The sequence below is a fragment of the Apteryx rowi genome, unplaced genomic scaffold (genome assembly GCF_003343035.1).
Source record: "Apteryx rowi isolate R43461 unplaced genomic scaffold, aptRow1 scaffold_118, whole genome shotgun sequence".
Taxonomy (NCBI): domain Eukaryota; kingdom Metazoa; phylum Chordata; class Aves; order Apterygiformes; family Apterygidae; genus Apteryx; species Apteryx rowi.
In genome coordinates this window covers 660,823-767,501 of record NW_020447397.1, presented here as the reverse complement: position 1 = coordinate 767,501, position 106,679 = coordinate 660,823, and the positions used below count along the sequence as shown (strand labels likewise).

The window sequence follows — 106,679 nt, the reverse complement described above, 5'->3', positions numbered from 1 at the left end:
ATCAACGTGTACAAGTATCTGAAGGGAGGGTGTCAAGAGGATGGAGCCAGACTCTTTTCAGTGGTGCCCAGTGACAGGACAGGAGGCAACGGGCACAAACTGAAACACAGACAATTCCATCTGAACATGAGGAAAAACTTCTTCAGTGTGAGGGTGACAGAGCCCTGGAACAGGTTGCCCAGAGAGGTTGTGGAGTCTCCTTCTCTGGAGATATTCAAAACGCGCCTGGACATGATCCTGTGCAACGTGCTCTAGGTGACCCTGCTTGAGCAGGGGGGTTGGACTAGATGATCTCCAGAGGTCCCTTCCAACCTCAACCATTCCGTGATTCTGTGACTTCCTGTTTTTCTTCATTCAAAGATAATTAGCATGTTTATGAAACTGCCTGAGCATAAACTCAGGTCATGGTTTGCGTGGGTTAGGGAGCTGACAGATCACATAAACTTTCTTGATCAAAATCCCATTTTGGAGCAGTGACTTGTTATCTTGCTCTTCATTTGAGGCATGTGCCAAGAGTAGCTCTGCATAGTCCCAGGCACTGATGCAAGCATGTGCTTTCACACCTGGTTCTGGGCTACCAAGAATCTTTACTCTCTGTAGATAAATCCATACCTGTTTTTTTTCCACTTGTCCAAAAAAAGAGCCATTAGTAATTTGGACAAGCATTCTTAATCACACCATTAAGAAGTGATATTCAGAATTTTCAAGAAGTTGAGAAGTCTGTTGTTCTTCTCCTCACTTTTGTTCATCTTCTCCTCATCTAGGCTGATGACTCATTATTCAGGATCTAAAATGGGTATATTATTGAAAACAGGATCACAATTTTTGCTTGTAAACTTCTTAGAGCATGGAAATATCTCTTCTATTCTGTTAATCACATATTACATACACAGGGATAGTACAACTGATTTGAAAAATGTTAATTGCAGTGAGGTTTATGTAAATACTTACTATTGGTTAACATTTTTGTGTAAAACTTTTCGTCTGGTTACTGGTAGAACATGCTATTTCTCAGTGACCAAGATGGTATGCTTTTGGTTAAATGTGGTAGCTGTGTTAAAAGGCAACAGTAAACCTTTTAAGACTTAGGTCTTCCAAGCATATGATATATCACTGAAGCCAAAAGTCAGTTCCAAGAGCTTTCTGAAATCTTAGGCTGAACAGTAGTAAACTTTTGAACTTGAAACTTGTTTGGGACTTTCTGTCTGTGAAAGGTACTTTCTATATAAACTTGATGGAAAACATTTGAGTAATAGCAGTATCTTTTTGTATAAAATGCAGAGGAAAAATAGGTATTAGGCAAAAACAAGATGGGTTTCTGCTATGTCAGATCTTAAGATGGGATTGTAATTTTCCAAGAAGTAAAAGAACTTGCCACTGCCTGTACTGTTCAAACAGATGACTCTTAACAACTGCTGTTACATCTTCCAGACCAATGCTCCCTGATTCACTGCAAGACTTAAGAATTTCAGAAGCAGTAATGCAGTAGAGGAAAATACATGTTTTAGCTGCATTCAGTTTTACATTTGCAGTTTTATGAGGTGAAGACTAACCTATATTCTGACAATACAGAGAAGACATCACTAGTTTATGATTTTTCTGTTCTTTTGCTTTTCCCTGTTCTGTCACCAGATGTAGTGCTCACTACTATTATGTATTTTGGGGGAAGGAGGAAAGGCAGTCTTTTCATTAAGCGTGTGAAAATACCTCTTTGAAAGATACTGAATAAAGTATAGTCTGTCAGCAACTGATCCAGCAGTCTAAGAACACTGTTAAGTTGGTGTAAATTTTAGGGGTGAATACCTGCCCCCAACAAGTGAAAATTTCCACTCTCTCCAGCAGGGAAAGAATTTCACCTTCAGAAAATGTCTTGGCTTTGCCTAATGTGTAAAAATCACATTTAAAATTGGGAGGGTAGCTTCTACTGGATAGCAATGTTTTCTTGTTCTAGTGAGGGCTAACCAAGAGATTAAATTTTGGGAGTCTGGCATGAAGGTCTGCCCCAAGCCCTGCTGCAAGCAGTAAGGGGATATACCTGCCCAGGTTCTATAGTGGGAAGTGTCAGTTCATGGAACTCTTTAAAATACTTCTGGCAAAGGAACGGCATTTGATTAAGCGCTTGCTTTATCCTGGCTGTCTTCTGCTAGTTAGGGACCAAAGAATTTTCACTGCAATACTACAGCTACTTTATTTGTTTGATTTTCCCAGCAGGTGAACTTTTTGAGATGAGGAAGACAGTAATAATGCTTTTCTCTGTTGGTGATGCAATAAATGAATGTTTCCTTTAGCAAAGCAAATAACCCACTGGGGTGTGTGGATCAAAACACCTGTGGTGTTCCACGCTACCAGTTTGAAGCAAATGTTTTTCCATACTGAAGTCTAGCACAGTCAGGCAAGCGGTATTGCACAGAGAACCTACATAAATAGCATGCTTGGTTGTCTCCCATGCAGCATGCAGGAGCAGCCACAAACAAGGCTATTTTGCTTTGAGGTTGGTAATAATTCTTTCTGATGAAAATCTAGTTGTTTCACAACACAGTAAATTCTCAAATTGAAGCTTAGCATAGGAACATCCATTAGTGTGGGTGTATTCCCCTTCCCAGCTTTATCTGTTTCCCTATTGAACAGAACAATATAATCGAGAAGCAATAAATCTTCGCACTGGAAGAACTCAGTGTGCTTGTCACTGCAAGGAAACACAGCAAAGAAAGGAAGTGTCTATGAAACCACATCCCTGGTCTCTCAATGTTTATCTATGCTGGTGAGCAAAAGGGTTAGAGATTTTTGCTTTTTAAAAATTAAATACGATCCTTTATTTTGCATGGTCTACTGTGTCTTACTAGTGAATGCCTAAATAAAAGGCACCTAACAGATTTTTCAGGAAGAGGGTAAAGGTCTTCCAGGTTGGCTACTGTTTGAGTAATGTTGAAATCTTGTACTCATGGCTTTTTACAATAGCTTAGTTTAGTCATTTATTACAAATGAAAAATGAGTGCGAAATTCTCTTACTTGATTTTCTTATAATTTCTTTTAATAAGCTCTGGTTTGTTCTTATTTCTGTAATAGAGGAGAACGTTTCTCGGAGAAGTCGGACTTAAAATGATACTATGCAATTTCATATGCTTTGCTCTGCCTTCCCAGGTTATAAATAACTCAGCAGCTTTCTCTTTCTTTTACAGTAGTACTTCTTAGTGGTGGTCTTGCGATGAGGTATTTGGCATTCTGTGAATTTAGAACTGAGCAAAGAAAATCCTTCTTCTTTGTGTAGGGCAACGGAGTCAAAGGCAGTGGATATTCTGCTGTTATAGCTGTTCTGGGTAGTAGAAAACTAGCAAGTTTGTTTAGCTTTGGCCTTAGGAACATTTTCCCATTTTTGTACCTGCCCAATCCTGGATCAGAACAAGTTTTGTGCTGCTTGTAGAAGCAGCAGTATGCAGGATAGATCAGGTTGTCTGTGCTGCCCTTTTATTCTGTGACTGATTGGACATATGGTAACAAGTAGGGAAGCGAGGGTGAGGTTGCTTATGAGGAACCACCTCCTTCTATGGATGAAACAGCATGACGTGACAAAGGTTTTTTCAGATTTTCTTTTTTTGTTGTTTCCTGATTCTTCTCCCAAAATAAGCAAGCAGGGAGGAGGTTTTGGCTGGAAAAGAGCAGGCCTGCTCTGATAAAAGTCCTTGGGATAGCGACAGAGGTGCTTTCCTTCTGCAGTGCTGTACCCCCACCCTCTGAAGCAGTGTGCAAAGGGCAGTGCTCCAAGCCGAGCTGTCTGCAGCATCTTAAGTGTCCCAGAGGTTAACTCCACCTCGATTCTTGAACCCTCCCTTCTACCTCCAGTGGATTTGGGGCATTTGTTTGTTTGCAGCAAGGTAATAAACAAGCAGAAGAAAACCTCAGGTTTCTATTGGGAAACACTTGTCAGTCTTTGCCGTGGACAGGCCGCGTCTCTCTGAAGTCTGCTCTTTTAATTGAGGCACCAATAAGTTAGGTTATTTTTTGTTAGATATTTTACTGTGATCTTGCAGACCAGGTCCTCCCAGATGTGGATGTGTTTGAATGAGGTTGTGCAATACTGGGTGCTCACCAAAATGTTGATTTATTTATTTAATTTATTCTTCTGAGGGCCGAGAATTTACAAGACACGGGGGGGGAGTTGAAATAATTTGGTAAAACATCCTTGCTGGAAACCTTTCACCTGTCCCAGAATACAGATGGCATTTTCTGACTGCCCAGCACTGTGGATTTCTGCCGGAAGGGATTTGACTAGCCTTTGCCTGTGACTCAGAATAGAGTTGGGAACCTCTTTTTTTTTTTTTTTTTTTTTTGAAAAATGAAGTGAAAGTTTATCAACCTGTACAGTTAAATGAAAGCTCAGCCAGCCAAATGAGGAAGTAAAACCTTCCTGCAGAATGAGTTCTAACCTGCTCACTGTACTTGTTTGCTTTCAGTTGACATCAGCCTTGTCATAAAGTCTCTAAATACAGGCTGACTTCCTTGTGAGCTCAGTACTACTCTGAATCCAGCTTTTGGCACACTGGTGGTGGGACGATATTGCTGGGACTCTGAAATAGCAGCTGTCAGGTAACATGCAGAGCAAGTGGGACCGCCTGTGAGTACAGCCCTCTGTGGCGTTTGCTTCTATTATTTCAGCAAATGCAGCAGGGAAGGTGGGAAAGGAAAAGGCAGTTCAGTTTTCAGCCATCAGGATGATAAATCACTAGTCTGTTATAAAGACATTATGTGCATCTCTGTAATTTGTAAATGTAAAAATTCCTATTTATCTGAAAGTGCAGTAACCCAACTTCTTTCAGAGAAAAAGCTCATGGAAAAGCTCAAATGAGCTTGTAGACTCAGCTGATTTGGGACCTGGTTCTGGGGGACAGAGGAGGAAGAGGCAGCACAGATCTAAGGTGTGAAGGGGAATACTGCCATGGCATGGAGCTGTCCCTGTGCTCCTGGCCTTACTCCACGTGCACATCTGATTCGGAAAAGACTCAAACCTGCTCTACCTTGACCAGCACCAGGTCCTGCCCCACAGTTTCAGAAGTGGGGCAGGAGCCACCTCCCTGGCTGGTCCCCTCTCGGCCAGAGAGGGCCTCTGTGTGAGCTTCGAGAAATTCCTGTTCCCCCTCAATCGAGCTGATCCTTATGTATGGTTCTGTGGCCTGAGGCAGTTGGAGGTGTTGCTCAAACAGGTGCCCTGAAGGGATCTGCTCCTGCTCCTACTGCTGCAAATGGAGTATGTAGCTGGTGGAAAGACTCGGCAAAACCCATTTTCTAAAGTAGTTTAAGCAGAAGATTTAGAATATAACCAATAGTTGTTTGGAAAGCTTTTACAAAATTTTCAAATCACTGTTTTCTGATCTTCCAAATTTGTCCACAGATGGAAAAGACAGAAGATCTTGACAAGTCTCATAACTTCTTGGTCAATGTTTTTTATACCTAAAATGTTAGGATTGAGATTGTATTTTTGTAAACATGTCACTATGTATTTTTGTAAACATGTCGCAGCTAGATGTTCCTTCTAGCTGTGTTTGTGTATGTGAGAAGTGAGAAGAAGAACACTGTAGAAAGAGTACTGTTTTTTAAGCTAGAACATAGGAACACATGATTACCTGTGGATAAATGTAGTCTGGAAATGAGAAGACTTTGATTATTAGAGGAGGAAAAACAAGAGCAGCTTCCCAGTAGAGTTATCTGGTGGAGGGGGAGCAGAAGCAGAAGCAGGAGAAGAAATACAGGTAGTTTGAAAATGAAGAATAAGGTTTTTAAATGGGATTTTACAATTTCTACTGAACTCTGTGACACAGTTTCTCCTCTTGTCATATGTTTTTGTGCTTGTTATAAGCAACCAATGACCTGTTGGACTTGCTCACTTTATTGATTGTTTACTAAAGTGTAAGTTAATAACTTTATTATCATTTAATTCTGCCTTTATAAGGGGGACCTTAGTGTTAGCTGTAACCAAGGCTTTTATCTCAGGCTTTCAAACTTGCTCTTTCTGTGGTGAAAACCCTGCAGTCACAGTATTGCTCATTTTTAATACTTGGCCAAGCTGTAGCAGAAATCCAGCAGTTAACTTCACAGAGCTAGCACACTGCTGATGAAGGCTGATACTGCATGGTGCAAACCCCAGGTCGCAGGGCAGAGCTCAGTGTTTTCCATGAGCTGCCCCAGCTTGCCAAGCTGAAGGGGTCCATTGCTTGCACAGAGGGTGCCAAGCCTTGCAAAACGGTGCCTCTGCCCCTCGGGGGAAAGGATGCACGCACAGACTGCACATTCGAGGCTTCCTGGAGCAGGGCTAGCCCTGGGTTAGAAAACCCATTCTGGTGAGCCACCTCCATTCAGCAAACATTCACATGTGGTTAAGAGTTCTTCAGAAAGGGGCTGTTCGGTGCACAGTGAGAGGCAAATGGGGCTTTTATACCCCCTACGTTTAGAAATCTGGTAAAATTCTCAAGAATTAAATTGCACCTACTTTCCTTTTAAATCCAGGACAAACTTATACACAACACAACATCATACTAACATGGGAAATTGCTCTGATATGTAAGGTCAGGCACAGAATGAGTAGAAATAAAGGCTTAAAAAATAATAGTGATGACTTTTTAAATTATTCATTCAGTATTTTCTTTTAGACCTGAGGACAGATAATCATTTCAGTTTTTCATTTACAATAATTTATTAAATAATCTAGACAAAAAAAATTCTAGTAGTACATGTTGACTGAAGTGTTTGGAGCTACTGACTTAACCCCTGAAAGTAGGGTTTGCTACATCACTAGCCCAGCTGTTATAGTTTGAGCTTTTTTTCAGGTACAAAAATATTAATATATTTCAGTTCAGTGACTAGTTATTTCAGAGCTAAGAAATCAGTTTACTACTGGAAAAGCAGGAAAGCTCATTTTCATGTTCAGTCCATGAATTAAAAATAAGGATTAGATGTAAAAAAACCAACTTATGGATCACACAGTGTGTGGGGAAAACAGTCAGGTCAACTGGCTATTGTTTAGATGGAAAAATACACATAGTAACTGCTTTTTTCTTTTGTATATAGCATAATCAAGGTATCTTTATTTTATTGATGCTATTCATCATTTTTAATTGAGTTCCAAATTTCTTCCACAGAAAATACCTTGAAGTTACAAGCTTATATAGAAAAGTAAAAGTCGAAGTCGTAGGTAGGGTTATTAACTAATAATCGGGTTTTCCTGTTATTGGTTAAACAAATACTAATTAACCGAACCCAACCTAGATTTCCTCTGCCCCACCCTGTTCCCTCGAGGGGGGCTCTTAATGCTGTGGGGAGGAGCTGCATTCATGTTCTCCCATCTTCTTATTTCTAGTCCACCCATGTCTTCCTCAAGGCCATTGCAACTTCTGAGCTCCTGGGGTGGCCCAGTGCTGGGAAGAGCAGGGGTCAGAGTGGGTGGGAGAGAAGGAAGAAGTGGCAGATGAGAGCTGAAGAGGGAGGGGATAAGAAAGTTGTGTGCAGGGCTGGCTGGTAGGGGGAGTATGTGAATGGAGTATGGTTGTGGCTTTGGGCTTGTAATGAACATAATTGTTTTGTCAGTTAATTCTGTTTCATATACTGGTTATTATTAGGCCTATTAACGTTGGCTTGTACCATCACACACTATCTAAACCATAACAGAGGGAACTGCAGATGGACTGCAGTGGCCCCAGAGACCCTTTGTTGGCAGGGGTGGCCCTGGGAGGGGGATTTTTCAAGGTTCTCCAATGCTGTAGACAAGGGAGCCTCAGGAGTCAGGGCTGGCTGGCTCACAGAGCTCTTCAGAGCTTGCTGCACCTTCTTCCCTGACCAGCTTGGACTTTGCTGGTGAGCTGTCTAAACTAGTCCCACAGTTCTCCACTGTGGATGGAGCTGCAGTGAAGGGAAGTGGGCCACACTAGTTTTTTACACATGGGTAGATGTACCAGCCCTAGCTTTAATCCAGGTAGCTCTAATAATTGCAGAGAAGATTTGAGAGAAGCTTCAGTGCAAGCATGCCAACCATGTCTGAAAATATTTTGCTTGATGGATGAGCAGTCACTGCATATGTCCTTCTGTTGTCACACTTGTTAGATTGAAGCAATTCTGGGTATGCCTGCCTGGGCTGCCCATCATGTTCATTTACTGGGCAGACCAGAAACACATATAGTGAAGTTCTGGAGAAGCTTGAGTAATACTTGCTGCTACTTTGGCACACTCATTTCAGAATTACCAATTTCTCTTGACAATGAATCTAAGTGAAATTGAAACCACAATTGTGTGCTTCCAACCACTACCCAAAAGCTTTCAGAAAACAAGCTGCTTCTCTGTATATAAAAACCCTCACTGAAATAGAAAATAACAGGAAAATAGTAAGTCAGGCATCATCGGAACAGATGACTGACTGAATTTCGTAAGTATGACTGTGTATAAACTTATAGGCATATACTAGGAAATGTAGTATTAAAAAAAAAAAAAAAAAAAAAACTTTCAGAGTTCCAAGCTACTTTGCAAATAACACAGTTACTTAAATCACTTGATGAAATTTGCTGGTTTTTTTAAGTTGCTATGGCATCTGAGCTCATCCAACAACATTTGACAGACTTTTATCTATATCATTCATTAACCGCACTGAGCAAATTGAAAAATCCCCGGTTACACAGTCTTTTATATCATTATTTCCTGTGAGATAAGTTTGAAGAACAAACTTACGCATACAACGTGTATATGTACAGAGAAACTTGCATAGCTCATAAAGTAGGATGACACCTGTCTGACATAATGCCTGGTGTATGACAAGCTTTGCATGTACCACTTCAGTGCTCTTATTTATAAGAGTGGACCAGAAAAATGCTTCAATGTTGAGGGAAGACAGCTACTCTGGTTGTTCCTTTGTTTTACACTGGACAAATAACTGAGATGATGATTGTACATTCTTCTTAACACTTGCATTTTGTTATTTCTGATCTTTCCTCCACCTAAAGCTGATGCATGTTGAATGAGGCTGTGAAGACAGGAACACTGCGTTGAAAGGCACGTAAATGCCTCCTAAGATGGCACTGGCTAGCTCACTTTCTAGCAAGGCAGTACCACCACGCTCCAGAAGAGTTCCTACAACAGGAGTGGAAGTGCACCAGAGCAAGCTGGATTTTTTTTGCAAGCTGGGCTATGGTAAGCAGGACATCTGCAAAGTGCTAGAGAGCCTGGGCCAAGAGGCTCTGGAGGATGATGTGCTGAAAGAGCTGATTCGGATGGGGAGAAAACCTCAAGCTCTGGAGATCCAGGTTCAGCCTGCCCCACTAAAACTGGTCGCCCGTGGATCAGGTAGCGTTCCAGACATGCCACTGTGGCTTGGTGAAGATGGAAGTGATTCCTCTGGTCACTTGAGATCCATCGTGATCGATGGCAGCAATGTTGCAATGAGGTAAGCTCTGATTCCTAAAGGGGATCTCTTTTCCTTAGTAGCTTTTGAATTTTAAAGCTGATTGATGGTGTGAAATATGGTGGTTGTTTTTTTTTTTCCCTCTAGGTGGGAAGTGCACTGATGTATTTATTTGGTGAACAATATATGAACCACCATTTATTCCTTTTTTTTTTTTTTTTTTTTTGCTGAGGCAGAGCTTATATTAACCCTTCTGTCTCTATGCCCCTAAATACATGCACCAAAAGCAATCACTGGCTTGCTCTGCGTTTTGACCTTTCGTAAGTTAACAGCTAGCTAACTACTATTGTTTATAGCAACATGATTCAGCAGCTCTGTTTCCCTTTTAGTTCATCATTGATGTTTCACTGCCTTTTCAAATCGGTACCCAGGATCTCTAAATCTATATGCTGAGGTGTTTTCGGAAAAAACTGATGACCAGATAGTCAGAACAGCTTAACTGACTTAAGACGGAGAGGGAAGATAAAAAGACAGCTGRTGGTGTTTCCTAACAAAAATATGTTTGTCTTGTTTTGACTTGCAAGCCCATCCCAACAAGGTCCCTGGCTTGTGTATTTTTGTTGGGTTTTGGGTTGGCTTCATTTTATAGGAATATCAGGAAATTGATGGTTGACTTCCATACTAAACAGTCTAATTTCCTCCTTAAATAGTTCTGCTTCTGGGAAGTGTCATAACAATTCATCCTGGCCAGTTATATTTCCTAAGTATATGTATGTCCTGACACTGTAAAAGCACTCTCACTGATGTAGAGCCTGGCATTTCTATGTGGATGGGAAGTCCAAAGGCGGTAGTGGTTTGGCCTCTATTTACCTGAGCAATATGAACCATCAGAAGCCCCTCTCAGGCCTGGCAGTCCAGAGTGCTGAATGCACTGAGTAACCACCATTTTTCCCTGTCGATTTCCCTTTCCTCCAAGCAGGGCCAAGCCAGTCCTTGCATTTTGGAATAGAGTGGGAGGAGGGCTTCCTCATTTGGTATCTTCAGTGTGTGATAAGATCCCATGCCCTCTGATCAGAGGGCAAAAGGGACAAGCATATTCAGAGCAGCTGACCCTGGACACTAAGCAAATTATGCCATCTTCTGGATGGAAAGAGAAATCCCATCCAAAAATGAGGGGATTCTCAGGCAGGGCAGTCCACAGGTAGGAAAGATGGAGAAGACCGAGGAGTGACAGATACATAGGAGAACACCAGTCAATTAGCCTTGGTTGAGCCATGAGCTCAGGAGCCAGGTGTTGGGATCTCCTGTCCATTTGCGTTTTCACCCTAGGCCCCTCCTTACAGAGTCCTTGTTGCCTCTCTGGATTCTGCGATCACGCCTTTGGACAGAGCAGCTGAGCTGGGCGCCTACCCTCTCATTTTAAGGGCAATAATACCTGTGACGGACCATGTGCTCAATTCTCCTGGCGCAACCTCATCCTGGCTGATTTATCAGGCTTTTTAGAGCAGGCAGAGGTGGACAAGGAAGAGACCAACATGGTTCCCAAGATGGCAGGAGATACGCCAGTTGAGCTGAATGAAGGGAAGATATGCCTCTTGCCACTGAATGGGAGGCCCGGAATAGTCTGGTGGCTCACGGGCCACTTTAATTACTCTGCGAAATCCCATCCTAGCTCCATTTTTCACAGTGCTCTAGTCTGCTTGCTGTACCACCCTGCCCACTGTGCCAGCTCTTGCTTATGCACTTGCCAGGCAGAAATTATTTAAAACCAATTTTGTTATGGGTACGTGCAGCAGATGGCTTGACCTAACGTGTCATATTGCTTTCCTAGACCACATACTCGAAACAGGTGTTCAAGGAGCCACCCCTGCTTTTGGCATGTAAAATTAAAATCCGTTTCGTAGAACAGAAAATTTCCAAATAAGACAGAGTGATATTTGCCTGCTACATTATTGGAGGCTGGTGTTTGCCTGGGGATTCCTTGTCTTTCACCTAAAAAGAATTAGTGAAATACTAAGTAGTTTTCAGTTTCAGAAAGGCAAATATTTTAGAGCTCTTCTCAAACATCCCCAACCTCTGTCTTGGGAAAGGCCCGATAAAGACCTCTTGCAACATTTGAGAAGACTATTGAGCTTGTTGCTTTGTGCCGAACTGACACAGCCTGGAGAGAGCTGTTTTCCTGTCCTAGATGCCTTTCCAAAGTGGTGTTGAATGACATTTGCCTTTGGCTAATGGGATGGGATTGGTGAATTGAGTAAAATGAGTATCCTCATTTTAATATTCCTGGTTTGCTGCTATCGCATGGAGAAGGGCTGTTTGCAACACAGCCAGGAAAAAAGGTGGTTATGCTTCCCTGCTGTAAAAACATCATCATCAATCATCATCATCATCAACCACAAAAAATGTGCAGGAGAAGCAGCAAGTTACGGATGAAGCTGTAAAATGTTGAAAAGGTGGTTGCCTGTGTGGAGAAAAAACATCTTGAGCTTTTGTATTTCTGCCTTGGGATTGGTGTCTATGGAACATTTCAGAGTTGGCATTGAAAGCCCATTGCAGGGTGCAAGGTTTTGAAAAGGATCTATATGCCCCAAGGTAATAAACTAATTGAATGATTTAGCAGTCAGCAATTATCAATCAATCAGGCTCTCCATAAAAACTTAAGAGGGAACTGTCATAACCCTGTTCACCGCACATGAAGAAGTTATCATCTAGTCTAGTGTTTGCAGTCATGTCTAATTTTTAAGCTCTAATATGGACAGAGGCTTTTTCTTAGGTGAGCTGAGTCCTGAAGTAGACTCTTAAGTTCCTCTACTTTGGCTATATTCTTATTAGAGTGAATTAGTGTTGATTCTTGATGCTTCCCACTCACCAAGCCTAAAACATTGTAGGAAGGTGGAAAAATACAACTGCAGCTAGGGGAAGGAAGGGTGTGATTGCCTATTGTATCAAAATTAGAATACAGTCCTAGTGTCCGCTTAGGCTGGTGCCTGGTAAACCATTATTGCTGTTCATTAGTAAAAAAAAAAAAAAACTTGAGACCAGCATGCTGTTTGTTAGCCAGCTTGAATAAAGCATATCTCCAGGTACAGGTTACTGGGAAATTGTAGTGCAGTACCAGTGGCTGAATTGCTTCCCTTCTGCCAAAGATGTATCTTATACTGTGCCATGATTAGACGTATCTTATACTGTGTCAGTTGTATTTTTAAAAAGCTGGTGTTTTGACTAATTTTCTTTTTAAAAGGGTTGGAATTGCATAAGTAAAGAAAAGAAACAACTTCACATTAGCCTAAGTATAGACTGATTAGCATAATTGCAGCCAGGCCAAATTGCTGCTTTGGTTTCTGTGAGATAGGTCTTGGTGATTACAACACAACTAAGATATACGGTGTTGCTGGCAGGAGGGAGAGAGAGAGGACAGAATTATGACAGGTCAGTCATGGTCCACAGACTGTGAGACAGTGTTGGAAAGGTGACCAACAAGGCAAATCTGTTGTCAGGCAACATAAATTCACCATGCAGGACTTGAAAAGATTTAAAGCCCCTGTTCTATTGCAAGGCAGATATTGGTGTTCATTTATATTTAATACTGCAGTGCACAATATGTGTATAAGATATTTTAGATGTAGAAACGGTAGCTTTTCTCCCCCCATGTTTGGCCATAGCAATGTATCAGCAATTGGATTAAGTGATAACACTAAGAAACAATTCCAGATGACTCTTCTCACTTGTTTTACTTGTCCTTCTGACTAAATACCTTATGTTTGATTGTTTTGTCCTTTGCATTAGGGGTACATCTAAATTTACTTTCCTAAAATTGAGAAGGTTATATAAACAGCTAGTTATTGTTAAAGCAGGCTGCTGATTTACTGAACTTTATTTCCTGGCATTAAAGATGTTCCTAGATTTCCTTTCAAAGGCAGTTATTTGAAGAAATCACCTGAACTTCAAATTCACCTGTCTAGGTGAATTTGAAGTATTTACCTATCCTTTGAAAACAAACAAAGCAGTTGTTCTGGAATGGAAATTAGATGTGTCAAGCACTTCAGACAATTTATTATAGGTATGATTTGTTTTTATAAACTTCCTATTGCCTGAGTATCAGTTAATAAATAACCAGCTTTCTTCCTCCAAACTGCACTATTTTTCATTTGTGGTCACCATTACAGCACTATAACTTTTATTAGATGTAAAACGGAGCTTTGATTTTGAGGCTGATGAACAGAATCTAGATATGAATTACTTGGGGGGGGGGAAAGCATTTAAGAGTGAAGACATCTTTCTCACTCATTCTGTCACTGTAGATAGGTGTAATATTGAGCAAAGGAGCCATTACATGTATATTTTGCAAAGGTGAAAGCATGAGTGAGATTGTGGAGATATCCAGAAAGCTCAAAGTACAAGGATGAGGTTTCTATAGATATTGTGAGGGTKTTTATTCATTTCAGGACCTTTGTGTAGAATTTATTTTCCTCCTGATGACTAGATGCAGAACATGTGTATTTGTTTCCTTGTRCAGAGGTGGTTAATAAATTACTTTCCTTTACATGTGAACTGTAGTCAAATTTTAGATGAGAAAATGACGAGCAGTAAGAACTTTGAAAAGGACAAAGAAACTTAGAAAGGCCACCATCTCTAATTGTTTTTCCTGGGGATGCTTTCTGTGTCTTGTTTTGAATACTAATAATTCTCTGGAATTTCTCTGCCTACCTCTGCTATAGCACATATCCCAGGGATTTCCTACCCCTCGGTGCAAGCAAGACAATCTGCCAACTAGGGCATGGGGCTGAGGCATCTGTGGCTGTCTCCACTGGGATCTTGTCCCTTTTCTTGTGCCTCTGGCTGGGTTCTCCATATTTCCCATCCTGCCTTTCACAATCCTTGTTCCTCCATAGTTTGACTCCTGTTTCCAAAAGAGGTCAGCAGCAGAAGAATGACCTGTAATCAAACTTGCTGACATCTTGAACATAAAAATCTGTACATATGTTACTGTTGCAGAGGAGGAAAATCCCCATATTTTGTTTCATATGGGAGAACCTCATGGGTTTCTGCTGATATTGGAAGACACTCTCCCTCCTTGCACCATTAAGGGGCAAGGCAAGGCAAGTCTTGGCAAGGGTCTGACAGCCTAAGATCTTGCTCCTACTTTAAGATCCAAGTCCATCTAGATACAGATGGAAGCAACAGGCTTAGGTCACAGAAACTGGGGATGGAATACCTCTGTTTTGAAAGTATCCAAACTGCTTCAGATAAAATGGTTCCCTGGAGGAAGTGTTTGAATTTGTCCACTCAGGGCACTCTACTCAGGACGGGGTGTTGTTTTCTTGGAAACTGGCAAATGATGCAAAAGCTATTTGTTTTACCTTTTCATTCCTGATTCAGTTGGAGAGAACTCTGTAAGCTTCCTGAAAACTTTGCCTCACCATACTTCCCTTTTTATAGCCATGGAAACAAAGAAGTATTCTCCTGCTGGGGGATCCAACTGGCCGTGGATTGGTTCCGACGGAGGGGACACACATACATCAAGGTTTTTGTCCCGTCCTGGAGAAAGGAACCCCCTCGACAAGACAGTCCCATTGCAGGTAGATTGGCATCCCAAGCACAATTTGGCAAACGCTAGGTGCAGTTTGGAGATGGGGGGCTGTGAAGAGTCCAGTGTAGTTTTGCCCTGTAAAGAAGACGAGCACATTGCAAGTTGTGTATAAGGTTTGAGCTGCTTAAATTAGTCATTAATTTATTGCCACATGCATGATCTTGGCTGGCAACCAGAACTGCATACAAACCTTCGTTACAGCGCTTGGAACTCTCTGCTTCAAAAGCACAAGTTTCTGCCAGCTGAGTTACAGAAGAATGAGTTTGTTACAATGAGACTGCAGAGCTTTTAAGGGCAGCCCATAGACCATGACATTGTTTCTGAGCAGATACATGCCACGTGATCCAAAGGCAGTAGTATCTCGAGTGTTCACTGCTGTATGACTATCTTCTGTTAGCCTATTACCCTGATACAGGAGCTATATAGGTTCCCCTTCTGGGAGAAAGAAAGAAATGCATCAGCTGAAGTATGTGGAGGGTGGTGAGATTTACATTGTGTGGAAATAGATCTGCAAAATTTGTGCCAGGAGCTTGATGACAGAGAGATGTGATTGCAGCTACAGATGCGAAGACTCAGGATCTGCCTTTCTGTGTAGCTCTGATGTTTACAATGCGATAGGCAGGAATGACAAGAAGTCCTCAATGGCAGAGGACTATTTTTTCTATCAATCAATCAGGCATATTTTATCTCCCAGCAAGACTCATACCAGGGATGGTATGAGGGAGTCTTCTGTCATCTGCTGGGATATAAAATGAATTACAGGGGTTCAGAATACCTCTGGTGTAGAATTCAAGCCATCCTTTCATGAACAAGATTTAAAAATTGAGAAAGAAAAGCATCTTAAAATTTATGGTTAGATGCTTTTATAGAAGACCTAGAATTTAAGTTGCTGAACATCCACTTGATGCCAGTGCATCTGAAAATCACACCACTTCTTAAAGTATCCTAAAGCATCAAGACATTTTTTAGATTCCTGTAGGATTCCAGCATGTGACTGAGACTTGCTCATTATTGATTGATTTGTTTTTCTTTCATTTCTCCCTTCTGTTTCTGCCCACCCCCACCACCAGATCAGCACATCCTTGAAGAGCTTGAAAAGCAATCGATTCTTGTGTATACCCCATCTAGGAAGGTGAAAGGCAAGAGGGTGGTTTGCTATGATGATCGCTATATAGTTAAAGTTGCTTATGAGAAAGATGGAGTCATTGTTTCCAATGACCATTACCGGGATCTCCAAAATGAAAACCCTGAGTGGAAATGGTTCATTGAGCAGCGACTACTCATGTACTCTTTTGTCAGTAACAGGTAAGAGAAAGTTGTTGTTAAGTAACCTTAGGTTTAAGCATTGTGGGCCAAGTTGGCTCAAACATCAGTGCAGCTCTAATCAGTATCAGAGTACAGGAGTCTATTTTAGAGAGGAGAATTTACTGCAACTTTTCTTGTCCCTCTTCCCTAGTTTCTGCTTCCCCAGCTTTGGTCTTAAAACCCTATGTTGTTCCTCAGTCAACTTCTCTATTTGAATGGTAATGTTAGTGACCAGCTTTGCCTGTTGCCCATCCAATTTGTGATGTTAACCCAAGGCGTAGTATCTTTCCCATTCTATTTCATAGCAGTATAACAGAATGAAATCAATGAGAGGAGGCTGCCTACCTGGCAGTATTTTTAATTCCCCTAGAGGACAGAACAGCACTTGTTCCTATGCTTTTATAATCTTAACTTTCTAGAAGAAGGGAAATAAGAACCTGGTTTCTCTGACCCTTTAATCATCCCCACCGAGGGAGGTTTTCATTGACAAACTCACGCTGTGTCTATGAGAGTGAACTGTATGCTGTTTAGTTTGTACATACTAACCTTGTCTGAGTTTCTTAGCAACAGAGATGCTAGTTGTCAATTTAGCTTGGAAATTCACTCAGGGAAGTCGAATGTGTGCTAATAAGGCAGCTGAGAAGCCACCTCAAAGTGCAGCACACTTGATCAGCACTGACAGTTCTCTAGCCACCAAAACTGTATGGAAGTACTTGGCACTGAATTTCAATTTTCTGATACTGTTTACAGAAATGCAATAACTAAACATCAACATATTCTTTTTCTCAAAGGTCCACTCTGTTATCTCCAACTATCAAAAGACTACTTCCCTAGGTTACAAATATTTATATGATATTTTCCTTTTTATTTCGTAGGGATTGCCAAATTTTCAGAGCCCCTGCCACAGAAAGTCTAGCTGTTATTGCAAAGCATGTTTGAATAGTTTCAGAGAGACCTTCCTGTACAGCTTTGGGAATCTCTCAAAAACCACAGCCTGGAGCCAGAGGTTTCAGTTCCATTATGGAGATAAACAAATTCCCTGACTCCCCTCCCCTCCCCTCCCCTCTAGTTGTTATATCCCTTCATGCAATGGCCCAGTGATATTTAACAGAAAACTAGAGAATCGTTGCACAGATGGGTGTGGCCAAGATTAATTTGCAAACGAACCTACAGATGCTAATTATTTTTCTTCCTGAAGCATCACATTCAGGTACTAGCATAGAAGAATGGTTTATCTGAGCATGTTCCTGATCTTGTAGCATGAGGCCTTACTGAATCGTTGAAAAGACTTGGCACATTTATTACACCAGGTGAATGATCAGCTCTAGCTCTGAATTAAGTGGTGGCTTTAAACACCATTCTTTGAGAAGTATTTAGTAAGAGGAAAATATGTTTGTGGTGGGAGTGAGCTGACCAGTGAAGACCACAGTGCTGTGAATACAGATGAAGAATTTGGTTAGCATAATGTTTTCTGCTATTTCAGAGAAAAAAGAAGTGAAATTGCAATGTTCCTGGCTGCTGAGAGGCCAGAGCTATGCCAAGCCTCAATGCCTTTCCAATTATTTTAAGTCTATAGAAAAGAACAACAGGCACACAAACTTCTGAAGTATTGTGGGGTTGACAAGCAGGAGGACACTATGTCTGAAAATGCAGCCTAACTCCTGGAGACCAGACTCTGAAAGGGTCACAAGACTTTTCTGCCCTAAGTTTGTGCAATAAGTTGTGACAACAGTGTAGATCCAAAAGTTCAAGGTGTTTTTGTTACTCCTGCACCCTTTGCTTTTTCAGGTTTATGCCTCCTGATGACCCGTTAGGCCGTCATGGACCCACTCTTAATAACTTCCTCAGCAAAAAGCCAGTGCCTCCTGAACCAAAATGGCAACCTTGCCCATATGGTAGGTTTCTTGCAGTGCTGTGAATTGTTACCAGTCTTCCTCCTGGGCCTTGCCTCTCAGCTATGCCTTCCTTCAGGGAAGGGAAAGTGTCATTGCCACATGCTCTCCTACTTCAGGCTTCATGCAGTAGAGGCTTGGGCCAGAGCTGCTCAAAAGTGTGCCTTTTCCCCCCTCCCCTTTAAGTGGTTTTCAGCCTCAGCAAAGGTGCCAGCTATTTCCCGCTCCTTCATTCTCACCCATTCACAGCATCCAAAACCAGCGTGGTGCCTGTGCTGACTCCTTTAGGCTGTGCATGCTTTACACATTACAGTGTGGACCTGCATCCTAACACTTAGGAAATGCCATCCAAATATATTTTTTTCTTTTTTTCCTCCCCAAGCAACTTTCCAGTAACTTGAGGTTTTCTCAGACGAAAATCTTTACACCATTTTTTAAAGCAGCCCTTTGTAGAAATAGGTCTCCTAACCCATCTGCAAGTGCAGCAACCTGAACATAAATGAATTTCAACTAATTCTTCATGCTGATTTACACGGCAGGTTGCTGGCAAAACTCTGAGCCATTTACTTCCTTTCACTGCTGCTTCACCCTGCTATTTAGGTCAGCAACATTTAAATCTGGGGTCAAAAGAGTGAGAGAGGAAAACAGCACCTCCCCCTCTTCACTGTCTGTGCTCACCATACCCTTGTTAAATGTACAGTAGGGAAAAGTAGTAAGTGTGTTAATCAACTTTTACTGCTAGTAACAATTTCCTGTTTGATTTTGGTTCTTTCAGGAAAAAAATGCACTTACGGCAATAAATGCAAATTTTACCACCCAGAAAGACCACATCAAGCTCAGCTATCAGTTGCTGATGAGCTCAGGGCCAAAATAAAGGTCTCATTAAGCCTGGGGAAAGAGGAAGAGAAGTTTCCCTACAGGACTGGAGGAGAGAATATACCTCACGCTGCCTGTACAGAAAGGTTGCAAGAAGCCAGCAGCTGTGCAGGGGATTCCTGCTGTGCAGAGTGGTCCAAGGGGAGCCACCATGAGCAGTCAGCTGGTGCCTGGGCCCGTGGCCCAAACTCTGAAGTGGAAATGGACCAGCAGTTGTTACAGCCAGATCTATGGAGAGACCAACAGCTCATGGAAAAGATGTCAGCATTATCGATCAGTGATGATACATATCGTAAAAAGAGGTCCATATGTACCTCTCAAGACCGGGAGGTGACAGACAGTCCTCATCACTGTTGCAACCTCAGGCACAATCCGTACTTGATGCCTCACCACCATAATTTGGACTGTAGCTGCTTACCAGGATGCAGCTTCCATCAGATGATACTTCCATCTGCTCAAGCAGGGAGACACCCAGACCACAGCTGGCCTCAGCACAGTTGCAGCATGCAAGTGCCAGCAAGGCTGGGTCAGAAGAGCCAGTATGTCCCTAACAGAGCTCAGCACATGCCACCTCCTGCAGTGCCACCCACTGACCCACTTCACTTCCACAGCAAGCATGAGCTACAGCAGCAGCACTGTTTCCCCAGCCAGCTTCCACCTCAGCCCTTTCTCTTAGACTCCAGCAATGGTCCTGGCTTCCTCCAGAAAGCATACACTTACCCAGATGCTGCTTACTGGCCCATCCGCACTGCAAGACCACCTTCTGGCCAGCAAGCAAACATCCACAGGGAGCTGCGCTCCATTTTCCCTTCTGATGAGGTGAATGAAGTCATGGCTTTGCACCCTGATTTCAAGGATATTGCCAGCTTAACTTTACTAAATCAAAGACACAGAAACTTGTGAAACCTCCCAATTAAACCTTTCTGCATAAGCACAAGTCCTGGGGACAGAGCTGCTATTCTGACACTTAACTCAGTGTTATAAAGGCTTTGAAAGGTGTTATAGCAGTTCAAACAGCACAAGTTAAGCACCCACCAGCTGTGTTGCATGGGGCATCGGAGCATCCCCGTCTTACAAGTGTGTGCTGTCCTGTCTTCCAGAGTATGAATCAAGGCAAAGTCATTTTGAAGCCAATGAGAGGGCTCAGGCTAATTGAGCTGACAGCACTGAATCTCACTGTTGACTGGTTTCAGTATGGTAAAGATCATCAGTTCCTTGAAACACTAGACCAGTTTTAAAGTCTTAGCAAGGGAGTTCAACTACTGTAAAAGAGCCATTCCCAAAGGGTCCCTTTGTAGGACTCTTTATGGGCTGATTATCACTAGCTTTCTGAACTAGCTTAAGTAGTAAATTGGCATATTTCCCTTAACACTGGTCTGTGCTGTCTGCTGGAAGGTGTCTAATGTCTTTAATTACTGAAGGAACTATGTCATACAGGCCCATCCCTACATCAGTGAACTGCAAAAGATAGGATTAGTGTTTATAAACCTATGCTGTGATGCCACTAAATTCCTAGTAGAGGTACTCCAGTACGCTTGGAAACAACTGCAGGTAAATTTTTCAGGGAATGTGCACAACGTAACTCAAATGGGGAAAGTCATCTTTAGCATAAATCCTGATGTGGGTCAAAGGCTCAGGGTTGTCTTCTTTTCTGAATTAACACAGATGATGGCAAGAAAAATAAATAAATTTTTCTATTTCAGTGAACCTGAAACCAATGGTTGAATTAAAGGTTAATTACCAAATATGGTCTAGAAATACAGCTGGTTATAATTACAAACATTTAAACTGTGTTCTGTTGGGACATGTTTGATTTTTCGTAAGCTGTGAAGCTGCTAGCCTCTGCATTTTCCACTGAATTCTTTAGGCTATTGTTCAAATATTAAGGTTGTTTTGGCATTTTACCAAAGTTTAAGTATGTCAGTGTGACATGTTTTAAAAACTCTAACACATAAAATGAACATTTAGCACACTTTATCCTGTGAATAATGTGTTTTTCAACTTTCTTTTATTCCATGCCTCTCTGCACCAATGCTTGATTAAGTCCAACATTCAGGTGCTATTTACAAAATCTCTCACCTTGCAGAGTATCACTATTAGGTTCTTCTCAGAAGAACCATTGCAATCAGTGATGATGTTCCTAAGCACAAATTAAACATAGCTCTCTTTCAGGCACCAGCAGGCTGACACCTCTGAATTGTAGTATTTTGGAAAAGGTGACTCAGGGATAGTAATTTACCTTAGTGACATTATCACATGATGCTTTTTTATAGCAGTGATACTTTGGCCTGTTTCCCTCTGGAAACCAGCAGCAGCTTAGTTTATTTAAAGAATCTTGAGGAAATAAGTAAGTTGAATTGATTTTGTTCACAGGGTAATTGGCTCCATCAAAAAACTCTGTTAGAGTTGTGAGATGTATGACTTCTCGCCACAAAAAAAAAAAAGTGTCACAATTTTTCCACTAATTATAGTCATTATAAATAGTTTCCGATAGTTTCCTGGTTCAGACTAGTAAATTTTGGATCATGAGAATGGCTCAGTCTATAAGTTCTCCACAGCATAATACATGAAGATTAGAAATGACATTAAAAGAAAACCATGCAATAAATATCCCATGAATTGCTTTGAAAAGCATTTGAGTACTACARCCATCTTTATTTGCTCTGAAATAGGCTTGTAGGCTTGAAAAAACAATGCACCGCTTGTTTTTTCAACACATTAAACTGTCCAGAAACATTTCCTGGGTTAAGTGCTTATATTGTGATTATGCAAGTACAGGCTCATTGGAATGCCAAACTACTTGTAGCAGGAGCTTTCCAAACTACTGGTGCACACATATGCACATGCACAAAGCAGTGTGATGCAGAGTGAAAAAATACCTTCCACATTCTCACATAGAGCAAGTTCTGAATGACAACATTCAGAAAATGCACACACAGCAATAGAGGTGATTATAACCACACACATCCACATTTTTTACATCTGATATGCACATTACATATATCAATAGCGAAAGCATTTAAATATATAGTAAAACTAGCATGATAACCTTTACGTAGTGTCCTCAGCTTGCAGATTAGATGTGTGCATAAGCTTTTCTCCTTTTCTTTGAGAATGCACAGGAATTCCCTAACATTTTTAAACAGATTTGTTATTAGTTCACAACTCTCTTGATGTTTAATAACTTATTTTGCTTTCATTTCTTTTTTATTTACTAGGGAATCTTGCAGTAAAATACTTAGAACATGCATCCTGCTAAGAAAGTGTCTGAGAAAATAAATCAAACTTTGGTGCTGAACAGAACTTGGTTTCTCTTGGCTCTTCTCCTAAGTGAGCTTTTTCTCATGAAACTTCTGTTTCAAGGGCAGCACAGCAGCAGTGTTACGTCATTGAGTGCTTTAGAGCAACTCTGCCATTGGCTAAAAGCCCACGGAAAGCACAAACCATTTCATTATTTCACCACAGAATAAGCATCTGGGACTCAGAACTTTGTGCTGCAGAGTCTTTTATGCTTTCCAAGACAGTAGGATTTATTTTTTGGCTTTAGCAGCCCATGGGGTAAGGGAAGGGGCTGCTAACAGAAAGGAAGAGGTAGCTTTTTCATGAACATTGTAAAAGGCTGTTGCTGTTTGTGGTATCTCTGCTGAGATGCACTTGAGTCCAGCTCTTGCTGCCAAGTTGAAAACGAATCCATAAATCCCAAGAGGCTCAGAGACTTAAAAAGCCCTTGATGCTTTTTGGTTGTCAAGACTCTTTCAGAAGAAGATTAAAGTAGTGGGAGCAACCCTCCCGGAGGTAGACTGTTTTCCTTGCAAAGCTGCCAAATGAATCTTAAGATTAAAAACAAAACAAAACAAAAAAACAAAAAATCCTCTTCCCTTCCCTATTCTCACCCTTTCCCAAAAGTTAGGAAGCCATAGAGGCAGTCCTTTATAACTGGCTAGAGAAACTGGATACAAATATTTCACTGAAAAGTCATGGGCAGAAGTCACCTGTGCAACAGTGCTTCCTCCAATGTAAAAAGAAGGGAAAATGAGCATGGTCCTCTGACAGCTATGCCCAGCGCAGTCCTGCGCAGCTCGCAATACCTGCTGCATTTGACTGCTTAAACATACATATCCCTCCCTCACAGAACATTGATGACAAGCCTACTAATAATTTGGTGAGCTTAGACACCATAATAATTAACACCATAAGAAAGTCCATGAAGTAGATAATCTTGCCACATATCTGCATCAAACACGTTATATTTGTCAATTATTCTGAGAGATTTTGTTAACATTCTAACTCCCTTCCCATAGAAAATGGCACAATTTAGAAGGAAACATTTGAACTACTCACAAGCATTTAAACAGAACAAGACAGGCTTCATGGTTTCTTTCCTGCTTAAAAGTGCTTGGATTGCTAGAAAAACCCCAAGCAAGACCTACACTTTACAGAGCAAGATGGAACATCTCTGCAAGTTAAAAAAGAGCCTTGTGAAAGCCTTTAACAAACAGACTCCTACCTTGGACGCAGGTACTTTACCTACGTTATCTCTAAAGCATCAATTCAGATACTATCTTTCACCTTTTGCATGGACTCTCCCCAAACAAGGTGTCAAAACATCCCTGTTTTATTCCTAGAGCTGTAACTAACTCACTTCGCAATCATAAGTCTATCTATTCACTCACATATAAAACTGTTGTAATATTTACCTCAGACGCGCAGGATGGACTAAAATTTTTGAATGAAAAGAACTCGTTAGAACTACAGGTTAATATTACAGCATCATTTGTGGCTAGTATTACTAAGAAAACATAACTTATAAAACTCCCTTAACTATCTATCAATTATAGCATTTCAGCCATGCCCCCTCTCAGTTGAGATCACCATCCTGAACAAGTTGAAGTCTTGCTGCAGGCTCAAGAAAATTCTTTTTTTAAGACATACCAATGTGCTGACTCGGCAAACACAATTGAAACTAGGATATGTTTGTTAAAAAAACCTCTTCTCTCTATTGCTCTTTACAAGGAGAGAGATGAATTTTCCTTGCATGTTTTCTGAGAGGAGAATGCACTGCCAGAAGCTGATGCACAAATGAAACAAAACTGGAAACACAGCATTTTCGTGAGGACAGCACATGCAAGGCAGTGAGCCAGAAGGCGACAGTGCAGGCAGGGCTTGCCGGCCTGCAAACACAGTAATCAAATTAGACAACCTAGCTCTGCCAATGAATGGTGGTGTCAAAATTGTTCATCATAACCACATTGCCAGTTCCCACTCTAACCTTCCCCTGTGTCACAATTTCCACTTCTTCCCTAATTTTTCCATATTTTTTCTCCTGCTCTTACTGGTCTCAGAATTTCCATTGCATCCTTTATTAAGCGGGTGACAAATTCCAACCCCAGTTCCCAAGCCCTGTTCTTCCACCTCCACAGAAGCCACATACCTCCTACCCTCTGCCACCACCCCTAACTTTATTTCTTCTTTAGCTCTATTCCTTGCTTCCTTCCTATCATAGGCACTCACCATTTTATCTGCTGTGCCCCATGCTCCTCACTCTCAAATCCAGAATTTATATCGTCATCCTGTATGTCATACAATTCAATCATGGGTGCATGGTACAGTGACCGCTCTTGCCCCTTACGGGCCACCCCTCCAGTCTAATTTTCCCTGGTTTCTACTCACCACGCTGCTGACATCAGGGGCGTCTCTGCTGACGGGTGGGTCCTTGGGTCCTCAGGCCAGCTGACTGCGGGTCCAAGGCCACACAAGCATACGTGGCTTGCTCCCTTTTATAGCCAGGCAGACCAATGCCAGCCCACAGCCATACCAAGGCCGCAGGGCTCTGGTTAGCACCAGCGCGCACATCAGCAGGTCACCTCGCCTTGTGCTCAGCCCACCGCACTGCTCCGTGGGTAACAACGCACCCGCCCGTTAGCAGGTCTTCTGCGGGGAATGGCTCCACAGCGCCGAGATGTCTGTGGTGTGGATCTGCCGTGTCACTTCTCTTCTGTCTGGACTTGTCAATCATGGGGTCATTGGAGGGTGTGCCCCCAGGCTGCCAACCTCACGGTGCACCCAGGGTTTGTTAATTCCTGGGGAGCACCCCAGAGCAAACCCTTCTCCTATGGGCTGCACCATCCAGAGCCCCACGCTTGCCTGTGTGGCATCTGTCAGTGATCTCCTGCGATCATCAACTTGCTGAATTTAACATCTGCACTGCAGAGATTTTAACCAAATGAGGAAGCTGCTAAATAGAAAGTTGTACCAACTATAACAGCTTCTAACAATGAGAATGTACTACAACGTTGAGTGTGAAAAAACAGACAAAGATACCATCACTGTCTGGCAATTTCTTTTCCAGATAAAATTCAGTTTTACCATGGGGAAAATGTTATTCTTATCTATCTACAGCTCTTTCACTGAATCGTGTAAGAACTGTATAATAAGACTAAAGACTAACCAACATTTACTAAATAAGCTAGAAGGAGAAGTGCAGAAGAAGGCAAAGGCTTTTACCACTTCAAATGGTAAATGGTAAAATATACTTCATAAATAATAGTGAATTCTGCAACTTCAGGGAAATTGAATACATAAATCCCACAACAGCCTGGCAAAAGCTAAGGTCCATCCCATCACTGCTTCAAAAGCGGTGCTAAAGAAATTGCAACAGGGAAGCACACTTGAATATGATTTGTTATTGCCAAAAAATACACAGCCATTGGCAGACAATTATAAACGTTACTCAAAACTATCATCAGAATGAGAAATACTAAGTTCTCCCCACAGGAGGTCCTGTTAGGAAGAGACTAAAGGGAATACAGAAGCTTGTAAAAATGTTATTTCCAGCAGGGAAACATTCTCGGATAAGAACTTCAGCATCTGAATATCCTTTTGCTCATAATGACTCCTTCTGTAATATATGACATGTGGTGGATTAAGAGCCTTGGGTTCATTTTAAAAAGCAGATGGAAGATCTTTAAACTTTTAGAGCATCTTTCTTAAGTTACACAGGACACATTTAAGCCTTGCAGAAGAGGAAAGAAATGTGAGTGTCAATTTAAACCAAAGTCAAAATAACAGTATTATAGAAAAAGGGGCAGAGAATGAATGTTTTAGATGAGTAGAAAAATAGGAAAAATGACTCTTCAGTGATCATTTCTGTTCATCTTTCATGATACTGCATATGCAACTGGTCACGGTATTTGCGAAATACTGTCTTATGTCAGCATCTACACTTTGCTCTTTGATGTTCCAATGTTTGTATTTGTTCAACAGAGCTTAAATAGGGTAGAGTTGCTGAAGGAAAAAGTATAGACAGGATGCATCTTGGAAATATCTAGTAATCAACGTCCGTAAGATGTATACCAATCAGGTTACAATATATCTTTTTTAACATGATGGTTAAGTTCACCACAAGATGTCAATGTGGTAGCACTAGAAACAGCGGATTTGATACTCAAGGGCTAATGGTTTCACAAGCTAGTACAATTCAGACAAGTCCAAGCAGCAGATAGTTCTTTTTGGGTAAGAAAAATGCTAGCTCCAAACAGGTATCATTATTCAGGTGAAATTACCCATAGGTTTATTTCTGAGTCATGGTAAAACATTTGAAATTGCAGAATAACTACTTGGGATTGTATAAGCTTCATACACTGTGGTTCAGGAGCCTGTACCTTCAAACAGAGCTGGCCCAGCAGCACACATTGGAGGGCTATGCAGTATAGTTTCAAGTCTGCTCAGCATTTAGAGACTTTGCCTCATGTTCACCTTGACGTCCTTGCCAAAGGGGCTCCAGGAGTTTGAAGGAGCTTCACGTAGATGCAGATGAGGTTGGATCATGCCAGCTGAACTGATTCTCAGTCATCTTCTGCTAGTTTGCATCTCAGTACCTGGAGCTGAAATACACTACATTTATGCATCATTAACTTTAGCATATGTTTTATGTTTAAATGGCTGTAAAAATGCATACAGCAGCTTGGACTGCCTTAGAATCTGCTGTACTGCCTCAGATTGCAAAGTAGGGAGAGACAGCCAAACATAGGATCATTTAACTAAAGGGTTTCAGAAAGCGGGCATTTCACAGAATCCACTGTGCGCGCTATCTTTTCATTTTCCCCTTACCTGTAGTTCAAGTTACCGCTGTGCTGACATCTATTGCTCAGRATTTATCTTGGCTGGTGGCCAGGCTCCACCGCCAGGCTTCCCTTTTAGGGGAGTGATAGGAAAAGTCACTCAGGGTTAAGTGTAGAATTCCAGGTTGGCACATTCTTAACACAAGCCAAAAATAAGTGTGAATGGGGATCAATTTTATGAATTTGTTGAGCTGCCAATTATATTTTAAATCTGAAATTTGAAACTAGATTTGCCCATTGGTTAAGGATTATAGCCAACTCTGAGACAGAAATTAATTAGAAAAACTCTTTCTATTCAAGTCCAGAGAGCATTACCTTACTAACTTTATCTCTAAGTCCTTTCCAGGTGTACTTTGGACAGTATTTCTCAATCCAAACACGGGAGGATCTTAACTAATCAAGTTTATTATCTCACATACATGTCAATCAAGAGTTAAGTAGAGATTCAACAAATATTCCAGGCATGCAACTGTAAGACAGCATTAAAAAAAAAAAAAAAAAAAGGTTATACCAAAGCAATTCAAAACGTCACAATTTCCTATTGCATTCACCTTAATAATTAGCAGATATACTTACTTTCTTTGCCTTTGGGAGGCAGGGTTACCACAGCTGAACTGAGGTACAATTACCTAAGGCTGGGTAACCTGATTGTGCACCCACATCTCTGTAAAAATGAAAATAGAATTCTTTGATATACAAGCAAAGGCCAGCAAACTTCTCACATGTCTGGAACAGAGACCACATGCAAGCTTGAGCTCGCAGTTATCTGAAACCTGCTTGCAACTAGTTTCTAAGCTCCTTGCCAGAGTCGCAAATAACTCCTGCATATCCAGCTATCCTGTCACTGGTTCAGCAGCAACATCAGTTTGAAGGCAGAATTTCCTGAGCCTCTTTACAGAGCTGCTATTAGCCTGCTGGCCAGTAGTTAAGATGATTCCTACCACGCTACCATCCTCACATTCCTTTATTCAGGCCTGTACTAATACTATGCCTACGCTCCCCAGCTCTTCGATTTCACAGTTTGAAATGCAGTCTTCTTATGTTCCAAAGAATGCAGTTTCTGTCCCATTTCAAGAGAGAATTATGTCATAACCATTGGAAACAATATTTCAAAAGTCATACCTGCTTTCTAGACTTGAATCTGTAAAAACAAAAGACCTCCCCCCCGTTCCTGGACATATATAATTAACAGGAAAGTTTTAGACTTCTTAGATAATTTTAGTAAAATTGCTTTCAAGAGATTGCCATGGTGAAAGCAAAAACTGCAAGAGGAATTTGAAACAAACATGCCTCAAGTATAACTGATTCCTTAAATAGTTCAAATGAGAAACTACTCATTTGTACAGGTTATTAAATTCTAAACTATACAGATCCACCAGTGAACTTCCAAATCAAATCTTTTGGAGGACATAGCTGATGTTATGACATATATATCCTTTGTACAAAACCACATTACATCATACCAATACAGAGCTGGGAGTGGGAAGGTTGTACAACTCACTGTGCCCACAGGGTCTATTTGGAATGTCCTCAAGCGTTGCGTTGTGGTGGCCCTGCCTAGAAATGCTGCTCTTCGGTGAAGGACTCCCGAAGTGGGTAATCTGCCCTGAGAGCAGCACACAGATAGCAGCAAAGATTCCCAGAAAGGTTGGCCTTAATGTGATTTTGAATGAAGCAGGAAATATCAGCTCCTCCCAACAGCTCAGAGAACAGACAGCTCCATATGGAGTTAAACTCAGCAATTTGTGCATGTTACATCAAGCCCTGCGTCATCAAAGGTGCTAACAAAAAGTCAATACATAATGGCAAAGCAGTCAGTTTGGGAGTTCTCCACGATCATACATGGTATAACCCCCCACAATACTGCAGTAGGCTTGCCTACCCCAGAGCATAAGTGTTAGAAAGGTGGGAAATAAGGTTCCATTAGCCCAAATATTGGAGGATGATGAAAAAACATCTGCAAAAAGTCAGAGAGCATGCTGGCATTCACTACTGATCATGGGCACCCAGAGGGTACTAACTGTGCCTGTGCCCTAACAACTGGCAGGCACCTTCTTAAACTACCAAGTAAAAAATACCCAGAAGCAGCCAGCAGAAACTGGTATAGAGCTACTTTTGTAGCTAATTACAGTATGGCAGGGTTTGAGCATGGAGAATACCAAAGAAAATAAGCTTTTTTAAGCATGGGTGATGGTTGTTGTTTTAGAGGATCAGACAGTCATTATTAACAGATGACCAATGACGGATAAAGTAAACTGCTTAGCAATTGATGTATGCCGCCTACCTCAGGCCTTCATCCACAACCTCTTTATTGGCATTTTCCTCATTGGTCTTTCATAAATTTGCAGTTAAATGCTTTTACTCTAAAAAAAAGAAAAAAAAAAGAATTAAGGTATGGTAGTAACAGCAGAATCTAGTGCTGTAAAATGAGCTGTATCACCTTTCTGAGGTGATACAATCTTTATCAAAAGGTCATACAACCAGAATTCAGGAAAAACTCCCCAGCAAGTTTTCTTATCAACACTTGGTAACATCTTCCTTTTAGCTTCAGAATTAAATGCCTTACTGCATTAGCTAGAAAACAGCAGCTGTGACCAAACTATAGGCATTGCTGAGATTCGCCGTTCTCCAGCTCCCCTTGCAGAGGGTATGCCATTCTGATGCCAAAATACAGAATTAATAGCTTCATAAAGAAAATAAGTATAATGGAGTTCAACCCTGTAAACTAGTAACGAGGACGCTTCCAGCTGGGATGGTGCAATCCCTGCTCCAAAGCATTACTGGTGCATTTTGTGTTGAAGTCTCATAAGATGAATTTCATACGTGAAGTTTAAAAACAGATAATTAGTTGAAATCATCACATAGCAGCCTACCACCCATTGGGGCAGTACTAGAACTAATGTAAGTATTTGAAAAAGAGGAAAAGAGCATGGTCACCGCAGGGTGACAAACTGAAGTTCAAGAAAGAGGTAGACATCAGTTCAAATTTTGAACTAAACCACTGTATGCACTTAAAAACTAATAGGTACAATCCTGACAGCAGGGTACAGGTATTGGTCAGAGAAAAGAATAGCATGAAAAGATAGGAGAGAATCAAACAACAACATGAAATGATAAATCAGGAGATGTACAATATGCTTTTCAACATAACTACACAGGACACACTTTTGCATCTTACAAACCTTATACTCACTTTGAACACAGCTGGGATCTCAAAGAGGGAGGAGGTAACTGAGCACTGCATCACATGCACCTCTGTCACATGGCACAGCTATGTCAGACAGTTATTTGGGGGGCAATCATAAATCAAATTAATAGTAAATTATTTCTCTCCATCACCAAACTCTACTGTTGCTTCAAGAAGCATTGAGAACCAAAATGTATTATGGTCACATTGGAAAAATGGTAAAGTTCATTTTTCAGAGCAAAACTATTGATGCATCTAAGCACCTCCCATTTCTGAAAGTACGAAGTATGATGGCCAGGGCTGTGGGCTCTGTAGAAAAGCACTCCCTGGTGACACTTGTTGGGGCAGTTGTAAGGTCCACGAAGAGAAAGGAAACTTACTCTTGGCACTTGCTAGCTGGCGGTTCAGCTTCATGTAGACCAAAGCCCCAGGGCCACAAGGGAGGCTCTGAGGGGCAGAGCACTGGCCAGCCAGCGCAGCACTTCCAAGTTTACCGAGGTGGCTCAGAAAGTCTAAGCCACTTAATTTAAAAGTATCAAGTTCAGGCGGGGGGGGGNGAGTAGAAATCATTATTAAAGAGGGAAAGCTTGTGTCATGATAAAACTATCCAGCTCACAAAATGCTAACATTACATTATTTTCTCTTTCATGCACAGGGCATCTGTGTCAAAGATTAGAAAGGGTTTCTAAAGCTAAGTGTTACGGTACCCTTTAACATTTTTTTGACTTAAGTAAGGCACAGCAGCTTAGTTTCATTGACACAGCATGAATCTCTAATACACAGTTTCACTTCTCAAACTGTAAAATCCAGGAGCATGGGTGACACCCTTAAAGATCTGATTATCACAGAAAACATTAAAAGAGGTATGCACCTCCAAACACTTTCAGAAGCCCAAGAAACATTGCAAAAATGAGAAAGGCAATACTGCAGCTGTTTTTAGATGAGGAACTAAAACAGACAATTTACAGGTAGTTACAGACAATTCAGGTAACTTTCTCTAAATCACCATACGAGTCTACGGCACAGCACAGAACTGGATCCAAACGCCAAGTTCCAGTCTTCTTCCCTGATGAGAGCAGCCAACATCCTCTCTTTGACAGTAATTTTATTTCAGAACTTGGCTATGGAAGTTATTTTCATAGGCAGACAACATGTCACTTGTCAATCTCTTCATATTGTGTCAAGTGTCTCCACTGGAAGACAGTATTTTATTTTCTTAGGTTTCATTTAAATCTGACTTTTGGTCCCAAAACACATAAAGGAGGAAAAGAGTCATGAAAGAAAATAAAAGATGCATACCAGCTTTAAACCAGATCTTCACTGTAAATGCTGGATATTCACAACAAAACATAGTAAACTTGTCCTGAGTGGTTGTTAAAGTCTCTAATTAAACACAGGGGAAAAAGAAAACTGAAAAGACAGAAGCAAAGACAGGAATAGAGATGGAGGAAAGGACAGGGAATACCAAAACCTTGCACTAACATTTTGCACACTGCTCAGAGCACAGTCCTGCTATCACCAGAGTAGAGAGTTTCTTTTAGAAATAGTGACCTAGTGACATAATAATATTGCTGAGATAAACGCTTGGCCTCAGACTGCTGCGGTGGTAGTGGCAACTGTGGAACCTTTACAATTTTTAATCAGTATTTTCTAAGATTCTTCAACTATTTCCCTGTCTCTCACCTCCCTCCTGAGAAGCAGCAAAAAATGTATGAAAACAAAGGCTGTGAGAAAACATCCATTTTTTTAGGACCTGCTTACTGGTTATACATAAGAGGAAGCTTACAGATGCTAAGAGCGCCATAAATCTTCCACCAAAATGAAGCACTGAAACTGCTGCTGCTTCAGTTGCTGCAGAAAAAGGTTCTTCCATTTACAACTTTCTTGATTTGCTTTCTCAGGCCTTTCCAGCTAGCAGCTCCCCTTAGACAAATTTAGTTTTGACCGAATGCCTTGAGAGTGGCATTTCACTTTTTTTGCCACTATTAGCTGCTAGCATATGCAGGCCCCCAGTCAGCTCAGGAACCAAAATAATCTGATCAGTGGGAAGTGGCTCAATGCATCAGAATATGTTCTGTATCTTTTTTCCAAACAGCAGTTCACCAGACTTTTCTGTGTGATAGTGAACTATTATATATACTTATTACAGTACTGTAAGACATTAAGCAAGTCATTCTGGAAGTGGGACTAATAGAAAAGACAAAAGAAAAGGAAAAATGAGAAGCTGAATGTTAAAGCTTACAAATTAAGAAGCTTTTTCAAAAAAAAAAAAAATCTCTCCCCCATTATATCCTAGACAGAATACAACAGATGAAACATCAAAAAAAAAAAAAAAGTCTAACTACAAAGTAGAGATGCTACCATGAGTAAAGAAAAATGGTATTTGTAAATGAAGTAGTATCTTTTTTACTGTCAGCTGATCAGACTCTGTGCCTACAAACTTGCTTATATTCTTAGATCAACATAAGTATAAAATCACTATAAAATTAACTCTTTATTGAGTTTTTGAGCTGACAAATATACTTTCCTAATCAAGTTTTCACTCTATTTAAATAAACATTCTTTCTATCAGCTGAAATACACACTTCCTGTCATGTCAGAAAAGCAATCAATATTCACTAACCTCTGTTTTGAGCTCACTTCTAGGCTTACTGCCTCAATCAGAAAAACAATAAATCTTTAAGAGTTTATTACTATAATACGAGCAAAAAAAGCAAATCCAGGATTACTGATGCATTGGCCTTCATTTGACACTACAATGTGTGCATTTTAAAAGAAGAATGGTCCAGCCTCTGAAACAGCTCATCAGATTAATCCATTTTACCTCTGCAGGCCACTCTCTGTTTCCTTTTGCCATGGGTAAGAAGTTTGTAAGTCTGTTTACAAGCCAGACAAGGTGTTCTGGAGTTCACTTCCCACTATCCCCCTTTTTATGAGGACTTTTTGAACCGTCTCTTGGCACATAACCAAATGTACAAAACATGAGACCCGACATGGAATGGAGACATTGTTGTCAAGTGAGCAGACACTTAATAGTGACATCTGCATTTCTATCATGCAGAAGAAATAGGTTGTGTCAAACTGTTTTGGSGACTGCACATATACCACTGCCTCTGAAGAATGCCTGACGAGCTGGCCATCCCTTTCCATGTAAATGCATGGAAATTGAATATTCTGATGCTGCTGTTCTGTAACCTTACTGCTCTTTTGCTGTCCTCATTCAACATCCTACAAGTCCAGAAAGCCACGAGCTGACGGAAACATACTGGTCACTATGCCTAGAATGTAACCTGTGAATCAACTCAACCAACCACCGCAAAAATGATGAACCCCTAATGAGTGGCTATATGAAGTGATAAACTCCTTTACCTGTACCAATAGACTGCTGAGACAACGCCATTGCTGACCAAGCACACAAAAACACCTTATGGTAAGTTAGTATGCTTTGCATTTCTGTTCTAAGTTCCCAATTATAACATTAATAGATTTTTCAACTTTGAGGTTCTGGCCTCATGTTTGCCACATTTTAGTTTATATGTTAGACAGTGGGGTATGAGAAAAGCAATGCCATCCTTTTTGCATATGAAGAATGACATTCTTTTCTTCCTTCTCCCTTTGTCTCCATCAGCCCTTTTCTAACTTTGGACCTCAGTCACTTGCAATAAGAACTTGAAATTAGGCAAGGCTTATCAATCACAACCTGGATGTGGTCTGTTGAAGATCTACTAAGATAAAGCCACATTAAAAATGCTTCACATACATTTCTCCCACTCACTTGTTAGCAGATCAACTACATCAAAATTGTATTGGAACTGTGCACCTGTAAAAAAGTGTGGAAAAATAGTTTGTAGTCACAGAATTTAAAAGCATAATACAATGCACACCCATAAAAAACAGAAGCAGGTTTAGACAAGCATCTCTAACTTAATTTAGTACAGTAAGTATACTCAAACTGATACACTATTTTCTTCTCCTGTACTCACATAGGATAATACAGTATTTTWTTATTTTAAATAAACTTGCACCTAAAGTGCAATTTGAACCCATGTATATAACCAACCAAACTTTCCTGTATAGTAGTAACAGATAGTAACAACTTATATCAGTGAAGAGCACGGGACAAACTACCTACTACAGGAAAACAGTGTAGGCTAAACTCATGCTGCAGTTGTGTTCTATTGGCCTGTGCTTATGTTTTGATTAAATATTAAAAATATCTGCACTTGTTTGACGAAAATGTAAGAGTTTCCACTTACACTGCTGAGAGTTAACACGTCTAACATCCAACTGAAGCAATCACTTCTGTGAGTTGTACCAGTGCTGTCTCCAATGGGGAGAGTACTGGGGAAGCTCTACTACGGAAGGAAGCCTGTCACCGATAGGGAATTGCTCAATCCCCCCCCCCCCCAACACAATCATTTAGAGTTATAGCAAAATGGAAAAAGAGTTTAAATCTAGTCTCATCACATCAGTCTCAATGTTCTTTGCATGTCAAGTATTTCTATAGTACTTAAACTTGTCATGGACCCCAGAGCCCTCAAACACTTCATACCCACTCTCCCTGTTCTCTCGCTCTCCAGTAATTCTTAAACAGTTTACAAAGGATATGGGCCTCACAAGGCATCTTTGACTACACAAAACCAAGGACTATCCTTCAATGTTAGCAACAGAAAAGCTATTCAAGCATAGTCGCACTTGAAAGAGGAATACTTTGCAATCATTATATGCCAATGAAAGGAATCAAAAGTTTAAAATTAACACTAATATTTTCTGTTCAAATTGCAAGGAAAGGAAAGGAATTTTCTTCACACATCAATAAATAAAATATATGCCAAAGCATTTCCTTGCTATTTAAACTTATTTTTATAACAAAATGCTTGTAAGAGCTATCATGGTTTTACAAGATGCACTGAAAATGTTGTTAATTAACGTACTGAAAATTTACAGTTACTGTTTTAGCAGTTCTCTAATTTTAGAATGCTAAATAAGAAGTATCCAAAAGGACAGGTACTCCGTAGATTTCAATACTTCTTTTTTTTTTTTGGGGGGGGGGGGGGGGTTTAAACATGCTTGCTCAATACCTTTAATCAACTCTTCCTTTAATTTGTTTCCAGTCTCTAACGCACATTAAAGGTAGAGGAATATGAAAGAAATGCAGCATTGATCAGCATACTCTCCTTAAAACGGAAAATGCATTCTCTCTGGACATCTACAATTTACATTGGAAGTGGATATTTCAAGATCACAAGATTCCTAGTTCACACAGAAAGGCATAAATACTAATTCACACAGATTTTAAAACAGTCTGTCATTAGCTTGAGACAGAAGATACCAAATCTCAGAATTATTCTAAATGTCAAGGGCACCACACACAACCACACTCCTGGGCAACAGAGTAGCTCTAATAATTGGAAATAGCAGCAGAAGAATAGTTTTTTGACTTCTATAAAAAGCTAGCACATGAACTGGAGTCAGTTCTATATTCTGCCACAGAACTGACCTGAATCTGCAACTTGATTACCACATCTTTGTCTCAGTTTTGCTGCCTTCACTCATAAGGTTATTCCGACCCTGAAGCTGCACCAAAAGCAGAATATTTCACATATATAAAACAAAAACAAAAACAAAAACAACCCCCCCCCAAAACACCACCACCCAAAACSAAGAAAAACCAGGAGCATCTCTTAAAGCCAAGAACTGTACTTCTTCCTCCCCATTAAAGAGTGACATCATCTATTGTTATTACACTTACAGAGACCCCTGACAAATACATTATAGAAATTTAAAGTCATAAGTCAGTATCTAAGATAAACTATTGATGTGCATGATGCGCAGTTTAACCTTACTGCATTAAAGGTTTGATCTCTTGTATTTTATGAGGAAAAGGAGAAAATTCAGCAGTAAAATCTAGTTCTATTTCATCCTTTAGAATTTAAAACCTTAAAAGCATAACCTTTAAAAATACACAAAATAGATATAGCAATAGGTTATCAATTTGAAGCAAGAGCTAATGATGCTATACATAACCTAAAATACATACAGAACATAAAATCCCTAGTGGCAAAGGTAAAAATCTATGGAATAAAAGGCACCAGAGATGTTATTCCTCTTTTCCCACTGTTCCAAGATAAGTTATTGAAAATTGCCTGATGCACGCTTATACTGTGTTGATGGCTCTGCATAGCTAGCTGTAGTTAGAATGGTAAATATGTATTTTTTCCAGAAAATCAGTAAACAAATAAATACAGGGAAGAGATTATTAAACACTTGAATAAGGCAAACAGAATTTACGTATTTCCAGAAACATGTTTTTCCTACACAGCACTGATTTTTTAAATACATCTGAAAAACATTCTTGCCTCCTCACTCCAAACACTGTTTTTCATACTGTGGCTTCAGACATTTTGGCTGATCAATCTGTGTAAGGAATGTTTTTTTTGCTGGATCTGTAGTTAAAGCTGTTTAAAGATGTCTCCTGAAGAGCTTTCACCCAGCATCACTGCATCTCAGGAAAGCCCAGCTCCACATACCAAATATCTGACTAGACAGGGTCCAAGTGGGAAAGATGTCCAAGAAAACTCTGTATCTTATAGCTTTATAATATGCATAACACAAAAGACAGTATCAGACCATTAGCCTAACCATTTTAATCCTTGGATTGTGCTTAATGTAACAGTGCACAAAGTATTTCAAATACCACCTTTGACAAAGTGGTTGCTGTTTTGAATTAGGAAGATATTTTAAAGATGCTAAACCCTTAAAGCATGAAGTAAGAAGGGCCTTTATCTAGCTTATTACTTTATGAAGAAATGAATGATTCTTTGGTATATAGAGTTGTACATAATTCTGTGGGTGCAATTCTATGCAATATATCCCTTATATATACACACACACAGACAAGGTTAGCATTAACAGAACAATGCATGGGAGGCAAGACACAAGCTTCAATAAAACAAAGACTTAATAAAAATCTGTGATCATAGGAAATMAGCTTATTTTTAATACTGTTAATACTTGTTGTTTAGTTGAATACTCTGTTGCTTCACAGCATGGGAAAAGCAAACAAATCACAAAAACAAACAATAGAATATATATWTTTTTAATTTTTATAAATAACTTATCTGTTACAAAGACAGTTTACCCAGCTAAATCACAAAACCATCAACTCAAGATATCCAAATTAGGTTTTATTAATAAAACAGGTAAAAACTGATTTGTCAATCTTCACATAGAACTGCAGATGAAGCTGAAAAACAAGGCCTCATTTTATAAACAAAATGCATTGAATGCAAGTGCTTTGGGTCTACTGCCTAATTACCTGGGACCGGCGTTTTCTTCCCACATAAAAAAAATGCAAAGCCTTCAAAACAAAGGCCTTTGTGCATTCACATAGATCACTTGTAAAATTCCTAATAAAAATGTCCACTGGCAAATGTTTACAGTGGGTGACAGTCTACTTTGTCTCTTGCTACATTGTTAGCACTCCCTGCAGCCTCACTCTAAGTGCTGCTACATAATTGTGTGCTGTCTTTTGTGCATACTGTACTGTAATTCCATTTTCTTGATCTCAGTTACATACATTCCTGATCATGTGAATATTTTCCTTAAAAAAATAGATCATCAAAACAAAGAGATGCTTGAGGTTGCTTCAGTGTTCAAGTCTGACTTCTCTTTTCCAGCCTTTATTTCAGTTGTCCTAAATATTGCTATCCTTGTTTTCTATAAATATGAGACTTCACCACAAAGTCAGGTTTAGAAACTGGCTGCCAAAACAGGAAAGCATTTAAAGTTCTTGAACAAAGCTGTATGATGCTGCTGCTGTTGATTTTGGCACTGTATGTACTTCCCCAATGAATCTCTCTTCAAGAGTCTGCAAGATACCCAGCAGATGAAGCAAGCTTAAACCGGATGCTGATCTGTTGGTGGGTTGAAAGTTTTAGTTTAAAGTTCCCTCATGCCAGACAAAATACTACCTTGTGTCACCCACCGTAAAACTCAGTGTACAGAGTGAACTATATGCATAACTCTTCCAACTTTTCCTGCATTTTTACCACACTGCATCTGCAGGTCTTCACAGATCATCAGCATTTACAAGAGCAATGTACAGAATGAGCAGAGGAAAGCTATTTTGTGCATAGTTTCTTATTAATGCTCTTACTTTAAGGCATTGCTTCTCTCAGATAAAAAGCTTAAAAAAGGGACATGATCGTGCTTAATCACTTAAAGGGAAAAAAAGAAAGTTAACAAAAAGACTATTACACTATACATACAGAAGTACAAGAAAATAATAAAGGTGAAGAAAAGAAATCACTTAAAGCAGGCTCTAGAGCTATGTACAGTAGGAAAAGCTTTGGGGTATTTCACTGTGTGTATTGTACAGACAACGCATGCAGTTTTTCCTTTTCATCTTTAGATGTGATTGTACTGATTCTGGCTTCACAGAGATGTTTTCAGGGAAGACAAGGCAAAGAGTACCACTGATTTGTGAAGTTCCTCCCTTTATCAAAGGCACCATGTGGCAGCAAACAGTTTAAATAGTTAAACCTTGTTCCTTTTAGATTTCCTCTGTGCATGTAGTGTTTCACTGAAAGCTCTGAAAACAAAAACTATTCTCTAGCTTCTATTCCTTTCCCCTGTCAAAATTCAGTAGTGACATCAGGGCACAGAAGAGGATGGGCAACACCCAAGCACTGAACATGGTGTGTATTACTGGGCTACTGGTAATACTGTACATGGTTCAGGCAGCTGGCAACCGAGTCTTTCAGCAGATTACCTTTCAGCCGATGAATTTCAACTGCCTCTGACACAACACTGAGGTATTACTAGCTCTGTGGGCTGACATTTAACTTTAGCAGAATACCATCTTGTCACACCTTCAATTTTACAAAAATCCTATGCATAAATGCTTTTTTGCCCCTCAATGACTGGATAGTTCTTTGTAGGTTTGCTATTGTTTTACAGAAGATAATGGGCCTGTTGGCTCAGAAATGCCTGGGCATTTCACACTGTTCACAGCGATTTAAGGCCGGATGATTTAAAAAAGTACAGGCAGTACAACTCCACTGAGCTCCCTCATCTTCATCTGTGTCTGGAACAGTCTTTGGTGTTTTCACAATGGACCTCTGATCTGTGGCATGAAAGAGATAAGATAAGCAGTTACTAACCAAGAACAGCATGGAAAGAATTTTGAGATGATTTTTTCAGTAACTGAGAACTGTCTTGCTCCTCGAGAACTGCAGAGCTGTTACAAGTGACAGAGGGCTTTTTACCACTCCTTGACTACAGCTTGATAATTCAGCCAAGCTGCAAAAGGTCAAATTACAAAAAGCAAGTTTCCCATCCCTTCACCCCACTTTCCTTTTGGTCTCAGTTTGAAGTTGTCATATGAAATGAAGAAATTAATACAGGGAACACGCACAAAATTTAAAAGGACAATATGGAGCAGTCTAAAATTTCTTATCACATGAAATATGTGCTCTGTGAACTTTTGACATATTTAATGTTTTGACCCTAGAGAGACTAACAGCAGCTCTTCCCAAAGTCAGATAAACAGTCAGTTACACTAAAGCAAAATCAGTACCTTCCTCTGTCATGCTCTGTAGTACTCTTCCCAAGAGTACAAGTCTATCTTTTCGTATGACATGTAAAAAAAAACTTGGAGACAGCTTCAGAAAGTACAATGCTTCATATCACAATTGCAACAAGAATTATTTATCATTCTTTTGTGATTAGTGAAAACTCATTTTTTTATTTTTAAACTTATTGAAGGACTAAAAAGTAGTACTAATATTTTCATCTTTTCTTTCTTTACTAAGAGATGCTTCAGAGGATTATAAACCAGTCAGGGTTCACTTTGAATTTTCCAAATTGTTGAACACAAATTTGTGAGTTCCTAAAAGATGAGTCAATGTGAACGTCAACAACTATTCACAGAAAATTAAAACTCATTTTCCTCTTTGATGGGAAAGTAGCAATGGTATCTAGATTTATTTACTGTAAAGGGAACTACATAATTTACAAAACTTTTCATAAACTCTTTTGACAGTGATTTCTCATGGTTCAACTGTAAAACATGTTTAAGAGGACTGTACATGGATTTAATTTTACTCAATATTTTCACTAACAGCTTGGATAAAGAAACATAGCAAACTTAAAAAAGCATGCATGACAACACCAGTTTGGAGGAGTTACAAATAGTCTGGAGGACAAAAATACCAATTTATCTAGGCCATTTTGAAATACAGAATGGTCAAAAGCCTGTAAGATGATATTCTGTAAGGACAGTTACTGCTAACTCTAAGGACCAATCACACACACACACATATTATGTGGGAAACATAATTGCATAATGTTGCTGGACAGAAATACTGCACAGCAACATTCGGGAATTATTTCATCCGATAGTCTACTTATAAGTCATAGCATGCTGTTGCAAACAAGTTTAATGTCATTCTCTGCTTTATGTAACACACAAGAGGTAATTATTCTATTTTGTTGGACATCTCATTAGGACAAAAAAGTGCAAAACTCAAAATGAGAAACAATGTTCGACTAATAAACTTGGGAATGTAATAGGGCCAGCATCCCTCTCCTCTACAACTACCTAAAACTGTATTTAAAACTAGTATGAAGGGTTTTTATGTAAAATTAATACAAATTTTACAGCAACCAGGAAATCCTCCCAGTCTGGGTAACCAAACTGAATATTTGTAACATATAAATAAATCCACCCTTCACCATGGACAATGATGAAGTCATCTCAGCGAGTTCCACTCATCCCTAAGCAATAAATCTTATGTTTGTTTTTAAAAATGGATCTTTCCATTTACTTAAACTACCTCCCAATATATTAGCCATCTTTAAACATATTGTATTTAATATACTTCTTTTTCTTGAAGGTGTGAACACAGAGAGGAAACAAAAGCACATAGAAGTATATTTACTTTCAAAGCAAATAAAATAGCAAGGTTTGTAAGCTTTTGAAAAAAGTAATCTATTTCATAATCAACATTTAAATGAGATTCACAGAAAAGAACATGATGTTAGATGCAAGCCAGATTTTAGTATTAAAACCAAATTTAACAGGTACAGTACCTTTGGGTTTTGGTGGCACCGGACCAAGAAATCCAATATTATCATAAAAATTATGAATAGCGCTGGGATTAAAATGTGGTCCTAAAAATGAAGAAAAAAAAAGAAAAGAAAGTGCATCACTGTTTAAAAGAAACTTGGGTACGAAAGCATATCATTTTTTTGGGCAGTAACTCCAAGAGATAGTACTACTATTCACTTATTGTCATCAAAGCGTCAACACAGACATGAGTGAGATATTGGTGGTGTCAACAATGAACTTAAAGAAATTTACTGCCTAAAATATGCAATATAAAGTAAAGACAGAAACAGAAACCAGGAGGCCTGACTCCTACTCCCTCGTTCTTAGTTGACAGACCAAACTCCTCAAATATCCCTTTTCTTCCACTCTCTTATTTTAAGGCATTTTATTAATATATTTTGCCTCGAGACTTTTTTTAAATGGTACTGCATTGAAAGAGGTGTGCTATCTACTATGCAGTATATTACATACTTATTGGAACTCCTAACTCCTGAAACATAGCTAGAACACACAGATATAAAATATCGATATATGCAATTTGCATACTGGATTTAAGGTGAAGTTTTCAGTGCAGCACTACTTTCAGTATACCTGTTTACTTTCTCCTTATCTGCAGGTACACCGTCTGAAGGAGAACTTGCATGGCTCATGACTGAGCTGATCTAACTACTTGCTGCTGCCAAAAACAGAAAATACTAGTCCTTCTCTCTCAGTATCCCATTTATTCTTTCCTGTGCCTCTCCCACACGTCAGCTGTAGCAGGCTTTTCTAGCAACCCAACTTTCTCATGGATTAGTGAGCAGAATCAGCTCTGCAAAGGGTCTAAAAGCAAGAGCAAATAAGGCAAGAGCACAATAAGTGGCAAGAGTAGGGAGCAGAAGGACCTCCCTTTTGGCAGCTTGTGGTTTGGGTCAGCTGTCTCATAATTTCACCCTCATGACCAAAGGCTGTGTCCTTGCAGACAAGGAAAGTGGAAGCAAGAGAGCACAGTGGAAGTTACAGCTGCATTTTATATTTGCTAACTAGAGATGCTGAATACAAGACAGAAGAGAAAGATGAGAGAAAGAGGAACACATATGTATGGCTATGTCATTTAGAGAATTACTTCCACCCTCTTCTTTGATATTCAAATAACCAAACAGATTTTTTTCAGCATTTATTAAATAAAYGGCATGACAAGTTTTTAGCTTCCGAGCCAAGAATGAGACAGGAATGACAGTGGGATTAGGAAAATAAAGCCAACAAAAACAAAGGCTTAGAATACAATTACTTTCATAGTTTCATTCAAACTAATGTGATAATTCTGCAAACAGTGTGTATACCTATCATTTATAACACAGTTACTTTGGATACATGCAGCTGTGAAAGGAAGGAGAAAGTAAAAACAATGTTTACAGTTGCTGATGTACTAAGAACATACTGTACCTCTTGCTTGAAAAAGATCAATCTCTTTGGTTAGGCAATCTATGTCTATCTGCAGCTGTCTGTTACAACTTCTTAACTGTTGCATTTCTTCCAGCTGAAAAAATAAATCTGCCTGTTAGACTAAATTTTCCCATTTCATTATCAGTTATCATTCACATGTAGGTAGACAGCATTTAGTTATTTTTGAATTGAAGATAAAAGAATCTTCCCTTACAATGGCAAAGCTTTCAGACTCACTGAATTCTTCTCTCTTATCAGACTTAGAGCTGAATGAACAATTCTAGATTGTGGTTAGACCAGGGTCAACGGTCTGCCAGATCATTGGCTTACCCTCCGGCACTGACAGCTGGTGTATTAACTAGTTTCTCTGAGACTGGTATACTGATGAAGAATAAAAAACATTTTGTGCAGAATGAATACTGAATTGTAGTCTGAAACTTTAGATGATCAGGCCTTTAAGAACATGAGGAAGGACTATCAAATGCAAAACTTTCATGACTACCCTTAAAAGCAACACTGCACGAAGCAGTTGGTGAACTGAAAGGCTGTGGCTAAATAAAGCATATTTAATCTCTACTCTAAATTACGCTGCCCACCAGTGTAATTCTAGCTATAGTACCTATAACTAAATTCAATTATTAAATTCAAATTATTAATTTTTTTTTTTTTAAATGACAGACCATGCTTGTGGTTTAAGGTTTATAGCCTACAGACGTTTCAACTTACTGATGGAATTTGGGAAACAGAATTCGATCTTTTCAGGCGCCTTCGTGTTAGATTATTCTCCATTTCATTGACCTCTGATTTTAGTTTATCCAACTTTTTCTTTTGAATCTCAAGTTCTCGTTGAAGTCGCTCCATCCTGGCTTTCTGGTGTACAAGTAAAGCTGCAATACATAAAATCCCATTTTATCTAATTTATTATCCTTCACATGGCAACATCAGATAAAGATGAAAGTTAGTACTATTTTTGGAAAATACAGATGAAAACATTACTACAGATTACTTTTCCATTCTTTTTACAAGAAAAATCTTTGCCATAAGACAACAGGAATTTTAATGCACGCTGCATTAAAATAAGACAAGTGAATACAATGAGAAAGTCATCCAACATAACAGACGATCACCCAAAATATAGCTGTAATTTGTAAAACAAACAAACAAACCCTCGACATCCACTTTTTCAAGAACGCAGTGGCTCTTACCAGAATGACTACTAGAAACTGAAACCAAACATTTTCTTGCACTGTATTCAACCCAACCATTGTCAAACACATAGTACAAAGCAGATTTCAGAGATGTGTCTGCTACAGAGTGCAATATATACTAAGTATGAATTGAGATTTTGATTTTTATTGTGATTGGAAATCAAACATAATCCAGTATTCTTTTCATAGCAGGATATATCAAGTGAAATCAAAACAGAAAATGCTACAAGCAACACAGTTGGTAAACATCAGTTACATTTATCACAGAGRCTGGTGTATATGCCAATTTATCCCTAAACTATAGTGCAGAATCATTAGCTCAGCTTCTAACTTCTGGTGCTGCTTACTGTTCATAAGGAAAATGACATTAAAGGCCTAATTCAGAAATGGTGAAGTTAGCATTTAAACACAACTTTTCAAAGCTATAAAAAAAAAACACACAGCAAGTAGCAGAATATGCAAACTAATTCATACTCAAAAAGTTTATTTCATTAAAAGGTAGGCATACTGTTAAATGTCACCATATGAACATAACATTGCTCAAAGCAATAATTGCTTTCTATATAAATGAAAAAATATATTTCATTAAACAAACCCAACAATCATTTCAACTTCTGTATTGTCATTCATTCATTAGATAACTAAAATCCATTTGAACTGTAATCAGTTTCAGAAACTATTGGTACCTTTATAACACTGTGGAAATTATTAAAAAGTAGCAATACAAGGTATTAAAAAAAAAAAAAGGCTAGAACTTTGCCTCACAAAGAAAGCCTCCAGCTGGCATGTGAGGTTTAATTCATCACAATTTCTTTTGTGTACAAAAAGTTTGAAACTTGCACCAATTTGGTTGGTTAGGTTCCCTCATTAGTTGCAGAGAAAAAGAAAAAAAAACCCCAACACATCAAAAAGATGAAACTTTCCACATCTTCAGCAGATAAAACTGCCATTTACCACTATTCATGCCTATTCATTTATTCACGCATCATATTTTGTCTTAGAGGTTCTTCAAATGGAGGCACCATGCCAAACTATTTGTACTGTGTCATAGTAGCGCAAGGCCTTAGCCAGATTCAGCCTAGGCCTTCATTTGAAACACATGTTGTATTCAAAAGAGACTGAAATGACAAGAGTGGTGCAAGTTGCTATCTCTTTTTGTTCAATTTAGAGATGTTTACATACATATTCAAACAGCCACTAGCCACACTATGGTTAAAGCTGCAGCTGTGCTTTGATGTAGTGTAACAGTGTAGCAATTGAAACCCCAAGATCCAGATTTTTGTTGAAGATTGATTCAAGATCAGGTACAGAGTCTCAAGATACAGCATCCCCTCTCAAATAGTCTTTTAGAAACAATCCCATTTCTGAACTTTAAGAGTAACAAATGTAGCTGCAACTATGAAGAAAAGAAATCCAAGACTACTCTACTCCTACTCTTGCTGGGAGAGCACAAACCTCTTTTCCTTCTACATTTGATTTCCACTTTTAGGTAGAACCCTCCACAAAACAGACTCAGGATCCTTGCGTAGATGTGTCAAACTATTAACATAGGCTGCTGGTTATCAACGAGTACACTGCACTAGGTACATAGGGAAGAGCACTGTCAGAGTGTCTCCAGGACACCTTATGGCATGCATTCAAGAGTCAGACTATGGGCAAGGCTGCATCTTTGGAAGACTTTGCATTTTTTATTCTCTTCTAGCTCTTCTTGTAAAGGGAAAGCAAATGCAACTTCTCATTTCAATGTTTTCCAAGTTTGGGGATTGTCATTATGGAAAGGCGCTGATGGATGCCTACGTACTTTTCATTTTCACACCACTTTATAGACACGATCCAATTCATTCTCCTGTCAGCTTTGTGACTATTTTACCATTCCATAATTTCAAATCCCAGTGGGCTTTACACTCTCATAACAAAATTACTTTTATGATTAGAGAAGAGTAATCATTTGATACTGTTACCCCAAACTTCTTCTATTAAAAATAACTTGGATAAGGGACTGACAAGCCATTGGTTCAAGTGATGGCTTTTACATAATATTTGATAATCTTGCTTAACTACCAATTTGGCAACTGTGGGGAAAAAGAAGGGGGGAGGAAAGACTAAAAGTCTTTCCCCTATGTTTCCCTCTTGCATCATTTATTAACAGGAGAAAGCAATTTAAGTTTTTAGCTCCCTCTAGTGTTGATTAGAGCAACTGAAAGTGTTAGGAAACAAAACACTGTAAAGCACATCTAAATCAAATGTTATTCAGCTCCTAGCATTAGTTTACACYGTCCACCAGGAGACATTTCATGGGCTTTGATGGCACTGTTTTACTTGCAGGAATGAGCTTCTGTAAGTGGGCAGCACAGACACACCCAAGTTTGCTCTGCATTGGGCTAACTTGAAATATGAGCAGAAAGGCTCAGGCTTACACTTGTTCATTCAGACTTTCTTAAAAAGAAAGTATTTACTGTAAGCCTTCTAGCAGAAGCAGTACAAAGTCTGCCTCCCTGATTCATCATTAGTGTACCACAATCTGAATACATTTCATGTTCGGCTTTTTAACTATGTGCAAATAGGGTACTGTGCGCACATTCAATTTCTGCATTTTCACACTGATCAGACTGGCAGGAATGGTTTGCTTTGATTCTGTTAATTCTCTGGCAGATGCCACTGTTTTTTTTCACATTCAAAGTGGACACTTCCCACAACAAAGGCTGTAGACCATGGATAAAAGGAGCATGAAACTCTGGAGGACACAGGGTTATTGCTGCTTTACCAGAGACCTTTTCAAATATTGAATATACTTGTAAAACTGAAAGTTTGTACATAAGCAGATTTGCAGACGCTTTGAGAAAAGTTACAGTTACTGCTTTAGAGTGTCTTTTGCTATTTTAAGTGTTTCTAAGAAAAATGTAAATCTAGGAACACTAAATGATTTCATCCTATTCTAGAGACCTAAGAGTAAAGGGGAATTCTGGTAACTAGTATCAGCAGGTATATGAAACATGGAGGACAGACTTCTGTATGTGCATATTTTCAAAATCTGCATTTTAAAGTGCACAAAATTAATCGGTCATTTAATAACTACTTTAGCAGTTTATGTTGATACCTCTGTTATCTCTTTCCAATATTCTTTTCACTCCACTTTTAAAATAGAGCACCAGGCAAGAGTGGGGCCTGATATGCAGAGTCAAAATAATGCAGTATGTTTTCTCAAATCACATTATGCAATGAATGGTAAGGCCTCTTGGGGCATGGGGCACAGTGCTATTTCACTCAAGTCTTTTTTTTAAAACCTGTACAGATTTGTTAGAATGTTAAGAAGTCTGTTCTGTAGCATTTTTTTGAAACTTTAAAAACCTCCAAGAAACAAAAGTGAGAATTGTGAAAAATGTCAAGTTACTAAACTAGTTTCTTCAATATGTTTACTAAAAAAACAAAACAAAAAAAAAMCCAAAAAACTTTGTAGAGATGACTAAGTCTATAACTATGCATCCTCTCCCTTCCTCTAGTTAAGGGAAAAACATGAAAGTATGTCAGACAGTCTAAAGTTAAGTAGCATTGAACTAAGACTTCTAGTTAAGTTCTCTAGTATGGAAACATTAAGTTAGGAATTTAATAACATAATTATACATTTTCCTGATAAGATGGCCTGCCTTTCCCATTGTACAGAAAGAATAAACTACTAAATAATGATTTAGCCTCACTATTCAACATATGATTACATGCATACTGACTGAACATATAAATCTATTTCTGAGTACGGAACTGTCAGTTTCTAACAGGATTTCCCTATGTTGTTCAACAATCAGGCACTTTATTATAATAAAAATTAATTATATTATCTATTGAAAACTCTGCTAAGTAATGGGGCACTGACAGCAGGGAACTGATACTAAATAGATTAGCATCAAAATCTATCCTGTTTCAGCTATCCTGTCAGGCATGCTTACAGCATTATTTTTCCAGCAGCATTATTATTAATTCTTATTGACTTCATTAATGGGTGAATGCTGTCAACACTTCCACAAGTGAGTCTACAGGATCTCAAGCTGGAATCCCAGAAAAAGAAACCATGCAATTAGCAACCGCTTCTGAAGAGTTTGGTTACAGAGACTTTCTTCGCATCACGAAGTCAATGGCAGAGACAACCTGATATTCCAGGACAATAATCAATGTCTTGATTGCATCTATTTCATTTGAGCAGTGCTTTACTACTTTTCACATTATACAATCTCCAGTTCTGGCAGCAAACAAGACAAAGATCTGTGGCAGCCTTCTACTACCCACTGTGTCACTGCACAGAACAGCAGAGGAAGACATGGGAGAAAAGCAGAAATGCAATCATGAAAAGAAAGATCAGAAAAACCTATACAGATCGTAATTGAAATAAAGTACCTCAGATAACTTTTATTCTGAAATTTCTTGATTTCTAGATCTTTGATTTCATGATTTTGTAACTTGCATRCAGAATTACACCTTTCTTGTGTATGCATCTGAAACTTCCAAGAAATCTGGAAAAATAAATTCCCTTGGGAACTGACCCGACCTTCCTGTGAGTCAATGTGGTTTAGATTTTTCAGATTCACAGAAGAAGCATCTGCCACTCTAACCAAGGAATTAACTGTAGGTTATAGATGAACTACCAAGTAGACAAGCCCTGTGCTTTACCAGAGAGCCCCACAGCTACAGGCTGACAGGAGAATGGTATTCTTGAATCCTGACATCTGCCCCAGGTTCTGAAGGAAGCAGAGGACTCTCTAATGGCCAAGGGTCATTTTGCTCTTGACAAGACTTGAGCTCTCTTTATCCCACTTAATCTGCAATAAGGATTTCAGGTTGGCGATGATCCTTTTAGATCACTGTTCCCATCCTGCCTTTTGCCATCAAGCTCAGCTCCTCATATCGAGGCATTCTAGTAAGGGACACTATCTCTGTCTGGATAGCAATCAGGTGACAGAACAGAAAAAGGAATATTCCTGCTATCAGTTTCTCTGCTTTTCACCAACACAACTATGATGGCAGACAGTAGCACTTAGTAGGTCTAACACACCTTCCTGTGCTCCTGGGCTGGACCATGCACATGAATTTATTTCACTGTAACAAAGCAAAATAAATGTCCTTTGACACCAAAGCAACTCCACCTACCACATTCCTTCTATCCCAAGCCAGTTGCAAATCCCTCTGCCAAAATAAGGAGCATTCTGGGCAGAAATGGAAAAGTTGATGAAAATGCATTTTTCTCTAATCATAGCCAGGGAAACTACTCATCTGTTCTGACTAAAATTAAAATGAGACAACACCTAGCACGGAAGGTTTCTGCACATAGCCTGGCAAAATTATAAGCAGCTTAGAACATGGCCTAATGATCAAAAGTGTCAAGTAATCCAAAACACTTTTAGTAATTTTTTTTTTTTTTTAATAAAGAGCCAAGTTTAGATGCAATAATTAGGACTTCTAGATATCAAGGTCATACCAATAAGTCAATCACCTATTTCTCAACTTCTGAAAGATTAAATGTAAAACAAAAAATTAAGAAGTACTGCGGTTCATGCAACAAAACTGAAGACAACATACACCAGAAACCTGAATGCTTCTAAATGTAAGGAACTCTTTGGAAGCACAAGAGTACTTTATGTACTAGTGAAGAACACAAAACAAAAGGAGGGTGTTTCCTAAAGGTCATCACAAAGACAGAGTGCTACAGCCCACGTCACACATCTGCATTTGATCTGAAAACCAGGGTTGTATCTTAGCTTTAGGAACAACTGGGCCCCACAGCAGATGCATGCCAGACAATACTTTTGAACTCGAGGCTACACAGCAAAAAGGGGCTCCTCAAGCTTGCCTCAGGTTGACAAACTGGATGCTGATACCTCACAGCCTGTAGAATTGTGCAGGAAGTCAGACTACAATAGCCATTACTGTCAGGGTGCAAGAGATACAGAGCTCGACCTGCTAGAAGTCAGTCCCATCAGAAAGTCAGAACAGGAGAAAGGGACACCCTCTCACAACGAGTAGCTAAAAATGGAGGGTGCTTGAGAGCCGAGATCATGATATATTTAAAAGAGTAAGGATGAGATTCATTTTGCTTCATTTTTGGACATCTAAAGTCCTCTAGGACTAAAACAGACAGCCAAGTCTCTTTACAGTAAGGAAAGAGAATGCTACCGCCAAAGGGAAATTTGTCTTACTCATCCACAGACAAATCACTTTCTGAAGTTCTTCAACTCTCCCTTGCTCACAAAAGACAATCTAGAATGATTAGTTTTTTTATTTGGACAACTAAAATTTAGACATTTGAGTTAGGGAGGAATTTATCTCACCAAAGATATGATTACCTCCAGTAGCAGAGAATAAGCTATAATCAGTTTTTATTTACCTCATTACTATAGTACTCCAGATGTGGACCAGGCTTCTACTGTCCTGGTCACTGTACCTACACAAAACAGAAAGGCTAAACTAACTGAGAATGTTTACAGTAGTCTTGGAACAAGCCAATCTTTTAATATTGAATTAGTTGCTAAGTCCAAAGACTCATTCTAAGACTCATTCGACATCTTTATTAACCCTYATGTGTTTTTTTTTTTTGCATAAACCTTCAAATTGGTAACAAAAACATGCAAAACATGAAAGCAGAAGCAAAAAGATTAACAAATTGGGTTGCTGTATCACATATTTTAAGTTCTACCCTCCGTTTACAGCACTGACCATTTAAAACAGCTTTCTTTGGGGTGGGGTTTCTTCTTGAATTTAATAGTGTAACAGAAGTAAGTACCAGAACTTTAAGCATTTTATTGTCGAGCACGCATAAAGAAACATTGAGGCAAACATTTCCTCCCACTAATTGCTTTTGAAATCTGTTTTCCTGGCTTCTTAAATAATACTTACAAGAAGAAGAAGAAGGAAGAAAAAACAAAAACCCCTTATCCAATAGAATATCAACTGATTCAAAAATCTGCCAGTAAACTTGTAACTTTAAATTATTACAACAAATTGAACAAGCTTAGATGTTTGTTTCAGGACAACGTAAAAATGAAGATGCTATGACTCCACTTCATTAAACAGATAACATATCTACTTTAGACAAAAAGATGAATTATCTCCAAATATCCAGTTACATGTCTTCACCATAAAAAGAAATCTATGACTTGATTATAAATTTTTTTAAATTTAAGAAATGCTTAAGAATGCTGAAGTTGAAGATACTGTATTAACATCACAAAGGCTGATCAACTGTTTCCTTCTGTTCTGTAATCTACATGCTGAATTGACAACCTGGTTGAAATTTCTACTATTTACATTAAGAATATTACCTTGTGTGTAGGCAGCATCATCAGATCCCATACTCAATTTCCGTGCATCACTGATCCTATCCACATGTGCTAAAACAGGGTCAGCAAGATGCTGGATACCCTCTGGTTCAACATAGTGATCAGGAAGGTTTAGAAGGTTTGTAGGTTCAAAGGTTGGGGACACTACCCCTGGAGAAACTGCAGGGGGCTTATTTGGAGAAACTGTAATTTTAAAAGTATATTTTGTGTTAGGCTGTGTGACCACCACTCGAGGAGAGGTTGCAGTGGTGCTGTTGCCCACTGCTCGACTCTTGGGTGGATGGTGATGAATAAATGCAGGACCCATGCTTACTTGACCAGACATATTCCTAGAAGTGGTAGATACTCCAGGGTTTGTTGATATGAAAAGTGTGGGCTGGTTCCGCACAACTTGATCATCTCCTGTTGTGGCATTTGCTGAAATGTAGACCTTAGGTTGACCGCGTGTGATCACTTCATCAGTATTTGGTGGACTGGCCGATATGTAAACAGTGGGTTGACTTCTACTTAAGGTCTGGCTGTTGAGGGAAGAGGGAGCAGAGGAGGTGCGAGGGCCAGTTGAGCGCAACTTAGAAGAACTGTTTCTTTGTGGTGGTTCAAGTTTGATTTCAATTTGGTTTTTGCGAGGTCCTGTGGATATATTCTGAATGTTGTATTGGCTATGAGTAGATGATTGTGAGCTACCAGATGAATGAATCATAGGTGCTTGTGGAGTAGTAGGAGAACTGATAGGCATATAGACATGAGAAGTCTGGTGGCCTTGCTGATTTGGCTGCGTTGAGTGTTGCGATGAGGTATGTGGCGTAGTATTGGATGTAGGAAGAGTAGTCCAGGGACTTGGTTGCAAAGGCTGGTAGACTTGCTGAGGGTGCATGGGATTAAACTGAGATGCCCAGCCTGGCTGCTGCTGTGTCTGTCGAGCTGTACCACTAGGAGCTGTGATATAAGGCCTAATATAGATAGAATTTCCCTGTGGACTGTTAAGAACAGGAGGAGGTACACCATGTATGTGCAAAGATGTAGGGGTATTACGGCCAGGCTGAATATTTGGGGCTAAAGTTACCATAATGGGGTTGAATCTGGGTGTTTGTTGAGACAAGTTAGATACTCCCTTGCTGCCTAGGTGAAATCCAAGATGTTGCCCTGGATTAGAAGTACTAACTGTATTAGCCATTCCAAAGACATTAAAACCTTGTGGAACCTGCGCAGGTGCTGTCTGTGGTTCCTGCTGAAATAGTTCATTGTTGGGCTGACTGGTTTGAAGGTGTCCATCGCTAACACTGTGAGCTAGAGTCCTACTTCCATTCATTCTACTTCCTTCTCTTCCATGGTGATACACGTTCTGTGACTGCAAATCCAAATTAAGAGATGTCATGTGATTTCGTAGTCCAGGAATCCCAGAATCATCTGAAAAACCTAGGTCTCCTTCACCGTAGAGATACTTTGTGCTCTCCTGAGAGAGAACTGCACAACAGGCATCCAAATTGTTATTATTCTATAAAAAGAGACACAAAAGTTTGAAGTTACTGATAAAATACTGTCATGGCTAGATATATATACATTGAATCATCATTGAAAAGTTAATAATGCAGCATCAAATGGAAAGCTTTAGGTGGTCGGCCAGCACAGATGCCGCACATGCACAAGGGGCTTGCATGTGAAGCTTACTATTTTGAGAACTGTGATTCAGTCACTGGCACCAAGGGCGGAGGTCTGCATTGTTGCTGAAGTAGTGACAGGGAGATCTTGGACCTTGACAAGCTAACACGATACAGTACGATACACCTTGGATGAGTACTTTTGCTATTCCTCCCCAATTTCAGAACAATCTTCAGCAATGACCAAGTTTCTGGCTTGAGGGGGAAAATGACAGAAGGAATGGTTTCACAGTACCTGTATATTACTGGTAAATAACTTAAAAACAACAACAACAAAAATACACGTTCATTTTAAATGTTTTCCCAAACTTTTCAGTACCTGTTATACATTACCTCCTGCTGCAAATAAAAAGCAAACTTTATGAAAAGAAACATGCAGACCAAGAGAAAAGCTGCACAGGAGTACATGGCTTAAACTTTACATAAAAATTCAGTTTATACACATACAGCACAGGACTATTCTTTCACAAGACAAAACTATTAATGGAAAACTCAGGGGACATTTGAATGTTTATTTTAAACCACTGTTTTCAAAGCTTAAAAAAAACAACCTTGCGTTTGTATGAAGTTACTCTATAAAACCTGTAATATGATGACTTAAAACAATAAACACCCAACTCTATACCTAGCTAATAWACCTTTTAAGAATATTTCAAAAGTAAACTGCTAGTACCTCTTCTGTTTGTCCGCAAATTTATTAATATTGTACCTAGATTTCCCCAATTTAGTTTTCCACATAAGGACTTTTAGAAAAGAGTGAACATGCATAGGTAGCATTTCAGAACATTCTGCTCTGTTTATATTACTTACAAAAAAAAAAAAAAAAAAGAAGAAGAAATAAGGGTTAATACCTTCAGTCAGAAAAGCACCTGCTATGGCCCAGACACTATTAAAACTAAACAAATGCATCCCAACACACAAAACCAGTCACTAGAGAGAATGTAGATGATCAAGAGAAAAATGCATATGCAATACAGTAAAAAAATTATCAGAAATTTAGTTAGAGAATACACAAGCAAGATAAGTTAACCCATGCTACATGCTTTGTATCATTATTTTTGTTAAAGCAGCAAATGGTAGCTCTCATCCTCCAATCAGGATGAGAGCTCACAGACAGCTGTTCAGACACACCAAGATTGTCTCTAAAAAATTTACCAAAAGAAGAGAAAGACAGAACATAACAGAAGTGGGAGAACAAGGCAAAATTCCACCCACAAAACCAAAGTTGTGTTGATACAGGCCAGATGCAGTTCTAAATTCTTAAAAACAAAACAAAACCCCCAAATCCTTAAAAAAATCAGGATTCCCTGAAGGCCATCTAACTAGTCAATTAYGGATAAGAATTGTTGCAGAGGAGTCTTGAAAGATATGAAAATGGGTCAAATGATGGTATGGTATATTGGCTCTAGCTTGGAACAAGCACAAGAGGACAAAGTAATCAAATGAAGTTAGTCATGAAGAAGGGTAATGCACTTAGATAGAATGGTGGGTGAGTAAGAAAAGAATAGCCTTGTATTTGTTGCAAAGGAGAAAAGGGAGCCAGAAAAGGGACAGAGGTAGGATGCCACAGAATAACAAGCTGGAAAGATCTTAGAGGCAGAATTTTAAATGAACTTAAGTGAATTAAAATTATTAACAGAAAGGCCAAAAATACCAAGCAAAAAAGGAACAGGCCAAGCTTGCAAGGCCCTTACATTCAACTTGAATGCATTTCTTTGGACAATTTTTTTTCTAAGACTGCATCTAATCAATTCCAAAATTTCAGTGACGTCAATGAGCAAATTGGAGAACTCAAAGGGGAAACGGGGGCACATGGAACCCCTGGCATCTTCTGGTTGGCAGAGGCAGAGTTTCAACCGCTTCTAGCTCTTTATAGATCAGAGAACCGGTTGATGGCAGAATTGAGCATATTCCAGCATAACAATACCCCTCATCTTAGCTCTGCCCATGTCTCAATTGAGTTTAAAATGCTGGCACCCTGAAAGAGAAAGAAAAAAAAAGAAAGAATAAGAATGTTGGAGGGAAATGAGGAAGCAAGGACAGGATGTAGACTCGAGGAGCAGGTGGTTATAAAATGCCCCAGACATTAAAAAAAGAATAATGGGCGACAATGCTCCGGGAAGGGAGAAGCTGCAGTGAGACCCTGAAACGAAGGGCAGGGGAGAGTTGAATATAGGAAGCTTGTCGGGAAGAATGGAGAGATGCAAAACTTTCCAGGAACACTCAATACATTCACAGCCCAAGAAAGCAATAAAATGTTACGCTCCCTAAATTACGCAGGTTTAAATTTCATCCTATTAAATTTTTGCTGGTCCTCTGTTTTCAGTATACTAGATTTTGTTTGTATTTTAAATGGTGGGCTATTCACCTTCAAGACTTTTTCATACTCTGTGTCTCCTTAAGTTTTTCTTTATAAGCATATAATACTGTATAAACCTTCCTTTGTAAACAAGCTAAAAAGATTTCTCTAAAAAAAATTTCAAAGGACTGAGATGTGTATTACTTTCCTATACAATTCATAATGTGAAGAATTTCCTCTGTTTAAATTATTTCAGGTTTTCTTTTGGTATTTTATACTTCCTGGTTTAAAAACAAATTCACCTGAACAAGTGATGCTTGCCATCAGGAGTTGCAGGCAAGGCAAATGAAGCCTTTCTTGTATCTGAAAAGGTACTTAACTAAATCTAAATTAAACAATAGTTACTACATTTATCAGAAATTCCTTCCACTATATAAAAAGAATGTTGATTGCCTTTATATATATATATATATATATATAGTCTTTATATACATAAATATAGTCTGTCTCTCTTTCTCTCTGTATAAAAAGACAATCAACATTCTTAACATCATAACCATATCACGGCCACAGATGTCATAGTCAAAGTCCAGAGATGGCTAGCTTCTGGAAACTCATGGCCCATCTTTTTCCCAGTCAAGCTGTGTATACTGATGATCAACATGACTATTCAGGCAATCCTCTACTATCCAGAGTACTGAAAGGCTGGAATACCTTGGATAATGAAAAAACCCAGTCAATATGGATGCTGTGGGATCACTGGAAAATGCAAAGCAAACACATTTATGTGCAGAGTTAAGCAAGTCTATCAGCATTTGTTAGTTCCAAGCACTCAAAGTGCCCCTATAACATGCTTCCTCAAGCTTTGGACAGGCATATTAATTCATCTGCCAATACAACTAATCAATATATGATGCTACAGAGAGTGGAAGTGGTATAAAATATGGGCATATGAGTATATTGACAGTGGCAGAACAGGAAAGAGACATATCTGGGGTAGAAATTAGCCGATCTGGCAGGCCATAGCCTTAGCACTAACCGTAGCACCAGAAAAATATGCTTCATTAGTTCCAAGCCTAGAAGGAATCCATAAAATAGATTAGCAGCATGGACTCCAAGGCTAAAATAAAACAAACTAAGGCCATCGGGAAGCCAAAGCCATGGGAAGCATAGGGCAGAAGCACATCAGTGAGTCATATCAGCCCAATCTAACATTTCTAACCACCTAGTCCTGCCTCATACAGGCTGACCCAACACAGAGAACTTGTGTATCTGCATGACACTCCTCAGGGCTTCTCGTTGTGAAACGTGTAAGGCCACTGGTGCTGGCTCTGCTGGCCAAAGGAGCTGCAGAGAGGAAAGCAGCAGGGCCAACATGGGTGCAGGCAAGGGCCAGTTAACCCTGAGCCTGATGGAGACTGGGTGGCAAAATTACTTCTGGACCTGCCCTGATCCTCAAAGCAAAAAAAGCTTCATCCGTGCAGCACTGCCTTAATTGTCCCTGCTGGACTCAAGTTGGCTTTGCATTCCTCCTTCTGCCACAATTCATTTTGGCTCCTGAGATGGCCAAAAGGCATGAGCATACTGATTGGCAAGATGGTATTCTCCATGCACATATGGCTTCACCTTGGGACAACCCTGATTAGACATGGAAAAAGAGAGGCCAGTTCAACACTTAGTTTGCTGTGCAAAATAAACAAGTTGGCTGTATATATTTGTCTCATTTAGAAAGGGAAAAAAAATCTGCTTTCAAGAGAGCCACCCACACACGACTAGTTAACATTTAAGATAAGCATTACCTCTTACATACACAATCATAAGCAGAACACTGACCTGTAACATGCATCTGGATACAACACCTTCAGGTACCTCAGGAAATTTCTGTCGCAGGTCATGTAAAACCTGAATATCAATTTGCTGGCTTCCTTGGGCCATTCGTATACTGCCTGGTCAGGATTGTTCTTCAACAGGCAGTTCTAGGCCTTAGTAAAAGGGATACTCATCTCTTCTGCCCCAGCATTTTCTGGAAGAGGAAGGAAAACCTTAAGGCACTGTGGGAGCAGGCACTGTTGATGTAAAAAGTTTTTCCAGTTATTAAATATAAGTCTATATTTTATGTCAACATTTTCCCATTCTACAGCTCTGCAAACTAATTGTCCTTCAGACACTCAAAATTGAAAACTGCCCATTTATAGGCACATCTCCTAATCATTTTCCTTCTACCGTTTTACATCATTAACATTATAAAATATACTAATGAGAATTTAAAAATACTTGATTTAGCAACATATTAAAATTCTTGATTTTAAGAATAGCATTTTTTTGCTTGCCCATTTAAAACACTGAAGTACAAATGAGAAAAACTACATGAGAAAAACTACATAAAAACAGGGAGAAAGTGTTCATTCAGCTTTTGAGGATACCTACACTGTTACCTTTATCATCACTGTTACTGTCTGCTATCAGAAAATTGTGGCTAGAAGTTCAGTCTTCATAAATTTCAGGACTTATTAGCAATAACATAGTAGTTTTTAACCTTAAAAACTTTAGAAATATTCTGAGATTATGACTAGAAGGAAATAACCCTGTAACACCTCAGGTTTCTTCAACTATTCTTTTTCTCCTTCAAAGGAAATGGAGTTCAGTTATGAAGATAACTATATTGCAATCGGCCAAACAACATATTTATGCAAATTATCCACACTGGCTGTAGTATGTTCATTGGCTTTTACCAAAAACAATTTCTAGCAATTAAGTTTGAAAGAATGCACCTATCTCTATTAACCAATGGAATGCCATCTTCTTTGCATAAACTAAAGGTGACCACATGATTTATTAAAAAACCCACACAAACCAAACTTTCATTTACTTCTTTCAGTTAACGAATCTTATCCAGCTTACCAAGCATGCCTATCAACTTATTTCACTTTTTCCTCCCCTTCGCTACCTGCTCTTCTTCACCTCCTTTAATATTGTCTATCTCACCTAATATTCAACATGCACTACTATTCCACCATTGTCACCTTCACATTTAGCCTTCACAGACAAGTACTACATCGGCCATTCCCCTGTGCACAGTGTATACTGCTTCAAGTAATAYTGGACTCTTCATTCCAAGAGAAATGCTCTAAAAATTGGATTGGTTTGGAAACACTCAAGTTGTTGCCTCTGCCTTAACAGATCTCTCAGACCTTTCTGTCAAAGTATCGCACACATGGCTAAACAACTAATTTAAGAGGCAATCAAATCAATAAAACACCCACAGAGTAAAGGTCTCACTAATAATCCAGATTTAATTTTGGAATTGATTTTATGCACTTTTCCCCCCCCTTTTTTTTGAGGGGAGGTAAAGAAAGGGTAAGAGGACTAAATTTTTGGACAAATCTACACTCCTGGTTAAGTGACAGATATCAACTTTTTTGCTCCCTTCAGTACTCCAAAACACTAGATGTATGTCCTTTTGTACAAGGTCTCTTTAGTAATTTGCTCTACAGATTCTTGTCTTACCTGTAATATTTTCCCCGATACTTTGTTAGACCTATCATTTCTCTCATGCTTTGCCCTCATTTAGTTTACATTCTACTGTTCCTTCACTAGAAAATATGAAGCTACATTCAAGGACAGTGAGTACCACACCTTTGTTTTACACTTAGAACAAGAGATATACATACACACACACCTTTAGCCAGCGCCTACAAACTCTAAATGTAACAAGGATTTTCCCCTGCTCCAATGCACTCAAAGTCTTTATCTTCTGAGATGAAGACAATTAAATTCATCTGGGATTTAGAGAAATTATCATAAAATTTTCACACTCATCTTCCTACGTATACACTTAGATTAGCTTCCTTCATGAAAGCAACCAAGGAGTCAAACCTGAATTCGGGAATTGACTTATTATTTTTCTTGGAACAGTCACTTGCAAAGGGAAGTCACAGGGAGCTTCTCTCTTCATTCCTTTCCTCCCTCCATCTCTGACTTGCTACAGGACAAACTTTTGTTCCTACACTGTGTACTGCACTGCTTTGCAGAGCAAAGGGTTTCTCACACCTGCCCAAACTAAGCTCTAACTAAAGTGCTAAAGGGCATAACCATTCACTCGCAGTGTCCTATAGCGGAAAACTGCCCTCTGCTCCTGCCAGGCGCCCTGTACACCGCTCCCCGGACCCCATCAGCCCGAGTTCTTTCCCAACAGCCCACCGCACAGGCACGTTCGCTGTTCAAAGTGAGCCTACATGCTGGTGTTTCTGTACTGCTGTGCTCTAAAAGATGACTAGGGAGAAATTAATTAGGGAGAGTTATCCCCAATTTCTAGTCATCTGCTACTGCATTTACATCACTTGTGATTCCAGTGTAGTGCAGCGCAATGGTACACTCTGACTTCCCTGAAGCCTGAAAAGCTGGAGGAAAACTGCAAAGAACTGATGGGAAAGTGAGAAGCATATGATTTCCAGTAGGGATCACAAGATAGGAACAGTGCCTTTCTATGACTGAAGTCCTGAGCCACTCCACTACAAGACCTTTGAACTCCTATGCTTTCTGTAGTCTGATATGAACTGGCAATTGGTTTGAACCAGAACACTTTCAGCAATAACTGAATCTGATCTGAAAGGCAACACAATAATCAGTTCAACTTCCTGCCAACAATGCGAAAAAAGATCTGAAAAAACAAAATATACATTACCCTTTGAGAAGTCCATATATATGTACTAGACTTGGAAAAAGAAAGGTTAGCTAATAAAATAGTGAAGACTGAAAGTACTATGAATATTCCAGGAAACATTTTTAGTCCCATTTAATTATTTTAGTCCCATAAATTCCATCCTCTACGATAAAGATACAATATATATTTAATTAAAAGCACAGGCAAGGATAGGAGCTTTTATTAGAATATTCAGAGATGCTTTGATAAAACAGAGATCACAATCCTACCCGTAATTTTATAATTTATGCAACACCACAACATTCCACTCTTGAAAATCATATGACAACTTCAAAAAAATCTTTAACACATGACAAGCATCAACAAAACTGCTAAAACAGGAAACTGGGATGATGGTAGTATTCCTTCCCAGAATACACACTATGTTTATCTGAGTAAGCATTTCCAGCATCCCTTCTTTTCAGGTACTTTATTACTGGAACCAGAGCAGCCAAACTCTAGAGTTAGAAAGCCTGGTTCCAATCATAGCTGTTCAACTAAAGAAATATCTGGAAAGAGGTGATTAACACGAAAATCTGGGAATACAGTAGGCAAGACAGGATTCTGCAAGAGTTCTATGCCAGAAAATTAAGAGATGAGTACACTTTCAACACTAACAGCCAAAGTATGACTGCAGTTCAGGTAGATATATCTATAAATAAGCCTTGCATTTATCACTAATTTAAAAGTAGCATGGATATGCCTACACAAGCTGTAGCATTGGACAAGCAGAGGTACTATCTAATTTTGAACAACTCAACCACAGTTGTTTTTCAAACGTATAGCTTAAAAAAAAAAAAAAAAAAAAAAGGAATTGAGGCAGCAAATCTTGTCTTACACAGATGAGAAAATCATCCTGGGCAGAGAGAAACATAAGTAAATATCTAATCTGAAACAATAGTAGTTGTTGTAAAACAACAATTGTTGTTTTACTAGAAAAAGTGTCAGGCTTTTGCTGTGAACTCCGTTATGTAGAAAAGCTACATTAAATATAACATTAGTGTGGTGAAAATAAGGGAATGGAATTGCCATAGTTAAAGAGTCATGAAAATCTTTTACATATATTCAAGTACTGGAGAGTTCCTTTCTGCCCACCTTCACATGCATCCAGAGAAAAGGCTAGCATAATGTACATAAGTGTGTACACATGCTGTTAAAGTGATGCTAAAGCCCATTTATATTTGCTCAGATTTAAAGCGAGCAGTTCATAAAGGTCTGGGAACAGAGTTCTGTAAAAGTTCCTGAAGCGCAGGAGCYGGGCAGGAGCCAGCGGCTGTTGCCTGCAGCAGGCCCCATGGAGGAGCTGAGCTAGCTGGCCCACCAGTCACACTACTGCACACCTTTCCACCAGCTCAGTGCTTTGACCAAGCTGAGCCATGCTGAAACAATACCACTGAGCACACGCTTTTAAGTGACTATTAACAAAAATGCTGTTCTGCAGAGAAAACACAAATTAAGAAATTAAAGATTCCAAAAGTTTAGCAGGTAGAACTGTACTGAAATGCTTCTCTAATCAAAATTCAAAGCTAGCAAAATCATAGTAAGCCCAGAAAGATACGGGCTTCTATTCACAGGATGAAAACTGATTTAACTTGCTTGTCTTATTTCAGTATTAAATGCAGTTTTCCCATTCCTCTTCAGTAAGCCAGCCATGAAAAACTCACGGCATTAAACTTAAAAACAAAACAAACCTCAAATCAATCCTCCTAAAATAATTTAATTTTTCTAACGTATATTAAAGTAACTGTACCACAATACACCGTATCATCATCAGAACAGTAAGTTCTATACTCTCAAGCTACCTGTACAGTACTAAAATGATTTACTATTTATATACATTTCCATCTTGTTTTGCCAATGTGATTCATGAAGCAACGTTTTCTACTCTGAGCCTGTGATTAATATACTTTCACGACTCTTAAAACATGCATGCATCTATATCTACATGAAAAGCACAGAACAGATGAACAAAAATTTAAAATCTTTAAAATTGGAACATTACACATAGCTACCTCACAACTTCATTTTAATAAAATATTTTTATATATAAAATATTTTATTTATAATCCCAGCTGATTTTTCAGTGTCTGCAATCTTGATAAATCATACAAAGACCACTGTTTCTGAATGTACTATTAGTCTCGAACATCACCATCCAAGTATTACAATAGTTACCTTATACTCCAAAGATGCACTCCAAAGAAGCTTTTCTGCTTCTTCAAGAGGCATCACTGGTATCATCCAATGTTTTCAAAATGCAGTTATTTGTGGGCAGCACGCAATACAGTGTGTGACAGCAGAAGAGATGGCTTATTTTCATTTTATTATTGTACTTGCAAATTTCAGAGGCTTACCACGAAGAGGTTGCATGCAGATAGTGCAGGAAAAGCTAGAATTAATGCCTATGCTGTAACTTTACTAAAATTACTATGAGAATATTTTTGTATGCCACTTACTGTCTTGACCACGGAGAAATATACTCAAAATCCTGTAAGTAGTGTATCCACCACATCCACACACACATAAAATTTCTTTAGTTTCAATTACAATAGGTAGYTATACAACTTCATCAACAAGGTAGCATATAAAAATACACTTGTGTATGAGTATTAAGGTCTCATTTCAACCATCACTTAAAAAAACACAAATAACCCCCCTCCAAAAAGCACTACTGCAGAACTCAAAAGAGATTTTAAGATTATTGGTAAATTCAAATCAACCTTAAGAGAGTCGTAAGTGGCAGGACAGAATTCATTATGAGGCCTCTCTAGTACAGACAGATTAAAAATAGTTTAATACAGTTCTTGATCTTGCACATAAACTACAAAAAGGACTCAGCATCCATCTTGCTAGATGAAGGAACTGAAAGTTATTTTGACAGTTGCAAGTCTAAGAAACAAACGTAGTGTTATTGCCAGCGATGGAATTCAGAATCTGGCAGCAGGACATCCAGAATAATGTCACAAAGTTACATGTACTAGCAGGAAATAAAAGGCACAAATGCAAGAGTGAAGAGCCAAGACTGCTAGTAATACAGTATATAAGAAAAGGGTATCAACAAGAGGTGAAGCAAACTGCTGGCAGCAACATTTTGGTTTCATTCAAAGACTCAGGCATAAAATAATGTACAGCATTGCAAAAGTAAACTGAAAAACTATTCAATTATTAGCAGAAGCAGCAAAGAAATACAGCAATGGTGACTCAGAGAGAGAGCTCTTCCTACAAATGTTAAAAGTGGTTTGCTTACAAAGGAAAACTTCTAATTGCTAGAGTGCAGTACAATATGAAATTACTACTAGAGTAATGGACATTTACTAATATGTACAAATACTGCTTTCAGACATTTCAAAAGACCTTTGACAGTGTGTTTTTACACTGTTGAAGATGCACATGCACAACAAAAATCCTACTGCCTACTTATGCCAGAAATGCTAAATAAATAGAAGAATTAATTGGCAGYGTTCTTGTAAAAACGACTGGCAAGATCCTCAGGTAACTTAAAGGGCCAGGCAATTCTAACATCATGGAACATAAATGGATCTCCTGTTGAAGCTCTATTCTGTGAAAACTATCAGTAAGTAAAGGTGTCATCTCCATAAGACTACTCAGAACCGCGAGTATAGAACACACATTTAAACTGCTTATCTTGTTCAGTCAGGGGGTCAAAAAAGACCTCATGACAAATATGATTCAGATGCCAAATACTAGGTTGTAGTAATTCTGGACCAATAGCTACCGAAGAAAAAGAAAGGAAATCCCTTTTTAAATCTTCTTTTCTCTGGCAGAGCAGACATATCTGGTGGACCAGAGACAATTCTTCAATATAAACCTTATGTTTAACGTCACAGACTTTTCACAAAATGCTTTAATGCAAGTGTTCTTCAGAGTGAATTCAATCAATACTACTTTAATGAAATAAGTATACCTGACCAAAACTAAACCAAGCAGCTGACACTGTTAAATGGTAACTAACAAAAAGCACAAATAACACAAACTTTTCTTACTGCAGCCTCACCTACAAAGTTACTTTTATGTCATCTGAAATACCAAAGGTAATTCAGTGCAAATATTAGCATACTAACTGGATTAAACAATTTCATTTGAATTTATGATGCACTCGTAATCACTCAAATGCCATTTATGAACAGCCTTTGGAAATTCACAGAACACTGCAACAGTAAAGAGCATACCCTTCGTATTCCCCAAAATCAAATGAATTAAACCTTTATATCTGGCTTTATATTTCAGCTATATCCAAGTAAATTGCACAGCTTTTTCTGTACTTTCCATCTGATCACATATGAGCTGTGTTTTACGGGATTCTTTTAGAAGTCGAATTGCTCTGGATAATGTTTTGTTATCGACTCACATGGCAAAAAATGCTGTAATAATTTATCTAAAAACTTGTTTTAGAAACCTGGCTGTAAATATAAGAAGACTTATTGAAAATGGCTCTGTGAATGCAAAAACAAGAGCGCATTTCCTTGTGTTATTAATGGCTGATTTTATATGTTGCACGTAAGCCTGCTGTAACAGCAGCAAGTTAGCTGCAACAAGTTGCAGTGCAAGACCAGTAGAGGTTGCTGCCATGCCTGCTGAGAGAACAGCCAAGGGATTTCTGGCATTTCTTTTGAAAGATGCAAGACGTGCAGAAAGACAGCAGGAACAGATAAGCAACTATAAAGATGACTAAAACCCCCTCTGCACTTATCTCAGGTTCTTTCACTAGGACTAAGTGTCCCCCCGCCCCATTCTCCCAAATTATTCACCTATCCAACAGATACTTCAACAAAAGGAAAAACATTTTTTTTTCTTCTTTCCCCAACCCCTGTGCTGAGTGGTCCCTTACCCCATATATTTAGCTATCCTTTCCCTGTGAGCTCACCCAAACATCTACCAAAGCACCAGATCAATGACAAATATTAATAATTTCCCATGAACCCTGTTTTTCAGCCAGATGCCAATTCTGATGCATGATTCAAAGTTGCTAGTTCAACTGCAGATCAACCTTAGGTCAATGTCCATTGTGTATTTGCTTACATTGAAGAGCTTAGATTATAAAGTATGTCAGGTAAGGATATTGCTGTCATTTCTTTCAGCTTTCTTCCAAGAAAATAAAGTTCTCTCAGATCTATACTTAGGACTGGTAAATCACATCATAAACTTATGAATCTCTGTCCAAAAGGAACAGCTACATGGGATCTCACTCCTCTGACATGCCCTATGTGCCTCTTGCAATCTCTCCCTCCAAATTCTTACCATAATGATTTACATACCTATTTTTCCTTCTCTCCTTCCTGTCCTCTACCTCCAAGTCCTTGTTAAATGGGAGAATGGAAACTCCCACCTTATGTGCCTATCAAATGGAAAATCAAGAAGAGCCACCGCAAACTGAAAATTAGGATGCATGCAATGCCATCTCACCTTAAGGAAACTGGCTTCCAGCTCCAGGGAGGACTACACAGCTTTAGCTACACCAACATCATAAAAACTGAACAACTTGCATACCAAAAAAACAACAAAACACCCCCCCCCCAAAAAAACCCAAGAAGCATAAAACTAAAATTGTATGACTCTTTGAGAAACTACAGTGCCAAATACATTTAGACATTAAACAGCAAGAAATAATGAAATCACCTTTTCCCCCCACATCTAACCCAAATACGCTTTTCCTGGATGCAGACATTTGGAGTCATATATCAGGCTGCCTGAACACACTTTTTTCTGTAAAATTATAATTAAGAGAAATTGTGTAAGGGAGAAAATATCGAAGAAAGAACATTTCACCACAGAGTCTCACGTTCTCTCTGCAAAAGAGATTATGAATTGAAACAATAGAATATAAGAGCTTAATATGGATCGCTAACACTTTAAATGCATATCTTCAAAGAAAAAGTGCATGAACCAGTCAATGGAAACAGGATTATTTAAAAAATTCTAGCAGAACTTAACTTTTTTTTTTTTTAATACATTCCCCAAGCCTTTTTGTGGCTACCTCAAACCATTTTAACAGTCCTTGCAATATGTCTACTTAAAATAGAAAAAAATTCCTATCAAAAATAGAAGTTACCCTCAACTCATTACCATCCATCTCCTAAATAATAATAAAAAAAACCTCATTACAATTAGACTGTAGTTCCCAGGCCCTTCCCCAACTCACAGAGCAGTGATACTTCTATTCAGCTAGCTGCTGAAGCTCAACTCCGCACTGTTCCTAATCCACATGAGAACCAGAGACAGGATAGGAAACTGCTTTAAGTCACATGACCATAAAACTGAAAAATTAGAATCACGGCACAGCATTACTACGAGTTCTCCCCCAAAACACTACTGGAATAGACTAGACCAGAAGACTGGCATCAAATAATTAATGATGGTCAGCATCAGAGGAAGATGGAAAACTGCAATAGTTCGCAGAGATAATCTGTTCCGAAGGATGATTTATTATAAGCAAACATGCTTGGAAATGATTCATACTTTGAAGCATGAGTTGATTTTTCCCCCAAAATTCGTTAAAAGTATTCATTCATAGAAATAAATTTTTATTTAACACTTTTCATAAAGTCTTTTTAACTTCTGGCCTGAATGAACATCTACTATAATGGGTCCCATAGCAAAAGTGTGCACATATAAAATATTTAAACAGGTTTAATCCATCAGGTATTTCCTTGGAAACTATGAGCACTTATATAATTACTAATTATTTTTCAAGGAAAATTAGTTAGTTGGGGTTGTTCTTTTTTCATGTTATGCAAATAAAAATTGGACAGTTTGTTTTTACTGTGAATTCTTTTAATTTTCACTAGGTCAGACATGCTAACCTATGCACATTAAGTGTTTCTATTCATGGATTTTTTATGAGCTTCTTTGGGGGGGGTACTTACAGATTTAAAAAACACAAGGCCACTTTCTCTTACTGTGGCTCTAACAAAGAATAGCTGACTTTTTTCATAGCTGGGCAAAAATACAGTAAAAAACCTTAGACATGAGCACCTTAAACATGCCGTTTCCCAGACCAACATAAATAATTCCTCAGGAGTATGGTTTCATTAGACAAAATATATCACATTGCTTATCAAGCTTGCTCCAATTTACTGTTATAGGTGACAGTTTGAAGTTTGACCTATATTTTCTGCACAGCATGTTCACAACATAAAAACTTGATCCGAAGGCTTTGTTTGAGATTTGCAAAAGGGTTTAATTTCATTTTTGCTAGAGATGAGGTGGAGGTGAGGAAAGAAAAGCACCTCTAAAATGGCTAAGAATGTATTTTAAATTCTTTGTACACTCTCAGGCCATTTAAAAGCAATACTTCTCATTTGCTCTCATTTCCACTCAGTTTTTCCAAGACCATTAAAAGCTCTGCATCACAACAAATTAGCCTTCTGGTTAAGAAGAGATCACGCCAGTCCTTCAGAATCAAATTTCTCTCCTGAGTTAAAATGAAGGGAATTGCAGGAGAAAGTTTAGGACATGTTGTTTTTCATTTTTGTTGCCTGATCAATGCAGTGAAACTGTAATTAACTGATGTCAAATAAATGGTGATTTGGTCAGTAGTCACATGAATCTGAAAATAGGGTCTCTAATTTTTTTTTTTTTTTAATCTCAAGACCACTGAATACCTTGCATATCTTAAATATAGTGTTTAACTGAAAAGCCTCCCTAGAAACTACCTTGCAAATCTATCCAGCTGAAACATTCTCTTCACCTCAGAAGCAACCACGTGCTTTGCACATGCTCTGCAGCACCTGTAACACGGCAGCTATGGATTGGAAGTGAAGTGATATGGAAGTGAAACAGATTACAAAATAAAAAACTCACTACATAACTCAATCAGGGGTAATTTTGTTAGCTATATTAATGAACTCCAGGTTAACTCTAAATTCTGCCTGTATTAAGATTCCAGTCTTAGCATCCTTCAGGTCAATTTTACTCAGGTAATCAATTCTTGTCACCTTTGAGCATATTTCTTCCTTTTTTTAATGCATCTATAGATTTCTTCCCATTTGTCAGCTCCCCAGGGCATGAAATTTCCATCATAGATTCAGGGGAAGTCCAAACCGTAAGTATTAATCTGCACATCCCCAACTACGGTCRTATCAGGTTTCTTTTACAGATTAGAAATATGAAAAAGCTGCAAGGTACATTCCACAATTTTTCCCTTCTGCACCCACAAGTTTCCACTATGGCTGCAACAGAGAGCTTTCATAAAGACAATCCTCTGTGAACTCTTTGAAGTCTATTGTCAAATGTAGCTATTCGTATTTTGAAGAGTATGCATTATTTTTAGTGAAACTGTTCTGAAGTTTGGGGGGGGGGGGGGGGCAGGGAAGAACTTAGACCAAAAATACCATTGTGTGCAAAACTGAAGAATTAGAGAAAGAGGCAGGAGGAAAAATGTTTTTTATATATATATATACACATATATATATATACATATATATATATACACACACACATACACACACACATATATATACATATATATACACACACACCAATCTTTATTTGACCCTCCCGAAACCTGGCTTGAACACAATGACAGAATCTACACAGAAGCAATATTCATCTAATTAACCTTGTTGTTTTTCCTCCTCATCTCAACTCACTTGACCAGATTTCCTTTAAAGTGTTAATTTTTGATTGATAAAACATTTCACAAATAGAAAAAGAATTCAAGACCTTCCTAAAACAAAGGGATGATTTTAAACAATTAGTTTAAACCTAACTAGGTGCTGCAGTCCTTTATAAAATCTGATTACAACACACACTAATATAAGAATGGAAAAACTACCCTATTGAGTCATACCAATAGTCATTTTAGCCCAGTATTGTCTCCAAGAGTGGCAAAAAAAAAAGTGCTATACATGAAGAGCACACGAGCCTGAGCCTTTTTGCAGTCCGTTCCTCTCATGTTCTCCCAGTATACACAACTATTTGATTAAGGAAAGTTAGAGAGCAGGTCTCTGTCTAATCCCTTTACAGACCTGTTGATTCTGAATTATCTAATTCCTTTTTGAATCTGCTGAAGTGATCTGCCTCCACAAAATCCTCTGGCAAAAGACTTCAGAAATTTACTCCCTGGTATGTAAAAACCATCAACAAAAACTTTAACTCCTTCAAACCAACTGCTCTACAAGCTTCAAGTTCCCCATAGTTCTAGGGTTGGAGGATTTGGTGAGTGACAGTTTGCATTCATTGCCTTCATGAATTCATAAGTTTTACTCGTAAGTCCTCTCACAACCTTCCCCTCTCCAAACTGACAAGTCTCAGCCTTTTAAGCCTCTCCTTGCAAGGCAACAGCTCTGTTTTCTTGATATTTTTCAATCCACCTTCTATAGTAGCAGTATATTCTTCCCGAGATATGAAGACCACAGCACCCGGGACTCAAAAAGAAGGCTCACCAAGGTCTTATATAGAAGCAAAAAGACACTTATATCCTCAGTACCCTACTGATGATGCCCAACACCTCTGCAGACTTTGTGGCTGCTGCTGAACAATAAGGCAATAATTTCAGCTAACTGTCATGAATCCACAATCTTTTTTCTGAATTGTAATGACAGTTCTGAATATAGTACCTGTAAAGATCATCAGGCCTATTACATACCAGAAGACTACATACTGCAACTTTAATCAGCCGCTCCTATCCCTCATCCCCACCTATTATTTTCTTTCTCCATATGTACTTCCCTAAACATCATTAGCTTTGACAGTCTGAAGCTTTTTTCCAATGTGGTACTACTTACTAGTTTGTTGAACAGGGTACAGCTTGGTAAAAACTGCAGTAGAAAGCTAGTACCTCGAGTCAGAAAAGTGTTAAGCTTGTGATAAGCAGCATGTACAACAGGCTTTGTATAATCACAGTTAACAAGTAGGGCAACAAGTGCCTCAAAGTGTTATATGGTTTATTCCCATGCCCTTGCTTTCATGAATTTTAATCACTACACACAAGAACAATTCTAAGAGGTGGCTCAAGAACAGTTTAAAAAAAAAATTTTTTTCAGTTTTTATATCTGACTTCAGTTCCAATCAGATCAAAGCTTTCCTTGAACAAGCCACSCCTAAAACTCTGCAAGCATTCAGAGAACTTGTCAGTAATCCACTGCCAACAGCAGCAATAAAATGGATGTGAATGACAACTTCATTCAATAGCTTCAGGAACCACTACAACAGTTGACTCTGGGCCAAAAGGGGCTACCCCATAGCCCAAGTACACAAAAACCTATCTCAGAAGCTCCTGGCTCCAAGCACCCTCTCAATAATACAAAACCGCACTCCAGGGAGAAGCAGGCCCCCACTGTTTTCAGGTGTCTGGCTTCACCATTGAAAAACCGCAGTCCAGCTGGACCAGCTGCTTCGGAGTTGCTGGTCTGAATTCTGGAGTCACTAGTCACTGGAATATTGCAGGTCTGCTCAACATAGAGCTCTCTTCAAAATTACATATAAACAATTTATTTTTAGAAGATAGTCACACAATGAATTACCAGAGAAAAATTGATAGAAATGGTCTGAAATTGTATTTTAAAAAGCACAACTGAGAGAACCAAACCCACGTTGAAGTACTCAAATGAGGTACAACTACCTGCTTTCACACTGAGAAAACAACTTTTGTGAAACAAGGCATTTATGCCTTAACATACAGCCATTCTAGAGCATCCTTGATTACAGCATTGCTACAAAGTTTCTCACAAATGAAACTTAKGCAAAGTTCTCTTTTCTTAGTATATCTTAGCTTTCACTCTAAATTGAAGAGCAAAAGGTGTCATCACTTCGATTCAGAACTAAATAAAAGAAAAATACAGTTATTACAGCCTTACAGTGGGAAGGCTATCAGAGATGCACTTCAAACCTACCAAACTGGTATATTTGAGAGAACTGTCACAATTAAAGTTAAATATGCCAAAGAATGACCTACAGGGAGGCAATAACCACAACAAATAGTTTGGAAAATAATCTTTGATTTCATAATTGAAAGTACATTACTGTTTCTCCTATGTTACCAAGTCATTAAAGACAAAAGACTGAAAGAGCAGTAACAGTAACTTAAATGCATCATATAATACTTTCCTTGTCATTTATAGTGACCTACAATTGTTGGATGTAAAACTATCACATTGTCACATTTCACAACTCTGTGGAAAAGTCTGAGAATGAACTTTGTGTCCTTTTAACTTATCCCCATTGACAGTATTACCATATTTCTTCAAAGTTTGTATCAGAACATAAGCAAGCCAAGTACTACTGTAACGTGTTTTAGCTGCTTTTCAGGTAATTCTATTTGTGATATGTATTTTGAGTTTTTCAGTTCATAGCAGGAAGCATTGGGATGTGCTAGTACCCATGCAAATATCTGTACAGCAACCACTGACAGCATTATAAATTTCAATTCCATTATTCCATTATGAAACTCAGCTTTACAGTGGTTTTGTTTATGACTAGGTTCATAGCGGTAAGACTTCTTACTGTATATCACACTGATACTAAAGTGAGCACCCCTAAAAAAACCACTGAGAAGATCCATTACTCTACAATGGTAAGCAATGTCACTCAACTTTCAGTTTATTTTGCACCCATTTCAAATAGTGCTCTTTGAAACCTGGATACATTTTTTGCTCTCTAGGTTTTATACAACTTAAGGTAACTAGAAGTGCAGAGGTGAAGGAACACAGGTGACAGATGAACTGATTAACCTAAGATCTAATAGGGCTCTTCAGCAGTTTTTCATTACGATACATACCAAGAGTGGTATTTAAGAATGTCCAGAAATACTGCTCATATTAGTCTCGTGAACCAACACACCTGCTTGATGATCTCCCAGATGCTCATAATTTTCTGAAAACAATGTTGCTGACTCAGTCTGAGTTCTTTTTGAAATTCAGGAACTTATTTCCAAGATAATAAAAGAGCTGAATATTTATTTGGCTATCTTTTTGTGAAGAAGTCTGTGAAGTGACACAACCACTAGGGATATTATGGTGCTTCCCAGGGAAATAAGAATTTCATATTATTTTTTCCTCTGAGTTTACATCTTCCAGAAAGTTACCATTGCTCAGAATATGCTTTTAACTATTACACAGACACCAGACTCTTAGATGAACTGATTCACCTTACTCAAGCAAAAAAACAACAAACAAAAAAACCCCAAACAAACCCTGCAAAAAGAAGCAATATTTCATGGTATTATTTGAGCTGAAATATCCTAACCTGGAATCAGAAAAGCACCTGGTTTTCCAAGAGTACAACTGCTTCACGGGGAACAGAGTAAGGGAAAAAGCAGGACATGCAGAAAACATAAAACAGCTTTTTTAGCAACACTGAGCTTTCGGATCATACTCTTGCTGCTGTCCTTCTCTCCTTCCCCGTCCCCAGCCACATGAATCCCTAACTGGTTTCATCACTACCAGCAGTGACAGAGGCAAGAAGCCGGCAGAAGTGCAAGCTCAGACTGGCTTGAACTGCTGTGGAGTCCCACTCCGAGCACACACCCTCAGAAGACTGGCACAGCACTTTCAACGCATACTATCCCAGTCTTAGACTGGATTCCAACTCCTGCCTTTGTAACACTAATAAAGCTTGCTGATTACGTTCACACAGCTTCTCTTCCTTTTTTAGAGATACAAAAAACAAAAAAGGAACAAAAAAGATAGACTTAGCCTTCTTAGGACAAAGTATTGTTTAATCTCAGCAACAGAAATTAGGTAAAGAAGGTTGTTTTCACTCCCTCAAACTATTTACAGGCATAGGTTTTCTTAGGTGTTATTCTAAGTTGACAACTTTTATACTGGACACCACATTTTTAAGAGACTAATTCTCATTCAACTCAGAACTTTCAAATTCTTATTTAGAAGATGCTGACCTTCTGCAAGTCTGGCGATTTTTTTTTTTTTTTAATTCCCTATCTTTTGAAACAGGTTAAACCAGGTAGGTAGATAGTTCATCTGTGGTTTGGATAGCAGATGGAACATAAAATCAGAAGTGTTAGTACAGGCCCACATGAGTTACTGATAACAGTGGCAGGTTGTTGTCTAAAGGGACAGACTGAAATAAGTTGACAGTTCAATCCTCCTATCGAGAATAAGGTATAAGGTAACTATAAAACTCCTGCCATAAGCAGAAGCTGGAAAAAGAAAAACACTGTGTTTGGAAAACTGATTTTGAGGGAACTACTCCCCTTGCTCTAAGAGTTACAGGAAYCTTTTGTTCTTTGTAATATTCCCAGAGCAGAGGAATCAGACGGATCGTTCATTTATTCTGTTGCTCTAACATTTGTCCCCACTGCAGCAAGGGTAACACTGATGCCAATGCTTTCAAATGCAGTTGCTATAGCACAGTGCCAAAATCTCCTCAAGTCATACAATTAGGAGGGAAATGATTATTTTAGAAAGTCTAACTCAGCTGATGAGATAAAATGACATTTCACACGGCAAGCAAGAGAGGTCTCTAGTGTGAGGAGGTTCTCATCACCAGATTTTAAGAACACACTTCCAACAACGGGCATTTTAGAATTTTTTTTAAAGAGCTTTAAATTCTCTTAACCAACTCTTGCTACAATAAAGCTACTACGAAGAATAAAACCACCATGAAGAATATTCCGGCTGCGTCTTTGCCTTCACAGCCACCTTATGTCAAGTACTGTTCATCATATCCTACACATTAACAAAACTCCAATCAATGCAATACCTGAATAATAGGCTTCAAAAAAGCATTAATATACTGGAGGAAGACGGAATCCAGTTGTGATAGTCTTCTATATTATTTACAAATTTAGAGGGTGGCTCAGTCATACTATCACTGCCAAATTAAAAAAAAMCCCTCTATTTTAAATAAATCTATTTTTTAATTTCAGATATTCTGTTATTCTTTACTTATATCTTAAATTGCTGTGCAGTATTCAACTGATACACCTCTTGCAGAGCTGTCTGTATCCATAGTGACTTAAATCAGGAAAGACATTAAATATACATCCATATAAAATAGCATTAAGGTTGCAAAAATCAAGTACCTGGAAGTTAAGAAGAGCAAAGAATTAGTAACATTTCAATTAAGACATATGATGTGTGTTGGCATGCAGATCACAAACTCCTGCCCAATAACATGTAATAATTCTGTGGCAATGCCAGGAATAGTATCATACGCTCTGAATTTAACACACTGGAATGCAACCAAAGAGAATTTCTCTCTTCTTGTCATTCTCCAGCTCATTCATCATTTTTCTTTTGTATTTCACTAGGCAAAACATTTACTTCTGAACTATGTTGTCTTTCTAAACAGTCTTACCAATGTAGTCTCTTTGCTGACGTTTTCTTTAAAAACATAGTAGCAATTCTAACATGYGAAGTGACATGAACTTTCCCAGGTCACAGGGTCAAAACCTCAGATTCCCCAAATCCTCAGAAGACACTTAGGAGAGGAGAATACTAACATTTTGCAAAAATTTATAGCAAGGGCTCTCAAACCTGTGGTGGTCATACCAGAGGTGAGAGTTCCTGGTTGTACACAACGTGCACAAAAAAAGCCATTCAGCTTGCTCAAGCCATATTTATATAGCATTTCACTGTGATTCACAGACTACCTTGAGAACACCTGGTTTATTCAACGCCCTGCTCAAAAGAAGAGTGCTGGAAATGAGAATTCCTGAGCACTCCTGCTGGCTTTAGCAGGGTTATCATCTGCTTAAAGAAAAGCAAAAAGACAGCTTGAGCAATAGCATTTTGAGCAAGTCTGTAAGCTATCATCAGTTAAGAACAGTATGATTTAAGAGCAAAATAAACTCATCACATAATATCTTCAGTGTTCTTTCTTATACAGTATAAAAACTCAGTTACCTGGACCTAAAAATGTACATTACATGCCATGTACAAGTGCAGTTTGAAACTCCTGTGGTGGAATCTGTGATCCTGTTTACATGGAAGTCATCACTCAAACCATTAAAATGGATCATCACCAACCGATAGCTGCATGTTTGGACTGTTAGGGCATTGCATTAGAAGAGGAAAGAACAAGCTGTTTTACTTCCTCTGAGCTATCATGACTACATTCTTCCTTACCACACAATTTTTTGCTTTTCAAGCAGCTGAATTCCCAAAGTCAAAGACTTCATTACCACAAACTAAATCCTTTCATTCACATCACAATGCAGAAATGAATAAAGTTTAAATTACTTGACTTGTATTTGTAACTCAATACCATTAATTAACCAGCTGATTAAGATTATACTGTGGTATCCTAAATCCTTGAATGTCAGGAAGTTTCTTTACAAGGAACTAATGAACCACATCAACATCTTTAATATTTGTAATTTAAGCAGATTTATACCAGACATGGTTTGATGGTTAGGACAAGATGTGTTTAAGGCAGTTTCAGGGCATGCTTCTCCCAAGGACAGGATCCCACTTCTCTCTCCATTAGTACCTGGGCTGGGCATTTCCACTTTGTCCCTTCTGCAAACACTTGCATGAAGTATGAAAAAGTTAGGAAATTATTCAGAATAGATCTTAGTCTACCCATAACTTTTTTTTTTTTTTGGCTAATTTTAACCTAGATCAGTTTCCGGGTCTTGTTCATTACACTGCCATTCAAAGCTTGTGCCAACATGAGCAATACAGATTGGAAGCAGCAGCGTCGGCTAAAACCATTCTTAGAACTACGATCTGAAGATGAAAAACTATTTCACAGAATGCTAATACTTGCCCTCTTCCCTGCTGTTCTCCCCTAGAGTAAAAAGAGTATTATTTAATGCCAAAGAAATAAGCTTTTGGAATGGCTGTTTCAAAAGTATACCTAGCAAGGTAGGTACTCTATTCTCATTTACATTCTAAATGGAAGGAACACAAATTTAAAACTTAAAGAGCTTTCAGCTAGTATTTCCAACCTTAGCTGCAGTGTAAATTATGTGCGGAAGGCTAGCAAAGCATTTTTTAAAAGTGTAATTTACTGGGGGGGGGAGGGGGAGGGAGGGTAGAGGGATTAGGGGGAAACTGATGCCCTTCCTTAAATTTAAAGCTCCAAAACTACTTCCAAACAACAGAACACAAATAGTTCTGCTTCATATATACCAGGCTTTAGAAAGTATTCAAATAGTTGCTAAGCAGCAGCAGGCTATGGGCATCACATCAGATTTTAATGTTTCACTGACTGCATGCTAGAGAAAGTTTTGCAAGATCATTTATCAAAATATTTTCTCAAAGTAACTATTTAGCCAGATTTCAACACAAGCATAGTTTGAAAACCCACCGAACAAACACTACAACAATTACAGCAAACACAGAAGCTGTTAGTGTCACAAGCAACACTTATCTGCATTTCAATAGTCCAAAGCAAAAGAATATATAATTAAATAAAAGGCTTTTACATTTTGGCAGTGAGCTTTTCCCCTACGGACAGAACAGGCTGTCCCCGCAAAACTAGTATTTACCAAACGTGGCTCAACGATCAAATTACACCTTCTCTGGCACTCACCAAGTAGTGAATGCATATGTCACAAAAAGCCACAAGCAATCCAACAAGTTTAGAGCAACTCCAAGTGTTCTTTTTTTTCCCCACATACTCCTTCAAGAAAACACTTTCAATTCCACATTGTTTATGCAAAAAGCATCTTACTTATTTTCCAAATCTGTATTTCAAGAACAAATAGTTTCAATTAGCTCAAATAACATAATATAAAAATAAAGTAATTTAAATAATCAGTCCAGGACAGTAATGACACTGATCATAACGTGTCAATGAAGCAGGAATTTACTTTCAATTCACACTGCCAAACACAGACAACGATTTATGGCAAAAATGTATTTGCAGAAAAGAAAAAAAATTAGTTGCTGAAATTGGGATTGCGCTCATCCAGATCAAGGACTCCACAGGTAACATTCATTACACTTTTTCTAAGGACTCATAGCTTTCTTTTGTCAACCAGCTGCTGACATTGCTTTTAAAGTACTGATGCAAATTAGTCATCTTAAGTTTTACTAAAACACTTAAGGCTTTAAATAAAGAGTTCTCTCCCCTCCCTCCCTCCCCCTCCAAGAAAACATTACTTTAAAATATTTTTAGCTGAAAAATCTACTGGCTTGGGTAGAAATGAAAGCTGGCTAGTCAACTACATAAGAGTTTTCTGCTCAGTTCTTCAAAGTAATTTCAGAATTAATGAGCTAGACTACTTATCAATGCCATGCCTTCCCTTTTGGGGAAACAGCAGAGAATATCCTCTGATATTATATACACCCCCTCTGAATATATATGCCCCAAATCTCTACRAACCTTTTCAAACCAAGCAAAAAGGCTGCTCAGTGTTGTAGCTACAAACATCCAAGTGCCCATGCTGCCATTAATAGATGTCAGCTGTGTCCTGCAGGACCACCAAAGCCCCTGAGGTATCTTAGCCAGGGAGGGACAGAACCACCTCGAGGTGACTTTGTGCTTTCTAACATTCAATTTCCAGACTGCTTACGAGGGATGAGTCCATTGTCACCATTCTTGCTCACTGTGAAGATCCCCCATGAGGAGACCTCAGACACCCTATGAGATATGAGACCTGGACTAGACCAAAAGCTGAATTTGGATAGTTGTATGAGCCATACAATATACCATTTTAGCAGCTGGCATCAGATCAGTGGTATGATTACCTGCTTTGCATATTTCACCCATATTATCTCCCTTTGGGATCACATATTAAACTAATTCTGCAACTAGAATAGGTGCGTAAGAGCAATGACTAATAAATCCCTAAAAAAGCATTTATAGGAAACATGTAAAAACTGTACTCTAGGCTCTCACTGATGAATAACAAATTCCAAATGTGTTAAACACTAATCTTGATTTATGCAGCCTTTAACAGAGTGGGATTATACTACCTAAGACTGCTTCTTCTCAAACCATCTCCAAGAGCAGAAACAGATGCTAGGATATCCCTGATAAAACAGTGCTGATCTGGATGTTTTCTAAACTTAGCCCTACAACTCTGGAATACTGTGCAATGAAAAGGAGCTCCATTTTCATAGAATCACAGAACAGTTCAGGTTGGAAGGGACCTCTGGAGGCCAACACCCCATTCAAAGCAGGATTAACCTCAAGGTTAAATTACATGCACAGAGCCTTGGCCAGCCAAGTTCTAAAAGTCTCCAAGGATGGAGATTCTACTAGCTTACTGGGAAACCTGCGGCAGTGTTTAACCACTCTCACTAAGGAAAATTTTTGCCTTATATCTAACTGAGATTTCCCTTATTGCAATCTGTGACTGTTACCTCTTGTCCTTTTGTTGGACACCTCTGAGAAGAGTACGGCCCCATCGTCTCAATAACTCCCATAAGATAACTTAGGGCCACCATTAAGTGCCCCGTTAGCAGTGTCTTCTCCAGGTTAAATGAATTGAATTCCCTCAGCATCTCCTAATATATCGCCAAGTATCCTAGTGGTCCTCCACTAACCCTGCTCCCGTTTGTCAGCATCTCTCCTGTAATGGGATGCTTAAAACAGTCTTCCAGATGCAGCCTCATAAGCACTGAAGAGAAGGAATAATTACATCCCACAACATGCTGGCTATGCTCTTTCTTACATTCAATCTGCAAGGCCCTTTTTGCCTACACTTTGAGAAGACTGAAGCATTGGGAGATAGTTTGAAATACATTTAGACTGAGAGCTGCCATTTGAAGTGTTTTTCATTTTACAAGGTTAATTAACTTGAGGTTTTCACAGTGCTTGTGTGTCAGCAATCATATTGTAAATAAAGTAAAAACAGTTTTTCTAAAAAATATAATAATTAGTACAGAAGTTTTTCTCTACTTTTACATGTGCATTACTTTCAATGTTAGAATGCATTTCTGATTATTTTGTGAATGCACACACAGAAGCTGGAGAAAGGTATTTAGTTTGACACCTGCCTACTTAAGGACTTGAAATGGGAGAAAAACATGCACAGAGAAAAATGAAAGTTATAGGGCTGAATATAGTATGAGGAACAGCTATATAAGTTATGGGCCTGAATATGTTCTGTGACACTGAGTCCAACTTCAATTCAAACTTCTGTGCGAAGTACTTCTCTGCTACTGTTGGGCTCTGTGCAGATCCGTAATCAGTAACTTACACAAGCCCCAACTATTTTTTTTCCTCGTAGGCCTTTAGATCTCTCTTCAGTGACTAGATGTTTACATGCTTCAGTGGAATTTAGCTCCATTTGAATATGGCCTATTGCTTTCTAGCCCAGGCAGATGTCTCCTCTAGACACAGAGGGCCCATTTCARTATTTGAAATGCAAATTTAAATAATATGTAAACCTCAATGCCAAAAAATCAAAGCCACTGCTAACAATGTTTTTTGCAGTAGGAAAGTTTTAAATGCCAGTATAGACAGTAGAAAACCTTTTTGCAATACCATATATTACAGTACAGAAAACTACCAAGCTCTTTGGTCTGGCTGCCATATTTTCTTATGTCATAGCAGCTGGCAGATCTTGCCCTGCCTCTATGGATAAATGTAGGATGACCACCTATTGGTTAACAGAACCGTAAACCTTGGAAGTGAAAGAGCAATTAGATACCAAAACTGCCTACTTCGAGTTGTTACTGGCACCAATCATTTGAAATTAAGAAAAAAATAAAGTTTCAGATGGACTTTTAAACTCTCTCCCACCCCAACCACCCTGCCTTGAAAAGCGGCTTCTTTCCAGTAAGGAATGGAAACTGCTATACTTTCCATGAAATAAAAGTTACCACCATGTTGCAAATGAATGGGTGGTTATGTTAAATGAGGTGGTATAGTTAATTCCTTATGTGGAAAAAAAATGATTAAAAACATTTTGAAATGCTATGGCTTCCTCTTATTCTACAGACCTTCCAGAAAGCCCACTTATTAATCTTGAAGCAAACAGACATGCAATTAATTTTGATCATTTCATGAGAAATCCTTAGAGGAAAAACAACACAACAGCCTATCAAATATAATTAGAAGAATACATTTCCTTTGAGCTTAGATGGTTTTCTACCTTACCCACAAAGCTATATTCAGCCATAAAGAATCAGYAACCTATCAACAGAAATAATCTGAAAATTTTAGAATGAGGAAGTCGCAACAAGTCACCCACTTTTTAAAAAACGGACAGTTCTAGTGATTTGGCCATTAAAGAATCAAACAGCAAAAAATTTCAGGAATTCCTTCAATCCTGCCCAGTCTGCAGATGACCAGCCTCTCACCTACCACAAGTATATAGCAGTGCTACTGACATTGACCAAAACAACCTAATCATTTCACTGGGAGCCACAAAGGATACAGCAGCTTGTTTGTTTGTTTAATTAGCTTGAAACAAGATTCTACAAAGAGTAGGAAGCAGCAACTCCTGCACATTAGCTGAGTTAATAATATGTAATGAAATCATATCTGGGGAAATTGTCAATGCATTGCAGCATGAATTTAGAAACACTGCTCCCATTTACGTCAGTGAGAGCTATACAGTTTTAAAATAAGTTAGTTTTAAGTCCTAGAAGAGAGGCTTAGTGTCACTGGCCCACAGAGAGCGTTCAAGGAGGCAAGCAGACCACATAGCAAGTCTTCTACGGAATCCACTGAATTTATAAATAGTTTAAAAGCAATAAACCTACAGGCATGCCATTTTACAATGTTAAAACATACTCTGAAATACTGACACTTGCTTCACCGTTTCAGCTACATTAAATTCAACACCTTTTTACCACCAGTGACATGGCAGGATTGATTGCTCCAGCCAAATCAACAATAAATGCCAGTAACAATACCACCAACCTTAGAGGCAAGCTACAGACCTGCGTCTTTCAGGAACATAATAAACCAACATACCCAAGAACAGTGAAGTCTCCCATGGATATATGTTATGAACCTTAAAACCAATGATAACCTCTCTGTAGAAGAGCAAAACAAAAAACTCAAATGAGCTGTAAGGCTGTTTCACTTATATTAACTTAGAATCAAGAATTATGAAATACAACAATGCCTGGCTTCATAGTAAAATTAATACATATAATAGTCTAATACATATATATACACATATATATGTATATATGAAAACATACACTATAATAGTGTGGTGTTTCATAGCAAAAACTAATCTAACAGTAAGTTACTTGAAATCTACAACAACAAATGCTATTATCCTTTTTGAAAAGTATGCCTTATTTCCTGTCTCAATTGATATCAGAAAAGGGACAAAAAGCCAGTACTTCTCATCATTAATTATTATACTGCTATAAAGAAAACTCCCTTACAAACAGTGGAAGTTAGTAGTTTCCTTTGCCTTTTAATCTATAAGGAATACATTTCTATCACAGTAAAATGAGTCGGTCCCACATGCTTTTTTGAGTTTCATGAGAAATCCTGCACGAGCTTTTTTTTTTTTTTTTTTATAGCTTCTGAACTATGGCGTATTTTCCTCAAATATCAGTAATTCTAGCAATTTTACCTTTGCAAAGATCAGTAGGTTTACCCACATATTCCAGTTTTTCTTCACTGATTAGGAAAGCTACAAGGAGTCAGAAAAAACGCCGTCTACAAAGAACAGATGTATGTTTTTTCTTCAAGCCATAAAATGTAGACATTTAGGAGCTATTTTGTTTTGCTTCATTCTAATGAAAGCTTAAAACTTGCATAATTAAAAAATTCCTTCCAGTTGTTGGCATAGGTATAATAAACTCTTAAAAGAATATGTAGAGCACGTATTTCTACTGTAGCATTAACTTACATTTCCCAACTGATTTATAATTGTTCAACTTTAATGTTGCATGACTGTAATTAACATCTGACAGAAGTGTTTAGAGTAGTTGCTCATTTCAAAACTTAAGATTACTCATTTTCCATATAAGTATTAAAAAGCTCATTCCGAACCAATAATCAGAAGTAAATTTGGAAAAAAGGCATTCCAAATAGTAATTACCAACCTAGATTAATAAAACTGTTTTGCAGCCACATGTGAACGTAAGCATAGATATTTATCAGTTTAAGGCAGTATGTCTATGAAATATTGTAACAGATTATTTTTATCCTATAAATACACTATTACACAAATATGGTTGAAGGAAGCCCATATCAGCTGAATGGTGTGTGGATATAAAGAAATGTAGCAATACTTTTAAAAAATTACTCAGAATAATTCAATGTTTTTCTTCTCTGTATATCACATGCAGCAATATGCAGAATTATACATTTTAAAGCAAAGCATAAAAAAATTCTAGTTCTTAAACTATTCCAAGGGAGGCACTTGCCTTTTCTCCATCTATATAGCATGAGACTGAGAACTGAAGTAAACTGATACCTAAAATGATGGAAGAACCAGATCAGAAATTAAGAATCTAATCACCTAGAGTGCAGGAAATTTGAGAATAGGAGTGAGTTTCTGCACAAAGAATCAAACGATGAAACATTTTGACAGTTTCTTCCTGAAGTGGACCCATAGCAACATAACACCTCTTTGAAGACATGTAGCAACAAAAAAAAGGATTCTTAAGAATTCCCATATTATCCTCTGAAATCCCAAACCTCTCCTTAAGAGCTCTTAGCTTCTTACTGTATCTACTCAAGAACTGTGAATTTCATTTCTTGTAATATTTCCTGCTCCCCTCGTCTTCAAAAATAAAAGATTGCTGCTTATCTTTCCTTATCTGCTGGAATACCAACATAGTTAAAGATGGAAGCAACTATCTCAGTGTTATATGTATTCCAAGTAGACAGCACAAATAAACAAAGGATATCTCAGCTTGATAGTTCTTTCATTTTCTAATCCACAGTAGTTCAAAACCTTATTACATAAGCAACATTATACAGAATTGACACACAGCTTCTGAAGCTATGCATACATTATATATTTTGACAATATAGCAATATCAGAACAAAATAAACAAGTATTCTTTTCTCCATTTCACAAGTGAAATGCACTATATTGATGAAAGCTGCACCTGTATGAAGAGTATTTTGCCAGCATAGTATAACTGTACCAGCAAAACACCTCGAACACAAAGATTAAGCTACAGTTTCACAAGCACTTTTTTTACTGCAGTACCAGCTTAAGCAGCCCTCATCCCTCAGCTGTGCTGGCACAACTGTTTGTGCAGCCGAGCAGTGAGGCTGGTCAGGGAATCATTCCAGGTTAAAAATAATATTTTTCTGATGGTAAATTCCACAGTCTACTTTGCTGCACAGCCACCTGGAACATTAACTAGTTATACTAATGCAACTGAGGGACAAGGCAGGAATAAGCAGCTCAGGTCAGGGCAGCTCATGCCAGTACTGACATGGAAAGAAATGCTCATGAAACTACACCCACAGTCTTTAAATGTTTTGGCATYGATTAAACACATTATCCAAAGAGCACAGAATAAATGAGAAGAATATTACCTTAAAAATGTGTAAAAAATAGCAGCGGGTTTCCACCTACTTTTGAGGAAATACCCTGCAAGGGTTATAGGGAATTCTCACAGAACCTGTTATATTAAAAATAATAATAATAATAATAATAATAAGTAATTAAAAAAATCCCTGTTTGTGTGGAATAAATTTATTTCATTATTTACCGTTCATTCACTGGTTTACCTGCTGCAATAATTGGTACTGGATATCTCTACCCTTACTGCAAACTAGCAGGACTCTACTGCATTTCTTCTCTTAACAAATCTCTCTCTATTCTGGGCAGGGTAAAGGGAGAGGAAAATAAGCTGTAAGATAAGACAACATCTGTTTACAGCACCTTTATATTTAATTACTTTATCATTGCACAGAAAATGTAACAAGAATAAAAAACTAATGCACCTCACAATACTAGCTACTCTGTTTGTGTAAGGGATACCCCCCTGTCCCCTTGACAAGATTTTATCTGTCAAAATAAACCTTTCTGTTAGCAATCTGCCTTATTTCTCCTCAAATTTTTAAGTCCAAAGGAACTGCAGGACAGACACCTACCCACGAAAAATTATGTATCCTTGCTGGTTTTGAGAATCACTACATGAACAAGGCTTCCAGAAAGGAGCTGGCTTATATCATGTTAGCATGGCACGTAAGTTACAGGGAGCACATGCCTGTGTCTCAGCCTTGTTCAAAAGCAGCAGCATCCTATTCCTCCTCCTGATCACAGCATGGTTTTTGAAAGGACTGCAGTTAATACCTGAAAGCAAGTGTATGCTTTAAACTTTATTTAAAAGAAAAAAAAATTAATGTTGGAAAGAGTCCATTATTCAAGTTCATATATTATTCACACATGCATACTTCACACGTAGGTAACAGTATCCCTACACCTCTCAGAAAAACTAATAATTCAGATGTACCATTCTTAATGTTGATGTATTTTCCTTCTCAGTGTTCAAACAGGTAAGTGAGACTTTTACAACTTCTTTCTATGAATCTGCTTCAAAGAATCCATGGGAAGTTTTAATATTATCTACTCAGAGAATACAGGAATAAAGGCATTTTTCACCAGTTAAGTTCATATGTTTATCATCAGATTTAACTCAAGCTACATTTTAGAATTTCAAGAGAGCACTATTGTAATTAAAAATGAACATTTAAAAAATTACTCTAAATCAACATGATTGCCAAGAACAGAATGGCTGTCACAGAAGAGAAGCAGTGCCCAGAGACAGATCATGAGCAACAGATCTTGTTTAGTAGTGGTGCTTGGTCTTTTATTAAACTTTCAATGAATATTACAATAATACAAACTTTAGTAACAGTAATACATGCAAATCCATTGACTGTTCTTTAAACTCAAGCAGCAATGAAGTGAAAAAACTGTTACAGGCTTAATTCAGGTGAGACAGAGTTACCCTCTGTCTTGAATACAACTTTTCCCACCACAGATACTTATCCTCCCAGAAGCTAAGACTGTGCAATTACAAATCCGTTCAAATAGAAATACTAAAAGTGTGCACTTCTCCAGCAATTAAGAGGAACAGAATCACAACAAGCAGTGTACGTCAGATCTAGATGAGTCTCACACTATGTGACTGTCCTATAGTGCAACTCTGCAGCAGTCTAAATTGTAAAGGAGACATCACACCGAAGTCTTAAGTCAGGAGGCTGGTTACTCCTCCTTCCCTTATCTGGTCTGAATATACCTCTTCAAGAGCCAGGTTGCACAGCACTACTCTCATGGTGAGAATTCTGCTAGACTCACAGTAACTAAACTGCAGTCAATGGGAGCCCACTAATATACAGCTTCATTCAGGTACTTGTACTAGCACATTATCATGGGTGTATAAGGTAAGGTAAGGGTCAAGAATTTTGATGCACACAAGTATATCACCAAACACAAGTACCATCTGAATATGCACAAAAATGTAATATGTGTTTTTAAATAATCATATCTAAGTCTTATCATATCATCATGGTAACCTAGATGCACCTAAATTCATCTACCTTCTCAAAAGGTCCTACAACAGGTAGTTGAGCAAACAACAGTTTGCTGTCACTTGACAGAGGGTCCTTTTTAAAGACTACTACAGAGCTCTTTTAGTACATGTCCTGCAGTTAAGCGTTCTGCACCGCACCAACTGTTGCGGGCTGATTGATAAGAGGAATCCTTTAACAGTATCATTTATTAAAAGCTAACAAGTTATCTCAAACTGAACTTTATTCATCTTTTGTCCTACACCTGTCCTCATTTTTCTGCGCACCCCCCCCCCCCACACTTCTACTCAATCCAGTTCAACAGGTTGCTGCTGCCACCTACCAGAAGAGGTCTCACTCTTTCTCCTCACTGCTTGCTTTTCTCTGGTTCTGGTGCTCACTGGACACTTCATGGAGGCAGTTCCACATGCTAATAGAACATAAAGATATTCTTTTTTGGGGCTGGAGTATTTTGCTAGCAAATTGAACTGGATAACAGAGGGACCTAAGAAGCATGCTAACAGAAGCATACATTTAGGAGAAGAATAGGGGCTGGGGATCTATGAACCCTGTTAATAGAAGGRAACTGTTAGATTGGCTCAGCAGTCTCGCATTACTTCACCCTATTATTTCCAGTTATACGGAAGAACAGAAAAACTGCAGAACTCTGCAGCTAATGGCTAAATAGCATGCTGCTAGTTATAAACAAAATGACCATTACTACTACTATCTTGAACAAATATCTAACTATACCACTACTGCTGACAGAAACACTAAAAAGTTGGTTTCTCAAGCCTACTACTTTCACATATACGTTCAAAGATGCTTGAACCATTCATAAAATAGAAACTCTCTGCTGATTTTACGTACCTTGTATAATTCTCTGGCTTACGTGATTTTATGATTAAACTACAGTCTAAAGTACTTAATATGAAGATCACATATTGGATTCAAAGCTATCAGTAAATCTCCAAAGAGTTACAAGACAAACTACTCCTTTGTTAGCCACTTTGCTAGCATATATCAAGTCTGGTAAGAGAACAGAAAGTAACCTCCCAACACAAATGCATCTTTCCATTAACCTCCCTAAAACTTGAATTAAGCCGTTGCAAATGAACCTAAGACTAAGAGACTAAAATGAAGTTAGTCCCAAGTGCTAGATATTCCACAAACACATCCACAGAACAGTTCTAGCCTGACATGACAAAAATCTGTTATTCACATCATGAAGCTACCCCAAACAAGGCTCGTCAAATAACCTGAACTGTATGGATATCTAGTAATTTACAGAAATAACAGAGTCTTAAGCTTGGCACCAGAAGTGAAGCTTTTTTGCTCAGACCCACATTTTAGCACTCAGTTATGAAACACCTTCAGAGTACCTAATCTTACAGCTGGATAATTTTACAATTATAACTACAAGAAATGTAATTTTACAACAATTATACTTGATCCAAAATCATCATCAGCATGAAGCTGACTAGAACTGTTTATAATTCTAGTTTTAAAAATAAGAAACAATCACGGAAAAAGAGCTTGTTGTGACAACACAGAAGTGATGCTTGCTTTCCTGAAAGGCTTCAGGAAAAGACAGGAATTCTTACTAGTATCATTTCTTCTTCTCTCTCTCTCAATCTGTTCCACTCATAACAAGCAGCAGTTATTTTCTTTAATGGAGCAGATTAAGCATTAGAGTCTAAATTCTGCAAAATTCTGAGGTGGCAGGACACTAGCTTCCACACAGTTTCTGCCTGACAGTGTTAAAGAGTAAAACCTCCCTGGAAGCTTGAGACTGAGCAGTTGTAAACACAGCAAAGACTTTCAGTTTCACATTCAGTGATAACACTGTTCTACCCATCTGACAATTTTATCTGACATTGTTTCATTTCTTCCAAAGCAAGGYGATGACTGAAAGACTTGGAAGGGAAGAAACTTGATTCACACTTGCAGTCTTGTCTTCACTTCTCTTCTGTCTTTGCCTTTCACTTCATGTCATCCACAAGTCCACCCATTCCAAAGTTTAAAAAGTTCAAAACCTTTTGGTCCTCGAAAAAGATTGACCTAGAAAACATTTGGGTTTGGGTTTTTTTGTTTTTTTAAAGATTCTCCCTCCACTTTCCTAAGCTTGAATTTTTATATGAGCATGCTTTGTTCTGCAGCCTTGAAGGATAGAAGCTTGTGTTTCAAGACCATCCAAATTCTCAGATGATTATTAGAATTCAGGAGATGGGGCTTTAAGAACACTAAGTATCATGAAACTCATGTAAAAACCACTAGAGTTAGCAATGGTGTTTCCTTTGCTGCTTTTTTCCTCTCACAAAGTTTCCTCTTCACACACATACTGCCAAGTAAACAAAATATATATGCAGAAGTCACAGAACCAATATATTCAGAAACCAACACTTCAATTACCCTGCATCTGTTTTTCCCACTCTATTAGAACACAAGAAATTTCACTTTCAAAATCATAATAGAAGTTCCACTTGCTGCAATCAAAACCCCCCCAAAGATCTATGGATGTTGTTCGAAACAGCCGTGTCACTATAGACTGGAGGAAAAGGCAAAAAGAGGGTATAATGAAAGAAGAAAGCAGGGCTTCCCTCACCAGACATCCAGAAAGAGGAATAATGTGAAGAAAAGTTCTTGAGAAACAACCATTAACAACAGCTATGTCATTTCAAGTTTTTCTTAGTGTTAAAGGCTACTATCGTAGGCCTGGGAAAGGTGTGCATCAGAAGCAAACAGAATGGCCCCAAAGTCAATGCGGCCCACAAATTTAAGTCATAAATGCAATATTCTTGGCTTCTGCTGTTCCTGCTGTGTGATTTCTACTTTGTTCAGTATATAAAAAAAAGTTTGCATACATGCCATGTAAGTAAACAAAACTGAAAATAAAAACTACTCATCATTTCTTCCATCTACCAGAAACAAGCTGTAAGATACTCAGTATTACATAAATGCAGCCTAAAAAAGAAGAAAAACTTGTGGACCTTTCAGCTTTGGCATAGAACAGAGGAAGAAAAAAAAAACTGAAACAGCAGACACAGTTTAAACTGCAGACTTTTGAAGTGGGACAGTGGAGTTAATAATGCCTCCTCGAAGAGTCTTCCTCTAGCCTCCTCTCCAGCATTCCTCTAACTTACATTTTATTGATATGAAACCTATCAAGTACTGCTTAAAAATCCAAGGTCTCCAATACAGAAAGTCCAATGTGTCTACATGACTTGCTGACCCAGCTTTCCTCGGGAACTGCATCTGCTCTTGAAAGACAGTTTTACTGGCTCCTCTGCTTGAACTCCTATCTACTCCAAAACATAAGGCATGAACATGATTTTAAGAGTTAAATCTCAGCTTCTTCTCCTTTAATTCCAGTAGTCTTCAACATTTCAAATTTCATGCTCTGAGTCCAAGAAAGAGATGACTGAGCTATCTGAATCAACCTGGATGATGGATTTAACATGTAGAAACAAACAAGAATCATGCGTCTCTTGTTTGTCAAGGGAAGAAAAAAGACCAAATGTAAATAAACAAAATCATAACTGGGAAAACAGGAGTAAAAGTCTCAGAACAGATTCTCAGAGAAGACCCTCCACACTGTTGTAGTCTTGTGTCCCTGACTCGCTGTTTGCTCAAAGACCAATAAAAGTCATTCAAAAAGTGAAGAAAAAACCTTGAATCAGGACGGTTATGAGATCAGGATATAACCTTAAAAATGAGAAAACAAGTTATTTAAACCTAATCCAAAACCAGTTCATTAGGATTATCTGCTTTCTTCTGAACCTTTTGTTTCTTTGGAARACCTGGAGAACCTAATTTTGGGCCCAATCTCCTCCTTTACACCTTTCACATGCAACATTTCTTTCTGCTAGGAAGAACCTTCAATTAAAATACTCTATTTCAGACAAATACTACTTAGAAACACTCATACTACTTTGATCCAGAAAAGTAAACATTGTCAGCATATTAAAGTGTATCACATATTAATGAAAATATAACATGCAAAGTGATTGTATCACAGCCTAAAGGTGTATCAAACTGAAAAGCGGAAGTCAGAGAAAGCAATTGCTTTGTGACAGGTAAACTTTTTAGGAGATTGAAAACATTTCATAAAGTTTAAGGAAGACTGACTAAAGCAATCAGTCATAGGTTTCTCTCAYGCCAGTTAAGTAAAAGCAGAGTTGTTCTAATAAGGGCAAACAGTTCTCAGTTATTTTAAGGATTTGAGGGAAATCTTTGTAAAACAGAAGTTTGTTCAAAAAGATCACCTTCTGAACAGGCTTAAAACATAGTGTAATGATCAAATACTTAATTAAGAGATAATGTCCAAAGATCTAATAATAGAATATATCTTCAATTTTCGTGCATTACTATACTTCATTTAACCCATACTTTCCTGAAAAATGACTACAGTTATTAAGAAGAAATGCTTGAACTTTCTTTGCTAGGCTTATAATTGAAATGAAATTTTCCTTTTTCCATTTTGCCACATGCATATTTTTCCAACACCAGTTAAAGCTGGTGTGGCAGCACGAGCCTCAAGACAGCATCAAAAACAACTAGAAGCATCCACATAAAAATGGCAGAATGCATTAAAAAATCCTGATAAATACAGTATGGATAGCAGTGATATGCAATATACTCATACCATCATAGCATTGCTACTACAAGTATAAATGTATCTAATAAGAAAACTAAGTCACCTATCCAAAAATACTATGCAGTGTCTCACATATTTTATGTTACCCAACTGCTATTCCACCATCTTCTCACTTCATACCTTGTGCTCTTGTGGTGAGAGGACAGACTGCAAACTCTCTGCCCTTTCCATAGCAGGCAGCACTTCTTTCTCTTTCTCCAGCTCAATATGCATATAAGAGCCACCGTTACTGAGGAACTGTACAAAGTGAGAAGAAATTCAGGCATGACCAGTGAAACTTTGTCATGCATTCTCCAGGATGGTGAAGTTTCTCATGGATAACTCCTACTCCATAGTTATCTGATCAGCTGAAAGTTAGGCAGGTGACAGGAGGCTAATGGGGGGGGAAGTACATCCACTCCTTCTTGAAAGTACACTGTCCATTTTCCAAAACATAATTTTCATCTTTTATAATAAATATGATAGTATCATCTATCACTACTGATTAGTAAAAAGAGTAAAATGATCACTTGTGACCATTGTCAGGCACCAGGGTCTTGAAGTGAACCAAGTCCCATGTTCTACTTCTCACAGAAACAGACATGAGCAGAATGAAAGGCCTGACGCAACTGGACCAGTGGGAATGGAATTAGACAACTAAAGCAGTTAAGTGCCCATGATCTCCAACTTCCCTCCGGTTTCCTAGTTATAGACCCAAAAACTGTAAGGCAACTTCTGCTCAATGACCCTGGAAGACCCACTTTGAGAGTTACCTCAGTTTCTTTCATGCGATTTTAGGCTTAATTTGTTTGCAACCCTCATGCTATTCTTTCCTGGTCAAGGAACTTTTACTTCTGAGTTGCTATGGCTGACTGAATATTTTTCCTTCTTTCTCTCTTTACAAAACTCAAATAATTTCTTAATTCCATAGGAGAGGTGTCACTGGTAAATCTAGCATTTGGGTAAATACTTATTCAAAGTCAGGCACTGGAAGAAAGTAAATTACATTTTTAATCCTATTCATGGATTTGACTTTTTGTTTACTAATATATCATTTACTCGCCATGTTTCAATGGGAGTAAGGCTAGATATGGCAGCCACCCCTTAGAATGGGGTTCCAAAACAATTCAGTACTGCCACTGTCATTCCTCCTACTCCCAGGCATGCGTTCCCTCTCCCTCCTGCGATCTGAGCCAACACTGACACTCATCTGATCCTGCAGCAAGTCAGTTCAGGGAGCAACATGGGTGCATGAACATGTGTGTGTGTGTGTGCGCACACACAGGCACAGAATTAGTAGGGTCAATTTTCTGCTACTTTAGCTTTCTGAACCAGTTTGCTTTGTAGTCAGATGAATGCCAGTGCCAACACAGGGAAAGCAGCAGAACCCATTTAGATTGATTTACACATCACACCCTCTCCTCTGGCTTTCCTGAGGTTAATCTTGGGGGAAGGGGAGAGTCAAGGTTATACTTAACACCAGAAGAGACTTTTGTGATTTTACATTACCTTGTCACTAGAGTAAGCATTTARGAAGTAAAACAGCTGGCCCAACTACACGAGGTAAGTGCCTGGCAGCTGTTACAAAGAAAGAGCAATGTGGGCCAGTAGGGTTAAGAGGAAGGAAGAGAAATATGAATTCTACAGGAGCAACCCAGAAAGGGTTAATAAGGACAAACTACTTCCTTGAGTTGTGAGCAGCTAATTAGAAACAGCTGTGATAAAAGACAGCAAGGAAAGCAAGAGCAGGTGGAAAAGTCTCAGTAGTCTCATACCAATATTTCTAAGAGGGAAGCTACAAGCAGGAAAGAAAAATCCTCAACTATTTAACACAGAAACGTAGAGAAAAGAGTGGAAATGCAAGTCCACTTTCCTGCTTAGTCTCTACTCTAGAATGGGAATTAACTCTTGAAGACGAAGGGGACCCGTATTAGCAAGAGGCCTATGGCTGTGCCTCCATACTTTTAAGATATAAACTTGAGCTCTGTTAGCCTAAGTGGGGTTATCTTCACCTATGGAAACTGCACTGGCAGAAGGTCCTAGGTAACAGAAGACTTCTTTGACAGAATAGCTGCCAGGAAAAAGGGAGGAAAAAAAGAAGGGTGGTCATGGAAACTAGGAGTTGTTTTCTCTTTCTACCCTGTTAGTTCCCAAACTAATACCCATTAGGACAAAACCAAGGCCACTGTCACACCATTTGGGAGGAAACCTCTAGTTTCTACTTATTTTCTGCTGATTTCCTAGTAGTAGGGTAGAGAATAAACAAAATTCCGTTCACCTGGAAAAAAAGCAATACCAAGACAAGGGAACAGACACTGACACAGAATAGTGGAACAGAAAGAGTCATGGCAGCTCTGATGCAACTTCTTGTTTTTCCTGTTGCTTTTCTTCAATGAGCATATTTTAGACACAAGGAGGGAAAAGCAACAGACATCTCTAAACAGATGTACCTCTGGCTCCCAATTATTTTTCCATACTTATCTTCGGTAGATGATAAAATTTAGATCTCTTATCCAGAAACTGATAATACCTCATTTAAAAAATCCAGAACATTTGGAACTAAGATTCTGTACCTGTCTTCCTCCTGCTCTAAGCATTTCCTTGCAAACTATAGGCAGGAGGGCAGAGGGAAAATGTAGAAATAAACTATCATTAAAAAAATAAAAAATAAATAAAAAAAATAAGGCTACACTTTCAGCAACCTTTTTCTATTTTTGCTGCTAGATTTCTGAAACAGACATACATGTCTAGACTACAACAGCTAACAAACATTTCTTAGTATAGAAACATGGACATTTTGAACATATCAACACATGCCAAAAGTATATTTTTGTTAATATACATTTCACTAGTTATTAAAAAGATGCAAATTTTGTTACTAACTTGCAGATCATTCTAAAAGTGAGAGAATTTCCTGCCCCATTTATCTCACACACTTATTTTCTTACTCAGATTTTGACTCTCCTCTGTGCTTTCTGGATATTATATCACCTTACAGCCCTTAATTAGGAAATTAGCAGTGTTCAGCTTTCATCTTTTAACTTTTTTGCATCTTTTAAAAGATATAGCGTATCTTTATATAGATAATAAAGATAAAATTTTAAATAAAGATATAATTTTATTTTACCTTTACCTACAACTGGAGTTAAACACTGAAAGTACCAAAAGTACCTACAAGCAAGAAAAACTCTTAGCCTATTAAACCTCATTGTTTAAATTTATTCTTCTATCCACAGATATAGCCAGATATCAGGTATTTTCAGGAAACTAAAGATAGAGCTGAGATCCTCTGTTTTGCGATAAGAAATATTCAACAGCTCCATGAGGAAAATGCAAGGCTGCTAGGCTGGATAGTTCTTCACACTTAAACATAAGAAGTTTTTTGTATTTGCAACACAGATAAAAGGCTTGTTAATAGAAGCAGACAACTTTTGGAAGAGCAGATGAACAATTTCTGTAGAATAAGTGGTAAAGGATTTGTAACTATTATACTTAACCTCATTTGAGAGGGATACAAATTTTCACCCATTCCAATTTTCTAATGCTTTCCCTGCAAAAATACTAAGCTGTGGGTTATGGGCAGGGCTAATTTAAAAATGCAGATGTAGACTTTTCACAGAAGCTGGCAAGAACATAGGTATGAATAAAACTGTGCTTTAATTTAATGATAAAAGTACAGATTTTTCTCCATAAATGAATAGCAAAGTAAGTATTATTCCTTCCAAATACAAATAGTTTCATTCTCACAATAGATTCAGATAGGATGATAAAGCACTGACAACAGATTCTTATGTTCAGAAGGTATGCAAAACTGCAATACTAAGCTTCCACTAAATCATCTTAAAATCCTAGCTGGTCAATGCATACACGCCAGAAAACACAACTAAGGCAAACAGAGAAGCTGTACTGCAAAGGTAAAATCTGAACGTGCTTTTGAAATCAGTGAATTTTGGCAGTCTGTAAAGTCACTGTGGGCATTCTGCAACATTCATCGACATGACAGTCTAAGGTGATAACTTGCCCTTATCACAGACAGGCAGTGGCTTGAAGTCACACAGACAAAGCTGAAGTATTATTTTGCTCTAAGATTCCTAAGGACTTCAAACCAGAAAACAACTTTTAACCAGAAAAAAAAAATTAACAAAATTCATGCTAGTATAATCCTGTCTATTTTTCTAGCTAAAATATTTTTCCCAGTGTGAACTGTATTATGTTGAGTCAAGTTGCAGGTCTCGATCCCATTTGCGTTGGCAAGAAGTTCCCTACTCACTGATGGGGAGTGGAAAAAACATTCCACGTAGTTGCCATTGGCTCTACACTGAAGAAACACAAGCTACAGTTTGGCCTGTTCTTTTGGCCAGTTTCAACAGGAAGGAAGCCTGTAGCTCCATCAACTCTGCTAACACCATTAGGTGATACTTTGACTTCAAGATACTCTCCATCACAGGGAATTTCCTTGTAACTAAAATTCACAACAAAAAATTAAATAATAATAAAAAAAGAAGATAAAAACATTAACAACCAAAAAGAGGTAATGTCAAACTTCAGCATCTAGGTAAGGCTTAATCTTAACCAGTTTTGTTTCTCACAGTATTTTGTACACAGATGGGCATTTACATTAAGCTTTAGCTTGAAAAAGTTGTTCAGTACCTGTCAGCCCAGAATCTGAACACACTGGCCAAACTGGTAACTACCCTGCTTTGCTCCGAAGTCCATACAAAACCTGCAATTTAAAGAAAGAAAATATCTACACACTAATTTTAATTTACTCACCTTTAAATGAAGCTTAACATTCACTAATATGGCTGAATAGCACATTATAATTTAATAGATTCACCAGTTTCCTGTCATAACCATTAAAGGTTACAAAAAACTCTAATTCTAGTCCAGCTCAAATAATAATCCTTTGTAGTATGCTGGTGAAATGGGAGTATCTTTACAAAACACCAATTTTGTATCTCATTTTAACCACATCTTTCCTCATACTTGATGTTACATCTCTTTTCTAAATCATTATCTCAACCTTTCTCTCTTTCTATAGTTTACCCACCTCCTTGCTGTTTTGCTTGTCTATTAGGCAGGATTTCATCAGTTTCAATGAGACCAGAATTTCCTACTGCAGTGCAAAACTGGGCTGCAGCACTTAGAGACTTGAAAGAAAAGACTTTCTAGCCATTCTTACTGAGAAAGAGAAGAGTGTTTCAATTCTTACAGGCATCGGATCTTAAATCTCACTAATTGTATGCCTATTTAAAGCATCTGAGATACCTTGATTATCTCCAGATAACAGGAAAAAGATCACTGTTACCATCTTTCATCAATGTATGCCAGTGGTGAAGATCTCTGACAGTATGTCAGAACCCACATATGTGGGTTTTGCTAGAGAAGCCAGTTCAGCTAGTTCTTGTCCTACTTTTTGAAGGGCTAACTTTTAACGTGCATCATTTCAATGATTCAGTTGGCGACCCTGTAAACAGCTGCACTGACAGGTCAGGAGACAAATTCTTGAATTGGAATTACCACTTATCTATCATAACTACACCCATAGATCTACACCTTCATGAGAGGCTTTCCTCAGCAATACCAGCTTAAAGAATTCTTGTCCCTTCCTCTACTTTCCCATACCTCAGTTGTATAGAATAATCTATTTGTGGGATCATACTATAAGCCAAATGAGCAAACTAAGAGGAAAGGATGGCAAATCTATATGCCAGCGTTACTGTGGAAGTATGAAACATCAACCCCAGTGGGAAGTCACATGAAAATGCTGAACTGATCTAACAGCTCCCCAGCATCCAGAAGGAGGTGGTCTCCTTCTTAATGAGATCACCTCACAAATGGAAACAGCAATGCACCTTTTTTGGTTAGTTTCCTACCCAGTTCATAAACTGAACTGGCTCACAGACAGATGAGACAAGTTGGCAGAGACGAGCTGCTCATGACAGCAAAAGAAATAGTGAAATCTTTCCCTTTCAGTCACAGAAAGCTATCAGACTGGTTCAGATACACAAAACTGCACTCTAAACATGCCACTTCACTCTGCTTCACATTTCTACCTGCTACCAAACAAGCATTCTTTCACCAGCATCTCACTGCTCATTCTTTGAATCACAAGCCTGCATACCCAGGACTTATTTAAAAGTCCTTGGTAATCAGTATCAGGGTGGAATCAATCATTTACTACAAGTGCTACTCAGAGCTGTCAATAGGTTCCATAAAACTGATCAAATGTCAATTTCCCAGCTGCCTATTAATCTTGTTTTCCTCACGCTAAAGCCCCGAAAGACTTTAAGAGCAGAGGTACTATAAACTTCTGTAAGAAAGATATACTTTCTATTCAGAATATTACCTCCTGTTTGCACAAAAAAGGCACAGACACCACTTCTGTTTGCTCCCAGGTTAATAAATAAAGTTGTTTTGCCACATCAGTGAACCAAAGCAGAGCATAAAAGGAACTGACAATTACCAGAGTTGGTGCAAGAAATGGAGACAGTATATGGTGAGAAAGACCTTTTCCTTTCAGTGACAGACAGCCATTAAATTGCTCCAGCTGTCTGTGGAATCGCACCCTCTGAGACAAGAGCCAACTACTTTTCAAAAATAGGCAACTACTATAACTTAGACAGGAAAAAATTAAGGAAACCCTAACTTCAGTATTGTTTTAATGACAACTATGAAATATGTATGTTCTACTTCTTCAAAACATGTACAGAAGCAAGAACAATTCATACTTTCTTCCACTTTTTTCCAGATATAACTACACCCCTTTTCAAATTTCAAAAGATTATTTATCTATATGAAAATACAAATACATTTTTCTCCCATCCACACTTGCATTCTTCCTTTTTTTCCTTTAAAGTCACTATCTCAAAGCCACTTCATTATGTGTACACTAGGAGTATTCTATTTATATGGAAATGCTGATAAAAGAGGCAAAGCACTCCTTTTGTGGCAGCAAAGGCATATTTTGTACCAATAAATACTACTCACCCCAGTGAAGGAAAGTCTTCCAAAAAACCACCATTTTGTATGTATAACTGCATCTACACTAGCAGCCTTTGAAGACATACAACTACTTAGAGGAAGGATGAATCTTTCATGCTTCCGAAACCAATACAACCACGTTGGCAGCTGTTCACAGCTTTGACAAGACCTAGATCATCACAGTAAAGAGGATATCAGATTATTATATCGATATTTTTTTCCTCTGAGGTGCGTGTTTGAAAGCACTACTAGGAGAACTGATGTCTTCCTTTCAGCCTGGAAACCACAGGGGTTTTCAGCCCCATGTGGGGGGAAAAAAAAAAACCCAACAAATAATGGGTATTTTCTCTGAACCTTGCTGCTTGACACATCACCTGCTAGAAACAAGAGGCTGGAGAGAACAGAAGTTTCCCCAATCCAGGTGACAGTTCTCTTCTGCTGTTTACAACTTATTTTATTCTCCTTCATCAGATACTGTGGAAGAGGAACCCTAGAAGTATTGCACTTCCTTAGGCCTGGGAAATGTACTTTTTTCCAGAAGAGCAGGAATTAATTCTTTAACGTGAATGTATGCATTACAGGCCTAACTTGGACATAAGAATGTAGGTTATATTGCTTAAAAATTGCTAGCAGTAAGATTTTTTTAAATTGTATTCAATTCATTTTACAAAAAAGGTCTCATTCCAACTGAAGTTCTGATTGTCAAATCACAGATATGAGCTACTATCATAGATCTTAACAGACTTGCCAACTTTGATTGAATTAAAGAAACACAGAATGGTTGAAGTTGGAAGGGACCTCCAGAGATGATCTAGTCCAAGCCACCTGCTCAAGCAGGGTCACCTGCAGCACATTGCCCAGGATCACGTCCAGACAGCTTCTGAGTATCTCCAAGGACGGAGACTCCACAACCTCTTTGGGCAACCTGAGCCAGTGCTCAGCAACCCTCTCAGTAAAGAAGTTTTTCCTCACATTCAGACAGAATTTCCTGTGTTTCAGTCTGTGCCCATTGCCTCTCATCCTATCGCTGGGCACCACTGAAAAGAGTCTGGCCCCATCCTCTCTACACCCTCCCTTCAGATACTTATACAGATCGATAAGATTCCCCCCTCAGTCTTCTCTTCTCCAGGCTAAACAGGCCCAGCTCTCTCAGCCTTTCCTCATGAGAGGCTCCAGGTCCTTAATCATCTTTGCAGCCCTTCGCTGGACTCGCTCCAGTAGATCCGTCTCTCTTGTTTCGGGGAACCCAGCACTAGACCCAGCACTCCAGGTGTGGCCTCACCAGAGCTGAGTAGAGGGGGAGGATCACCTCCCTCGACCTGCTGGCAACACTCTTCCTGATGCACCCCAGGATACCATTGGCCTTCTTGGCCACAAGGGCACATTGCTGGCTCAAGGTCAAATTCCTGCCCACCAGGACTCCCAGGTCCTCCTCCGCAGAGCTGCTTTCCAGCAGGTCAACCCCCAGGCTGTACTGGTGCATGGGGTTATTCCTCCCCAGGTGCAGGACCCTGCACTTGCCGCTGTTGAACTTCATGAGGTTCCTCTCCGCCCACCTCTCCAGCCTGKCCAGGTCTCTCTGAATGGCAGCACAGCCCTCTGGGGTATCTGCCACTCCTCCCAGTTTCGTATCATCTGCAAACTTGCTGAGGGTGCACTCTGTCCCTTCATCCAGGTCATTGATGAAGAAGTTGAACAGTATCAGACCCAGCATTGACCCTTGGGGTGCACCGCTAGCTACAGGCCTCCAAACAGACTTTGTTCCACTGATCACAACTCTGAGCTCTGCCATTCAGCCAGTTCTCAATCCACCTCACTGTCTACTCATCTAGCCTACACTTTCTGAGCTTGCCTGTGAGGATGTTATGGGAGACAGTGTCAAAAGCCTTACCGAAGTCAAGGTAGACAACATCCACTGCTACACCCTCATCTACCCGGCCAGCCATCCCATCACAGAAGGCTATCAGATTGGTTAAGCATGATTTCCCCTTGGTGAAGCCATGCTGACTATTCCTGATCACCTTCTTATCTTTCACTTGCTTAGAGACTGCCTCCAGGATGAGCTGCTCCATCATCTTTCCAGGGATGSAGGTGAGGCTGACTGGCCTGTAGTTCCCTGGGTCCTCCTTCTTGCCCCTTCTGAAGCCTGCAGTGACACTGGCTTTCTTCCAGTCCTCAGGCACCTCTCCTGATCTCCATGATCTTTCCAAGATGATGAAGAGTGGCCTTGCAAGGATGTCCACCAGCTCCCTTGGCACTCACAGGTGCATCCCATCAGGGCCCATGGACTTGTGGATATCAAGTTTGCCTAAATGATCTCTAATCTGATCTTCCTCCACCAAGGAAAAGTCTTCCTTTCTCCAGATTCTCCCTGGTCTCCAGGGTCTGGGATTCCTGAGGGCTGGTCTTAGCAGTAAAGATTGAAGCAAAGAAGGCATTTAGTATCTCTGCCTTCTCTGTATCCTTCACCACAGGCCCCCTGCCACATTCAGCAGTGGGCCCACATTCTCTCTATTCTTCCTTTTGCTACTGATTCATTTCAAGAAGCCCTTCTTGCTGTCCTTGACATCCCTTGCCACATTAAACTCCAAATGGTCCTGGCCTTCCTAGTTCCATCCCTGCATACTCGGATGACACCCCTACATTTATCCCAAGTGGCCTGTCCCTGCTTCCACCTTATGTACACTTCCTTCTTCTGTTTGAGTTTTGCCAGGAGCTCCTTGTCCATCCATGCAGGTCTCCTGACCCCTTTTCTTGACTTACCTCTGTCCTAACTAACTTCTTGACTCACCTCTGTCCTAACTGACTACCAATGAACACAGGCTAGTGAGGTTTTAATTCATGTAATTTCATAATTCTTTTAAGATTAGTCTGAATGATTCATACAAGTCATGTGTCAAAAGGGCTGAATTACAGCTATTAAAGACAATACTGCAGTAAGCAGACAATTTTAATTAAGATAGGCACAGTTCAAGGTGACTGAAGAACTAACAAGCATAATRCATGAAAGATAACACAAATACTTGGTCTGCTTAATATCTTTGTCTAGTCCAATACATGTATCTTGGAAAACATATTTTATTATTCATGGGACTGCACACCCTTCTGGGACTGACTTATTTAATAAATATTTACACAGTGCCTTGTAGAACAGGGCCTAATCCAAGTCAAGTTCTCTAGCCAATACCAAAACATAAATAAAAATTAATAATTTGGTATTGGCAATTTTTCAGGCAAAACAGCTTAAAATATACAGTGTGAGACAAAAAAGATCTTATCTCCATTTACCAAAGACCAGAGCAATACTTTTAGAAAATGGCAAAAATGAGGCACTAAAATTTTAACTGAAGCAGCTTCATAAGACAATGTGAAACACACAATGTGAATCACATAACAATAATGTGAAGCCTATTTTATTTCTTTTCAGTTAAACTGCTGAAACAGTAAACATTATGAAAATACACTGATAAAACAAACTGATAAACAAATAGATGCATCAACAAATGAGTTGCCTTAAAAAAAACACCCTTACAAAGCAATTTCCATTGAAAATGCATTTTAAAAGCCTCCAAAGATTTTCCTAAGAATTATTCCTTAAACTTAATGCTTGATCTTTGTACAAGTCATCTATAAGAATACCTGATCACAACAAAGCACCTTCTTGCCCACTAAACAAAGAAGATACACTTCTAACAGCAAAACTTCAATTCTGTTTACTGCAGCATATTTCACATGTCTGCCAGGGAGTTCTCATCCTTTTATCCTAGCATTATCTGCAAGATAGAGGCATACCATATAAATACTTATTTCAAGATCCAGCGAAATACACACACTCACACATATATACGTATTCACAGAACCATACAAACACATGCAGGCACAGCAGAAGAGGCTCTGTACCACCTACCAATAGCCTCACCCTCAGAGTTTCTACCACTGTATTTGAAATTAGGCACTGTTACAACATGATCCTAGCAGCCCAGCAGCCTGCTTAGCTACCTTATGTATCTCACTTTGGGGTTCTTGTGTGATCTTCATCTTCTCAAGAACCTATTGTAACACCATTTCTGTTTAGCAAACCAGAACTGGCAGCTGCTGCTAACTATTTTCTTAAAGGAATTGTCCTATAAATAGCAGAACTAATAAAGCTCTATTTCCCATAGATTTGCATTCCATTTCAGTCATGGCCCTATGTTCGAAGTAATCATATTCCACCTCTATCCCAAATGCCTATTATCTTACCCCTCTTTTCCAAGCACTAGCCACAATATACTTAACCTCTCATGTCCTCTAACTTCTGACTGAAAAAGAGTAGCATGCATCGTATCTAGTTCTTACACAGTGGAGAAATGTTTGCTGGCCAACTGGCAGGCCAAAATGCAGGTAACTTCTAAGTTTATCCAAACTTTTTGCTAAAGAGATCTTTTTATTCAATGAAGCCATCTATTTTAAAAAAGCTTGTTAAATACTATTAAACAAAGTCTTTGAGACCTTTCCCCTTGGCTAATTTTCCCCTTGCTGAAATTAGCTGATGAGCTCAAAATTTACTAAGATATAGGACTGAAGAAACCATAATCACTCAAGATTTGTGTCTTTAGAAAAGCAAATTAAATATGACTATACATATACATAATGCAAGCTGCCAGAGAACAGTCTGGAACAACATTTAAATGTTAAAAAAAATCCTCAAAAACAGTAATCTGTTAAGTTTTATATCACCCTCAGCATCCCTATGCTTCTCCACTAGCCTTTTTATTGCTTCTGATCTGCTTTGTGGTAAGTTAAAAGACAGTGTAAAAGGATCTGTAAAAACTGAGAACTCTGGAGTAAGTACCCAAAAATGCCTGGACAAAACTGAAATCTAATCTCTTCAAAGGCAACTCTATATCTCTTAAAAAATGACATGAAAAATAGATGCATCCCAATATCTTACCCACATGAGAACAGTTGATTTGGAACTCTAAAGTCACAAGAAATTCTTTTCTGTCTAATTATGTAAAGTTTCTTAAAGAAATACTAACATGTTCTATTTATCCTTTTAGTAACTATTTGAATACATTGACCATTACCAAACATTTTAAAGGAGGTGTAAAAATCTCAAAGATAAAAATGCCTCTACAAGTTTTGTGAAAGCTAGCAGCTGGGTAGACAAAAGAGACTCAAATTAGTGCCTTTAATGAGGGGAAAAGCAGGTGGAACTCTGCTTTCTCCATTGGCAGCGCAAGCAGACCAACCAGTCAGCATACATGTAACACCAGATTTCATTAATTCTGGAATAAGCTTAAGGTACTTGGATAAACATTCAAATACTAACCTAAAAAACTGTAAAACAATTGAGCATATATAATAGTTTTGTTCTTTTTTGGGGGGTAAATTCTAGAAAGTGTAACAATATAATGGCTAATACACATGCAGGGTTTCTTTAAAATGTTTTAGAATCTACTACATGCAACCAGTAGAGATAGCTTTTTCTTCCTACTGCAGTTAGATGTTTCTGAGTTAATGCTCTTCTAAACACTAATGAGAGTACAAGTTTTACATCCATTCTGAAACACTGATTTTTAAATAAAGGAAAAATTAAATTCCACTCATGGTATAACCAAGATTTGGATAAGTTTTAAGCCACTCATCCTTAAAGACAGTGAAATTTGATCTTCATCTACACTCAGAACAGAAGAGCTATACATTTTCCATATTGCTATAAAATTGATTATACATAGCATTTGCCTAAGAATATAATACAGATTTTAATCAAGAAAATCTTTTTCATATAATTCTGTGGTCAACTATAATTTTATTAACATAGACAAAACTATTTAGCACATTATCATAACTTATGCCTAATTTCTTGCCACCAAAAAATACCTAAAACACACTAAAAAAATTAACTACATCTATGCAAACAGCAACAAGATCTTTAGAGATGCCTKTCATTCAACAACAAACAAAGTTCCAGGAATACCAAGATATCATATATGCACAACATAGATCACACAACATTAATTATGCCAAGTAATTTCACTTGGTTGACTATAAACTGATTATTACTGATTAAGGAACACTGAAATCCAAAGGCAGCATAATACAGCTAGAAAAAACTCAGTAAACATCTGTATTCTGTCTGGAATACCTTTGTGCATGAGCTTGCTGGTCAGGTGTTTACAGTTAATGAAAAAAAGTCCCTAATTTTACTGTGAGTTATAGTTATTAAATAGGTCTGCAAAAAAACTTCTGCCACAAACAGCATTAAATTATCACAGTCATTTTTTTGGTAGGCATTCTCAAGAGGGTCAAACTGAAACAACCATTACACCGAAACTTCCGATTGCAATTAAGAGTTTATCAAAAATCTTATCCAATTGTGAATCTGATGGCTTTCTCACTCTCACAGTTGCATTTAAATATGTGGGATCCAAACAGTTTGTCAAGCAGGATTCAAGAAGTCTTAGAGCATCCACCAGCATTTTTTCTGTTTGATATAGAAAGTGTACTTATCCAGTGGATATAACTACTATGTAGTTAAAAAGAAAAAAACAAAAAAACCTTGAATCACTGTATACGTTAATGGAAAAAGTTTACCTTTCATTTCAATCATTTAAATATTTGAGTTTTGAGTACAGCTTTAAAAAAATCCAGTTCTGAATCACTGGAATTTTTGTTCTATTTCCTGTAAAAGCACCAACAGCAACATCGTTCAGCATTCCGCTTGCAATAGTTCAGAAAAGATCAGCCTGATCCCTCAAGTCCTAAATTTACAGTAATTTCATAAACTTTAGGTCATATCTAACCAACTTATTTCTTCCAATGTTTCTAACAGAGTTCATGGTAAGAGGGAGGAACTTGCAACTGGATGAAGAGCAGTCTAGTTTTATGTTTCAAAGTACTTACTCTCATACAGTAGTTTGCCAAAAGCTAGCAAAAAAAAAAAAAAGTTTGCTGAGAATAATCTCTTCAACAGATGACAGATATACTTCTATGAGGCTTGAAAAGCATACATTGGTATGGTACACAGTTATCTATGAAGCCAAAGACCGTTACAAAACACAGGACCCCAGCCTCCAAGGCAAGGCCACAGCKGGGGGGGGGGGGGGGAATCACTGCTTTCTTCCATCCTGTCACTGCTGGAAAAGAGAAGAAATTTCTACTGGGATACTATCATAGGAAAATCATTCCTTTTCAAGAATTCTATTTTTATATCAGCAGATTTGAGGGAAGAGAGATGGACCCTCTGGCTTCTCTCAATGTTGAAAAGGAAAACAGTTTACATTTCAGAAAGTCTTTGGAAGCTGGTGTAAGGAAGGGTGGTATAGCAAAAACATGGCACCACCCCTACATGTAATGATAGGGATGCTTTATCAAACCTCTCTCAGTCATCAAACTGGGATGACCCAAACTCTAAAGAGTATCTCCTCCTACAGCTTCTCTTTTTTTTGCCACTTGCAGGATCTCCTGTTAAGCTGCACTAGAAAAAGGACTCTGTTCTTTTCATTTTTTTTTTTTAATTGAAAATCAGCTCAGTGTTTATTCTGCTACAACACCATTCAAGATAGTACTTATGGGGATGAGCCTTATGGGGATGGGCCTCCGTAAATTTACTATATGAATAACATTAACAGCCACAAGTGACTGAAATTTTCATTTAAATAAAAGGGCAGAACTTACTGAAGCTGATGACATGTATATACTCTTGGCAAGAGGGAAGTTCCGCTGATGAATTAGGAGACACAAGATTTGAATTCTGAGGTATGACAAAACCCAATTACAATAATCCAGATAAAGAATAATTGAAATATATTCATATAAAATACAAATGCCTGGTTATCTGGTAGATCATTAGCTAAACTGAGAACTACTTCTGATTTCTGAAAATCACAGCTAATCATGAATATAGTGCTATTGCTATAGAGTTGCAAGCCTGCTACCGTAGTCCATCTGCAACACAATTTTACAGTGTCTAAACTTATGATACAAAACAATTTGAACAGTTTAATAGGATGACTCTGTATTTGATATATACCTTTCAAGCATCTACATAAGTGAGACTACCAAGCATTATATACAACACCATTCTCATTGTTCTATGGTTAAAACTTCAGTTTTATTCAGTCTGTCAAATACCCTAAAATCAAGGCATGAAAAAACACATCTGAAACCTAATCCTTGCTATGCATGCTTGTTTTTCAATTGTAATTTTGTTTTTCATTTGTGCTTACTACCACTAATACGGAAACACCTACAGGTCTTGGGCATAAACCACAGCCCACTGTGCTACTAGGTGAAGTACAAAGAACATATAGTCCCTGCCCTGAAGGCCTTACAATATTTAACAGGACTTAGCATTTTTATTTTTAACACGAGCCTTTCAATGAATGAGATGAAGTACTAGACACCTCTGCATAGTATTCCCAAATCTTACAGAGGGACAAAACAGAAAAAAGTGAAACTGTATCCATCTGCTCTCTTCAAAACYCCTCTTATCAGAAACATTTCAAGAATTTCTACTCAACAATTAAACTGACTTGAATAATGGAAACTAACGTCCCAAATATACTATATATGGAATCAAACCCAGCCAAACCCCGCAAAGACACCACACACCAAAAATCGCACCTCTGACACTTCGTTACTCATCCTTAAATGGCGGAGTCTCGCCCCACACACTCACACCTGTCACCTGCTAGGCGTCAGGCCACCCCCCTCCCTCCCCCAGCAGGGCAGGCCCGCTGGCAAACTGCTTCCTCTGCCCCCAGCGCCGGGGAAGCCCGTTTCTGCCCCCCGCCGCGGGCGCAGCCGCGCACGCTGCCCCGAGATGCAGGTCAGCAGGGCGCTCCGCTCCCTCTGACAGACGCACCCGGATCCCTCCCCGCTCGGGGAAAGCTTCGACACCTCGTGAAGGAAAATAAGTTTCCATCTCTCGCTGGACACCCCGCCGGGCGGCAGCTTCCCCTTCCCTCCCCGCCGCGGAGGCTGATTCCCACCCCCACCGCGCCGGGATGAGCGGGGCGCCGGGGGCTGCTCCCCGCCGTGCAGAGGCCTCCCCTCCCCTCGCCCTGGCAGAGCCCGGCGCGAGGAGAGGTGCTCCGGGAGCCGCCGGGCCAGCGGCCTCGGGCCCCCTGCCCCTCCCGGGCCTGCGGGTCGGGCCAGCCCCCCGCGCCTCTCCCTGCAGCCCTCCGGGGATGGGACCAGCCCCGCCAGGAAACCAGCCCGGGGAGGTGCCACCAGGCCCGCCTCGGCGGGGTCAGCCTTACCCGTCTTCTTCTTCTCCTTCTCCTCCTCCTCCTCCTCCTCCGCCGCCGCCACTACCGCCGCCACCAGCGCCGCCTCCGCCCGGCAGGGGGGACCCCGCCGACCCGACCCGCTCCGCAGCCTCCCGCCGCCGCCGTTCCGCTCCGGGGGAGGAGGAGGAGGAGGAGGAAGGGAAGGGGGGGCGTCCGTGCTGCCGCCGCCGCCACTGGCGGGCGAAGCGGGGAGGCTGGGGTGGGTGGGTGTCTGCGGGCGCCGCTCCCGTCCTCAGCTGGAACCGCTCCGGCTCCGCGTCGCTCCCGGCCCCCCCTCCCCCCGCTCGCTGCGCTCCAAATCAAAATAGTGTCACAATATGGCGGCCGCGGCGGCGGCCCAGCATCGCGAGACCTTGCCCCGAGTGCTAACGGGATGCGG

General features: G+C 38.9%; 3 protein-coding genes across 4 annotated transcripts in view; 2 read left to right on the top strand and 1 right to left on the bottom strand.

The window, feature by feature from the left end:
- PPIL4 (peptidylprolyl isomerase like 4) overlaps positions 1-9,058 on the top strand; it is a 35,665-nt gene extending 26,607 nt beyond the window's left edge. Inside the window, exon 13 of the mRNA XM_026083571.1 lies at positions 8,979-9,058. Coding sequence (XP_025939356.1) covers positions 8,979-8,996 — 18 coding nt within the window. The 3' untranslated portion in view covers positions 8,997-9,058. The remainder of the gene's footprint in view (positions 1-8,978) is intronic.
- On the top strand, positions 9,020-22,340 carry ZC3H12D (zinc finger CCCH-type containing 12D). Of its 2 annotated transcripts, XM_026083554.1 has the most exons (6): positions 9,020-9,418; positions 14,816-14,955; positions 16,037-16,271; positions 18,060-18,166; positions 18,939-19,858; positions 22,258-22,340. In XM_026083554.1, the coding sequence occupies exons 1-6, from the start codon at positions 9,036-9,038 to the stop codon at positions 22,270-22,272; spliced, it is 1,800 nt and encodes a 599-aa protein (XP_025939339.1). In that variant the 5' UTR covers positions 9,020-9,035; the 3' UTR covers positions 22,273-22,340. The 2 variants fall into 2 exon arrangements, with proteins under 2 accessions (XP_025939339.1, XP_025939330.1); XM_026083545.1 differs by having other exon boundaries at positions 18,939-22,334.
- A 15,089-nt stretch (positions 22,341-37,429) lies between these two features.
- TAB2 (TGF-beta activated kinase 1 (MAP3K7) binding protein 2) lies at positions 37,430-94,757 on the bottom strand. The gene is made up of 7 exons (XM_026083639.1): positions 94,689-94,757; positions 57,205-57,394; positions 51,397-52,909; positions 43,611-43,771; positions 42,885-42,978; positions 41,441-41,521; positions 37,430-39,473 (listed from the first exon to the last, which is right to left on the bottom strand). Exons 2-7 carry the CDS (start codon positions 57,304-57,306, stop codon positions 39,328-39,330), a joined length of 2,097 nt encoding a protein of 698 aa, XP_025939424.1. The 5' UTR covers positions 57,307-57,394; positions 94,689-94,757; the 3' UTR covers positions 37,430-39,327.
- Positions 94,758-106,679: the final 11,922 nt, after the last annotated feature.

Bases quoted from the DNA above. Each gene is read 5' to 3' on its own strand.
- ZC3H12D (XM_026083545.1), top strand. From the start codon at position 9,036: ATGCCTCCTAAGATGGCACTGGCTAGCTCACTTTCTAGCAAGGCAGTA. The intron at 14,956-16,036 runs GTAGATTGGCAT...CCCCACCACCAG, and splicing joins ACAAGACAGTCCCATTGCAG to ATCAGCACATCCTTGAAGAG. The intron at 18,167-18,938 runs GTAGGTTTCTTG...TGGTTCTTTCAG, and splicing joins ATGGCAACCTTGCCCATATG to GAAAAAAATGCACTTACGGC.
- TAB2 (XM_026083639.1), bottom strand. From the start codon at position 57,306: ATGGCCCAAGGAAGCCAGCAAATTGATATTCAGGTTTTACATGACCTG. The intron at 42,979-43,610 runs GTAAGTTGAAAC...TTATTTTTTCAG, and splicing joins CTGTTTCCCAAATTCCATCA to CTGGAAGAAATGCAACAGTT. The intron at 41,522-42,884 runs GTACAGTATGTT...CTTCATTTTTAG, and splicing joins TGATCTTTTTCAAGCAAGAG to GACCACATTTTAATCCCAGC.